The sequence below is a fragment of the Rhinopithecus roxellana genome, chromosome 18 (assembly GCF_007565055.1).
Source record: "Rhinopithecus roxellana isolate Shanxi Qingling chromosome 18, ASM756505v1, whole genome shotgun sequence".
Lineage (NCBI taxonomy): Eukaryota > Metazoa > Chordata > Mammalia > Primates > Cercopithecidae > Rhinopithecus > Rhinopithecus roxellana.
The window spans coordinates 49,659,845-49,783,662 of NC_044566.1; the positions used below are offsets into that span (position 1 = coordinate 49,659,845).

General features: G+C 39.7%; 1 protein-coding gene and 1 pseudogene across 1 annotated transcript; one reads left to right on the top strand and one right to left on the bottom strand.

Moving 5' to 3' along the window:
• Positions 1 to 986: 986 nt before the first annotated feature.
• Positions 987 to 110,589, top strand: EPSTI1 (epithelial stromal interaction 1). Its single transcript, XM_010368069.2, has 11 exons — positions 987 to 1,679; positions 21,847 to 21,905; positions 23,341 to 23,424; positions 26,692 to 26,765; positions 27,490 to 27,573; positions 37,553 to 37,626; positions 71,194 to 71,287; positions 80,130 to 80,213; positions 96,004 to 96,077; positions 101,644 to 101,743; positions 108,190 to 110,589. Exons 1-11 carry the CDS (start codon positions 1,498 to 1,500, stop codon positions 108,196 to 108,198), a joined length of 918 nt encoding a protein of 305 aa, XP_010366371.1. The 5' UTR covers positions 987 to 1,497; the 3' UTR covers positions 108,199 to 110,589.
• LOC115894603 lies at positions 58,140 to 64,194 on the bottom strand (annotated as a pseudogene).
• Positions 110,590 to 123,818: the final 13,229 nt, after the last annotated feature.

Sequence of the window (123,818 nt, forward strand, 5' to 3'; positions counted from 1 at the left end):
AAAGTACAGGAATTACAGGAGTGAGCCACTGTGCCTGGCCATAAATCTGTTTTAACACACCCTCCTCCAAGTGGTTCTGATGCTTACTGAAATTTGTGAAACTCTGGCCTACTCTACAAAACTCCAATGTCTTAGGATGGCATAGAAACCCTGACTGCCTTTCCTACCATGTTCCTTGTCATTATTTTCTTCTCTCCTATCCCACCCTTGCCCATTCTTCAATTTCATTCTTTCATTAGCTATCAAACCTGCATTTGTCTGTTTGTTCTAAGCACCAATAATAAAAGCAAGACAGTCCAGCTCCTAAGTGCCTTGCTGACCTAGGGCTGGGGTGCTCCAGCCACATGACAAGCCCTGGAATTAAGTACATACCATGTCATTTTAAGTGACGAGCCTCTGCTGTAGCATCTTCTTCCTGGTGAATTCCTATGTCTTTGGTGGCTCATTCTCAAATGTCCCTGTTCCTGAATTACTCAGAGGGCTAATCCCTAGTTTCCCTGTGCCTCCACAGCTGCCTGTCATTTCATTTATCCCAAAGTGGAATTCCCATTTGTTTACCTGTCTACTAGGATACTCCTAGAATGCAGGTAATGTGAGGGAGGAGCCTTCACTCATCTTTGTATAGATGGCATTGTGACCCTAGTGACCAACCCTGGCACACATCAGAACCATCTGGGAGCTTTTCAAAAATATGAATGCCAGAGCTCACCCCTGGACCTACAGAAACTGAGCCTTACAAATCCTTATTTTAAAATGTCCCCACATCACCATTGCACACTGTTCTGCACAGAGCAGGTCTTTTTTTTTTTTTTTTTTTTAACAGTTCTCGATTGTCTAGTCAATTACTTAGCAAGGCTGCCTGGAGAATCACGTCTACCTTAGCTTACTCCTCCAGCTTTGTGGGGTTTTGTTTTCTTTTGATTTCAGTTTCCATTTCCTCTAACTTGAAAGTATGTGCCTTGGTAACAGCCACACCGCAGTCATTACTGATAAAAGGCGACATTTTGTTGAGATGATTTTAGTTATTGACCTAATCTCTGGTATTTTAAGGTTAATATATTTTTTACAGTCTCAAATATCCAGCGGTCCTCAAATTAGAGTTGCCTGTTAAACAGTTTCTCAAGTATCTTTCAGGATTGTAGTCACTTTGCGGGCTAATCGGTCACCAGGTGTCCGTGGCTGATCCCACTTATTCTGATTAACCTCTAAGGTGATTGTGAGACTTTAAACCTTCTCACCTGTAGCCAATCGAGCCAGCTCAAGTCAACCTCCTGGGCTGTGAGCCCGCGATAAGGTCGGAGGGGGCCTCAGTGGAGAATAGATGGGGAAGTTCTCTGGGGCGGGCGCAGTTTGCTGCTGATTCTGAGAAACCGAAACTCAGCTGTTAAAACCGCTGCCTCTGTCTGCACTTTGGAATCCCGTCTGGAGACTTCGCTAAGCGTCCCAGCCGCATCCCTCCCGCAGCGACGGCGGCCCGGGACCCGAGGGCTGTGCACCATGTACACACGCAGTAGAGTGGTGAGCTCCGGGATCGGCGCCTCCCCTGCCTCCCGCCAGGACCCCCGGGACGCTTATGGGCGGCACGGGAAGCTGGGCCCGCTGGAAGACCAGAGACAGGGTTTGCAGGCAGCCCCTGAGAGCCCTTCGCGGGAGAGCGTCGTGCACGCGGGCCAGAGACAGTGAGTATTTTAACAACCTGGCTTCGGGGCGGGAGCCCGGGCCCCAAACATACAAGCACCTTCTTGGTCCTTGGAGTTTGAAGCCACAGGGGCCCAACAACAGGGATTCTGACTGAATGAAAGCTCATTTGCTTAAATGAAAGCATCCATGCCTTGCCTTATAAATAGAGTTTGCTAGTTTGCAGTCCTTTGGTAAATAACCAGCCCGGTTCCTTCTAGGAACGCTACTTTTCTGACTTTTGTGACTGGCTACAGGATTGAAAGACGTGGGTGTGTAGGAACTGCCTAGGCATCCAGTAAGATGTCATTTTCCAGGTATCTCCAGAGCTCATACTCCAACCAGTATGGAAATAACTTTTCCCTTACTGTTTTTTAAAAACTTGGTGCCGGGCCAGGCGCGTTGGCTCAAGCCTGTAATCCCAGCACTTTGCGGGGCCAAGGCAGGCATATCACCTGAGGTCAGGAGTTCAAAACCAGCCTGGCCAACATAGTGAAACCCCGTCTTTACTAAAGATAAAATAATAAACTGGGTGTGATGACACGCGCCTATAGTCCCAGCTACTTGGGAGGTTGAGGTAGGAGAATCGCTTGAACCAGGGAGACGGAGGTTGCAGTGAGCCGAAATCTCACCGTTGCACTCCAGCCTGGGCAAGAGAGCGAGACTCTGTCTCAACACAAAACAAAACAAAAAAACAAAATTTGGTGCCCTAAATGGAATTACTATATCAGACACTAACAGGTAAGGGTCAACAAGAAATGTGATATGGGGTAGAAGATTCAAATTCTGCCTCTAGGTAGGAGCAAGCCTGTGTCCCAACAAGACTCCCAGATAAACTAGCCTCTTACAACCAGAGGAGTGGAGCTGAGTGAGTGAGGAGGTGAGTGACCGTAGTAACTCTTGCCCTGATGTTGATATGTGCTCTATCCAAGAACAGATAGGTAGCATTTATTCCTGGTCTTTGATTCAGGGACTTCAGTGAGTATCCGGGAAACATTTATTATGCAAGTGTCATGAGCCTCTCTTTCCAGCCAAAGGAGTGAACTTCTTTAACTCAGCAGTATGGTTTATCACAACATCACTGCCTTTGAAGTGCTGCCTCTGTGAATTGGAACTGTCCAAATGGTTTTATTTTTAGTGTCTCCTTTTTCATCGACTTCTAGTCCTACGAAAGACAAACCCTGGTTGCTAAGAAACAGTATATAACCTTATGGCCGATAAACAGTAGATTTTCTTTCATCCCTTAGCTTTTAAAAGTACCAGGCCTTTAATATTATTCAGCTTAGGTTTACCCCTAGATGGGGTGGATAATCTGGAAATCAATTAGAGATTGTTGCATTTCTTTCCTCAGGATAATTGGTGTCTTGCCACAATAGAAGCAGCCCATTACTTTCAAGTAACCCGCATATCTACAAGCTATAGTACTTAACAGTAACAAAGGTCACAGACATATGGTCTCATGTCCATGAATAGTTAATGATGAACATGATTTGCATTACTTTTTTCTGTTAAAAAGCATTTATTTTGATATAACCATTTATTTTCAAGCTCATATCATCACATAAGTATTAACTGTTGCATCTATGTTCTTATTTGGTTGTAATTACCCCGGAATATTGCTAGACCAAACTGCTCAGAAACAGGCAGCTTTTGGATGGGTTATGCAGGCCTTAATACCCTGAAGACCTCATTGCACACTATTTTGCAATTCCTAAAAAGATTTTCAAATAAACCATTAAAAAATACCAGGAAGTGTTTAGTTATCTCTCACTGAGTCTTTTTTTTTTTTTTTTTTTTTTCCATCTAAACCAGTTGCAGTAAGTACAGAATTATATATTCCCTTTTAGGGGTTTGATGTCTGAGATCCTGTCGGGACAACTTTGAATTTTTGTTGCATCTCCATTAGTTACTTAGATTCACTTTCTCACTTGTTTCCTTTAATGGAGTTGGAAAACCAAGGAAAATGAATGGCACATATCTCAGTAGAATTAGCTGCCCACCCGCTGCCCCAAAATAAAGAAATCTTTATTTATTTTGGGGATAAAAAATTAGAAACACTTTCTGACTTAAAAAAATAAAGAGGCTGGGCGTGGTGGCTCACGCCTGCCTGTAATCCCAGCACTTTGTGGGCCGAGGCGGGCAGATCACGAGATCAGGAGATCGAGACCATCCTGGCTAACACGATGAAACCCCGTCTCTTCTAAAAATACAAAAAATTAGCTGGGTGTGGTGGTGGGCGCCTGTAGTTCCAGCTACTTGGGAGGCTGAGGCAGGAGAATGGCGTGAACCCAGGAAGTGGAGCTTGCAGTGAGCCAAGATCACGCCACTGGACTCCAGCCTGGGCAACAGAGTGAGACTCTGTCTCAAAAACGAAACAAAACAAAAAAAAAAAGAGAATAGAGTTAAGTGCTTTAATAGTACAGCTTCATTTGTCTACTCATAATGTGAAATTATTTATATGGTAAAAGATTTCTCTTGTTTTGTGTGCATCCTTCCATTAATTTCCTCTTGCAGCCCCAGTGTGGGGATTAGGAATATGGCCTCTGATGCCGGGTAGACCTGGGTTCAGTTCTGATTATGCCATCACTTGCTCTTTGAACATAATCCTTAGCTACTTTATGCCTCAGTTTCCTCATTACTTAATATGAGACAATAACAACTTCATAGGGTTTTAAGTTTTCCACATACACATGTGTAAAACATAACTTTATGCCTGGTAAAGTACTATGCTGTCACCCTTAAGTCAAGTGTTTGTGCCTGGTTAAGAATACACGGAAAAAACACTGGTTTAAAACACCTACTTGTGGTCGGGTGCAGGGGTTCGTGCCTGTGACCTCAGCACTTTGGGAAGCCAATGTGGGAGGATTGCTTTAGTCCAGGAGTAACATAGGGAGGCCCTTGTCTCCAAAAAAAAAAAAATTTTTTTTGAGCACAGTGGCACATACCTGTGTCCCAGCTACTCGAGAGGCTGAGGCAGGAGGATAGCTTGAGCTCAGGAGCTCCAAGACTACAGTGACCTATGATTGTACCACTGTACTCAAGCCTGGGCTGTTAACAGAGTGAGACCCTGTCTCAAATAAATAAATAAATAAACCACCTACTTGCATAGAAACAAAGTATACTAGTAAAAATCTATGGCTATCAATATATTAAATGATTCTGAGTACCTCTGATAGACTCTCAGACAAGATTGAGCTCTTGATGGAATTTGGATTTAAGTTATTACAAGTATTTACTAATTCATACTGGCTTTCCCAATTAGTTTTACTTGGTGATTTTTATCTTGTCTTTACATATCAAAGCTATCTACACAAATTAAAAGAGAAAAAAGCTTACACAAACTTCTAATCCAAAGTAAACCTTTATCCTTCCTCTTAATGTTCTGCTTGTTTGTAAATATTTTACATTATTTATATCACCTCTAGATAAATATAATACAAAGACATGCATTTACCTAGTTTTTATCCAATTCTGGGAAATGAGGTCTTGCCTGTGCTAGTAATATAGGGTTGAGTTCACATTCTTGTACTTGTCCAACCATACCTGGTCCTTTAGCTTGATGCTGTTTGAAGAAAATAAAAAGATATTTTGAAAACGAACCTATAATATGGAGCTTTATTTTACAGTTAACTTGAGCTGAATTTGTATGTAACTTATGTTAATCTTAACATTTTTGTGGCCTACTTTGTATTAGTATTGTAGATATTTCAACATGAGCAGTGATAACCATAGCAGTTATATAGTGCCTAGTATGTAGAAGCACACTATGTATATTGACTCTCAGTCCTCATAACCACCATGGAATGAGAGGATCTCTAGCTTAAAATAACTAATTAAAAACTAGGAACAAATAACTACTCAACAAAAAATAAGCCCTTATGAAGCTTACTGTCTAATTGGTGGGACAGACATTTATTAAAATGTGAATAAATATGTATACTATAAAGCAGGGGTATCCAATCTTTTGGCTTCCTGGGGCCACATTGGAAGAATCATCTTGGGCCCCACATAAAATACACCAACACTAATGATAGCGGATGAGCTTAAAAAAAAAATTGCAAAAAAAAACCCTCCATGTTTTAAGAAAGTTTATAAATTTGTGTTGGGCCACATTCAAAGCCGTCCTGAGCCGCCCGGGCTACATGCACCTTGTGGGCCCTGGGCTGGACAAGCTTGCAAGGAAAGCCAGGGTCTGAGCTGGTCTTGGAAGCAGGAAGATCTTTCCTCAGATGTGACGTTTGAGCTTTGGTCTACAGGATCATTAGGAGTTGCGTGTTGTTTTTTTTTTTCCTGACACCAAATATGTCATTCTAACACCAACTAACTCTGACCCCAACTAGGTGTCCCACAGTTCAGTTCTAACACTACTCAGAGTTAGTGTGGACCCCACAAATTAAGGGCTCAGTCCTGCAAAACTGACCCCCCACTTCAGACTTCAGACACTAGCTGCAAATGGAATCTCCAGGCTACCTGTATGTCTCCCCACCAGACTACAAAGTTGGGGGTTCCCATGCATCTCCCCTTCCCCAGTTTTGATAATTCACTAGAGTGACTCACAAAACTCACAGAAATTACTATATTTATGATTATAGGTTTATCATAAAGGATACAACTCAGTGAAGTGGAAGAGATGCGTAAGGCATCTCTTGGGGGATGAAGGGGTAGGTGGTGGGGTGTGAAGAGTTTCCATACTCTAGGTAGGTACATTGATGTGTTCGCCAACCTGGAAGACCCCCAAACCTTATAGTTCAAGAACTTTTATTGAGACTTTATTACCTAGGCATCATTGAATAAGTCCAGTGGCTATTGGTGATTAAATCTCCAGACCCCTCCTCTCCCCAGAAATTGAGATGGGGCTGAAAGTTTTAACCCTCCAATCTCATAGTTGGTTTTTCTAGCTACCAGTCTTGGTTCTTAAGCTAGCTGTCTAGGGACCTCACCAACAGTCATTAACATACAGTAGACACTTAGCGCTCTGGGAATCCCAAGGGTTTTGGGAACTTGGAACCAGAGACCATGACCAAATATTTATTTTTTATTATATCACAGGAGTTTAAGTGGCCTCTGAACAGTCAGAGAAACTTATTGTTCAGTTTGTCTTCAGAAGAACTTACAGTGGGGAGCATAGTCAGCTGACGGCCCCAGCTGCCACCCTTTTGGATCCGTTATACCTTGCCTGTGAGTGCTGGCTTGTGCCGCACCCGTCCCAGCCAATGACTGAGCATTCCAGGGTGCCAGTGCTGTTGCAGAACTGCCAGGCTTATACACCCTCTGTGCAGCAATAGACCCATACACTGACAATGGCACTTGCAGCAGAGGAAGAGTTTAATCATCGTGACGTTCTCAGTGAAGAAACAGGAGGAATTCTCAAGCCTCAAATTTGTTTCTTCCACGGGTACTGGGCAAGGGTTTTTAAGGGGATTCATGGAGAGTGAGGGGCTAGAAAATCTGGGGTTGTCCGTTGGACAACTCACAGCTGGGCTAGCGAGCAGCAACCGGCTACAAGGAAGTAGACCAAAGGGCAAGCTGGCTTAATGATTGCTGCTGCAAGCCCGGTTGCATTTTATTGTTTTATTTTTCTCTTGCTCAATTTTATACAATTTTCTTGGGATGGTTTTAGTGCTAGCCTATTCCTGGCCCATGTGGGACTCCTCTATTAGCCAACTTTTGCTGGAAGACTCCCCATATTCCTGTCCAAGATTTTCTCAGAACTGTGTAACACTCTGAGGATCTTGCTACTCAATCCTCTTTCCTTCCGTCCTTTCATAGAATGAAAGTTGTCAGACTCAAAATGAGGTCACTTGTGTCAAACATGTGGAGCTGGGGCCATGAAGGGAGGATTCTCACGCACATATGCCTGATAACAAGAACTCTCACAAAAGGCTCTGCAAAAACTACGACTTTGCACAAAAGCTACAACCTTATAAAATACTTCTGCAAGGGCATCTGCCTAGCAACTGTCTGTCCACCCTTGGATTGATTCTACCCTTGTTGATTCTTGTAGCCAAGGATATTTGTCTCAAACAACTTATATCACCCTCCTCACTTTTCCTTTAAAAACCCTGGTCTTCCTTTGCTTTCCTGAATATATCCACTGTATTCCCATTGCAATGCTCAATCCAGAATAAATATAATTTTCTTTAGGAGAGCCTCTCTTGTTGTCTTTTATTTAGGTTTTGGCAATAGGAATCAGACCCGGTCTTGTTCTCAAGGCTTTCCTTGCCTACCCCTGCTCCCCCATTCATCCTTCACAAGCATTCCTCCTTATCCATCTCTTGCATGTCTAACTCTGTCTTGGTGTCAGCTTCTGAAGAACTCAAACTAATACAGTCTCAAACACCCTACTGCAACCTCAACACTTAGACATCTTATTTATGTCTGTTGATGGCATGCTATCTATGCAGATTGGGGAAACCCATTCTTTTTCTCATTTCCTCCTTTAGGGCCCAGAAAACACTTTCCTACTTTCCTTGATCCAATCTCAATGCATTCCACCAGTTTGTTATGCTCGAGGGAAGGAAATAATCTTTGTAATCCTTCTCTTCATCTCCAAACTCTCAAGGGAGATAAAAGGAGAATCAATGATGGTTTGGTAAGAGCAGTTCCTCATAGCCAGTCCTGATTTTTCTCTTTTCTCCTTAAAAAGCATTGTTAAATTTTGTATTCTGTAATTATAACATGGAATACAAGGTGGGATATACAATAATAAAGTCACTAAGTTATAGTGTTAAATTTTTATAAATATCACTATTTAGTGTCTGTTTTCTGAAATCCTGAAGTGTGGTTTCTTATGTCTAAGACAGAACTTAAGTCATTTTGACTCACATTATTTGCATCTGAATAAGCCACATACAATATTCTGAAATTAAGTGCAAGTTTTTACAAACTTATTAGAGCATATTAGAACTGTTTTCACTATTGCTTCCTCACTACAATGTCCATATTTTCAATTTCCTTCTCTATATGATTATAAGAAAATAAAATTCTGCTTATAGATGCTAAGTGGCCTGAATGCATCAGGCTAGTATTCTTCCCTGGAAATGGAGAACTGAATAATGCTGGAGTTCCTTTTAATGTTATGAAATAATAGTACATTGGAAGAGAGTATCTGTGATTGATTGTAATGAGCAATCTTCTTGATGGCTCAATATAGATGGTTATTCATTAGGGGATTATTTAAGTCAATCTTCAGCATGCAGGAAGTTTATAAAGCAACAGATAGTATTTAACTCTTACTAATGACATGTCTCAATGAGCTGGGTAGCTGTCTCAATGATTACCAGATACTAATACTAATACTATTTGACTTATTTTTGAAATGAGAAATGTAATGAAGCATTGGAATCCTGTTGTAGCATGAAGTAAATTTGTTATGACCTGGAATAATTAAACTGGGTACCCCTGAGAGACAAACCAAAATAACATTTAGTAGCTCATGTGTTTTCAATGATTAACCATGTGCTAGACCTTGTGTTAAGTATGTCAGGTACATTATGGAATAGTTTCTTCATGATAAGCCGTTTGCTACCTTAAAGATGAAGAAACTGAGTCTTGAAAATAAAATAATTTTCCAAGATCTCATGGCTTTTTGAGTGACAGAACCAGTATTCAAACCTACGTCTATCTACCAAATTCTGGATCTTGAATATGATGTATAGAGGGAGGATAGATAGAAGGAGTGATAGTGCAGCTAGCTAAGGTCCTATCATCTTTTTTTATTTTTTTTCCTGAGATGGAGTCTTGCTCTGTCACTCAGGCTGGAGTACAATGATGCGGTCTCAGCTCACTGAAAACTCTGCCTCCCGGGTTCAGGCGATTCTCCTGCCTCAGCCTCCTGAGTAGCTGGGATTACAGGTGTCCACCACTGTGCCTGGTTAATTTTTGTATTTTTAGTAGAGACAGGGTTTCACCATGTAGGTCAGGCAGGTCTTGAACTGCTGACCTTGTGATCCACCTGCCTCGGCCTCCTAAAGTGCTGAGATTACAGGTGTGAGCCACTGCGCCCAGCCCTATCATTGTTTTATATTGACTTTAAGAAAAGAGAAGTTCTATAGGCTAAAGGGAGTGATAATATAGAAGCAGTAATGTGACATTTACAGTTGCAGAGAGGGGAAGATTTCTTTCCTTACCTATCCCTAGGTTCATGGCTGATATCCTTATAAAAAAAAGATAGATTAACAAGAGAAAAGCATACCCATTCATGTAATGTAAGTTTTATAGGACAAAGGAGCTTCCAAAAATGAAGATTCAAAGAACCAGGGAAAACTGTGTCTTTTTATGCTTAGGTTTGATGAAGAGTGGATAGTGTATAGAAGTATGATTGGTAAAAAGGTATATGGTCTAATGACATAAACTGGGGAAGCGTAGCAAGGCCTGTTTGTTCAAATTCTTTGTGTCTCTATGTCTCCATTCGTTTCCTATGGGTTTAGGGAGGAGGGAGGATCCCTCTGAAATGAGGATCTTATGACCTACCTTAGAGGAAGGTCAGAGAAATTTTTTATGGCTTGCTTCAGGGGAGAAAGATGGGAGAAGGTGAGAGAGGCCTTCCTGCTTTTGCTGTTTTCTCAAATGCCAAAGTCCAAATTTTGGGATAACATGTCGTGAACCCCACCATAGTTTTAAAATGATTTGAATAGAGAAGTAGTTTGCAGGAGAAAAGTTTCTCTGGGGGTTCCCTTTGTTCTGCTGCTTTTCACAAATGACAGGTGAGCTTGGTAGCCTGGCGTTAGTGTTACTGGCAAGGGGTCCTGATCCGGACCCCAAGAGAAGGTTCTTGGAAGTCACACAAGAAAGAATTCACGGCAAGTCTATAGAGCAAAGTGAAAGCAAGTTTATTAAGAAAGTAAAGGAATAAAGAATGACTACTCCATAGGCAGAGCAGCCCCGAGGCCTGCTGGTTGCCCATTTTTATGGTTATTTCTTAATTTTATGCTAAACAAGGGGTGGGTTATTCATGTTTCTCCTCTTTAGACCATCTAGGGTAACTTCCTGATGTTGCCATGGCATTTGTAAACTGTCATGATGCTGGTGGGAGTGTAGCATTGAGGAAAACCAAAGGTCACACTCGTTGCTGTCTTGGTTTTGGTGGGTTTTAGCTGTCTTTACTGAAACCTGTCTTATCAGCAAGGTCTTTATGACCTGTATCTTGTGCCAACCTCCTATCTCATCCTGTGACTTAGAATGCCTTAACTGTCTGGGAGTGCAGTCCAGCAGGTTTTAGCCTTATTTTACCCAGCCCCTATTCACGATGGAGTCTCTCTGGCTCAAACATCTCTGACATTAGAGCAGTTATCTCACTCTCACTGTGCAACCTCAACAACATAGTAACTTCCAGTGACTTTTTTTCAGACTTCTGATCATAGCCTACAGTGAGCAATTCATTTGACATCATGAGCTAGTACATGACTGAGTATATATTAGTGTATATATAACTAAAATTACACAAAACAATTTTCACCTTTATTATATGTGATGTGCTCTGACCGTTTCTATTCTTGTGCATTAAAAATAAATCCATTGAATTGATTTCATGACCCATTAGAGGATTACCTCCTACAGTTTGAAAAGCACAGTTCTATGCGTGACAGAAGAGAGAGAGTGGATGAAAATTAAAAAAACATTTTGGTTTGATTAGATCAAATTTACATTCCTGTTTGTGCAGGAGGGTAGAAATTATGGTCCTGTATAGAAGAAATTTCCAACTTTTCTGCACTGGATTCCATTCCTCAGTATGGTGTGCATTTGTGGTCTGCCAAGGCTTGGGGAGCAATCATTTTTGTTCAAATACAATATCAAAAATGAATGGGAGTTGCTCAAAAAGTCTTCGACAGCTGGAATGGTGAAACAATAAACCAATAGGATGATGAAAGCTTGAAAACACATAATACCTATAATAATCAGTAGAACCATAGCAGAAATGAGAAAAAAAAGAAACTTAGTTCAATTACACAGTAAGGTTACTTACTTCAAAGTCAGTAGAATGCTGTAAGGTTATACATATTAAGGTTAATTGCGTCTATTCAGAATGTATTTGAATCTGAAACAAAAGCTTAAGAGGAAAGAAAATAATCAAACGGAAATGACTGCATTTGAAGGGTCTATTCTATATCAGAGAATCGGCTGATGATGGCTCCTTTGTTCTGTAATGTTTGTAATTCCCTGGCCCCCACCCCCTGCAAATAGGAAGACATAAAAGGAAATCTGTTCAAGTCCTGTAGAAAAACTGAAGACATTTACCATCATTAAAACTCAAGGGCTAGTATTGCCCAGTGTTTGTTTTACTAGTGAGAGCAGAAACCTATGTTACCTAATCTTGTAAGAAAAGCTGAGCCCCTGCTTTAAGAAATTTTTATATTAAATATTTCTCTATTAAAAATCTTTGGAATATGTTTCTCAGATTATAAAAGTAAAGTCATATCTGCTTGTTATCAAAACTCAAGCATTTCAAAAATAATACAGAATGTGAAAGTCCCCTGCTATTCCGACCCTTAGAAATAAACATTTCAAAGAGTTTAGTGTAAAGACATCTCTGAAGTACAGGTTGCACTCTGTGACTCTTTATTCCAAGTGGACAACCTTAGGGCCATGATGCCTAATATGGTTTGTCTGTGTCCCCACCCAAATCTCACCTTGAATTGCAGCTCCCATAATCGCCATGTATCATGGGAGGGACCCGTGGGAGGTAATTGAATTATGGAGGCTGTTTTTCCTGTGCTGTTCTCTTAAGTGAGTAAGATTCATGAGACCTGATGCTTTTATAAAGGGCAGTTCCTCTGCACGTGCTCTGTTGCCTGCCACCATGTAAGACGTGCCTTTGCTTCTCCTTTGCCTTCCACCATGATTGTGAGGCCTCCCCAGCCATGTGGAACTGTGAGTCTTTTTCTTTATAAATCACCCAGTCTCAGGTATGTCTTTATTAGCAGCATGAGAATGGACTAATACAATGCCCTTTGATTTCTATTGCCAGTGGAAGGTGAACAGATACTCTTTTTCTAATCTTTGTTTTAAACTGTGATTGCACTCCATCATATTTTTTTCACAATGTTTTTCTTTCTTTTTTTTTTTTTTTTTTGAGACGGAGTCTTGCTCTGCTGCCCAGGCTGGAATGCAGTGGCCGGCTCTCAGCTCACTGCAAGCTCCGCCTCCCGGGTTCACGCCATTCTCCTGTCTCAGCCTCCCGAGTAGCTGGGACTACAGGCGCCCGCCTCGTCGCCCGGCTAGTTTTTTGTATTTTTTAGTAGAGACGGGGTTTCACCGTATTAGCCAGGATGGTCTCGATCTCCTGACCTCATGATCCGCCCGTCTCGGCCTCCCAAAGTGCTGGGATTACAGGCTTGAGCCACCGCGCCCGGCCTCACAATGTTTTTCACATTGGCTTATTATTTAGTTGCACAAGGAAACAACCTTTGTTCTCACAGTGGCATCTTGGATAACATGTCCTATCTAGTACTGTTTCTAAAAATGTGTAACCTAATCTAATCGTGAGGAAATAATCATTTCCTTACATCCAAATTGTGAAGCATTCTATAAGAAAAGGTACCTGAACTCTTCAAATATGTCAATCATGAAAGAAAGAAAAAAAAAAAGTCAATGAAATTGTCTGATCTTATAAACACATAGGAGTCTACAAACACATGTCAAACAAAATGTGTAATCCATAACTGGATCTAGGATGAGGTAAAGGTAGGGAAGAATATTAAAATGGAAACAATTTGGAAATGTGAATATAGACTATTAGGCAATATTAATGTTAAATTTTTTGGGTGTGATAATGATATTATGTTTAAGTAGGAGACTGCTTTTGTTTTTAGGAGATACATGCTAAAATATTTAGGGATGATGTGTTATGACCCTGCAGCTTATTTTCATGTGGTTAAAAGAGAAAAAGTAAATGTGGGAAAACATTTAACAATTGGTAAATATAAGTAAATAGTATATGGGTATTCATTTTAATAATATTTACTTGTTAGGCTTAAAATTTCTTAAGGAAATATAATAATTTTAGGTGATATTCTAAAACTTATTGTGCCTCTTGTTATTTTTTTCCTTTTCTCTTTTGGAACCTGGAGAATGTAAAAGAGCTTTTCTTATGAAGCTGTATGCTTAAAATTTGTGCTGTTTTCTGCAGGTACATTATTCTTTAATAAATTAATGAAAAAAGCCTGGGCTCAGAATCATGCTACCATTTACAGGGGAAAAAATATGTACTAATTTTTAAGATGTATTATTTATAAATACTACTTTGTTTCATGCAGTGGTCCTTAGTATTCAAAGGAAAGAATCAGGAACCAGGATACGGTTGTTAAAAGGAAGAGCCAGAAACAGGGATATAAAGAAAGAAACTTAATGATATATATTTGTGAAAGAAGATGCAGCAAAGGGAATCAGTCACAGCATGAAGAAAGGAGATGTCCTAGTGATTCAGGGCTAAGTTTTATTACATCTAAAATAGATGTCATATATGTTATATATAGTTATTATAATTACATACAAAGCAAAAGATGTCCCCTTAGGTATCTTAAGTAAGTACCTATGTCTTTGTTTATTTCTCTCCCATAAAATAAGTCTGAAGGTAGGTGGTCTAGGGCTGATCTAATACAAATAATGGGAAACTATAATAGAATATTTGTTATTTTCTGGCATTGTTCTAAGCACTGTGAAATGAAAAGAAACCTTGGGGTCCCCAAATCACTAAGCTAAAGGGAAAAGTCAAGCCGGGAACTGCTCAGGGCAAACCTGCCTTGCATTCTATGCAAAGTCAGTCCTCTGCTCACTGAGATAAATGTGTATCTGATTGCCTCCTTTGGAGAGGCTAATCAGAAACTCAAAAGAATGCAACTGTTTGTCTCTGTTATGACCTGGAAGCCCCCTGCCTGCTATGAGTTGTCCCATGTTTGCTTCCAGTTGTCCTGCCTTCCTGGACCAAACCAATGCTCATCTTATATATGTTCTTCGATGTCTCATGTCTTCCTAAAATGTCTAAAACCAAACTGACCACCTTGGGCACATGGCATCAGGACTTCCTGAAGCTGTGTCATGGGTGCGTCCTCAACCTTGGCAAAATAAACTTTTTTTTTTTTTTTTGAGACGGAGTCTTCTTGCTCTGTCACCCAGGCTGGAGCGCAGTGGAGCGATCTCAGCTCACTGCAAGCTCCGCCTCCCGGGTTCACACCATTCTCCTGCCTCAGCCTCCCAAGTAGCTGGGACTACAGATGCCCGCCACCACACCCGGCTAATTTTTGTGTGTGTTTTTAGTAGAGACGGGGTTTCACCGTGTTAGCCAGGATGGTCTCGATCTCCTGACCTCGTGATCTACCCGCCTTGGCCTCTCAAAGTGCTGGGATTACAGGCGTGAGCCACCGCACCCGAACTTTAAACTTTATAAATTGACTGAGGCCTGCCTCAGATATTCGGGGTTCACAGCACTTTATATCCTATGAAGTGTGTAGTTATCCTGATTTTACAGGTGAAAAAAATAGAATAAATAATTTGCTCTAAGTTGTACAGATAGGAAATAACAGAATTAGGCTTTGAAGTTGGGCAGTACAGCAATAGATTACCACTGATGTGGTGTTTTCATGGTCACAGAGCCCCAGACTGCTTCTGTCTTTCTGCTCTGCCATTCCTGATCATGTCTTCCTTATGCTGGTGCCTCATTGACTGCTTGAGCACCAGCTACCACTTCAACCTTCTGGGAAGAAGGAAAGTAACAAAACAGCTTTTTCTATTGTCTATCACTATTTAAAGGAGTCTTTCTAGAAATCCCTCTCAGTGGCTTCCACTTATATCTCAATTTCTCAAACTTAATCACATAATTATACCTAACTATACAGAAGGCTGGTGGCTGTAGTCTTTCAGTTGGGCACATTGTCTGAATAATACAAAAGTGCTGTTAGTAAGGAGGAAGTGAGAGTGAATGTTGGGTAGGGCCTACAGCTCTTTTGGTTTAAGAATAAAGGGAGTCAAACATGAGAGTGGAAATTAATCATGTGATTATGTTGTCTCTGAGATTTTTGAAATGTAAATAGGATATCTTAGGAAGAAAAGTTTAAATGTAGCCCACATACCTGTTCAGAGTATTGATTTCAGAGGACTGTTAGCGTTTTCTTCTGGATAATGTTCTGTTGAAAGTGTTATGCTTTGTACATCCTGTAGGATTATTTGTAATAGTGAATAATTGAAACAGTTGCAATAGATGAGTGGCTATATGATGCACCAATGTCATGAAATACTATGTAGCCATTGAGCGTTAAGCATGTTACATATATAATCAAATTAGGAAAACCACTTATAAATGAAAGCAGGATGTACAACTGTACTTAAAATATGATTGCAACTGTGTAATTATATGTATAGAACATAAATGAAAAGTAAATTCACCCAAATACAATTGTAATTGTGGTCTTTGAGAGGTGGGATTATGCGTGACTTTTTAATGTTTCTAAAAGTTTTCTGAATTTTCCTTTACAAGTGTTTCTTTCAAAATCAGAAAGAAAACATGAATTTCATTTCTAAATGTTCTATGTACAGATTTTGGAATACATCACTATGTCTTGCATTTGTGTTTTTTTTTTCTTTAAGTTATAGATAACCTTGAGTAATGCTTGAGACATAGACATAATCCATTCTAAGTCTATTAATAAAAATGATGGGAAGAGAAAATATATAGCACATTTCATAAGTAAGTGGTTTTTCTGCAAATATCAAATTCTTTATCATTACGCCATTCTTAATAGGAATGTTAATACTAAATAATCTCTTGCTGGAAAAGAGAGTCCCCCTAGGGCCTCTTGTACTTTTATGTTTTGTTGGATGTGCCAAGGCCACTCTTTAACCTATTTCTTAGAGTTGTTTATTTAGCTGGGAACCTTGAGAGATGAGGTTTGTTCTCCCAGGACAAAGACCAGGCTCACTTACTATCTGCCGTAAAAATGGTGTATTCCCCAAGCATTTCCTCAGCTGCAATGCAAACACACCATGTGTGCAGCATCCATCCTGTTGCTCCCACCATAAGACTGGAGGCCAGAGAGAATAGATGTAAATAAACTGTTGCTCATGCTGCCTACTGTGCCATGAGTAATAAAGTCTTTGTCTCTGATCCAGGAATTTCATGTCTTCTGCCAGTGTCTGTGAAACAGTAACAGGCTAACTTAATAGCTTGTAAGTAGAATCCAATCAAATCCCAGACCTGACATCTCTATTTTAAAAATATGAATTTCTCATAGTTATTTTTACTGAGGAAGTAGTTACAAGATATTTTGTAAGTATACCTACCAATTGGTGTCCATCTCAATGATAGTCCCATCATTGGTTTTTGGCCTCTTAAAGATGGTGAGTCTCTACAATATTGTACTTCGTATACACTCTTTATATTTTTAGTGTGACTCCTTCTAGCTAACTTTTTTTTTGTGTGGCTTTTACTTATGGGTGTGTGTTTAAGTGAAGAAATACATCATCTCAGGTCCATTCTATATGGTTGTGCAGATTGGTGACTACACACACTTGCCTAGCTAAGGTGTGATTTGTGGCTGAGATACATACCAAACCATGTGTCTTTACCTCCACCTGAAAGAAGCAGCACTTTTTTTCTAGTTTGCATGAATTTACAATGTCTCACTAAGCCATGGGATCCTGGGTGTGTGTGCTTCTAATTTTCATAAAGACATCCTATAAACAAAGGCCTTGATGATTTTCTGCTTATTTATCTGTCTTTACCCACTGTGTGGCTATTCGGCCCTCTAACAGAAGCTATGAGTTGTATTGATGAAAGAACTAATCAATTACACATTAGCTTCTTGGGTGTGCATAGAGTGTCTTAGCCTTTGTAGTTTCTGAGGCCAAAGACAATTCATAAACGTTTCCACACTGGAGATGTGGAACACTTGATCAGGGATGGTATGATATAGGCTTAGGGGTCAAGGGCGATTTGCTCAGCCTGGTCTTGTCGTTTTCTACTTTTCTTGGGAATTTGATGTATGTATAAAAAAACTTTTGGAAACTTAAATGCCTCAAAAGTTTTGACTCAGTGTTGACTGAAAACAGTAAGTTTCAGATTCCTACATTGAAGGTCATGTAACAAAAACCAATATGGAATGTCTTGTCTAGAAAGGTAAGTATCCAAATGCCTTTGATCATCCCCAAGTCTTTTTTTTTTTCAATTTATGTATACCCAAGGATAAGATTTTCTTGAACTATGAAAACTTCAAACCAACTTTTTGTAGGACTGTAGACTTTACATGTCTACTATTCTGCTTGAAATTATGTTTTTCACTTAATTTTCTCTTTCTGAACTTTTGCTCTTAACTACATTTCTTTTTCAGTCAAACCAGTGTTGTTCCTAATTAGAAATTTAAATTACATCTGGTGCAGTTTGTACACACTAGGGGATATAGTTATGTAATACTTTTAGCCAGCCAAGATATTTTTGATAACTTCAACATAACATTGTTTTCAGAGTACTTGTTGATAAAAGGTTATAAAAATTGTGCAAGAATGTACACACAAGATGCAGTTGTGTAACTCGAAAGACCTCACAAGGAAAACATTGCTTTTCTTTTTCTTTTTCTTTTTTTTTTTTTTTGAGACAGAGTTTCGCTGTTATCGGCCAGGCTGGAGTGCAGTGGCACGATCTCAGCTCACTGCAACCTCTGCCCCCTGGGTTCAAGTGATTCTCCTACCTCAGCCTCCCAAGTAGCTGGGATTACAGGCGTGCACCTTCACGCCCGGCAAATTTTTATATTTTTAGTAGAGATGGAATTTTACTGTATTGGTCAGGCTGGTCTTGAACTCCTGACCTCAAGTGATCCACCCTTCTCAGCCTCCCAAAGTACTGAGATTACAGGCATGAGCCACTGCACTTGGCCAAACATTTCTTGAATATCTTTTTATTTTATGTTACTTGTGGTGCAGAAAAACATTTTATCTTGTCTGTTCTTTCATATATTCTCCCTTAGTATATCTCATGGATGTGCGCTGTTGGAAAGTGAAAACAATCTTACAAATTGAGATATTTCATTAAATTTCAATGAGGTAATTAAGGAGACTCATTTTCAAATATATACATTTATTTCAGTGGCTTGAATGTTGCTTAATCAGGAAATGACGAGAATACGAAATGTTGGTTGTTGGACTTGTCTAGATCAGCAGCTTTGAGAGTCAGTCTGTTGAAAGAGATAGCACATAGGTTAAAACAGCAAAGGCCTTTGCTGTGGGTAGAAACTAATTGGCTGAAAACATTAATAAATTATACTTGCTATTCATGTCAAGAGAAGCTAAGAAAGAAGGGATGAATATGTGTATCTACGAAGGCATTACACTCTGACACATGATATTAAAAAATAAAAAGCATATCCTTTGACTTAAGCTCTTCTTCCTATGTTAAGAAATAGAAATAGAAGCTAAGTTCCTTACCATTTACTTGGCAATGCTTTCTTGGGACTATTATAACATGTTTTAGATTTGGCATTTTCAGTCAATAAAATATTGTTAAGATGGTTGCCGAGGAATTCACTTAAATGTACGTAAAATGTTTATTACTGGGACCACTGCCTGGGTTTATGCTAAAATGCTTTAAGTAAAAACCCTCTAAATTCAGAGCTAATTCTTTCCCTTTATTTTACGTTTCTCTATTAGATACCTGTAGGCTACACACATTGGCCGTAGATTGACTGAAGTCCTATTCCTAAGACAGAAGATTCTAGTATGATGTCAGAGTTAAAAACTTAACCAGATTAGATACTGTAGACTACAATCTTTTACAAACAAATTGATTTTTCTTTCCAAACCTTTTGCAAAATTTCTGTAAGAGAGACTTGTGGACTTGGAAAATTCTCTGTGAAGCTGCTTTTGGCAAAGTCGTGGCAAAGAAACACTTTTACTGTTTCAGATCCTATTCTTTGAGCCTCAAGTTGCTATTCTTATTTCGTGCTATTCGGTTTTTTACTCCTCTGAGGTCTCTATGAATCTCCACTGTTTTGGATCTCTGAGTACTTACATCATCCCACTTTAAGACTTGTTTGGATATTCTTTTTTATTTTTTATTTCTTTTTTTGTTTTTTTCCCCATCCAGAACTCATGTTGAGTGGTTGGATATTCTTGTGGGGTGCTTTGGTGTTTTCTTGACTTGTTCCTAACTAAAGTGTAAGTTCTGTTAAAGTGATTAGTATCCGTGTTTTGGAATCTCCCCTCATTCTCTACAAGCCCCTAATGTAATAAATCCATCATAAGTGCTCAGTTAAGTAGGTTGCATGGTTTGGAAGTCTATCAAGGGGCTAAAGTTAAAGGGTGGTCATATTTTATGCTTTGCACATTGAGTTGAAAAGTTAGCTGCAGACAGATAACTAAGTCAAAATCCTACAGTGGAGTCTCATCACTGTTGCTCAGTTGACCTGGTGATCTTTGGTCTGAGATTCAACCTCTGTCTTTACCAGTGATTTATGAATCCCTAAGTTTTCTTTTATCCTAAGTGTTCTAAGATAGCTTGATTGCTCTATAGTAGTGGTTTTCCAAGTGTGGTACCTAGATCAAGAACAGCATCATCTTGGAACTCGTTAATAATGTAAGTTATTGGACCCCATCGCAGAGCTACTGAATTAGAACTACTGATCTGGAGTATAGTCAAATCTGGGGTATAGAGAAAAGCTCTATATCACAATGTTAGGAGACATTGAAGATTGTGTAGCAATTTCATGATGGGCATTTACATCTAGTATCTCATGTTTCAGCTTTCAGTCTCTGTAGAATGGCTCACCACTGCACCATATTCAAGTTTCCAGGGACTACCCACAGGATTGCAGCTTCCAAGCTCCCATAAAGTACTGGCAATTCAGGAGTGAAAAATGTTTCTTAGGGTGTACAAAGAATATGCAATGGACAAGGGATTAATTTCCAGTGGCAGCCTCCTAATTTTGTATTCATAACATTGTATGCATGCTAGGCTACACATGCAATGTCTGCTGATATACATTAGGTAATTGGGCATCCAGCAGCCTCATTTGCATGCAAAGGCTGTTGCACACCTCACATTTGCAAGTCTAAGATTAAAGCCCAGTTTGAAGCTGGCTGAAGGCTAGCTGCTAGAAAAATAATAAGATAAGGAAGGAAATGGCTTCTGTTGATCAGTGCTTTTGGCTTCTACCGTTCAATCTTTGCTAATTTGCCCTTTGAAATGGTATATTCAGGTAGAAGAGAGAGACTTCCAAGAGTATCTGGGTGGATTTCCCCCCCCCCTCTTAAATCCTACAGTTATAAGCTGGTTGTGTTTATCCACAGCATTTCTCTTAAAACTGTACCTACATGTATGCTGCAGTCTGTTGCTGTGCTATATTTTTGCTTAACGGAGTATTCATGCTCTTGTGGGATCACATGCATCATCTCAAAAAAGAGCCACCCCAACACAGACTCATAGGCTAGGTCTGTAGCATCATTTTATTTTAATTCAGCCCACATTTATCAAGCAGCCAGTGTCTTTGTGCCAGACACTGTGCCAGGGGCTTGGAATACACATCAATCAAGCACACTCTCTGCCCTCAAAAGCTCACAATATTTTAATAGCTTCCTAGTGTCATAGAGTTGAATATTTTTGCTTAAAAAGTCTTCCCTGATCCCCCTGTTTGAAATGACTCTTTGCTTCTCCGAGGCCCTGATTATGCTCAACCTGTGTCCCTAGAAGAAGAGACCCAGTGGACATAGGCCTAGAAAAGTCAAAGTCTAAAAGCCAGTTAGCTACTCAGGTCATCAAGAGGAGGTGGTTGCATTGCAAATGGCCTCTACGCTCAGTCTGTGGGAACAAAAAATGTGCCAATGTTTCCTGTACCTCGGTGTGGTCACATGGAAGAGAATGCCAATCTAAAGCAATCTTAAAGGAATTTACTCACGAGCACCACCTAGAGGAACGGTGGAGCCCTACAAGAACAGTATACCAACTAGTCACTCGTCACTCTTCATCGAATTTTTTATATTTTCATATTTGGTCATGTCCTTTGTTTTACTTTGACATCAAGATTGTGAGGTCCCAGAGAACAGACCAGGGTCTTAAGAAGATTATCTTTCATGGTGCCTATTTGATGGTAATGATCATAAATACAGTATAATAGAAGGAAAAATATCTGGTGGCTTATATGCATTGGTAATTTCTCATGGTAACAAGCATTTTTTTTTTCTTCCTTTTAGCACAAGTGCATATACCTTGATAGCACCAAATGTTACCCGGAGAAATCAGATACAAAGAAGTACGTATAGCCATTCATTTAACATTCAGAATGCTTCTCTCTTTTTACAATTGGTTTATTTTGGTGTGAAGTATTTTTATTTTCTGATTTATATAGACTCACCAAATCTCATAAAGTTTTTTTTTTTAAACATCAGCAGTTTTGATTATACCTTTAAAAATATTCTATTAACACTTCTAAGTTTGTTTCTCTACGTTAGTAACAGAACTGATGACACGATGGTAGATCCTGGATTTCTACTGGCTTGAACAACTTTACACTTGTTGCCAATAAACCTCCTTGAGGGCAGGGACCACGTCTTACTCGTTTTTGTGCTCTCTGTACTTAATGTGTGCATAACATGTTTAATTGATGTACGGTAAATATAAATGCTGCTATTTAAAGTTACAGCATTATGCTTTAGAGGTGGAAGAGAACTAAAGTTCATTTAGTTCACAAAGAAATAGTAGGCTTGTTCAAGTCCAGCTGTGGGGCTATGCTGAAATTCGATGGTCTCCTTTATTAGATAATTGGTACGAAATTTAACTTCATGACTAATGATGGACAGAAAGGCACAAAAGGGAAAAAGCGCTCTAAAGAGTCCCCACCAGACATGTAGCTCCGGGTGGGACAGTGGGTCAGTGCAGAATATGACAATCACAGCCATGCAGGGACTACGGGAACTTCCACCGATCTGGTATTTTACAAGTTTTTGATTTAAATACTTAACAGGAGCTTAAGTCTCAATGTGGTCTGGATTCTGAAATGTTTCAGAATTTGTTTTTCCAGTAATGGACATTTGAAACAGGTCTCACGAGGAAGTAAGGGAAGCCGCTGGAGTGACAGAACTAGTTTCTCTCTGGCGCCCCCTGCTGTCGTGCACAGTGAACATTAAGGAAATGAGCACAGCTCCCCAGGAAGTCGACTCTGCATGGCGGTCCGGAGTGCCGGAAACCAGAGCTAGGGTCCCCACCTGTGGCACCGAGCCCTCGCTCCCTGGAGTTGCAGTAAGCTTGGGGAGCATTGAACATAAAGCGAGTATGGGCATCAGAATTCTCTGGAGATATGTTTACCTGTGTGTGGAAAGTTCTTATTGACATGAAAATATTCTAGTTTTGCACACATTTTCTATAGGAAACTTTAAAAATTAACTTGATACAGAGTTTTAAAAATGCCAGAATGGTAGGAAAATCTAGACTTCTTTGTTTTAGTAGGAGCCCAGGTGGTTTTTCAAATTTGAACCCTCTGTGCTGATTCTTGGTGAGAAGTGCCCTAGGCCCGGGCCCAGGGTGACACATAGGGGTCAGGGCTGAATATTGTGTTTCTAACCTGGAAGTCTTGCTCACTCATGCTCATATGTAGTTAATTGCCTAATAGTTGTTTCTTATGCTTCGAAGGGACTGTTTTCTTTTAGAAGTCTAGTAACTGACGATTTGATATTTCTCACCTGGCTTAGTTGCAGAACAGGAGCTGGCCAACCTGGAGAAGTGGAAGGAGCAGAACAGAGCTAAACCAGTTCACCTGGTGCCCAGGCGGCTAGGTAAGCAAGCACAGCCACTGCCTGAATGCGGGAGGGTGGGGCCACCTATGGATCCTGTTAGCTTGCATATGTCTGTGAATGTCCATTGTAGTTTGTTTGGTCATTGTGCTGCTTGGGTGGAATGTGTTTAGTGTGTGTGTGTGTGTGTGTGTGTGTGTGTGTGTATATGTACACATTTTTTTTTGTTCTGATTTTCTGCAAGTAGCAAACCTGTAATGCCAGAGTTCTATGGGAACACAGTGATGGCTTAATTGCCAAATAATTTAGAGCCTCTTAGATGACTGACTCTGAAGAAAGCTTACCTGGGGCGCTGCATATGCCCTGTCATAGCACTAGTCAGGATGGGAGTAAATGCTAGCACGAGCATATTAATCATGGCAGTTAAATGTTAATCTGAAGAAAAGGAGTGGAGAGTCAGTTCCAAGAGGAAGATGAGAATGAGCTAGAAACCCGGTGGTGGGTAGAAGAGAAACATCACCTGTGTTTTTATTCTACAGATAGAGACCTCTGGGCCTCTGGAGCAGGTGCTGCCAGTGTGATGAATTGTCTGGGCTGCCTTTGCTGGTGTTTGAATCATTCAGAGGGGATGCCACCTAATGGGAATCATTCACATCTTTTCTTTGCTTTTTCTCTTCTAGCAGCAGCTGAAAATTTAAAGGGTTGGACACACAGTGTCCACAGATTTAGTTAATACAAGCATGTCTTGTGTCAGGGGCCACTTTCTGTTGCAACAGTTTTAGAGAAGTTCCCTCACCTGCCCCCCCACCCCCCACCACCCCACCAAGAACATGAGAACATAGGTAAAAATCTAATTTGGAAATTATTTAATGAGAGGAAGTAATAGTAATATTATCATCATCCCACTGTATTTCATGAAACGGGCTAATCTCAAGTGCCTCCTTTGTGCATATGAGCAAGACTCGAAGGATACAATCAGAAAACAGCTTTAATATCTCCTAACTTGGCCCCTGAGATTGGCTATGTGAGACCAGTCTTTCCCAGGCTTTTTGGATGCTGTAAAAAATTAAAGCTTTTTGGTCTTTCTCAAACAGTAGAGTGACCTAGCTAATTCTAGGCCCAGAACAGTCTCATTTCAGTAATTAATGTTCAGCCTTAGGTACTGATCAAAATTGTTACTAATGGAGATGAGAGCTGCTGCCCTGCTCTAACCCAGGCCTGTTTCAGGTAGGAATCTAGCAAGTGGAACAGAGTGTGGCTGGACTTTTCTCTATTCACTGCTCTGTTCCCAGATTCTGACCTTTCTAGGGTTGAAGGGGGAAGTGGAGATAAGAGAGGTCAGAGTTCATAGTGCGGTGATCCTGGTTTCTTTGAGCCTAGGTTTACGCTGACTGCTCATTCTCCTTCTTGGGATTCTTTGAGTTTTTCAGCATCCTCCACTCTCTGCCACCCATCTCCCACCTGGATTTCCCTGATATGATTTCCTTTCCTGTCAGCAGGGCTTGGCCTCACTGTTGGCTCTTGGTAGACTCCTTTTAGGGTTCCATTGTTCTTGACATGGCCCTCATAGGCAAGTCCCTTTATATGGCTTTATGTTGGCATTCTCTTTCATGAGAATAATATTAAAAGTACAGGAAATACTTGTGCATTCTTTCTTTTCATCAACTGTGAATACGGGCCATGTATAATGTAGCTACCTCTTCTTGAGGACTCATCTCAGTGGCCAACTGACAACAGCCTTTTATACCTTTAGGCTCTAACTGTTCTAGGCATGAATCCACTAGGACCCTCAGACTCTTAAAAATGCAGATTGAGGTCTCCAGCTGATTTTCATTAAACCTCTCCTGCTCATCTGATGTGAAGATTTCTCCTTCCTCAAAACACAGAAGAGAGGCAGAATGACATCTTTCCTCAGATTTCTGCTTCCCTTTGGCCTGACCAACCTCTTTTATAGGGTGAAGTTAGTTAAGGTTTCCCAAGGTAGGTTTCAGTTACCTCCTTGCAGATCCTGCTTTGAGGGGCCATTACCTCACTTTGGAATTTGAAGTGCTTGGCATCTATTGTCTTGAAGTCTTAGCAGAAAATGAGCAGGATTCTCATTTTGACTTCCTGTTATATGCATTATCTAGGGATAATCAGGTATGTGTGTGTGGGAGAGGCTTGGGGGTAGAAAAGAAAATTCTAGAATGTATTAAACTTTGAGTTTTGAATAAAACTTGTAAATACTTAAACATCTGACTTTCTCCATTTCTTCGAATTTTCAACTCCTCCTTTACTTCTCTACCCCTTACAATATTGGAATGGTTGCAGGAGATACTAAAAGTTGCTGTAACATTAGAGAAAAGCGTCAACATTCCTCACTGTCCCCCGTTCCCCACAATAGCAGTCAAAGGGCCAACACCAAACAGGCCTATCTTTTGGATCTCAGAAGAAAAGTCCCTATGGCATCTTTCTCAGTTCAATGATAAGATCTATAGTGAACACAAGTTGTTTTAATGCATCTTCTGTGAGAGTGAATCTTTCAGAGAGCTGACACTTTTAGTGACCAAAGCACCAGAGAATTATTTCAAAGGAATCTTTATAATACGTACACCAAGCTTGCATAAACACTGAGGATTCCCTAAACAGCAATTCTTAGATGATTGTCAAGCTGCCTCAAATTCTTTTAGGTTTAAGAGAGAGCAAGTAAATCATCTCACATCCACATTTTTATTTTGACTATATAAGGAAAGAACAATAAATAGTATGGATTGATGATCAGTTACTAAGTAGAATATTCCCATTGTATTTTTAGAAACTGGGTTATAAAGACTACATACTTGTCTAGTGGCAAGACCTCTGAGAGCTTCCTGAGCCTTGCTGCTTGAACATAAAGCAATAGAGTTAGAAGAAGAAAAGCAATAGAAGCACCTTTGATCACCGTCTTTAGTAGGTTCAGGCATGGTCATATTCAAGCAGGAAGAATATTCTACAATTTCCAAGACAGGCACTATTTCTTCTATTTAGCACAGACCTTTAGGTATGGTTTCAATCCAAGTGAAAACTTTAATACCTACATGATTGGAAAACCTTAGTGAAGTGCTCTTTTGTTTTAAAACTATGGCCTCCTCTTTCTGTCCAGTTCTCTCTTCTCAGTGATTCTTCTTCTTTAAGGTCTTATTAGGAAAACTGGTTATGTTCTTATTTCCAAGAGCATGAGAATGTTAAGGAAACTCATGTTACAGATTTATTATGTATTAATTAGTCCTCGATGGCTGACATTTCAGCTTAATATTTATGTTTCACCTTTGTGGATTTTTTTTTCCTAAGGTGGAAGCCAGTCAGAAACTGAAGTCAGACAGAAACAACAACTCCAGCTGATGCAATCTAAATACCAGCAAAAGGTCAGAATTCATCTCTTTTAGTTTAATTTTGGTAAGGAATGTGAGTACCAACTCTTTCAAGTAACCGTGAAATAACACGATAACTTTACCAAAAGCGTAAAACCTTCCAACCCACTGCAAACAGCAGCTTTCAAAGTCAAAGCTATCACGAAGTGAGAAGTGAAGAGATGGATACATTCAATTCTTACCCAAGCCCTTTGTCACTCAGTAAGACCCTCTATTAAGGGAATTATTTTTCTCGTTTAAGTTAACTATGTTTAACTATAGTTTAAAGTCTACTGTGTTTGGAATGTTTTGGTTCTAAGAATGTGGATTTGTTTACTGAATGCCAGTCATGGAAGTAGTATAAAAAAGATTTAAGATTCCCAGCGATTTTTACAATGAACACTGAGTTTTGTAATCAGGAAAAATTATTTTCCCTTTTCCCTCCCGAATACACACACACACACACACACACACACAGACAGAGGGAGAGAGACAGAGGTAGATAAAGACAGAGACATTGAAAAAGAGACAGACCAAGGAAGAAACACAAAGAAATTCACGGGCAGAAGATGTAGCCTGGCCATTCTCTGTGATCTAAGTAGCTTGAAGTAACCTATAATCATGGTGAGGTATAGCACAAACAATACTGTAATTTGCCTTTCATCATAATTTTGTGTTCCAGAGTTCAGACTGAAAAATGGTAACTGTTTTCGTTCTCTGTAATTTTAATACAATTTAGCTAAAAAGAGAAGAATCTGTAAGAATCAAGAAGGAAGCTGAAGAAGCTGAACTCCAAAAAATGAAGGCAATTCAGAGAGAGAAGGTGAGGAGGAGGAGGATTAGTTCACATTTGCTGATCAACAATTATAGTTTCATTATAGAAGATTTTCATTACAGTAACTTTAAAAATTTACCCATCTTTTTCTCTCTCTGTTTCTATTCCCCACCCTTCTTTTCCTCATCCAATTTTTTCCCTTCCATTTTATCCTTCAAAGGAAGATTCATGCTTAGGTCTTGTGATTTTAGAGGGGATACTCCCTTTATGGAGCATAGTCTGTATTTCAGGTAGAACAAAGACAGTCATTAAGTCATCACCAGGAACAGGGTGAAGAGGCTTACAGACCCTTAATAATTATTGCATTGCAACCTCGTGTCCTAAAGGTCATTTATTAGTTGTCATTTAATACCCATAACTGGCTGGCATGTGGGTCATTTACAGCTAATTTCTTCATGGGTTAATAGTGTACACTATTCATAAATGTGTGTGGTTGAAACTGTTTTCTTTCTTTCTTTTTTTGAGATGGGGTCTCACTCTGTTGCCTAGGCTGGAGTGCAGTGGTGTGATCACAGCTCACTGTAGCCTCAGTGTCCTGGGGTCAGGCAATCCTCCCACCTCAGCCTCCTGAGTAGCTGGGACTACAGGTTAATACCACTGTAGCTATTTTGTGTGTGTGTGTGTGTGTGTGTGTGTGTGTGTGTGTGTTTTGTAGAGACAGGGTTTCACCGTGTTGCCAAGGCTGGTCTCGAACTCTTGGGCTCAAGGGATCCACCTGCTTTGGCCTCCCAAAGTGCTGGGATTACAGGAATGAGCCACCATGCCTGGCCTAAACTGTTTTAACATTGTCTAAAAGTGGTGTTTTTTCTTTCCCTTTCCTAACATGATAACTGTAATTCTATTGGCATAAATTTGCCAGGATGTGAGAGATGGGGAGAGAGAGTTGATCTGTAGACACTTCCCCTCGAAAATATGGCCCTTGAACAAGCAACATTGGCATCACCTGGGAGTTTGTTAAAAGAGCAGAATCTTTAGCCCTACCTCAGACCTACTGAATCAGAATCTGCATTTTAACAAGCTCCACAGGTAATTCTTGTGCACATAAAAGCTCAAGGAGCATTAATTTAAACGACCTTGCAAAAGAAGGAGTGACCCATCCTTGTTCTTCCACAGGTGTGATTTCTCTGGCTGATTGGCCTGCACTGCCACCATGATCCCAGCCTTCCCGGCTGTAGATAAATCTGTAGCTTTTCATGTTAAATGTGAGCCTAGTTAGTAGTTTGTGTCAGATAAGATAAGTGGACATTAGCCATCTAGAAACGTCTTGTGATTTTAGAGGGGGTACGCCCTTTATGGAGCATAGTCTGTATTTCAGGTAGAACAAAGGTGAACAGGTAGAACATTGCCAGTGTAGAAATGGCTGAGGGAAGTGATAATGGCTGTGCTTATGGAGCACTTATTTTTTAAAATGCACAGCAAACACACACATGGACATCAGCCTGCAAACACACTGCCCTCCTCCCTAGGCAAATGGCTGCTGCCCAGAAAACTCTGAGCCAAGTAGAATCCAAGCAGCCTACTGTCGCCCAAGAGCCCCTAGCTTTGTCTCTGACTTTCCCCCCACTGGCCACTGGTCCCCTTCTGTCCTTCATTTCCTTCTCTCCCAAAAGAAGTCAGGGGACATTGGGTCTCATTCTGATTGGTCATCATCTCTGTGTGCAGCATTTAGTGAGGGAAGAGTAGACTGGATTCCTTGCCGGCATTTGTGCATGTTCTTTAATCCTTCATAGTCAGAAAGGTGTGAAAGTCAACCAGCTCCTTAGTATTCAGTCATGTCAGGCGGGCCCATGAAGAGTTAATCCTATGGGTAAAAGGAGAAATTTGGAGACAGCACTGGTATACTTCAGTTGTGTTCAGTTCAGGAATGTAACTTGCATTCCCTAGACTAGAGTCTGTTACAGTATATATACTTCAAGTGATGTGCTGTAGCTTCCTTGTACTGGCTTGTACTGTGAGAATTGTGACATTTTCAGGATTTTTTGAGCTACTTGGCTTCATCATTGTCAGCTTAAAACCGACTGTGGTGGAAAATATTTACGATGTGGAAATCAGTAAATGCTACAGATTAATTTCCCCTCCTCCTCCTACCTGCTAGACCTGATTAAATGTTGACCAGCACACCACTGCTTAGCACTAAATGAAAAAGGTATTTTCTTACCCTCCTCTACCATCCACATTCTAAAGCCAAGTCTCAGAGGGCTAGGGAGAGCAAAGATTTGGGGAAATAGCTGGCCTATTGTGTGTTTGATATTTATTGATTTAAAAATAGATTATAATTCATGTAGTTGGCAGAATAATGCTCCACCCCAAGATGTCCACGTTCTATCCCTGGAACCTAGGAATATGTTTCCTTACATGGGTAAGGCGATTAAGTTCACAGGTGGAATTAGGGTTGCTAATCAACCGACTTTAAAATAGCGAGTGTATCCTGCAATATCCAGGTGCCCAATATAATCACAGGGGTCCTTAAAATTGGAAGAGGGAGATAGAGAAAGAAGAGATGATACCAGGAGAAAGATTCAGCCCACCACCGCTGGCTTTGAAGATGCAGGAAGGGGCCATTAGCCCAGGAATGTGGGTAGACTCTAGCAGCTGGAAAAGACCAGGAAACTGATTATTTTCCTTTGAGCCCCCAGAAGGAACACAGCCTTTCTGGCACCTTGATTTTAGCCCGTTGAGACCCATTTTGTACTTCTGACCTCCAGAGTTGTAAGATAACAAATTTATATTGTTTTAAGCTGTTAACTTTGTGATAATTTATTACAGCAGAAATAGGAAACTAATACTACTTATGTGGTTTTATAATGATGCATCGATTTCTTTTCCAAGAAATCTATAAAGCAGAGACAATGTCTCTAAGACATTAGAGCATTAGAGTAAAAAAGCAGTCTACCAGATGCAAGTGTTTTGCCACTAGTTCTTTCAGCATAAATAGACAGATTTTCCTAACTCCCCACAGCAAGCATTTTACCCATATTTAGTGCTATGGGAGTAAATCACATTTTCCCCCCATAATCACATGATAAATAATAATTTTATTTTCCCATACTTTCATGATACCCACAAACCTGAAATATGAAAATCTTCTAACTCCATTCTGAAGACTCTATTTCCTAGGTTCATCTTATTCTGCTTTTGATCTACATATGTTTGAGATAATATGCAGTATTATATAGTTTCCAAATACAGCCACCCTTTAGATATGGGAGATTGGTTGCTGCCTCCCCCACCCCCCCTAACACAATGGATACCAAAATCCTATATAAAATGGAGTAGTATTTATAATAGCCTATGTACATTCTTCTGTATACTTTAAATCATCTCTAGATTATTTATAATACCTAATATGATATAAATGCTGTGTAAATAGTTGTTATACTGTATTGTTTAGGGAATAATCACAAGAAAATAGTGTTACATGTTCAGTATAGATGCAACCATCTAATACTCGTCCCCTGAATATTTTCCATCTGAAGTTGGTTGAGTCAGCAGATATGGAACTCATAGATAAGGAGGCCCAACTGTACTTCATTTGATTCGCCAACCTCTTGGTATCATAACCTCAGAGAATTCAGGAAACCAGCTAATGATCTGAGTGACTTGCAACACCTTTCCTTGCTCTTTCCAGTAAGCTATGGCTGCCAAAGTCATTTGAAGCACTGGAAGTCACGGTGTTTTATGCAGACACTGAGAAGCACAGTTAGTTTTAATGCTATATGGTGAAGTAGGAACTAACTGGTAGAAAATAAGTTCTGCATATTAGATGCAGAGATGCATACAGGTACATGTTAAGGAATTACACTTGTTGCTTTCTTATTTCTAGGAAGCAAGTAGTAAGGGCTACCATTTTAAGAACAATTTTAGGGGTAAACTCAACATTGAGGAAATTATTTCAATGTTGTTTATATAAACTGGGAAACATTTCCATTTCTGAAAACTTTCAGGGAACATCAGTGTTTCCAAGAAATGTGGTTCCTACATCATGCATTTCTTTGTAGATGAATTGGTGGAGGCATTAAACCTTTGGTCATTGAAATGTAATAGGATCTCACTAATTAACTCCATAATGTTGTAATGTTGATATCTCTGAAATAAAGATGTGGTACTAAGAGTGTAGGCTGATAGCTTCTCTGTGCTTCACTTACCTTATTTGTAAAGTGGGTATAATAATGTAATAATGAGACTGGCAGGACTAGAGGATGTAATATGTGCAAATCTTAGTACGATACCTAGCACTTGGTGAGCACTCAGTAAAGTTTCCCTAACCTAATTATAAATGTAAAGAAGTGCTTTAACACTATCTCATTGGAATCTATTATATCAGCCTCTTGGAAGGGAGGCACAGAGAGTATTATTATTTTTATGCATGAATTGGATGGGTTCAATTATTTCATTTCTACTAAACCCACATGAATGAGTTTGCTGGAGAGAAAAACGTATGTGACTTTTGTTTTTTCTTTTGCCACACCGCATTTCTGAGATTTCATCTCAGCTGGGTCTTTCACAATGCCCAATGCCCAGCATTTTTTTTTCTTTGCATTGTAACTGGGGACCAACCCCAATTACCAAGATTCTTGCTGGCTTTATATTCTTCTTCTTCTTTTTTTTTTTTTTTGAGACGGAGTTTGGCTCTGCCACCCAGGCTGGAGTGCAGTGGCCGGATCTCAGCTCACTGCAAGCTCCGCCTCCCGAGTTCACGCCATTCTCCTGCCTCAGCCTCCTGAGTAGCTGGGACTGTAGGTGCCCGCCACGTCGCCCGGCTAGTTTTTTTTTTTGTATTTTTAGTAGAGACAGGGTTTCACCATGTTAGCCAGGATGGTCTCGATCTCCTGACCTCGTGATCCGCCCGTCTCGGCCTCCCAAAGTGCTGGGATTACAGGCTTGAGCCACCGCGCCCGGCCTGAGCCACCGCGCCCGGCCTATATTCTTCTTATACTCTTCTTTCATTTGCAGCATGTGACCTTGTCTCTTACTTCATAGGAAATAAAGGTCACTGGCCTTAGGTATCTTTATTTTTCTCTTTTCTTACTCTCCCTTTGCTGCACATACCCCCATCCTATCTCAGGAGGCATCAGAAGGTCCCTTTCTTCATTGGTACCGTGGATTCTTCCACCTGTGCTTACCATGTCATCGTCCCTCCTATCTCCCTAGGGACCTTGCTTCTTCATCGGTTATGCTCCTTTCTCCTCTCACTTTCTGGTTTTGTTGTTTGTTTTGTTTTTGTTTTTCTTTCTTAGGATTTAATCTTACTCAAATCTCTCACAGTAAAAACAAATTTTCTGTATTGTGGTCTGCTTTCAACTCCTCTGTCCCAAGCATTATGGTTCAAACTTCTTCAAAGACTCCTCTACCACATTTGGTTCCCAAATGTCACTCTGTGGACTGACTCTCTAACAATCACCTGAACCAAAGAATCTCTATTTAAAAAAAAAAAAGTTCCCCAGGGGATACATGGCTCAGCTAGCTTAAGAATTTACCTTCTCTGATTCCTTTCCTTCTCCGATTCCTCATTTGTTGGTAGGCTGAGTTTGGCTTTTCTTTCTAATGCTTCTCTGGTTCTAATCTAACTAAGATCACCAATGGTGTTCTTAATTGAAAAACCCAGCTGGGTGGAGTGGTTCATGCCTGTAATCCCAGGATACTGGGAGGCCAAGAAGGAAGGATTGCTTGAGCCCAGGACTTTGAGACCAGCCTGGGCAACATGGTGAAACCCCAGCTCTTAAAAAGAAAGAAACAAAAGAACCCAGGAAAGATTCTTAAATTCCTCACTTATTTTTGCTTTGTGTAAAACTAAATATTAAGACTGGGTGCAGTGACTCATGCCTGCAATCCCAGCACTTTGGGAGGCCAAGGCAGGCCAATTACTTGATCCCAGGAGTTCAAGACCAGCCTGGGAAACATGGCGAGACCCCATCTCTACAAAAACACATATATTAGCCAGGTGTGGTGGTACGTACCTGTAATCCCAATTATTCAGGAGGCTGAGGCATGAGAATCACTTGAACCTGGGAGGCGGAGATTGCAGTGAGCCCAGATGGCACCACTGCACTGTAGCCTGGATGACAGAGCAAGACTCTGTCTCAAATAAATAAATACATAAATAAAATTAAAGTTTAATGTTAATGATTATAAGTACTCTGTCCTTCAAATTTCACCCTCCTGAACGTCCCTGGGATCCTTTTCTTCTCGTTTTTCCACTCTTGATGCTTACCAGATCCCATCCCTTGGTTTCCTCTGATACTGCTGGGCCTAGGCCCCCTCTCCTTAGGTGAAAAATTCCACATTTAAGGATTTAGTTATTGTTTGTGCTGATTTCTGCAGTCCATATCTTCAGGCCAGACCATATTTCTAAATTCCGGAACCATATATTTTACCGCATGCTTGATAGTTCTCCCTAAATATTTCACAAGTATACCTCAAATCCAATAAATTCAAAATTGAACTCATAAGTTCATTCTGATGCTCTTAAAGGATAGTAATCTTAGACTCTTCCTCCTTTTCTTACTCATCCCATATCCATATCGGCATACTTCCTATTATTTCTGTCCCTTAAGTTTTTCTCAAGACTGTCCTTTCTTCTCTCTCCCCTATACCTGCTGACTTAACTTGGGGCTCATAATTTAAGGCCTAGATTACTGTGAGAATCACCCCAGGGGTTCTCGTGTATCTGTGGCCCTTGCTGCAGTTTAACCTCCATGTTGTTATAAGAGTGAGCCACTTCCTTTCCTGCTTAATATAATGGCTTACTGTTGGGTTTCATTAAGTCCACACTCCTTTACTTAGCACATACATTCCTATATAATTATTCCTTCTTACTTTCTCAACCTTATCTTCTACTCCTCTCTCCATACACATTGTTCAATTTATCCACGAGTTTCTTGGGTTTCCTTGAGCTGACATATTCTCTTGTGCCTGTGTACATTAAAAATGTAAGTTCTGGGAACGCCCCTTTCCTATCCTGGGTTACTACCAGCCCATGGTTGCCTTTGTGCAAATTAGAGACCAATTCTCCATTCAGGCAGTCAGTTCTGTGGGTGCTCAGACTTGTGATAGATAGTGTCTTTGTGAGACACACAAAAACATACCTCCTCTGTACTAAAGCAGCCACATGCTGCAGTACAAATCTTGGTGAGGTGAACAGTGGCTCTATCTTTCCTTTCCTACCCCCCTGCCACCTGCTGGGACCCCCTGGCCTGAACAACCCATATAATGGAGTGTAGTAACCCTGTTCCTACCTTCTCCTCCTCCTGAAACACTCTTGCTTAAGATTGGGTCGCATTTAGAGTTTCTATCTCTCATTAGATCCATGGTATTTATCCTTTTATTTAGTCATCAGCTTTTTGGGGAATATGAAGAAAGCTGTGAGTCCACTCTCCATAGAAGGAAGCACCCTCATAACATGCAGCTTACCTGAAGTTAGAAACCGTATTCCCAGTGTTATTCAACTTCTTGGCTCTTGTACTCAGGATGGAGTCTAACACTAAGTAGCCATTGAGTGACTGTGGAACTTTTGAAAGCATTTCCTGACAATCCACTTAAGTGCTTTTTCTACATTCTTACTATGTTATTTGCAAACTGCTCTCCCCTAACGTATTTAGCACGCTGCCATCATTGCTTTCCTGTCTGTGTCCCCAGCGAGGCTGTAACGTTTTCCAGAATGGACACTGCTCTGTTCGTAGCTGTATTCCCAGCATCTAACATGGTACCAAGCATGTAACAGGCATTTGATATGAATAGGGATTGAATATAATTTTTCAACTACTCCAGAAATACTACTACTACTACTACTTTTTTCCCCCCAAAATACTTCTCCATCAACTATTAACTTCTGAGGCGTAAACACACCCTTTTTTTTTTTTGAGATGGACTCTTGCTCTGTCACCCAGACTGGAGTGCAGTGGCACTGTCTCGGCTCACTGCAAGCTCCGCCACCTGGGTTCATGCCATTCTCCTGCCTCAGCCTCCTGAGTAGCTGGGACTACAGGCACCTCCTGAGTAGCTGGGACTACAGGCGCCCACCACCACACCCGGCTAGTTTTTTGTATTTTTACTAGAGACGGGGTTTCACCGTGTTAGCCAGGATGGTCTCGATCTCCTGACCTCATGATCCGCCCGCCTCGGCCTCCCAAAGTGCTGGGATTACAGGCATGAGCCACCATGCCCGACCTTTTTTGTTTTTTGTTTTTTGAGATGAAGTTTTGCTCTTGTTGCCTAGGCTGGAGTGCAATGGCGTGATCTTGGCTCACTGCAACCTCCATCTCCCCGGTTCAAGCGATTCTCCTACCTCAGCCTCCCGAGTAGCTTGGATTACGGGTGCCTGCCACTACGACTGGCTAATTTTTATATTTTTAGCAGAGATGAGGTTTCACCATGTTGGCCAGACTGGTCTCAAACTCCTGACCTCAGGTGATCTGCCCACCTTGGCCTCCCAAATTGCTGGGATTATAGGCATGAGGCACTGCGCCCTGCCATAAGTAGACTTTTGTTGGATAAAATTTAGCTACTATGTGACTGTTTGTGAGTTGGAATCTATTAGTGAAAAGGTTAAAACCAGTGGTCTTAACTTCTGACCTCGCTGAAGGAATCCAGCCTTTTGTCTCTAGCTGTTTTTGTGGCTTTCTCACTGTTCTCTGAGTAGCTTTCTGAATACTGGTTTAATCAACACTTACTGCTTGTTTGCTGTCTTTCACTCTTTGAGATCCACCACAACCCCCCCCAGTCCCCACCCTGGAGGGCAGGGAACTCATCACAATGGAACACTTTTGTGCCCATGAGTCAGGATTTTTTCCTAGACTAGAATCATGTTTATTTGGTTTTATAATTTTCCATTAGTTTGCCTCCTAGAATTCTGTGTTTCATTAATAATCCAGTTGCTTGCTTTATAATTGATTCTCTTTGACTGTAGTAAATTTCCTTTAGTTTTTTTCTGAAACTGAAATCATCCATTTTGCCTTTCAAAATGGGACTAGTAATTAGTTTTAAGTGAATGAAGACTTTCATGGAAATGAACAATACAAGCAGTTTTTTCCTCTCTTTGAAAGATGGAACCAGACTTAAGTTTGGGCTTGAAAGTGATGATTTCCATTATTCTCCTTTCACAGGTCCTCTTCTGGGCAAATCCAATTTTTTATTAAAGTAAACCCAGCTGCTTACTGTCTCTCTTGGATTCATTTAAAACTTCATGATCCTCCTGGATAGTAGAATGTGTTTCAACTCCCCATTAAATTTGTTGTCTAGGAATTTTACTTGTTTTTCATAGGTCATAGCAAGTTAAAAAATGACAGTGTGTCATGGTGAGCAAAAAGCAAACGTTCCTGGGTTATTTAAATTGGATTAAAATATGCCAGAGCCATGGTGACAGAAATATCAAATATGAAGCCCTTTATCTCCAGGCTCTCCAAACAGCTAATTAAAAAAAAAAAAACTATATTCAAGTGGATGGCTTCTTTTATGACATGTGCTGTTCAGTCCTTCAACAGCTTTAAGTATCTGATTCTAAGTCAGAAGGGAGTTGGGTTGTCTTATTGAAAATCTTTTCCTGAATACTTTAGTAGAATTTGAGTGTATATATAAATTTTGTATGAGCTATTTAACCATTTATTATAATTTTAATTTAACATACTTGGTATGGAAATTTCATGTTTTCATTAAAACATTTTGAAAGCACTGCTTAAAATATAAATGTTGCTATCATTTGAACTAAAGAATAAAAACGCAAAATACTGGTTCTGTGATTTTACCAATCAAGTTGGGAGAGGGGAGCTATGGAAAGAACTTGGAGCTCCTGGCTTTCAGTCCAGTGCCGGTGGGTCTGACAGGGAATACCATCTTGGAGCCTCTGGCAGGATACTGTATTAGACTATCAAGGCCACTTGAACCTTAGGATTTTCGACCTTGGGTAACTTTAGTATCATGGCTCTGCTTAAAGCATCTTTAGTAAGTTATGTTTTGATATTTGCAATTTCAGAGCAATAAACTGGAGGAGAAAAAAAGACTTCAAGAAAACCTTAGAAGAGAAGCATTTAGAGAACATCAACAATAGTAAGTTAATGTTTCCAGAACTTTGTGCCTTTATAGGCAGATTGTTCATACAGGTTTTAAATTCAGGTGATGGTAACTTGTCAAAACACCTGGTATTGGGTTATTGGCTATTATATTAATTATGTAATTGAACTCTGTCACCGTGTAAGTAAGGTGGGAGTCATGTCTACTCACCACAGTATCCTTTAGTAGTCAATAACACTAAATTTGAGAAATTCTCCATCATAAATAACTTGGAAGACTTGATCCTTTGGTGATCCAAGGTACTTCTGCTTATGTTGACTTCCAGGATACCAATATAAGGAACAGGGTGTTTGCACTGAAGTGCCTAAGCAGAATCTAAACTGACCAGGGATTTATCTAATGGACTGAAGGCTATTATACACCTGTATTTTTTTCTAGACAAGAATTGAGAAATCATTTAGTAGTTATTGGCAAAACTCTCCACTGGTGGTCATACACCAAGGTAATTTGCAGTATGATTTGTGAACAACAGCAGCTAATAGATACAGGGCAACTACTACGTGCTTTATAACACAATTTACTTTGTTATGTAGGCTTTAAGGGTAAGCTCATGTCCTAACTCTTGGTAGCCAGGTTACCTGCACATTGATTAAAAAACCCAAAGAATCCTATTTCTGGCCCTACGTTAATTCTAAATGTGGTAGAAATAGAACCAAGCAGATCTGGGTTCAAAGTACTAGCTCCCACTAAAATTCTTTGAATGTCAGCGTTTTGTTTTTGTTTTTGTTTTTTTCTTAAATAGAGATCGTATCTATCTTATAGGCCATTTGCAAGAATTACATAAAATATGTAAATGACATAAAAGTGCCTATTACAGGCACTTGAAACGATCCTTCTTACAGAGGCCCTTGTTGAGTAGGCTCATATAACTTTTATTTTATGGAGGCTGTACATGAATTTCTGGTCCCACCAGAACCAGTAGTGGGCGCTCCACTTTCATATGAAATATTCACTGCCTGCCTCGCTCCATTGTTGTTCCTTGTTTGCAGAATTTAAGAGCACTCACATGTCGGGGTGAGCGTATTTGTGACATCCTCCAACATATTCCTTCTCTAAGCACAGTATCCTCTGATTTCTCATGCCACTAAAATTATCCTGCCTCTATCATAAGCAGCCCTTTCTTGCTTTAAGATTCAGAGGCAGGAATGGAAGAGAAGTTTCTCAACCCTCCGCTTGGTCCTTAGCAAGTTAGATACTGTGTTTCTGCTACCCAGGCCAGAAAATAGATGGGAGATGGGATTGGGTAGGATGAAAGTGTTGGTAAGTGATGTCATCCTCCTTAGCTAAAAGGAGCCTCGCTCTAATTTTCATCACAGAATCCTTAGCCTGTCTCTCTCTACTCTTCTTCTAAGGAAGGCGTTTGAGTGAGGAGCTAGTGGGAAGCTAAGGAGCTAAGCACCAGGAGAAACTGTCTGTCTTGCAGAGATATGGTGGGAGGGAGGCACTAGATGAAGGCTGTGAATTTATCATTGCCTCTCCTCTCATGGGTAGAGAATGAATGAGCATTTATTTCGAGACTCAGCCTGAAGAGTTGAGAGAGATTAGGGGCTAGACTGGTGGCTTTGTGTCCGAAGTTGGTTCCTTCCGGTGGGTTCTTGGACTCACTCACTTCAGAAATGAAGCCGCAGACCTTTGTGGTGAGTGTTACAGCTCTTAAAGGTGGCACAGACCCAGAGAGTGAGCAGCAGCAAGATTTATTGTGGAGAGCAGAAGAACAAAGCTTCCACAGTGTGGAAGGGGACCTAAGCAGGTTGCCACTGCTGGCTGGGGTGGCCAGTTTTTAGTCCCTTATTTGTCCCTGCCCATGTCCTGCTGATTGGTCCATTTTACAGAGTGCTGATTGGTGCATTTTACAAACCTCTAGCTAGCCACAGAGCACTGATTGGTGTGTTTTTACAGAGCACTGATTGGAGCATTTTACAAACCTCTAGCTAGCCACAGAGTGCTGATTGGTGTGTTTTACAGTCCTAGCTACAGAGTGCTGATTGGTGTATTTTATAATCCTCTTGTAAGACAGAAAATTTCTCCAAGTCCCCACCCGACCCAGAAGTTCAGCTGGCTTCACCTCTCAACTTTGGTAGCCTAGAGTCACAAATGAGAACAAATGTCATTGTCCTATGGCATACTAGTTTTACATCAGAAGAGGGAAGATCTACTTAGCAGTGAGGGGCCTTGGGCACAGGACTAGATAGTTGAATGGGTTCATTCTCTGGAGAGTTCTAGATATGGCAAAGTAAAGGATAAGAGATTCTTGAAGTTTTAAAAAACTTTAGAAGTTGTGCGTCCAACCTCCTTTCTTTTATAGTTCTAGCTTCTTGAGTCTTAGTAAAACAACTAAATACAGAAGATCAATCACCCTTTTTCTGTAAAGAAAAAAAAAAATTTGCCCTCAGCCACCCGGCCTACTATCAGTGGAGCTGAATTCAATTACACGCACATTTCGCTCTTGCTCTTTCTTCTGCTTGTTGTAAAAGTCCCAGTTAACCAGGAAAAAGAGAGGTTGGCTAAAAATGAGAAGGATCTCAAATTGATTTTTAAAGCCTATTGAGAAACACGGGAAGAGGTATGTGCGTGAGGTTCTTCTTTGAAAGAGTATTGTGTTTTGAATTACTTTTGAAATTAAAAGACCAATAGCTCATGAAATAAGCAGCAATTGTATAGTTAGAAATATAAAAGAGATTTAGAAAAGATGGATCCTCTATATGACAAGTCTTTGTCATACCTTCTTAGAATCAGTTTATGGTGGAAAAGAAAGTCTAGGAAAGTTCTTTGGATTTTTTTTTTTTTTTTTTTTTTTTTTTGAGACAGAGTCTTGCTCTGTTGCTCGGCCTGGAGTGCAATGGCTCAATCTCGGCTCATGGCAACCTCCGCCTCCCGGATTCAAGCGATTCTCCTGCCTTAGCCTCCCAAGTAGCTGGGATTACAGGCATATGCCACCACACCTGGTGAATTTTTGTATTTTTAGTAGAGACGGGGTTTCACCACGTTGGCCAGGGTAGTCTCAAACTCCTGACCTACAGTGATCCACTTGCCTTGGCCTCCCAAAGAGCTGGGATTACAAGTGTGAGCCACCACGCGTCCAGCCAGCTCTTTGGATTTTTAACATCACAAAGGTTTTGCCAGACCAACCAGACTGCCTACCCCCACCTCCCAAATTAGTTTCTCCTGAAACTGTCAAACGAAGGAACACAAAATAGAAACGTACATAAGAAATTCTTTCAAACCAGTCAGTACTTTGCTAGCTTCACCATGCTGCAATGTGTGATTCGCACAGCAGACCAGAAATGGTATTGTTTTCTGTAGAGAGGGCAACCATGGACTTGAGCGGATTGTAAATCCAAGTTGCTGGAGAAAAAGCTCATGATAGCAACCTGGGGCACCACCATGAGAATCTTAATGTGCTCTTTCTTAACACCTTGTTCTTGACTTCGTTCATTTGCTTCTGATTATTTTTAGTGTTGTCAATTATTTAGCTAACAGGCAGAAAACTAGGCTTTTATTGACATCCAAAGGGACTCTCCTGAGTGTAATAATGAAGGCAGTTTATCGAATGCCTGTGAGGTTGCTTTCTAATTGTACGCATTAATCTGCCCGTGCAAGCTGGCTGAAAATACACAAGCAGATTGCACATGCAGATGGAGCACACAGGATGGTTTTTATGGAAAGACCTCTGGAATGTACTTTTGCAGTACTGTCTTTTCCCTAAAAATCGAATGACTGTGACTGTTTCAATGAGCGGCTGAGAGCAGAACAGATTAATGGTGCATTAAGTCTGCTACTCTGGCTGGGGACAGACTCCAATTTCACAATTTAGAATTAGTTTTAGGATTCTTGAGCCTGAAAACAGGGTAGAAATCGGCAGTTAGCCTTGGTCTAAGTTTCAAGGTTATTTTTAGTCTCTGTAATTATTTACTACTTATAAAAATTCATGTGTGATACCTTTGGGTGGACTTTTCTATTAGATAGAAGATGTGAAGTAACAGTTGATAAGCCTTTTTTAAAAAAAATCATAGGATTTTATGATTTAGATTCTTTAAAACATTGGGTAAAATAAATCTCAACATTTTAAATTTTAATTGGTAATTTGTTGGTGGTGGTGGTGGGGTGTAGTCATCTTTCCAATTGTGTTTTTTTGGATGAGTGTTAAGACAGGTTTAAATTTTGAGTCTATTTAACCAGCTAGGGTAGGAAAGTGAGTGAAGCAGGACAGATGCATTTTGTATGTGAGTATTAGGAAAAAGTGTTCTTTTAAGAATTTTCTAGAGATATAAGAATTGGCTACATTTTAAACATTAACAATTTAAAATTCATGTCTAATAACCACTTGATGACCAAAAAAGAAAGGTCTCTCTCTTCTTTTTTTTTTTTTTTTTTTTGAGATGGAGTCTTATTCTGTTGCCCAGGCTGGAGTGCAGTGGCTCAATCTCAGCTCACTGCAACTTCTGCCTCCTGGGTTTAGGTGATTTCTCCCACCTCAGCCTCCCAAGTAGCTGGGGCTATAGGCATGTACTACAATGCCCAGCTAATGTTTTGTATTTTTAGTAGAGATGGGGTTTCACCATATTGGCCAGACTGGTCTTGAACTCCTGACCTCTTGTGATCCACCTGCCTCAGCCGCCCAAAGTGCTGGGATTACAGGCGTGAGCCATGTGTCTGGCTCAAAGCCTCTCTTTTCAACCCTTAAAAATATCAGATTCTCACTTATCTCTCCTTGATCTGGGAAAGACCTGGAAGGGGTAAGAGTGTCCCTATAGATGCAAATTTACCCCACAAAAGACAGCTTTACAGGGCCATTTCAAAATATGTCAAAGAAATATATTTTGGGGTAAAGTATTTTTATTTCCTTCAGAGTCTGCTATCTGTCATGTGATGCTGTACCAGAGTCAGGCTGGAATTTGGTATCTTATTGCCACAACGAGTCTGTTAGGGCAGTCTCTGATGTCTATTTTAATGTACTGGTTAGTTGTGCCTAAACTCCAAAAGGGAGGGAGCATTTAGAATTTGCAATTTAGTTTCTCTTTTAGTTTTTCTTTCTGGAATTCACTTGGCTACACGGGGATCCAGTCAGTCTGTTGGGGGCGCTTGGGATTTTATTTTTGTTTACACATTAAAGGTAACAGATTATATATTCATATGGTTTTAAACTACAAAGTGCTTTGTTCTTTTAATCAAACAAAGTAATAAGAAGCTGCTATGAGGCTGAGTGCTGTGGCTCATGCCTGTAATCCCAACACTTTGGAAGGCCAACATGGGTGGATTACCTGAGGTCAGGAGTTCGAGACCAGCTTGGGCAACGTAGGGAGACCTCATCTCTACAAAAAACACAAAAATTTGCTGGGGGTGGTGGTGCATGCCTGTAGTCCCATCTTCTTGGGAAGCTGAGGTGGGAGGATCGCTTGAGGCCAGGAATTTGAGGTTACAGTGAGCTATGATCATGCCATTGCACTCCAGCCTGAACAACAGAGCGAGACCTTGTCTCCCCGAAAAAAAAAAAAAAAAAAAAAAGAAGCCACTCTGGAGTTCCTGCAGAGAGCTTGGTGAGAATCGGAGCATGGCCACTTCCCCCATGGCCCTCCCAGGAAAGCTGAGGTCCAAGGACAAGCGAACCTCTGCCCTGCAGGCACCTGGAGCCCTTGCCATGGCTGTGCACCAGCAGAGCCCAGGCCTTGATGCAGAGGAGGACCCCTCTCTCCACTCCACCTCTTTGACCATCAGGCAGCCGCCTCTGGTCAGCCCAGACCCAGCTGGCTGCTGGGACTCCTGGCCTAACCCTGCCTGGCCTAGACGAAGCCTTCAGGATGCAGCCCCTTTGGGTGGTGCTGGTGTGTAGGGTGGGAAGCCTGGCAGCTGTGAGAACACCTTGGAGAGCGCTGTGGGGTAAGGCCTGGAAGGCAGGTCTGCAGATAGACCCGACTCTGCCACCTCTGTAGGCCTAGAACCCTGCAGGACCGAGGCCTGGGGTGACCACTCTGTCCCAGTTGGGTGAGGCCTGCCTCATTCTTGATGACAATAGACCAAGCAAGGCCTTAGTGGTCCAGAAGGTGAGCAGAGCCCTGACCGATGAAACTGCTAGAATCCACCAGGTGGGGTTGATCTCCTATCTACCATACCTTCATATCAGAAGAGAAACGGTAGGATGATAAGCCACATTTGGGCCAGTGGAAGGGCCCCACTGGTCTTTGGAAAGATGTACTGGCCGTGTGTAGAAGACCTGTGTATGTAATAGGAAAAACTGCTCTCAACTGACCTCCCCAAACTTTTAAAAGAACACTTGCTACATCTAGCCCTTCTAGATGTAAAGAGGTTTTGCTAAATTATGATAAAAGAGTCATAAATCACACATCTTGCAAATGCTCACTTCTTTTTTTTTTTTTTTTTTTTTTTTTGAGACGGAGTCTCGCTCTGTGGCCCAGGCTGGAGTGCAGTGGCGCGATCCCGGCTCACTGCAGGCTCCGCCTCCCGGATTCCCGCCATTCTCCTGCCTCAGCCTCCCAAGCAGCTGGAACTACAAGCGCTCGCCGCCACGCCCGGCTAATTTTTTGCATTTTTAGTAGAGACGGGGTTTCACCGTGTTAGCCAGGATGGTCTCGATCTCCTGACCTTGTGATCCGCCCGTCTCGGCCTCCCACAGTGCTGGGATTACAGGCGTGAGCCACCGCGCCCGGCCACAAATGCTCACTTCTTAAAAAAATCATAGAAAATGTCTTCTGGAATGACTTTTTGAAATGGATTTGTGAGACCACCTCTGCAAGTGACATTGGGATGACATGTCCACATTTGTTCAGTGGGTAAGAGGACTTGGGGTGGAAGACCTGAGAAGGAGGAGAAGGCTCCGTGCCAGAATGATCATATTTAGGAGACATTTTCTTATTTTAACCATTGCTTTGTGTGTATATTTTATTCCTCACTACTGTATACATGGTTGGCAATATTAAGTACATTTTTAAACTTTATTTTGGAAATGTCTGGGTTTTCTTCTAGATGTTCTGAAGTGCCTGATATGTGTTAAAAGTGCAGGTAGTAAAATAACACATTTTGTGAATATCTTTTTGTTGATATTCATACGAAATGTTTTTAGTGGGGACTGGCCAAACCGCCTCTTCAGTAATACAACATTGTGTTTCAGGGGAGGAGGGGGGAGGTGGAGGTGGAAAGAGCTCTGTGCCCATGTGCCCATAGTGAGGCAAGAGTAACCATTGTCCCTTATGTCTGTGAGTGTTGTTTTACTTGTCTGTGTTTATACTGTGTATAAAGCAGTGGTCCCCAACCTTTTTGGCCCAGTGAACTGGCTTTGTGGAAGGCAATTTTTCCATGAATGGGGCAAGGGGGATGGTTTTGGGATGATACTGTTCCGCCTCAGATCATCAGGCATGCGTTGGATTCTCATAAGGAGATGTAACCCAGATCCTTCACATGCGCAGTTCACAATAGGGTTTTTGCTCCTATGAGATTCTAATACCGCTGCTGTTCTGACAGGAGGTGGCACTCGGGTGGTACTGCCCCCTCACTGCTGCTGTGGGCCCATTTCCTAACAGGCCACAGACCAGTACCCATCTGGCCTGGGGTTTCGGAACCCCTGATATAAAGTACAACCAAGTCCTAATTTATAACATCTAGTCCTTCTAGATGTTAAAGAGGTTGCCTATGTATGACAAAAGTAGAGTTTGTAGACTAATATATTGTATAAATTTTGTTTTACGATTCCTAGGAAATACTGTCTTCGGAAAATTTGAGCATTATTGAGTTGATGGGGGAGGAAAGAGTTCTAGTCCAGAATGTTTATAGTTTGAAAGCCTTTTCAAACTATAACTATCCTTATATGTGTGCAGTTTATTCAAGACTACTATATATGTAGTAGACAAATTAACCCCTTATCTAAAATATTTAGGCTATCTAGATGTTTAGAAGTGCCAGTTAAATGTTAAATGTAGAAGTAGTAAAACATTGCTTTTTAAATACATTTTTGCTACAATGGATAGGAAATATCTTCTTCTGTAAGTGGAATTGGTAAATCATATCTGAGCAGTATACTACTATCCATACTTGTACAGTGTTTTAGGGCAGGTGGGAAGGAAAGAATTGCAAAAGGTAAAATGCTAGTGTTTATATTTGGATATTTTCAGCACCATTTTCTGTATGTTTAGTGCATTTAGTTTTGCTATGTGTATAGGGTATATAATGGACAAATGAGTCCTAATTTTGCAACATCTAAAGAGGTGCCAGTGCATGAGAAAGTACCTGGTAAAACCAGTACATTCCATATACTTTGTTTTGAGATTCATAGGAAAGCTTGTCTTCTGTAAGTCACTTCTGGATATGAATTTGTTCAACCATCTCTAAACATTATACATGGCCTCTACTTGTCAACTGCATTGAAGGCAGAGGGAAGGAAGTAAGGAGGGAATGGTTCAAGGCCCAAATGGTCATATTTAGAGGATGCCTGAGATTCTAATCATTGTTATGTGTGTGCAATTTTATTCAACAGTGCCGTGTACATATTGGATAATTCTTATATGAAATATCTAGTCTTTCTGTATACTTAGAAGTGCATGGTATGTTTAAAAGTAGGACTACTAGAATAATGCTTTTTGTAAATAGCTTTTAAAAACAATTGGGAAATACTATCTTCAGAAGTGGAATTGTTAAACCACCTCTGTGAACAGTATATACTACTCTCAGTACTTGTTGGGTTGAGGGAGGTGGGAGGGAAGAAGTTGCAAAAGGTGTTTTGCTTTGCTAGTACATACTAGAAAATTTCAGCTAATCCGTCGCCCTGCATGATATGTACATGTCATTTAACTTTGCTATACTTTATGTATTGTGTACATACTGGACAAATGGGTTCTTATTTCATATCTAGTCTCTACAGTGGAAAACTTAAGTCCTATTTAAAACAGCTAGTCATTCGAGATGTTTAAAAAGGCACAACACGTTCAAAGTAGAAGACAAAAGTAATATCCATTAGGTATTTTTTGTTGTTGTTATTTCACAGGAGTGGTTGCATTTGGGAACAGTGTCATTCAGCTTGGTGTTTTGCAGAGTGTGCTGACTGTTCATTGGATGGTGGCAGGTGCGGGGAGGAGCAAGTATGCTGAGAGAGGCTGTGAGTTAGATTCGTTCAGATTATCTAACCATTGTTCTACATGTGCATTTTAATTAACATTGGTGTGTATCAAAGGATAAACAAGTCCTCATGCTAAAAGTTTGTTAAAAGTAGAGGTAGTAAAATAATTCCTTTTCAAATGTCCTTTTGTTAGTTTTTAGGAAGTCCTGTCTTCTGGGAGTGACCTTTGTTAACCTGCCTTTTGGAGCTAGATGTCGTTCTGTACTTAGTCTCTAGAATGGTGGAAGAGGGTGAAAGAAAGGGCTTTTTGCTAGTATCTCCATATATAGAAGAATGTCTTGGATTATAACCATAGGTCTATATGTGCATTTTTAGTAAAGTGCCTGTGTTTATTGTGGACTGAGTTAATTATTTTGCAATATCTAAGCTTTATAGATGTCCTGAGGTAACAATGTATGAAAAAAGTAGAGCTAGTGCATTAGCCAATTTGTACTTTTTTTTTTTGGGGTTATAACTGATTAAAAAAAAGATGCATGTTGGACATGGGATTGTTAAACCACTTCTGAGCAGTGTAGGACAGGGCTTGTTCTTTAAGTTGGCAGCAGAGGGGCAGAATGAAATAAAAAGGGAGAGATGCATGCAGATGTGTTCATATTTACGTTTTGATGCTAGCCATTGAGGTAGCTGTATCTCTTTTGGTCGTATTACAGGAATACATTAAGTAATTAAATAGAAACATACCTTCTTGCTAATATTTTAATGTAGATCTGATAATTTTCCTAGAAACATTATGCTTAATATACTCTGTTGCTTTATGTTTCATTTTAAATTGAGCGTTAAGGGAATGCTGTATTTTAATCGGCACGCTGCCAATACCTTTATCTAGAGGCCTGTGTCCATTTTTGTCTTCTATGAAAGTTTTGTCTCAAGAAAGATGTGATTACATTCTTTTTTCTTTATTGTCATTATTATACTTTAAGTTCTAGGGTACATGTGCACAATGTGCAGGTTTGTTACATATGTATACATATGCCATGTTGGTGTACTGCACCCATTAACTTGTCATTTACATTAGGTATAGCTCCTAATGCTATCCCTCCCCCCACCCCCACCCCACAACAGGCACTGGTGTGTGGTGTTTCCCACCCTGTGTCCAAGTGTTCTCATTGTTCAACTCCTACCTATGAGTGAGAACATGCGGTGTTTGGTTTTCTGTCCTTGCGATAGTTTGCTCAGAATGATGGTTTCATCCACGTCCCTACAAAGGACATGAACTCATCCTTTTTTATGGCTGCATAGTATTCCATGGTGTATATGTGCCACATTTTCTTAATCCAGTCTATCACTGATGGACATTTGGGTTAGTTCCAAGTCTTTGCTATTGTGAATAGTGCTGCAATAAACATACATGTGCATGTGTCTTTATAGCACCCTGATTTATAATCCTTTGTGTATATACCCAGTAATGGGATGGCTGGGTCAAATGGTATTTCTAGTTCTAGATCCTTGAGGAATCACCACACTGTCTTCCACAATGGTTGAACTAGTTTACAGTCCCACTAACTGTGTAAAAGTGTTCCTATTTCTCCACATCCTCGCCAGCACCTGTTGTTTCCTGATTTTTTAATGATTGCCATTCTAACTGCTGTGAGATGGTATCTCATTGTGGTTTTGATTTGCATTTCTCTGATGGCCGGTGATGATGAGCATTTTTTTCATGTGTCTTTGGCTGCATAAATGTCTTCTTTTGAGAAGTGTCTGTTCATATATTTTGCCTACTTTTTGTTGGGGTTGTTTCATTTTTTCTTATAAATTTATTTAAGTTCTTTGTAGATTCTGGATATCAGCTCTTTGTCAGATGGGTAGATTGCAAAAATTTTCTCCCATTCTGTAGGTTGCCTGTTCACTCTGATGGTAGTTTTCTTTTGCTCTACAGAAGCTCTTTAGTTTAATTAGATCCCATTTCTCAATTTTGGCTTTTGTTGCTGTTGCTTTCGGTGTTTTAGACATGAAGTCCTTGCCCATGCCTATGTCCTGAGTGGTATTGCCTAGGTTTTCTTCTAGGGTTTTTATAGTTTTGGGTCTGACATTTAAGTCTTTAATCCATCTTGAATTAAATTGGCATAAGGTGTAAGAAAGAGATCCAGTTTCAGCTTTCTACCTATGGCTAGCCAGTTTTCCCAGCACCATTTATTAAATAGGGAATCCTTTCCCCATTTCTTGTTTCTCTCAGGTTTGTCAAAGATCAGATGGTTGTAGATGTGTGGTATTATTTCTGAGGGCTCTCTTCGGTTCCATTGGTCTATATCTCTATTTTGGTACCAGTACTATGCTGTTTTGGTTACTGTAGCCTTATAGTATAGTTTGAAGTCAGGTAGCATGATGCCTCCAGCTTTGTTTTTGTGGCTTAGGATTGTCTTGGCAATGTGGGCTCTTTTTTGGTTCCATATGAACTTTAAAGTAGTTTTTTCCAATTCTGTGAAGAAAGTCATTGGTATCTTGTTGGGGATGGTATTGAATCTATAAATTACCTTGGGCAGTATGGCCATTTTCACGATATTGATTCTTCCTATCCATGAGCATGGAATGTTCTTCCATTTGTTTGTGTCCTCTTTTATTTTGGTGAGCAGTGGTTTGTAGTTCCCCTTGAAGAGGTCCTTCACATCCCTTGTAAGTTGGATTCCTAGGTATTTTATTCTTTTTGAAGCAATTGTGAATGGGAGTTCATTCATGGTTTGGCTCTCTGTTTGTCTGTTATTGGTGTATAGGAATGCTTGTGATTTTTGCATATTGAGTTTGTATCCTGAGACTTTGCTGAAGTTGCTTATCAGCTTAAGGAGATTTTGGGCTGAGATGATGGAGTTTTCTAAATACATAATCATATCGTCTGCAAACAAGGGCAATTTGACTTTCTCTTTTCCTAATTGAATACCCTTTATTTCTTTCTCCTACCTGTTTGCCCTGGCCAGAACTTCCAACACTATGTTGAATAGGAGTGGTGAGAGCGGGCATGGGCATCCCTGTCTTGTGCCAATTTTCAAAGGGAATGCTTCCAGTTTTTGCCCATTCAGTATGATATTGGCTGTGGGTTTGTCATAAATAGCTCTTATTATTTTGAGATACATCCCATCGATACGTAATTTATTGAGAGTTTTTAGCATGAAGTGCTGTTGAATTTTGTTAAACGCCTTTTCTACGTCTATTGAGATAATCGTGTGGTTTTTGTCTTTGCTTCTGTTTATATGCTGGATTACATTTATTGCTTTGTGTATGTTGAACCAGCCTTGCATCCCAGGGATGAAGCCCACTTGATCATGGTGGATAAGCTTTTTGACGTGCTGCTGGATTCGATTTCCCAGTATTTTAGTGAGGATTTTTGCATCAACGTTCATCAGGGATATTGGTCTAAAATTCTCCTTTTTTGTTGTATCTCTGTCAGGCTTTGGTATCAGGATGATGTTGGCTTCATAAAATGAGTTAGGGAGGATTCCCTCTTTTTCTATTGATTGGAATAGTTTCAGAAGGAATGGTGCTAACTCCTCCTTGTACCTCTGGTAGAATTCAGCTGTGAATCTGTCTGGTCCTGGACTTTTTTTGCTTGGTAGGCTATTAATTATTGCCTCAATTTCAGAGCCTGCTGTTGGTCTATTCAGGTAATCAACTTTTTCCTGGTTTAGTCTTGGGAGAGTGTGTAAGTGTCCAGGAAATTATCCATTTCTTCTAGGTTTTCTAGTTGATTTGTGTAGAGGTATTTATAGTATTCTCTGATGGTAGTTTATATTTCTGTGGGGTTGGTGGTGATATCCCCTTTATCATTTTTTTATTGCATCTATTTGATTCTTCTCTCTTTTCTTTATTAGTCTTGCTAGTAGTCTATCAATTTTGTTGATCTTTTCAAAAACCAGCTCCCGGATTCATTGATTTTTTGGATGGTTTTTTGTGTCTCTATCTCCTTCAGTTCTGCTCTGATCTTCGTTATTTTTTGCCTTCTGCTAGCTTTTGAATGTGTTTGCTCTTGCTTCTCTAGTTCTTTTAATTGTGACGTTAGGGTGTCAATTTTAGATCTTTCCTGCTTTCTCTTGTGGGCATTTAGTGCTATAAATTTCCCTCTACACACTGCTTTAAATGTGTCCCAGAGAGTCTGGTATGTTGTATCTTTGTTCTCATTGGTTTTAAAGAACATCTTTATTTCTGCCTTCATTTTGTTATATACCCAGTAGTCATTCAGGAGCAGGTTGTTCAGTTTCCATGTAGTTGAGCAGTTTTGATTGAGTTTCTTAGTCCTGAGTTCTAGTTTGATTGCACTGTGGTCTGAGAGACAGTTTGTTATAATTTCTGTTCTTTTACATTTGCTGAGGAGTGCTTTACTTCCAACTATGTGGTCAATTTTGGAGTAAGTGCGATGTGGTGCTGAGAAGAATGTATATTCTGTTGATTTGGGGTGGAGAATTCTGTAGATGTGTATTAGGTCTGCTTGGTGCAGAGTTGAGTTCACTTCCTGGATATCCTTATTGAGTTTCTGTCTCATTGATCTGTCTAATGTTGACAGTGGAGTGTTAAAGTCTCCCATTGTTATTGTGTGGGAGTCTAAGTCTCTTTGTAGGTCTCTAAGGACTTGCTTTATGAATCTGGGTGCTCCTGTATTGGGTGCATATATATTTAGGAGAGTTAGCTCTTCTTGTTGAATTGATCCCTTTACCATTATATAATGGCCCTCTTTGTCTCTTCTGATCTTTGTTGGTTTAAAGTTTGTTTTGTCAAAGACTAGTATTGCAACCCCTGCTTTTTTTTGGTTTCCATTTGCTTGGTAGATCTTCCTTTATCCCTTTATCTTGAGCCTATGTGTGTCTCTGCATGTGAGATGGGTCTCCTGAATACCGCACACTGATGGGTCTTAACTTTTTATCCAATTTGCCAGTCTGTGTCTTTTAATTGGAGCATTTAGCCCATTTACATTTAAGGTTAATATTGTTATGTGTGAATTTGATCCTGTCATTATAATGTTAGCTGATTATTTTGCTCATTAGTTGATGCAGTTTCTTTGTAGTATGGATGGTCTTTACAATTTGGCATGTTTTTGCAGTGGCTAGTACCGGTTGTTCCTTTCCATGTTTAGTGCTTCCTTCAGGAGCTCTTGTAAAGCAGCCTGGTGGTGACAAAATCTCTCAGCATTTGTTTGTCTATAAAGGCTTTTATTTCTCCTTCACTTATAAAGCTTAGTTTGACTGGATATGAAATTCTGGGTTGAAAATTCTTTTCTTTAAGAATGTTGAATATTGCCCCTCACTGACTTCTGGCTTGTAGAGTTTCTGCTGAGAGATCTGCTGTTAGTCTGATGGGCTTCCCTTTGTAGGTAACTCGACCTTTCCCTCTGGCTGCCCTTAACATTTTTTGCTTCATTTTAACTTGAGTGAATCTGACAATTACGTATCTTGGGTTGCTCTTCTCGAGGAGTATCTTTGTGACGTTCTCTGTATTTCCTGAATTTGAATGTTAGCCTGCCTTGCTAGGTTGGGGAAGTTCTCCTGGATAATATCCTGCAGAGTGTTTTCCAACTTGGTTCCATTCTTCCCATCACTTTCACATACCCTAGTCAGATGTAGATTTGGTCTTTTTACATAGTCCCATATTTCTTGGAGGCTTTGTTCATTTACTTTTACTCTTTTTTCTCTAAACTTCTCTTCTCACTTCACTTCATTCATTTGATCTTCAATCACTGATACACCTTCTTCCAGTTGATCGAATCAGCTACTGAAGCTTGTGCATGTGTCATGTAGTTCTTGTGTCATGGTTTTCAGCTCCATCAAGTCATTTAAGGTCTTCTCTACACTGTTTATTCTAGTTAGCCATTAGTCCATTCTTTTCTCAAGGGTTTTAGCTTCTTTGCAATGGGTTCGAGCATCCTCCTTTAGCTCGGAGAAGTTTGTTATTACCGATCTTCTGAAGCCTTCCTCTCGCAACTCATGAAAGTCATTCTCCATCCAGCTTGGTTCCATTGCTGGTGAGGAGCTGCATTCCTTTGGAGGAGAAGAGGCGCTCTGATGTTTAGAATTTTCAGCTTTTCTGCTCTGGTTTCTCCCCATCTTTGTGGTTGTATCTACCTTTGGTCTTTGATGATGGTGACCTACAGCTGGGATTTTGGTGTGGGTGTTCTTTCGTTTGCTAGTTTTCCTTCTAACAGTCAGGACCCTCAGCTGCAGGTCTGTTGGAGTTTGCTGGAGGTCCACTCCAGACCCTGTTTGCCTGGGTATCACCAGCAGAGGCTGCAGAACTGCAAATATTGCAGAACGACAAATGTTGCTGCCTGATCGTTCCTCTGGAAGCATCATCTCAGAGGAGCACCCGGCTGTATAAGGTGTCAGTTGGCCCCTACTGGGAGATGCCTCCCAGTTCGGCTACTCGGGGGTCAGGGACCCACTTGAGGAGGCAATCTGTCCGTTCTCAGATCTCAAACTCTGTGCTGGGAGAACCACTACTCTCTTCAAAAGCTGTCAGACAGGGACGTTTAAGTCTGCAGAAGTTTCTGCTGCCTTTTGTTCAGCTATGTGCTGCCCCCAGAGGTGGAGTCTACAGAGGCAGGCGGGCCTCCTTGAGATGCGGTGGGCTCCACCTAGTTGGAGATTCCCGGCTGCTTTGTTTACCTACTGAAGCTTCAGTAGTGGTGGGCGCCCCTCCCCCAGCCTTGCTGCAGCCTTGCAGTTCGATCTCAGACTGCTGTGCTAGCAGTGAGCAAGGCTCCATGGGCGTGGGACCCTCTGAGCCAGGTGTGGGATAGAATCTCCTGGTGTACCATTTGCTAAGACCATTGGAAAAGCACAGTATTAGGGTGGGAGTGACCTGATTTTCCAGGTGCCGTCTGTCACGGCTTCCCTTGGCTGGGAAAGGGAATTCCCTGACACCTTGCGCTTCCTGGGTGAGTTGATGCCTCGCCCTGCTTTGGCTCATGGTCCATGGGCTGCACCCACTGTCCTGCACCCACTGTCCAACAAGCCCCAGTGAGAGGAAGCTGGTACTTCAGTTGGAAATGCAGAAATCACCTGTCTTCTGCATCACTCACGCTGGGAGCTGTAGACTGGAGCTGTTCCTATTTGGCCATCTTGGAAGCTCCACCTACATTCTTTTTTCTTTTTTCTAACAGATTGAGTTTGTGTAGTGTATATTTGGTTATCAAAATACTTATATAACTTTGGGGTTTTCAATTGGTAAATATTCATGGTATGAACAAGCATGATACATAGGATAAGATCTCAATCCTATAAAATTGGATATTGTTTCTGTATACACACAGGACCTAGAAGGACATGTCAAACTTACAACTGCTTGTGCTTGTGGATGACTTTGTTCTTTGCTTCTTGTGTTTTTTTAGTTTACTTTTAAAGAAGAAAGATTATTTTAAAAGCTTGAAAAACACCTGCTAAGTAATTTTGAACCTGTGGAATGTCAGGCTCAATATTTGGCACATTTCATATAGGCTTTTTTTTCATTTAATTTTCAGATTAACCCTATTAGGGATGTATCATCTCCATTTTATAGGTGGAGGCTTGGATAATTAAAATTTCCCAAAGTCACAGAGACAGTAAGTGATGCAACTAAATCTAGGTCTTGAGATTTTCGGGGGTTAGGGAAAATAGGTAATTGAGAAACACAATATGTACTTTGAAGGTCAGGAATATCTGAGTAGGGTGTAGGGGTGGTGAGCACTGTAGAAACACAGGCTACCTGTGGAGAGGACTATTGGAGAGGGTAGGACAGACAGCTCAGAGAGAAAGACTGGGGTAGTTGACTTCTATTTCTTCCTGCCAAGATCTAGATTTTGCTAGAATAGGCAAAAGTAAAGCTGAGGAAATGTGTCTGCTTTCTCTGTGATCAGCATATATGAATGACCTCCTCTTCCCAGGCCCAACATGGATTAGTACCATAATTAAACTTACTGTAGGATAGATGGGCTTTTGTGACCTCTCCTGGCTGCACTTGATTCCTAGGTACAATTTCCAGCATTATTTCTAGGGGAGAAAGGGCTCAGTTCTAAAAATCTCAGTTGGAAAAGCTCTTGGAACCAAGCCCATTCCAAAATAGGGCCTTCCTGTTTCTAAATTGCCTTGCACCACCTTGAGCTCATCCTGTTGATTATAATATTGGGAAGTTTTCTTCATTTTTGCCATTGAAACCGTGCATCTTTTTTACTTCCATGTGAATAATAGTGTGATTAGTTCCTATGGGGCACATCTTCATCTTTTTTAGTCTCCTAGAGCTGAGAATCCAGGCAAGTCTGCTGAATATGCACACATAGGCATCAAGTTTGCTTTCCAATATGCTCACAAAACTTCTAATGCCCTTCATGGGAGCTTCTGAAAGACACTTAAGGGCTCAGTTGATCCCTTATCCATATGGTAGGCTTAAATCCAACCTTGAATTTTATAATCCAGGTAAGGTGAATAGAAAGTCATCCTATTCATAACTTTCTATCTTATGCTAATAAAGTGAACTTATAGACACAAAAATCTCATATCTATTTTGTTCAGAATAAGACTGAGCAGCTTATGAAAAATCTGGTCAGAGGAATTCCTATTGAATGTAAAATTACGTTGATGGTTAAAACCATGTCAAAATCTCTACCCACTATCAATTCTCCCTGCAGATATCCTAGTGTATGTTACCTCATTTTCATTCCTACTGCCACTGCCCTGATGTCAGTATTATCACATGCCACTTGAATCATGGCCTGTGTCTTTTGTGATTCCTTGTCTTCCCTGAACTACTGTAATGACTTTGTTACTGTCTTTGCAACCAGTCTCTTCATTGTCTTACATGGTTTGTCAAGTTTAGTTTTCTAAAACACAGCTTTGTTCATGTCACTCTACTGGTCAAACAGATTTGATTATCTCCTATTCCTACTGCCTATAAAATGAATTCCAGACTCCTTAGCCACACCATGGCGAACCATGGGCCATCTTAGATGTCAGAAAGGACTTACAGCATTTGGGTCTGTGTCATGTTGATGTGGTTTGGCTGTGTCCCCACCCATATCTCATCTTGAATTGTAGCTCCCATAATTCCCATGTGTTGTGGGAGGTACCTGGTCGGAGGTAATTGAATCATGGGAGTGGATCTTTGCCATTGCTGTTCTTGTGATACTGAATACGTCTTATGAGATCTGGTGGTTTTATAAAGGGCAGTTCCCCTGCACCCACTCTCTCTTGCCTGCTGCCATGTAAGATGTGTCTTTGCTCCTCCTTCACTTTCCGCCATGATTGTGAGGCCTCCCCAGCCATGTGGAACTGTGAGTCAATTAAACTTCTTTTTCTTTATAAGTTACCCAGTCTCAGGTATGTCTTTATTAGCAGTGTGAGAATGGACTAACACATAGGTGATTTAGGGGAAGGTTTAAGGAAGCAGAACTTTGCTCTGTATTGAATGTTATCAGGAAGCAAGGATAGGTCTATGATGAGGTATCTTAATCAATCCCATCTAGAAGGAAGGAAGACCAGAGTGAGACTCATGCTGTAATTGATAAAAAAGCAGCCGTCACTCATATTAGCCGTAATTTTGGGATGTTTGGTCACTCTTGTACTTTGTACAAGGTCCATGTATTTTTCTGTGTTCAGACATGTTATAGAGTGATCTTGTTTTTGTTACGAGCTATTATAGTCACAATGACCTCTTCTGATGTTGACATTATGTGACATTGGTTATTTTCAACAGGAGAACACCAAGGCCTAGCTGTGAGTGCCAGACCAGTTTTTTATTTTTTATTTTTATTTTTTATTATACTTTAATTTCTGAGATACATGTGAAGAATGTGCAGGTTTGTTACATAGGTATACACGTGCCATGGTGGTTTGCTGCACCCATCAATTCGTCATCTACATTAGGTATTTCTTCTAATGCTGTCCCTCCCCTAGCCCGCCACCCCATTACAGGCCCTGGTGTGTGATATTCCCCTCCCTGGGTCCATGTCTTCTCATTGTTCAGCTCCCACTTATGAATGAGAACATGCAGTGTTTGGTTTTCTGTTCCTGTGTTAGTTTTCTGAGAATGATGGTTTCCAGCTTCATTCATGTCTCTGCAAAGGACATGAACTCATCCATTTTTTATATCTGCATAGTATTCCATGGTATATATGTGCCACATTTTCTTTATCCAGCCCAACATTGATGGGCATTTGGGTCGGTTCCAAGTCTTTGCTATTGTGAACAGTGCTGCAATAAATATATGTGTGCATGTGTCTTTATAGTAGAATGATTTATAATCCTTTGGGTATATACCCAGTAATGGGATTGCTGGGTCAAATGATATTTCTGTTTCTAGATCCTTGAGGAATCACCACACTGTCTTCTACAATGGTTGAACTAATTTACAGTCCCACCAACAGTGTAAAAGTGTTCCTGTTTCTCCACATCCTCTCCAGTGACTGTTTTTTCCTGACTTTTTTTTTTTTTTTTTTTTTTTTGAGACGGAGTCTCGCTCTGTCACCCAGGCTGGAGTGCAGTGGCCGGATCTCGGCTCACTGCAAGCTCCACCTCCTGGGTTCACGCCATTCTCCTGCCTCAGCCTCCTGAGTAGCTGGGATTACAGGCGCCCGCCACCTCGCCCGGCTAGGTTTTGTATTTTTTAGTAGAGATGGGGTTTCACTGTGTTAGCCAGGATGGTCTCGATCTCCTGACCTCGTGATCCGCCCGTCTCGGCCTCCCAAAGTGCTGGGATTACAGGCTTGAGCCACCGCGCCTGGCCTTTTCCCGACTTTTTAATGATCGCCATTCTAACTGGCATGAGATGGTATCTCATTGTGATTTTGATTTGCGTTTCTCTAATTACCAATGATAGTGAGCTTTTATTCATAAAAGCTCATTGTTTGTTTGTTGGCTGCATCATTGTTTGTTGGCTGCATAAATGTCTTCTTTTGAGAAGTGTCTGTTCGTATGCTTTGCCCACTTTTTGATGGGGTTGTTTTTTTCTTGTAAATTTGTTTAAATTCTTTGTAGATTCTGGTTATTAGTCCTTAGGTGGATAGATTGCAATAATTTTCTCCTGTTCTGTAGGTTGGCCAGGCCAGTTTTTGTCTTTCTCTGTATGCAATTAATAATTGGTAAAAAATAAAAGTTGACTAGTGCCTTTTTTACAAAATAGTTTCACTTGGTTTTCTTATCACTGGAACCTAGTACCATCCATGTTTTCCTTTTGGGAGGGCAGGGTATCTGGGGGTTAGACTGCCTGAGTTTAAATTACAACATTTTTCCTCATTAATAGAACATTATTTAACCTCTTGGGGCCTCGTTTCCTCACATATAGCCTGGGGTAGGGGGTAACAATAGCTGCTAACTCAGAAGAAGATTAATTGATAGAATGAACATAAGAGATCTAGGATAGTGTTTGGAAAGAGATGCTGAATACAGTGTAACTCCAACAAGGACAGCAGAGGAAAAACTTAGGGAAAGTGAGCAGCCAACTTCAGTCTTGACCCCCAGTGATAGAGCCTGAGAACCTCTTCTTGATGCATAAGATTCACTAAGAAGGCCCTGGGGCCCAGAAAGTGTTCCTGGTAAACATGCTAATTAAATCAAAAGCAGAAATGACTAAGTTCAGTGCGGAGGCGTGTTGAAAACCAAGATGGGCCAAAAGCTAGACCTCTTGCACTTGTTAGCCAAGTTGTGAATGCAAAGGAAAAGTTCTCAAAGGAAATTAAAAATGCTACTCCAGTGAACATGTGAATAATAAGTAGGTAAAATAGCTGTATTGCTAATATGGAGAAAGTTCAAGTGGTCTGGATGGAACATCAGACCAGCCAAAACATTCTCTTAAGTCAAAGCCTAAGTTAGAGCAAGGCCCTAACACTCTTTAATTCTATGAAAGCTGAGAGAGATGAGGAAGCTGCAGAAGAAAAGTTAGAAACTAGCAGAGGTTGGTTCATGAGGTTTAAGGAAAAGCCTGCTCCATAATATAATATAAACATGCAATGTGAAGTAGAATGTGCTGACGTAGAAACTGCAAGATATCCAGAAGATCTAGTTAAGATCACTGATGAAGATGTGTATGCTAAACAACAGATTTTTTTTTTTTTTTTTTGGACAGAGTCTTGCTCTGTCTTCCAGGCTGGAGTGCAGTGGTGCCATCTCAGCTCACTGCAACCTCCGCCTCCCAGGTTCAAGTGATTCTCCTGCCTCAGCCTCCCGAGTTGCTGGGATTACAGGCACCCACCACCATGCCCGGCTAATTTCTTGTATTTTAGTAGAGAAGGGGTTTCACCATATTGGCCAGGCTTGTCTGGAACTCCTGACCTCAGGTGATCCGCCCCCCTCAGACTCCCAAAGTGCTGAGATTACAGGGGTTGAGCCACTGCATCCAGCCTAACAACAGATTTTTAATGTAGATGAAATGGCCTTCTATTGGAAGAAAATGCCATCTAGGACTTTCATAGGTAGAGAGGAGACATCAATACCTACTTCAAAGGACAGGCTAACTTTTGTTAGGGGCTAATGCAGATGGTGACTTTAAGTTGAAGCCAATGCTCATTTGCCATTCTGAAAATCCTAGGGCCCTTAAAAAACTATGCTAAATGGTGTGTATGCTCTATGAATGGAATAACAAAGCCTAGATGACAGCACCTCTGTTTACAACATGGTTTTCTGAATATTTTAAGCCTGCTAATAAGACCTGCTCAGAAGAAAAGATTCCTTTCAAAATATTGCAGCTCATTGACAATGCACCTAATCACCCATGAAAACAACGTTAATTTCCTTGTATATTTCCCAGGACTTTAAAGTTAGCATATCTAAACTTAAACTTTTGATACTTTTCTTCCCAAACCTTGTTCTAATACCTATTAGGATATTTGGCAGTATTTCTAAACCAAATATCAAAACCAAGAACCAAGGTTTGGGAAGAAGAATATCAAAAGTTCAAGGACAGACATGCTAAGTTTGAGATGCCTGGAAGATATACAAGGAGATTAATGTTTTCCTGCCTGCTAATGCAGTCTCCATTCTGCAGCCTATGGATCAAGAAGAAATTTGATGTTCACATCTTATTATTTAAGAAATTGATTTTTTTCAAGGCTATAGATGGCAATTCTTCTGATGGATCTGGGCAAACTAAATTGAAAACCTTCTAGAAGGGATTTACCATTCCAGATGCCATCAAGAACACTTGTGATTCATGGGAGGAGGTCAAAATATCAACATTAACAGGAATATGTTAGAGGTTGATCCCAGCCCTCATGGATGACATTGATGGACTCAAGACTTCAGTGGAGGAAGTCACTGCAGATGTGGAAATAGCAAGAGAACTAGAATTAGAAGTGGAGCCTGAAGATGTGACTGAATTCTTGCAATCTTAGGATCAAACATCAATGGATGGGGAGTTGCTTTTTATGGATGAGCAAAGAAAGGGATTTCTTGAGATGGGAACTACTCCTGATGAAGATGCTGTGAACATTGACTAAATGACTTAAAATTTAGAATATTGTATAAACCCAGCTGATAAAGTGGTGGCAGGGTCTAAGAGATTGACTTCCATTTTGAATGAAGTTCTGTTATGGGTAAAATGCTGTCAAACAGCATTGCATGCTACACACAAATCTTTCATGAAAGAAAGAGTCAATTGATGTGGCAAACTTCAATGTCTTATTCTAATAAATTGCCACAGCAACTCTGGCCTTTAGCAACTACCACCCTGATTAGTCAGCAGGTATCAACAAGAGCCTCTACCAGCAAAAATGTTACAGCTCACCCAAGGCTCAGATGTTAGTATTTTTTAGCAATAAAGTATTTTTAAATTAAGGTGTACATGTTTACAGACCTAATGCTATTGCACACCTAACAGACTACAATACAGTGTAACAAAAACATTTATGTGACTCAATTTATTGCAATATTTGATTTGCTTTTTTGTAGTGGTCTGGAAGCAAACTCACAGTATCACTGACATATGACTAGACCTACGTATTGTATGTAAGTTCAGTAGGACATATTGATATTGGGGATGAAGAAGAAGGAAGAATCAAGGATGACTCCCAAGTTTCTGACTTGAAGTATTGGAGGTGTAGTTATGCCGTATACTGAGATGGGGGCTACTAGGTGAAAACCAAGGTTTGGGAAGAAAAAATCAAGAGTTTAAGTTAACTTTAAGCTTATATATTTAGAAGAATATCAAGAGTTTAAGTTTGAGATGGCTTGGAGATATCAAATGGGCAGTTGTACACATGAATTTGGTCTCACTGAGCAGATGTGTGGGAAATATAAATTTAGGAATTATTAGCATGTAAATATAAAGCCATGAAAATGGATAAAGTCACTTAAGATGAAATTGCAGGTTTGAGAAGAGGACCCAGGACCAAATACAGAGGATCTCTATCATGTAGAGTTCAGATAGATACTAAAGGACATCTGAGAGGTTGGGCAAATCAAGAGTGTGGTATCATGGAAAACAGGACAGACATGTTTCTGAAAGGAGAAATTAGTCAATTCTCCACCAGTGTTGAAAGGTCAAATGAGAGGAGGACCAGTGACAATGGCTGTGATCTTGACAGGAATGATTTGGGTATGATGATGGGGCTGAAGCTTGATTGAATTGGACTCATGAGTAAATGGAGATATGGGAATAGATTTGACATTTAGCAATAACTCTTGAATAATTTGAAAGTGAGAACAATGAAATGGGGCAGTAACTGGATGAGGCTGTGGAATCAAAAGTTTTCTGAAATGGGTCATGTTTGTATGCTGATAGAAATGATCCAGAAGAGGAGGGGAAAACTAGACACAAGGGAATGACAGAAGAAAAAAACTTGAGAAAGAATCTATGAATAGGTTCCTGAGTATACATAACCAATGCTTAATGATTAGTCAGTGATTAGAAGGAGAGTACTTCTCCTATTATAATTGAGGAAGCACTCTTTACATTTTTGTTAAAGGAAGATAGGTATAGATATAGAAAGACTTAAAGATTTTGTGTTGGCAAGATGAAAGACTTATTTCTCTATTCTCAATGAAATATGAGAAGATTGTCAGCTGAGAACTGAGAACAAACAAAAGGTACAGGAGAAGAATTAATGAGTAGGCTGGGCATGGTGGCTCATGCCTGTAATCTCAGCACTTTGGGAGGCTGAGGCAGGTGGATCACTTGAGGTCAGGAGTTTGAGACCAACCTGAGCAAATGGTGAAACCCTGTCTCTACTAAAAATGCAAAAAATTAGCCAGGTATGGTGGTAGGTGCCTGTAATCCCAGCTACTCAGGAGGCTAAGGCAGGAGAATCACTTGAACCCAGGAGGCGGAGGTTGCAGTGAGCCGAGATCATGCCATTGCACTCCAGCCTGGGCAACAGGAGCAAAACTCCATCTCAAGAAAAAAAAAAAAATTAAAAAAAAAAAAGAATTTGTGAGTGAAATGGAGTAGTAGAATTCAGTAGGATGAAGCTAGAGTTAATGGACTTCATTTGAAGCCAGTCTACATCATCACTGCATCCTTCTTCATACCTCCCATCCCGAAACACCAGATATGTTATTTTTCCCAAGTTTGATTGATTGGTTTGTTTGTTTGTTTGTTTGTTTATTCTGGTGCAGACTCAGAGAAGGCAGATGGTTGGCTTGATCTAAGTTTGAGATTTTTCCAGACATATATGATGGAAGCAGGGAGAAAAGGGAGAAAGGAATTTGTAAGGGAAAGATTTAAAAATTGGACTATGGGCTCTAAGCTGCACAAGAATTTAAAATAGATGGGAACTGATGGTTAGAAAGAGGTGGGGAATCAGTGGTTTGGAAATCCCAGAAGACTGGAATGTTGTTATATTGATAGTACTTGAAAGAAGAACATGGACTGACAAAGTTGTATTCAGGAATGGAATTTATCAGATAGTTTGGAGAGAGGACATTTATTCATGACAACGATGACAAGGGTACGGCCCTGGCAGTGTGGCTGAGGTAGAGTGAAGAAGAGCTACAGGAGACCAAGAAATCAAGAAACACAGCTTGTGACTGGGGAGAGCACATAGGATATCCATGTTAACAGTAGTCAAGATAAGGAGGAAGGCTGAAGGGTTTTTTAAAAATAAATAAATGCATACTATATTTAAAAGGCAGTAACACTCCTTCCATTCTTCTTTCTTCTTTCTCTCATAGTATGGAATGGCAGGTAGAAAGATCTCTCAGCCGGGCACGGTGGCTCAAGCCTGTAATCCCAGCACTTTGGGAGGCCGAGACGGGCGGATCACGAGGTCAGGAGATGGAGACCATCCTGGCTAACACGGTGAAACCCCGTCTCTACTAAAAAATACAAAAAAACTAGCCGGGCGAGGTGGTGGGCGCCTGTAGTCCCAGCTACTCGGGAGGCTGAGACAGGAGAATAGCGTGAACCCGGGAGGCGGAGCTTGCAGTGAGCTGAGATCCGGCCACTGCACTCCAGCCTGGGTGACAGAGCGAGACTCTGTCTCAAAAAAAAAAAAGAACTCTCAAAGATTGCTCCAGAGCCCATGGGAGTGAATGTTCTGGTAGATTTAGGGCTTTCCTGATGGGGGCCAGGCCGTGAGGGGGCAATGCTGGCATGGGACCCAGTCCCCTCTGTACTACTCATTAGCAGTCTGGTTGGTGGCAACCAGGTATAGAGCAAAGCACCCAGGAGGAAGCTCAGGACCATTACAACATCCTCCCCAACCACAACCCCAGCATGAAGACAATTGTTGGAAAGGTCCGGAACAGGTACTGAATAAGAAAAATCAAGTCCATAAACTGGAAGTGTCCAAGGTCATCAGTGTAAGTCTAGTGCAAATCCAACAACACCACCAAGTTGACCAGAAACGCATTGCTCACAATGGCCATGGCAGCAGCCGAGGCCATCAACATCAAGAGGTAGATGAGAAAGTATTAATAACTGGCGTTCCAAGCCCAGATGTAGTTGTTCACCCAAACCCAATGATGATCAAAACGGTGCACACATGGCAGTCAGTGCTTAGATCAAGCTGGTGTTCGTAAATCATAAGTAGAGCACCTCACCTCTTTAGAAACATCACTTCATTGAATTTATAAACTTGAAGAAATAATTCATTTGCTTTTGTTATAATGCCAGAATCAGTTACACAAGTTAGGGTGAAAATAAACGGGTCTACAATCAGAAGCAGATAGGGCAGAAGAAGGTAATACAGAATTAGCTTTTGATGGTAGCCAAGTATTTCCCAGGTATATTCAGTATTCACCATCCCTTGCAAGACCAGGTGAAGAATAATGAAGGTATGGTTTCATGTATGGAAAAGGTAATGAAGCAATCTTTACATGGCTTTCTGAACACATTCTGGAATTATACAGGAAAATATCTGTGCTCCTGCCCTGACCAGGCATTTCAAATCATGGGTTTTCTAGCAAAAAACAGGTCATAACATAACCAACTAGCACCAAAGCCAGTAGAGCAGGAAGAGAACCAGGAAGTCCATGCTGGGGGGTGTTCCTCTTGTTTGGATAATTTTCAGCCAGCAGCTCTGGTGTTCCTCCTTCCAACATTCACAGAGAATTCAAAAAGCAGCTCCTCTTGGGCAGCAGTGTCTGCTTGACATGGCGAGTAGCACCCAAAGCTGCAGAACATGCTTCCTTCAGGAGGCTGGGTCTGGCACCAGCCTTGACCAACTGCCAATTACGTGATGCCCACGCCTCCTGGGTGCACCAAAGACTGAAATCTTAAACAAATGAGAGATAGTTGACCAGAAGGTTGAAGGATGACAATGGCAAAGAGGATGGTATATTCTGTGTTGTGGGAACTATAGGAGCAAACATGTTTTGCAGGTGATGGGGGAAGTAATGGTCTGGAAGTAGATTGGGAGCAAACAGGATGTCTGCTTCACTTTCAGGCACCAAGGAATATGTATATGAGAAGTAAAATAGCTCCATATCCGGGGGTCGGGGGAAGTACTGTTCTCAAGAGGTGGTCAGGTTTCAGACAATGTGGGAAAGTGAAGCCGACTCTTTTTTTTAAACTTTTTATGTTTAAATAATTTCCAACGTAAAGGTACAAAAATAGTAGAAAAATAGTTTCCAATAAAACCTTCATCTGGCTAACATTAATATCTTATATAGCCATAGTACAATGATCAAAATCAGAAAATTAACATTGGTACAATACTATTAATATAAACTACAGACCTTAGTCACATTCCATCAGTTTCCCTCCAGTGCTCCTTTTCTATTTCAGGATCCAATTCAGGATCACATAAAACATCCAGTCATTATGATTCCTTAATTTCCTCCAATATGTGACAGTACCTCATTTTTTTCCCTTCTCTTTCATGACCTTAACACTTGCAGTGGGTACTGGATAATTACTTTGTAGAATGTCCCCCAATTTGGGTTTGTTTGATGTTTTCTCATGAATAGCTTGAAATTATAATTTCCAACAAGAAAATTACAGAAGTGATGCTGTGTGCTTCTCAGTGCATCACATCAGAGGGTACGTGATGGTCAGTATCCTTATCACTGGGGATATTTACTTGGATCATTTGGTAAGGTGCTCTCCACTGTTAAGTTATTGTTTTTCTCTTTGCAGTTGATGAATGTCTTGGGAGAGATACTTTAAGACTATACTATATCCTGTTATCTGCAAACTTTTGCCCAGTGATTTTAGCATTTGTAAATGGATCTTGCCAACATTTATTTTTACCTGGGTGTTTGCCTAATAGTCATTTTGTATTTGAGGGACACTTTCTGACATGAAGTTAAGAATCCTGAGTTGTTAACCCTTGGTTAAAGATAAAGAGATTTTTGCCCCCCTGGAAAGGTTTGGAAGGCTAGAGGGAGGTGTGGGGGCTTAAGTGGCAGACATACTGGGCAGTGTGGGATTGAGAGATTGAGTGGTATTGAATGATTGGTGAGACTGGGACACTCGGAGGTGACGGAGATAAATAGGAATGTGCAAGACAGGATAGGACTAGTACTTAAAGGAGTTTATCCTTGGTTCTGAATTGGCACTTTCATAAGGTTAACTTTTGGTGAATATATATAAATTTGTGTAGAACAGCTTGGCACTATTAAGCATGGTTTAATCATGCATAGGCTGAGTGCAGTGGCTCATGCTTGTAATCCTTTGGGAGGCTGAGGTGGGAGGATCACTTGAGGCCAGAAGTGATCAGCCTGGGCAACACAGCAAGACCCCACCTCTAAAAAAATATTAGCTGGGCATGGTGGTATGCTCCTGTAGCCCAACTATTTGGGAGGTTGATGTAGGAGGATCACTTGAACCTAGGAGGTCAAGGCTGCTGTCCAGCCTGGGCGGAAGTGTGAGACCCTGTCTCAAAAAACAAAAACAAAAATTTGTATATCTATTTATGTGAACCTATATTAGAATAAAATTCTACTTCTAGGTTTATATCCTAGAAAAGTATTTATGTATTTGAACAAGATGTATATACCAGGATGCTCACTGGAAAAAACCATAAATATCCATCCATAAGAATGTTACATGTATTATACCCATATCATAAAATGCCAGTCAGCTGCCAAAAGGAATAAGATAGATATTTATAAATATGGAAAAATCTCGAAGATGTGGTTAGATGACAAACATCTATTTTCAGAACAAAATATAGTATCCCACTTACAGAAAAAAATCTGTTAGGGTAGGAAAAGCTGTAGTTAAAAAATGTAAACACCAAAATTTCGGTGACTTAAAGAACAAGAAGTTTATATCTTTCTTGTGGAATGATCCAGGGCTGATGTTTGAGTCGGGTTAGCTTTTGCCCCCTGGCATTAAAAGCTTCAGGCAAAAGGTGACTCTACTATCTTTTGCAAATGCCTTGCAATCCCACCATCATCAGTTAGAAGGAGGAAAGAGTATTAAGAATCCTGTGAGAGGTTATTGATGTGGATCACTTCAGCCTGGCCCATACATTTACTCACATTTCATTGACCAGAATGCAGATATATGCTCCTAGGTCACATCTAATTGTGTGGGAGCTGGGAAATGTAGTCTAGCTATATATCCAGGAAGCAGACAAACACATTTTAGAGAACAGCCAGCCTTCTCTGCCTTATCCTAATTACCCTCCCCCAAGGTAAATCACTGTTCATTTGTATGTAATTTAAAATAGATATTTATCAATTAATAGAAAATAATCAGGATACATACTTGACAATTCATGATGTCCTTTGGGGAAAGGAGTCAGGTTGACAGAGATGTTAAATAGGACCTTCACTTTTTTTCTTTATATTTTTATCTAATTTCTATTCTATTTTCTGACTTGTATTTATGTATTGCTTGTGCAACTAAAAATTAAATTATTAAAGGCCAGATAAATGAAGGGAAATAATTCCTTAAAGTTTATGTAATAGGTTGATTACTTTAAGTACAAAGTTCTCCCAGCATTACTACTCACTTTCATGTTTTGTTTTGTAAATCTTGTTCTTGTGATCTCTTAAACGGGTTTTGTGTATCCCAATAGATTTTCTCTCACTCTCTTACTTACATAGGCTTTGTGAGTGCTTATAGGTGTGTGAATGTCATTTGCTCATACCCAGTTATGTGAAACTGACTCAAGCAAAATAATACTTCTTTAGATTGTCCTATAACCCATATTGCTAAGCCCATGGCAGAGAGTCAGGAAATATTTGTTGCCTACATGAATACATGCGTGCCTGTACGAATGATTACTTACCTAAACCTCATGGCGGCAAAGTTCAGGTTTGTGAAGCTATTGCAAAGTACGTGTAGAATGCATTATTAGATTGTACAGTTCCTAAGACACACTGAGGTTTTATTTCCAAATGTGTTATATAACATGAATTATTCATAAGTCAGAATCATGTAGACTTAAGATAATTATGCACATTGAATATCCATCTGTACTACTGTAGTAGTTCTTACCATCACCAGGGGTGCTTTTAAGAAATGCAGATTCCCGGATCCCACTCCAGACGTGCTGAATTAGAGTCAAAGGCTTAAGTCCAGTAATGTCTAGGAAGCACCACAGGTGATTCTCATGTAGCCAGCGCCACACTGGTCTTCCCACTGGCATTCTGGAAACTATTGTTTTATGAAATCTGGAATGGGATCTGCCAGGTCTCCCTAGTAAACACCACCATAGTTTGTGTGTTTTTTTTCCCCTTTTTATTTGAGAAACATTTCAAACACACAGAAAATATGTATCAACCACTAAGGCCATATTGTTAAGATATTGCTTATATTTGGTTAATTAAAAAAATAAATATTACAGAGACAGCTATCCCTCCACCCTCATCCTTTCCTTCTCTGTCTTTCCCTAGCAATAACCACTGTCCTGGTATGTAACATTTGTCAATGTGCTTTAACCAAAAACTACCAGGAACATACCTGTAGTTGAACAAGTTGGGTTTATTACTCATTGCAGCAAAGGAAAATGCATACCATAGGGAATGCTGAGTTATCTCAGTGAGAAAGTGTTAGAAAGACCCTACTACAGGATTTGTGTTTTGGTTGGGTAATTTTGGGGAGGTCTACGGAGGCAGGGAGTTGTTCTGGACTGGGCGCCATCAGAATGTGGGGACAATTTTATGATTGGGTGTCTCAATAAATCTTACCTATGGGAAGGACCTAGAGTGACTATGAAGCTGTAATTAGTGAAGAAGTAGCAGTCATTCACTTAGAGGAGATGATGTTTGGTACTTTGTGGATTGCATGATGACCTTGTGTGAAGTGGATATTCTGTGTGACTATTTACATCCAACAGTGGAACACGGCTTAACTTCAGTGTCGGATCAGATCAGTTTATAATAACACTGAGATTTAGACATGAGCATCAGATCAATTCCTAGATGCCAGGAGCTGCTCTTCTCACTTGGCAAGTGCTTCTAATTTTACTACCTATAAGTGAATCCACAAAAAGCATAGACTGCCTTTTAAAATATCATTGTATCATGATTTGAAAGGCAGCCTCCTCCACTCATGTATTTAGGAACCAAAACTGATAGAGACTCCACCACCTTCAATGCACAACTTCCAACATTTCCTTGAGGGCTGTCTCTGTTCCAGCCAGGAGGATAACGTATGGAGGCACATGCATGGGAATTTTCTAATAAGTTAGTACTGGACGTGGCATTCATCACTTCTCACATTCCAATGGTCAAGACTCAATCATATAGCCAACCTTAGCTGCAAGGGAGGCTAGGAAATGTAGCTAAGTTGTGTGGCCAGAAGAGGAGAATGTAAATTTTCATGACCATTTAGCAGTCTCTGCTACAACTGTATTCTGTTGAGGCAAGATTTTGTTGAAGAGACCTTTGAGGATGTGCCATAGAAATCAACGTAAGAATGAGCAGGAAGGAGCCTTAAAAATCCTAAGTTGGACATGAGTAAATTTTATTTTGTTCTATGGAGAATAGAGGAAGAAATCTTTTATGCTTGGATCAGAGTGACAAAGTGGAAGAGGACCACCCCTCTCCAACAGGCTGCAGAGTCACAGTAGTTCTAATACCAAGAAACCTGAAGAGCAAAGTGAAAATAGTGCTTGAGTCCAGGGTTCTTAGTCCAGTTGGACTTCCCACAAGGATGGTTTTCCTTCGTTTGCCCCTCAAACAGGTTCTACATCTTACTTTTGTTAAGTATTACCACAGTTACCTACAGGGATCCCACTTCAGTTCAGCCAATATATGGAAATTTTATTATATACCAGGGACTAATGCTAATAGTAGAAAAATACGAGTGAGTGTAGTAAAATGGGACTTCCTTTTTATAGTCGATCACTTGACAGTAATCCACATCCTCTGCAGGCCCCTACCTGTATTCCTCTGGCAGTCCTGTGACCTGTTGCTCTGCTTTATATCCTGCAGCATGAGTGGGGTAGTGATAATTGGCACAAGGGCCACAGCTAGAGGCTAGCTATGCAGACAGCTTTGTGCTTGGTGTTGGCAGGTAAGATGCAGCAGTCAGTAAACTGAGGGGCTGCCTGTCAGCTTGGTCTGAAGTTTCCTCCTTGCTTGTCACAGTGTTTCTTTTTCACTGCTTTCTCCTATGGTCTGCACTCGGGATATTCAGAGATCTCATCCAAACTTCTGGCATCACTCTCCTTTTTATACTTTTGACTGATGACTTCATAAAGCCCCAGACAGTGGGGCAGCTTCCAGACCCTGCGACTTCATTAGTCTCTTTGTCTATTCTGGGCAAGATAAGTAATCCAAGACAAATGGAAAGGCTGCTCGTCTCAACTGCTGAATGTTTCTCAGGGTTATGTTTCACAGGGTCCTGTACGTTGCTTCACTTTTATTTCTTCCTTCCCCAGATCAAGCTTCTGACCGTTTTCAAATGCCATGCTCTACCTAAGTAATTATTTGAAGTGATGTTGGCACCTGTTTAATTTCTAATTCCTTGTTTTCCCCCTACACTGGATGCCATTTGTTCTTACCAGATACTTTCCATTTCCTTTGATGCCCATGTTCTAAGTACTTGATGAATCAGATCTTAGCATTGGGCTTAAAATGTTAGGGGGAAGCAGAGGGCTAGCAGGAGGGAGGGAGGGAGATGGGAGCAGGCTGCGCAAGTCTGGTGCAATTTAAGTCAGTGCTCAATGAGGTATGTGGCTGTGAATGTGCAATGAAGAGATAAAAATCCCACAAATTACATGAGAAAAGGACAAAGGGGTAGAAATTAATCAAGGGTGGGCAGAACGGGCCAGGCACTGAGGGTAAGGGCTGGGAAATAATTCCAGTGTTCTATGCTTGGCATAAGTGAAAGGGGAAATTGGGGTTGTGGTTTGGATTTTTAAGGTAAAAACAGAGAGCTTCTTATTTAAACTGAGGACATTTCTAGGTCAATTTTTCAGAGCTAAAAAGAGATATTAGAAATGCAGTCTAGAATCAGCAGCACTTTTTAACCTCTATGGAGGCTTTTTTCCCCTCTCTGAAACAAAATGCAAAGGACTGTGTGTGTGTGTGTGTGTGTGTGTGTGTGTGTCTGTGTCTGTGTCTGTGTCTGTGTCTGTTAACAAAGGGTCCTCTTTTGCTTTCAGAGTCCTAAAGGGCTCTGTGATCCATAAATGGAAAAGAGCTACTGGATTAGAGGGTCTGTGTATCCTGACAGCGATCAAAGCCATGCGGGAGATGAGAGGAGAGGGTAAAGGGCTGAATGTAAAACTGGTGTGAAGCAGGATGTTGTAGGGCGTGAATGTTCCACAGCTCCACCCTGAAGTCTGAGTGTTAAGCATTAAATGTTCAGATAGGAAATTAGGGCCCCATGCGGTAGAATGTGCTCTGAGAGAGGACTTGTATTTTTGTCAGTAATACAAAGTGGAAAAAATGAGGCCATAGGTTCACATTTCATCAACGTAGTTTTATATTTTTGAAATATTGTTCTTGAAGAATGCAATCTTGCAATCGCGTTCTGTTTTCATTTCTACTACACCTTATTCTCAGCATAACTTTCTGTTCTGCCGAGGACAATTTTAGTCATCACCCAAATAAGTCTAGGTTAGTATCCAAAGGAGCAATAAAGAATTATATTCATATTTTTGTGAAGGCACTAACACCTGTTTGTGTTCCTGGTAGCAAAACCACTGAGTTCTTGAGCAAACTGAACATAGAATCGCCAGACAGAAGTGCCTGTCAAAGTGCTGTTTGTGGCCCACAATCCTCAACATGGGTAAGTGAAATGCTATGCAGGGTGCTGCCTGGCACATTTTATAGAGCTATTTAGTGACTGAAGATTAGGGATATAGAGTGACTTGTACATCACAGAATGCTGGAACTAAAGACAGATGACCTGATCTGAAACTTTGACCTCAACTGTTGCCTGAGCTATAAAATAATGCTTGTATTATTTTATGGGTACCTGGACTAAAACAGCCTCAGAGAAGTCCTTCCTCTCACCCAATCATTCATTTACCCACCCATCCACCCATCCAATCATCTATCCATCCATCCATCCATCCATCCTTCCATCCTTCCATTCTTTAAATTCATAGGTCTATATAAGGCCTACTGAGTGCCTACAGTTTCTGCCCAGTGAAGCTTAGTAAAGGAGAATTCCATTGGTTTTAAAGCAAACTGCTGAGCACAGAGCATATCACAATAAGAGCACTACTGCCTTATCAGGAAGACGCATCTAAGTCAGACCATGTGTGTTAGATGCTTCCTGGGAAATGACACCAGAGCAGAAGCTTAAACTATGAATCAGTAAAGTGATGAGTCTTTCCAGGCATCAGAATTGATAAAGATACATAGAGCAAGAATTAAGGTATAAATGCAAGAAATAAGTATGGCTTGTGTTGCAGAAGAAGAGTTATGTAGCCGCAGTGCAGAAAAGTGAGCTGGTAGGATATAGAAGTGAGCAGGAACCATGAGGACCCTTTCCCAATGGTGTTACCTCTGGAAATTCAGATGGGACAGTTCATTGTGTGAGTTGTCTTGAATCCTGCAGGATGTTTAGTATCCCTAGCCCCTGGGCATGAAGGGCTAGTAGCGCCACCCAGACACTGAGACATCTAGAAATGCCCCCACACAGTGCTTACCAATGAGACATGTAGAAATACCTGCATACTGCGTGCTCGTGGTGCTCCTGGTAGAAAACCGCCACAGAAATTTGCATGCCACCTTGGAAAACCTAAACCTTATTCTGTGAGTACTGAAGGTATTGAAAATTTTTAAACAGGGAAATCTCAAGGTTGGATTTGTGTTTTCATTCTGGATCACATTGGTAGCATTGCGAAGGAGGGCTCTAAAGGAATAGAGAAGCAGAGAGGCCCCCCAAGACTTCTGTCAGTCTGGGTGAAGGATGATGAAGACTTCAGCCAGGACAGCAGGGCAGAGGATGGAGAAGAGAGTGCAGGTCGGAAAACTGCTTAGAAGGTGAAAGCAGCAAGGCTTGGTTATTGACTTGCTAATTGGGGACAAGAAAGTAAGTGTTATTAAGGATGACTCTGGGTAAGGGTTGTAGCTGAAAGAGAAGATGAATTTAAGTTTCTTAAAGTCTCAGGTTTCTCAGGGTTTGGGTAGCTAAATCAGTTGTTAAACAACCCTCATCTTCATCTCCCCTTACCCCTTTCTCAATAGAGACCGTGTTTTTAAATGTCAGGAAGATATTATGACACTCCTTAGGAAGAGGTCATTATACTCCTACTTAGAAACCTTTAGTTGTTTCCTATTTTTTTTTTCTGCTTCTAATGTGATGTTCTAAAGTCTAAATTCGTGAGTGTGGGCCCTACAAGTTATATTATAAAGGAAATCCATCATCTCTTCCCTCACTGCAGGGCTCTGGGGGAAAGAGTTGAGAGCTGTAGGCAGTGGAGTTAAATCATGTGTAGATGACAACCCTAAACACCCGTCTGGATATCCTTGTGGCTGTGAGGCAGGGAGAGGGAGAACAGGAGTTGGATAGCTTTACCAACTGGATTTTCGCCTACCAGGCTGGTCTTCCTTTCCGTCTGAGGGCTCCCTGTGTCATATGATGTGGAACACCTGGTAGAACTGCGTGTGCTGCTCTATTGATTTTGGCTCATTTCTTCAATTTAACAAGATCATCCTGAATTTTAATATTGTCATCCAAAGCATTAGCAATGTTTCCCAGAGCTGCATTTTCTATGGATTGATGAGTGCATTTGTCATAGGATCCTCAGAGCTATTAATAGAGAATATGAAGTGGGATTGGACCCGGGATGGTTCCTTATAAACTGCATGCAATAGCTGCTCTGATTTTGACCCCAAACTGTTAATACGGTTTCAGTGTTCAATATATTTAATTGACTTTTTACCCATATTATACTTTTCTCATTCTGTCTAATCCATATGCATAGAATTCTTCTGAGAATGCTTTGCAGAACCATTTCTAATGCTTTAGGAAAATCAAATATGTACATTGCACTTCTGTGAAGAACATTTCTTTGGAAAAAGAGGACACCTGCAGTTTACTTTAGCTATGGTCAACGTGTAGAATGTGAACGCTGTGTGATTCCCATCTATATGGGGTGTGATGAGTTGGAGGAATTCATATATATATATTTAATACTTTAATTTTACTACCTAATGTAACTTTCCTAAGATTTTTCCTCTTGTACTTTTCTCCTTTAAAAGTGGATCTGCCATTGGCAGATTGGGATTTAATAAATACTGGAAAATTATGTCAATGTAAAAGATTACAAGAAAAATCCTTTAGTGGTTACAAGAAAGTTCCTTTTGGCTTAGGACTTCAGACAAGAGATATTTACAGGGTGCACTTTTACATGTGGATTAATGCAGTTCTCTGTATTGTGTGGGTAGGCAGAAGTCCCAGCATCATCAGACCTCCCTCAGCGACCATCACTGCATATTTCTAGTTAAATGCGAAATGGTTTCTAGTCTCTGGTTTGCTGCCCCTACTTTTTTTTTATCTTTTATTATTTAAATTTTGGTAGACAGGGTCTCACTCTGTCACCCAGGCTGGAGTGCAGTAGCGTGATCTGGCTCACTGCAACCTCCACCTCCCAGGCTCAAGCCATCCTGCCACCTCAGCCTCCTGAGTAGCTGGGACCACAGGCACGCACCCCCATGCCCCGCTAACTTTTGTAGTCTTTGTAGAGACAGGGTTTTGCCACATTGCACAGGGTGATCTCAAACTCCTGGGCTGAAACGATCCAGCCCTTGGCCTCCCAAAGTGCTGGGATTACAGGTGCGAGCCACCGCACCTGGCCTTATGCCTCTACTTCTTCAACAAAGAATAACGATGTGAAAAAGTCTCATCCTGGTGTTTCACTTCCCCAACTCATTCAGTGGTCCCCCGTATCTTCAAGGATAAAATCAAAATGTCTTAGCTTAGGCACAAACCTCTTTCCTCTCTCTGTCCCTCCCTCTCTCCTTCAATTCTCGATTCTGTCTCTTTCTTTAGAATGGCCCCTTTTTAGTCCTCTGGGGTCTGGAGGAGTGGCCTCAAGTCTAAATCTTTGCTTCTGCAAAGGGGTAAGAGGAAGCAAAGCTTTTGCAAGCAAGGCAAGGGGAAGCAAAGGTTTTGAAATCAGGAGCAAAGATTTAGATGCAGACCAATCTCAGGCCCTACTGCAGACCTCCTGAATCAGAGCTTGCGTTTAACACAATCCATGGGAGATGTGTGTGCATGTTGATGTCTGAGGGCCGGAGCTCTATAGCTCATGCCACTCCAGCTGTCCTCTCTCACACTACTGTGAGCACTCAGTGCGGGTTGGTTATTGTAATTTTTATCTATGTGTCACATGTTCATTCATTAAGAAGTCAAATAAAATATGATGTGTCCCTTTCCTCCACTTGAATTCCACTTCCACCCCAACACTTGGAACACTTAGCATTTCCCATTGCTGCTGTAACAAATTACCACAAATGTAGTGACCTAATAGAACAAACATTTATTCTCTTACACTTCTGGAAATCAGAAATAAAAATGAGTTTTAAAATGCTAAAATGAGGTTATCAACAGGGATGGTTTCTTTTGGAGGCTCCAGGGGGCATCTGTCCCCTGTCCCCCCAAACCCTTGGCACATGGCTGCATTGCTCCGATTTAGCTTCCATCTCACCCAACCTTCTGCACCCTCCCTGACCTTCTTGGCTTCCTCTTATAATAACCCTTGTGATTACAATGGGCCCACCTGGACCATCCAGGCTAATCTCTCCATTTCAAGATCCTTAATTTCTGCAAAGTCCCTTTTGTCATATAAAGAGACATTCACAGATTCCAGGGATTGGGACATCTTTGGGGGGCCATTATGCAACCCACTACCCCTTTTCTTAGTTAGCTCTGAATATCTGTTAATATGTGTTGGTATGTCTTGACTAATCAATTTTAGACCTTATTAACTCATTTCTTCCTCTCATTCTTATAATTATTCAGTAATTTGAGCTTTCCCTTTTATGACTATATAAACATTTTCTCACTGCCAAGCCATTTGGTATACTCTGGTTATATCTTCCTGTAAAACTCTTTGAACATATTTTATTTTAGCGTTTTCTTAGTTTCCTTTGAACATTTGACTGTCTTCTGACAGCTTTTGTGACTGTTCTACAAAATGCCTCTTGATGCAGATTTCTAAACAATTTTCCAACTTACACCTGTCAGATAACTTGTCAATTTTTTTTTCTCTCCCTCCTGGATCCCTCTTTCCTCCTGCCTTAACCTGTCCTGGGTGTTTGTAGGCCTGGTGCACAGCCGTTGTTCTGGGACTTTCCTTTAACACAATAGTTCTCAGCCTCCTCTGCACACTGGATTCACCTAGGGAGCTTTAAAAATCACAGACACCTGGGTTACACCTCCAGAGAGCCTGCTGTGTTGTGGCCTGGGTTTCAGGGGTTCAAAAAGCTCCCCGGGTGATTCTAATGTGCAGCCAAGGTTGAGAACCACTGTTTTAAAGTTATCTTGGGAATTGCTTTTATTGCTTTCCTAAGTTGGGTTCTCTGATTTCTGGGCCTCATTTCTTCTATTTTCTTGCTTTATTTCTTTGTTTTGGTGGAGCATATTACTTAGTAGCTTCCCAAGAGAAGACACATGGAAGGTAAACATGTTCAGGTCCTTCCATGTCTGAAACTATCTTTACTCAGCTCTCACACTTTGCTTGCATTTTTATTGATGACTATTCCAAACTGGACATATTTTTCCTCCAGAATTTTGAGGCGTTGCTCTTCTAACTTTGGGTACTGGTTCCTGAGAAATCCAAGGCCATGTGAATTTCAGACTTTATGTGGGGGATTTTCTGTTTCCCCTGAAAATACTTTAGTATCATCTTTTCTTTTTCTGGCATTCTGTAATGATGTGATTTAGTGTGAAAGTCTTTTTTAAATTGATTTTCAATCTAGACATTCATCTCTAGTTCTAGATGATTTTCTTGTGTTATCTGTTTGATTTATATCCCTTCATTTTCTCTTTTTGGAATTTCTATTATTCAAATTGTAGACCTCCCGGGTTTATCTTCTAACTTTAGAGATTTTCTCCCGTAAGTTATCTTTGACTATCTTTTTTCTATATTTTGGCGTATTTTCTTGACTTTATCTTCTAAATATTTTACTGATTTGGGTTTTTTGGGGGGAAGAAGGGGAGATTTAAAAAAAAAAACTCTCCAAACTCCTTCTTTTTTCTTTGTTACTTAAAAAAATATATATATATATATGATATATCATATATATATCATATAATATATATCATATATATATCATATAATATATATCATATATATATCATATAATATATATCATATATATATCATATATATATCATATATATATCATATAATATATATCATATATATATCATATATATCTCATGTCTTATATATATGTGTCATGTCTTACCTCAGAGGAAACAGTGCAGGAAGCAGAAGACAACTTCAAAGAGAGGGACTCAGAGGCTCACTGGTCAGTATGCAGTACTTTATAGAGTCATTTCATTCTCTGCCTGGCATTTGTCCACTGCTGTTGTCTTTACATGTATGCCTGGTTTAGTTTCTCCAGAAAATACACTTTTCATTTCCTGTTGGTGTTGGGTGAATTAGCACTGGCATTTTCAAGGCAGGAGCAGGTATATGGAGGTGAAAGGCTTCTACTGAGACTGTCTAGTAACTCCTTTCTTTTACCTGCCTGTTACCCAGCTGTCTTCCTCAACAGCTGATGCATCCATTTCTTGGGCCCTCATGTTGCTCTGTGGAGAGAACTGGCTCCCCATGGGTGTCCTCTGGCCCCTTCCAGTAAGTCTTCAGGTTTGCTCTTTTTCTCTCTAAGACACTTACTCTTTCTTTATCTGCTTTGTCTTCATAGATTTTCCTCTGTGAATATGGATCTCTTGGTTTTTGAAGATAGAGCTTGTGTATATTTCATTTTCTGCTCTGTTTAGGGTAATTTTGGGGAGAATGGAACAGAAACATCTTTACTCCACCATCTTGAAAGGAGAACTTAATGCTTGTCATGGGTTGAGACCCACACTTCTCAAAATTTGTGTGGAAGCCCTAACCCCTAGCACCTCAGAATGTGACCCTATTCAGAGGTAGCATCTTTACAGAGGAAATAAGTTAAAATGAGGCTCCTAGGTGGGTTCAAATTCATTATGAAATATGTCTTTATAAAAAGGGGAAATCGGGACACAGAAGCATGCATATAAGGGAGAGGATATGAAGACATGCACGATGAAGATGGAGTCTGCAGGCCAAAAAGAGAAGCCTGGAACAGATATTTCTCACATGACCCTCAGAAGGAACCAACCCTGAAGACACCTTGATTTTGGACTTCTAGCCTCCAGAAATATAAGATAGTAAATTTCTGTTCTTTAAGCCACCAGTATTGTAATACTTTGTTATGAAAGCCCTAGCAAACTCATGCACTGCTATTTTCCATTTGCTCATTTGGTGCTCTTCTCCCTGCATGGTCTGATTCCTACTGACTCTTTGAAATATAACTTAGTCTCACTTAATTTGGAAAGTGTCCTCAATCTAGTTTAATTAAATATCCTTCTTTTTGGCTTCCTCTATCATAATACCTATCATGCTGTACTGTAACCTTTAATCTTCTAGTTTGACTTTCACACTAAGCTATAAATGCTTGAGGTCTGGAATCATGTCCTGACACAGTGCTTGCACAGAGGAGCTTGAAGACTGTTAATTGAACGAGTACATTATAAGCATAGCTTTTGGGGAGGATAAATAAAAGTGTATTTTGGTTGAATGACAAAATATAGCATTGATATTGTATTAAATGGATATTTCAGTGTTAGAAAAATTATGTGAATACAGTGACTTAGAAATTTCTGGTGTTTAGAGCTAAGAAAAGTAGTGATCAATTTATTCCCTTCTATTATTTTTGAACAGAAACTTCCTGTCCTGCCTAGGGATCACAACTGGGTAAGCAGGCATTAGGATTGCAAGTAACTGAACTTTTCATAAGTTCAGATGCCATGTGACTTCCCAGTTTCTGTGGACCTTTATAAGGCACCTTATTTAATAATAAGGTATTTAAGAACCACTTTTTTTCTGAGTCAAAAACTAAGACGTGTATTCTAATAAAAGAATGACAAAATGACAAGTTTAAAGGGAGGCTATTCAGATAGAATGTAGATACCTCATTCAAGTTGTAATTTTGCATTAACTAAATATTTTATTCTACCTTTTAATATCTTGAGTAGAAGCTGTCTTCTTTCCTTTCTTCTTCTCTCCTTTCCTTCCTTCCTGTCCTCTCTTCCCACCCTTCTTCCCTCCCTCCCTTCTTCCCTTCCTCACTAAGTCTTATATGGAATATTTGTGATAAAGACTAGCCTTCTCTAATATAAAAAGAAGGGGTTATCAGAAATAAAAAGAAGGGATTGTCAGAGAATCACTTTTCCCCTTCTTTGTCTTAGCACAGTCCCCTTGAGTTTAGGATGCAAATAAGAGAAAGTCATAGGATGTATGTTTACCTGCCCAAGGCAGCAGGGTTTGGGTAAACCAGGGATTTCTGAACACATGAAGCTCCAGTTTTCCAGCTGGCACTGCTATAGATGATACTATTTTGAAAGCTTCTATCTTTTTCTGGGAAGTGGTTCTTATTATTTGATGGTATGTGGGTTTTTATAGTGACAGAAATGGGAGAGTGAACTAAGAAGTGCTTGAGAAAAGTTATATGAAAGTTCATGTAGGTTGGAAAAAGGGGGAACCAGCCTATCTGAACTTTATGGGTTATTAGTCCTGAGAACTAGGTCTGAAATATGTAACCTGCTGCCATGATGCTGCTGGTAGTTTTTTATGAGATCCATGTAATTTCCTAAGCATTAGCTCTTTGCCTTACAGAAGCTGGGGCTGCAGATCAACTGAAGGAGAGAAAGCATATGACAAATAAACAGAACACTTGAAATGCCATAAATTTCAGAACACACGGTCACTATGCCCGGGTGTGGAACTCTGGTGTGGTGGGTCAGAGACACTGAATTCTCCCGCATGTGCTGGCTTGCCAAAGGCTTTGGTGTCATGTGTTCCTGAACAGGCTTTGTTTTGCTTTTCAGAAATAGAAATAAGCTTCATTCAGATGAGGGATGCAAGCACTTAGAAAATATGCATCCTTGAAATTATATGGTATCAACCACTAGTTGACAAGCTGCTTAATCAGATATCATTAATGAGCAGTAGACATGCCAGTTCTTCTAAAGACAGTGCCACTATTGCTTGTCTTTAATATTGACTGATCAACTAGTTGGAATATTCTGGAAAATGTCCTAAACTTTCCATTAGAAGGAATAAACTATGTTGATTATCTCTGAGGGGATATTTTTAAAGCTTAAACAAACATTTAGATCATCCTTTCAAATGTGCAGGATGATTGTGCTTACACTTGTTTTCTTTTTGTATATCCCAAGGGACATTTTCAGACATTTGCGTAAATCACTCAATAACCAAGTGTGTATGGAGAGCTTACTATATGCTCAGTACAGAGGTTGAGTTATTAGCACCAGGCCCATAGTAGGCAGCTTGGTGTACTGTGACAATACTTTATCCTATCAAATTGTTTTTTTTTTCTCTCTCTCTGTACCTTTACAGGCCAGAAGCTGGGCTTATAGAGATTCTCTAAAGGCAGAAGAAAACAGAAAATTGCAAAAGATGAAGGATGAACAACATCAAAAGGTACTTACAAGCCCCTACTAGTTATTGCTAACTGTTTATTTGAGGTACTAGATAATTCTGAAGAATTTCTGAACAGAAAGATTTAGAAACATGAAAATCCTGAAAACAAGAATACAAGCATTGAGGGTAAAAGGTGAGTTTCTGGATGTGTCTTAAGAGTATGGTGGTAGCTCCTTCTGGTCAAAACTTTCATGGTACCTAGCCTCGTGGAGTCACAGGGGATCTGCCATAGTTGGTGCCAGTAGGTCACAAAGAAGATGATAGAGCACTGGTGAACTTCTCATCTGCAAAACAAAACACCACCACCATCATTGCTATTTTTAAACCAAAGATACATAAAATTAGAGATGGTATCCAGAGAATATGATAATGTATAAGAGAGTAGGGATGCAAAGTTATGAAACTGGCATAAATATTCACTAAAAATAGTTATACACATACATTAAAACAAAGTTATACTACACGGGTATAAAAATATGTGAGGCATTCCATATGTTTTGAGCAATGGAAATCAGTGAAATGAATGCAGAGTGTTCTAAGAAAAGTGCTTAAAGAATAATCTTCATTACAATATGAAATTTCTGGTATGGTAACTGAAAATAGTCAGTGGCATACTTGGCGGTCATACCTGCTTTTAATAGGCCAGAAGCTCCTCAGCATGAAATGAGAATGACGAGAAAGACCCATGGTTAGCTCCAAAGTGCCACTTTATTTCAGATCCTTTAAACAAGAAAGAAAGGCAGTGGGGTGGGGCTGCAACTAACTACATAATTTATCTTTCCCAACATTCTTATTTTCCAACTTTTCCTCTTGCCATACTAGTGGTTGACAAATCCTGTCACTATTTCTTATAGAACATTTCTCAAATCTATATCTTCAATTCTATAATTAGCTAGAATTCTAGCTCCCATTTTGATTTCCTTGATTTGGTTTAATTTATTTTTTCTTTGTCTTTCCCCAACAAGGTAATTTATTACAACAATTGTGTGTAAAAATTCCATTGAAAAATGAACTATTTGTACTAACTGATGTTGCTAGAATTTGACCCTTTTGAGTGCTATCTTCTTCCCAACAGCGTGGAACCCCTTTCTCATTCATAGTTTCACCCAGCATATGGTATAAATGTGTCACTAGGGTGTTTTGTGCACCACAGGTCATCATTAAATCATTGAAAGAAATCATGTCAGTTGTAAATTTACTTATTTAGCTCCTATGTAAGCAAAGACGAACCATGAAACACTTTTATCCCTTAGTGTTTTTTTTCTTTTAATAAATATCTTTTTGTCTTGACAAGATCCTAGTCTTGAAATCTACAATTAAATAGGCAATGTTATGATAAGATTCTAGTAGTTAACAAGTAGAAGCTAAATCTGGTACATAGTCATGTTGTACTTTTAGTGGTCTGCCAAACGACATAAAGGTGTTCATCTGTTTCCATGAGCTTTTAACTTAACATAAAATTGTGATGTACGTAGCATACTAAGGTGAATGTTGCAAAGTCAGTTGTAGATATGATTTATTTTTAAATAACTTCTAGTGGATTTTAAATAGCATTTTTAAAAGTTTGGTATATATATTTGGAACATAAAAACTATTAAAAGTAGAACATTTGACAAAGAGAATGCTTAACAAATTAGAATACTAGATCTGGGATTTAATTTTCGGGTTGAGCAGTTATTTTAAATAGTGAAAATTAAACTTTTTATTTCTTAATCTTGTTTTTATCCTAGGCTTAGATAAATATTGATATATACATATTTTCTGGTTATTGATTGGCCATATTTTTATTATATATCCTTTTACATAAATGATTTCCTTTTACTTACTGTAGCTTTCAGTAAAATGAATAACTTTAATATATAAATAATTCCATCATTAGGGATTTCACTAACAGTAGACTACACAAGGATATTCATCCATCTATTCTACCTTACTTTTGCTTCTCGTTTTGCCTGACGTGTTGTTGTTGGGAAATGTTCATTGAAGGCATTTCCTTTTTTTTGAGACCGGGTCTCACTGTCACCCAGACTGGAGTGCAGTGGTGTGATCTCGGCTCACGACAACTTCCGCTTCCCAGGCTCAAGTGATTCTCCTGCCTCAGCCTCCCAAGTAGCTGGGATTACAGGCACATGCCACTAACGCCCAGCTAATTTTTGTATATTTAGTAGAAACGGGGTTTCACCATGTTGGCCAGGCTGGTCTCGAACTCCTGACCTCAAATGATCCACCCGCCTTGGCCTCCCAAAGTGCTGGGATTACAGGCGTGAGCCACCACACCCAGCCTAAGGCATTTCTTTATTTGTAGAACCTTTCATTCCTTATCACTTGAATTATTTACCTTAAGAAAATGGGAGGATCATGTTTACTATAAGAAGATACAAAACAATACATTTTTATCATTGCACCCATTTATGTGTTTGTTTATTCCATTCATTCAACAAATGTTTATTGGATACTTACTACAGAATAATTCTTAGGTAAATAATCTAAGTTAAGTTTAGGTGAAAGCACTAAGTTTTGTTCTATGTGTCTCTCTGACTTTCACATTTTTAATTACTCATGGCTCTGGGGACAAAAAGAGCCTCCTCAAGCTTAAACTCTAAATATTTTACATGTGATTCACTTCCTTCTTCTAGAAATTTATTTGTAATTCCTCTTTTTTTCTATATCTTCAATACATTCTTCTCCATTGGATACTTCCTTTTTTTGTCAGAAATATGCCACGGTTGGTGCCAGTAGGTCATGAAGAAGATGATAGAGCACATGTGAACTTCTCATCTCATCTCACCATTCTAAAATAAACCAGCTAACCCCTTCCTTAATTTTGCTATCCTCAGAGATATTACCTTTACTGCTTCTAGCAAATCTAAAAAAAGACAAAGGTAATTTTACTGTACCACTTCTTTATTACCCACTTCATCCTTAATTCCTTATGATCTGGTTTATATTCACAAATGCTGTTACTGAAATTACTTCCTAAATGTAAAATCCCTTCTGAACATACAGTTTAGTGGTCTTTTTGTAATTCCTATCTTCTCCCTGAACTCTGTTACACTAACACCACTTTAAAGCTTTCCTTTTCTGGCTTTTTTTTTTTTTTTTTTAACTGTATTTTTCTGGTTGATCTGTCTCAGAGTAATCTCTCCCAGCACTCATTCATTCATTCAATCGGCAAACATGTATTGAGTTCCTGTTATATACTGAGCCTATGCAAGTCGCTGAAGCTATAATTAAGATCAGGATAGACAAGTTTCCAGCTCTCCCGAAATTTACATTTTAATGGAGGAGGTAGACAATTAAAAGGAGACAAACAAATACAATATTATACTTGTAAATTTTATAGTGATTCGTCATCTTGTAGTTATTTGTAGTAACTAATTGTGTTATCTCATTACTATAAAGAACTATCTGAGACCGGGTTATTTATAAAGAAAAGAGGTTTAATTGGCTCACAGTTCTGCAGGCTGTACAGAAAATGTGACTGGGAAGGCCTCAGGAAACTTAGAATCATGGTGGAAGCCGAAGGGGAAGGAAGCACATCTTCACATGGCCAACAGGAGAGAGAGCAAAGGTGGATGTACTATATACTTTTAAACAAACAGATTTCCTGAGAACTCGCTATCATGAGAACACAGGGAGGCAATCTGCCTCCATGATCTAATCACCTTGCACCAGGTCCCTCCCCCAAAATTGGGGATTACATTTCAACATGAGATTTGGCTGGGGACACAGAGCCAAACCATAACCCTAATGCTGCAAGGAAATAAATTATGTGTTGTGATAATTTCAGAGTGATGTATCAAATATTGTTGATTGCCTGCCTCTCTACAGTTCTGATTTTTCTTCAAGTATCCATTCTACTTTGCATGAACTGTGTTTCAGAAAAGGCAGGTTCTACCCCAGCTCCAGGATTCATTCCCAAAGTGGTCTAACTCTTCATGAGAATTCCGTTCTCCTTGACTGTGATTGGTTTCACTGTGGACATGTGATACAGTTTTGACCAATGAGACTAAGGGGAACCTACCTTTGAGGATAGATTTTATCAATATGAAGTATACTACTTTTTGCATTTAATGATTTGTCAGCTTGATTTCTTTTTTGACTATTTTGTCTGATTCTAATAATTCCTCTACCAATTTTTTGTTGTTGTTATTGTTAGCATTTACATGACATTTCTTTAATCACTTAATTTTAACATCTCTGTGTCATGGTTTGAAGTAGATTTTGAGTGGAAAAAAAAAGTCTGGTTTTCCTTTTACTTAGTTTCAGAATATCTTTTAATGAGTAGATTTGATGTGTTCTCATCTATTATGATTACTAGCACATTTGCATGTATTTGTATTCTTACTACATGATTTACTTTTAGTTATGTTTTCTTTTTTTTACTGACACTGAATTTTCTGTTTCATTTATTTACTGTTTTTTTCTTCTCTCCCCTCCCCCTTCCTGTACTATAAGAAATTTCAGTGTTTCTATTTTTGTTTCTAATCTTGCATAGCCTTTGGTTGTCTCTTTTAATCTGAAAATACATGTCTCTCTTCAGTTTTCCTTTTTTCTTCCTAATTTTCTTTTATGTCTCTTTACCCATATTGTCTTTGCTCTCCATTTCTGGGACATCTATCAAATGGACTTTGGACATTTCATATCTATTCTGTGTATACCTTCATTGTTTTCTTATACTTCTTATCCCTTTGGCCTTTTTTTTTTTTTTTTTTTAATTGGATTCTGGAAGAAAGCTTTAGCTAGATCATCCTGCTCACTAAATTTTTTTCTTGACTTTTCATTCTGATTATTTGGCACATATTGAGTATGTTTATTTACCACGATTGCTGATTTGGTAAGTAGCGGTGTTCTGCTTTGTAAGTGCAGTATTCTTTCTCATCTCATTTTACTTAATGTTTGTATGTTTGTGACTATACAAACATTAAAGTTTTCTATTTACCATATTAATTGTTTTTTTTTCTTTCTCTTTTAATCTTTATCTCCCATGGAATTCTTTCTCAAATGTTTGGTTTTTCTTATCTCCTTATATATATATTTGGATATGCTGCTGAGTGAGGTATGTAGGAGCTTGTCTTCTGTGTGGAGTAGCCTCGTGTTCTCTTATAGTCAGTAGGTACTTGGGCCGTTGCCCTGTTTCCCTGAGCCCAGCTATGGCTCTCCCATTCACTTCTGACCTTATGGGCCACGATGGTGCTGCCTACTATGTAGTGCAAGTGTGGGAGGGGAAAGAACCCACCACCAAGCGGCTCTCAGTGCAGTTTCCTAACTGATCTTTTTTTTTTTTTTTTTTTTTTTTTTGAGACGGAGTCCCGCTTTGTCGCCCAGGCTGGAGTGCAGTGGCCGGATCTCGGCTCACTGCAAGCTCCGCCTCCCGGGTTCACGCCATTCTCCTGCCTCAGCCTCCCGAGTAGCTGGGACTACAGGCACCCACCACCTCGCCCGGCTAGTTTTTTTTTTTTTGTATTTTTTAGTAGAGACAGGGTTTCACCGTGTTAGCCAGGATGGTCTCGATCTCCTGACCTCGTGATCCGCCCGTCTCGGCCTCCCAAAGTGCTGGGATTACAGGCTTGAGCCACCACGCCCGGCCCTAACTGATCATCTTAATGACTGTCCCAGTATTCCCTCCTGGAGCTCCTTCAGAAGCAGGTGGACTTAGCTCCAATTTATCCTGCACGTTGGTTTTCCCTTGTAACGTAACCTGTCTCCTTTCTCTCTTTCAGAAATGTCTTAAAATATCTGATAAGCTGATTGCACTTTTTGATTGTGCATGGTTATTGTTTTTATAGTCATTTAGAAAGTCATTGATTTTATAGTCAAAATATATACAAGAATCAGTAAAATACTGGAAGTCAGAAAATAAACGATTGGGTGACAGAGGAAATTATTATTGTAGAACACATACAAAATTATAGGGAGAGCCTTTTATAGGAAATTCATGTAAAGCTGTACTCAAAGAAAATGACAACATTTTAATCCATTCAATACTAAAAAAAGAAAATAAATGAATTAAGCATCTAATCCAAGAATTTAGAACAAAAACAATAAATGATCCTGAAGAAAGTAATTAAGATAAGAACAGAAATTAATAATAAAACTCTAAGAAACAGCTGTTATAAAAATCCAACAGCTTGTTCTTTGATAAGGTCAACAAATGAACACATCTTTGGTAAGTCTAATCAAGAAGAGATTAGTAAAAATGCAAATACACAGCATTAGAAATGAGGGACTAGAACCATAGATTTGGAAAAGATTAAAATTGTGTTACTGTAGACAATGCTGTGCTAATAAATTAAAAATTTGTATTAAGTGAATTATTTTCTAGGACAATATATAACTCTATTCATAAAGACCAACGAAAATGCAAGTGATTTCTGAAGTTTTCTGAGAATTACTTCCCCCAGGAGACTGAACTTGGATAATTTTAGAGGCAAGTTCCTTCAAATTTTCAAGGAACAGATTTTTTTCCCTATGCTTTACAAATTATTTCAGAGTAAGAAAAAAAGATGAAACATTTTAGAATTTTATTTCACTATCCCCATGATGTCACAATCTAATAAAGGAAGCATGTGCACACTCACGCACATGTGCGCACACACACACTCTCTCTCCTTCTCCCTCTCTCTCGCTCTCTTACAGGAAGACCAATCATAAAGATGGAGATTAACATCTGAAAGAAAATTCTAGTTAATGAAATTTTTCTCTCAATAGCAATTTACCAAGGCAAAGTGGAGTTTATTCCAGGAGTGCAAAGATAACTAGCTGTGTATTAAAACTTTTTATATCTTATCACTGCAATAGGATAGGTCATGTGACAAGAATATTTGGCTATCTCTTTAGTTACACAAAAAGACATTGATACATTTTAATTTTTACTATCAATTAAAAAACACTTCAGTGAACTAAAAATAATATTTTATTAACAAACGTGTAGTCTTCTAAACCAATAACCAACATAATATTCAGTGGTGAAATACTAAAACTATGAACAACATAAGGATTTTTGCAACCCCTAATAAAATGGATGTTACCCAATATTATTCTGAACATTCCAACCTCGTGCTACTCAAAGTTATTTGATAGAAAACTTACTTTTTTAACTAAAAAAAATAAATAAATAAAAAACCCTGTTTTTACTGAATGTAACAAGGTTTGGATATTTTTAAACCAACAATAAAGGAGCTTTTCTAATTATTGCAAGTAGGTTGTTATTTATGGATGGGTGCAATTTGCCTGTGTAAACTAAGAGAATCAACTGAAAAATGAGAACGAATGGAGTTTAATGAAATAGTTGGGCTGGGCGTGGTGGCTCACTTCTGTAATCCCAGCACTTTGGGAGGCCGAGGCAGGTGGATCACCTGAGGTCAGGAATTCGAGACCAGCCTGGCCAATGTGGTGAAACCCCATCTCTACTAAAATTTAGCTGAGCATGGTGGCAGGCACCTGTAATCCTAGCTACTTGGGAGGCTGAGGAATGAAAAGCGCTTGAACCTGGGAGCCAGAGGGTGCAGTAAGCCAAGATTGCACTATTGCACTCTACCCTGGGCAACAAGAGTGAAGCTCTGTCTCAAAAAAAAAAAGAAGAGAGTTGGTTACAAAATATATACAAGAATCAACAACTTTCTCAAATACAAGCAAAAATTAATTAGAAAATACAGGCCGGGCGCGGTGGCTCAAGCCTGTAATCCCAGCACTTTGGGAGGCCGAGACGGGTGGATCACAAGGTCAGGAGATCGAGACCATCCTGGCTAACATGGTGAAACCCCGTCTCTCCTAAAAATACAAAAAACTAGCCGGGCGAGGTGGCGGCGCCTGTAGTCCCAGCTACTCGGGAGGCTGAGGCAGGAGAATGGCGTGAACCCGGGAGGCAGAGCTTGCAGTGAGCTGAGATCTGGCCACTGCACTCCAGCCTGGGTGACACAGCGAGACTCCGTCTCAAAAAAAAAAAAAAAAAAAAAAAAAAAGAAAATACATTATGGGACAAAAAGATCTAATCAAAAAGCAACTATATAAATAATTGTTCAACAGCTAAAAAAAATTAAAAACTTTCCTGGAATCCACAAAAGTCCATTTTTAATTGACAAAACATTATTTGTATTTATAATGTACAACATAATATATTGAAGTATTTAAACATTGTGAAATGGCTAAGTCTAGCTAATTAACAAATGCATTACCTCACAGTTACCATTTTTGTGGTGAAAGCACTTAACATTCTTTGCGTTTTCAAGAATATAATAAATGATCATTATTGTCATTAACTATAACTATTGTCATTAACTTTATCATGCAATAGACCTCTTGAATTTATTCCCCATATCTAACTGTAATTACATATCCTTTGACCAGTATCTCCCCGAACTCCACCATTTCCTCCTAACCACCCGAGCCTCTGGTAACCACGATTCTACTCTATTTCTACGAGATCAGCTTTTTAAAGTCCATGTGTAAATGAAATCATGTGGTATTTGTCTTTCTGTGCCTGGCTTATTTCATTTAACATAATGTCCTCCAGGTTCATCCATGCTGTTGCAAATGACAAGATTTCCTTCTTTTTATGGTGGAATAATATTCCATTGTGTATATATCTCACATTTTCTTTATCCATTCATCCATTGATGGACACTTACTTAGGTTGATTCCATATCTTGGCTATTGTGAGCAGTGCTGCAATAAACATGGGGGTGCAGATATCTCTTTGACATACTTGTTTTATTTCCTTTGGATAGACACCCAGTAGTGGGATTGCTGGATCATATGGTACTTCTGTTTTTAATTTTTTTGAGGAAACCTAATACCTCTTTTCATAATGGCTGTACTAATTTACACCCCCACAAGCAGCATGTAAGGGTTCCCTTTTCTCCATATTCTTGCCAGCGCTTGTGATCTTTTGTCCTTTTTGATGATAGCCCTTGTAATGGGGGTGCGATAATAGTTCATTGTGGTTTTAGTTTGCATTTTCCTGACGATTAGTCACGTTGAGCATTTTTTCATATACCTGTTGGCCATTTGCATGTTTTCTTTCGAGAAATAGCTACTCAAGCTTTTTGCCTATTTTATTTTATTTTTTTTATTATTTTTGAGATGGAGTTTTGTTCTTATCGCCCAGGCTGGAGTGCAATGGCATGATCTTGGCTCACTGCAACCTCCGCCTCTCGTTTGCAAGCGATTCTCCTGCCTTAGCCTCCTGAGTAGCTGGGATTACAGGCATCTACCACCACACCCAGCTATTTTTTTTTTTTGTATATTTAGTAGAGACGGGGTTACACCATGTTGACCAGTCTGGTCTTGAACTCCTGACCTCAGGTGATCCACCCACCTCGGCCTTCCAAAGTGCAGGGATTATAGGCATGAGCCACTGTGCCTGGCCCTTGTTGCTTATTTTAAAAATTAGGTTATTTGTTCTCTTGCTATTGAGTTGAGTACCTTATGTATTTTGGGTACTGACCCCCTATTAGATGTATAGTTTACAAATATTTTCTCCCGTTCTGTAGATTGTCTCTGTAGTCTATTGATTGTTTCCTTTGCTGTGTAGAAACTTTTTAGTTTGATGTAATCTCATTTGTTTTTGCTTTTGTTGCCTGTCCTTTTAAAGTCTTATCCAAAAAATCTTTGCCCAGACCAATGTCATGGAGCTTTTCCACAATATTTTCTTTTTCATTTCTTTCTTTTTTGTTGAAACAGTCTGTCACCCAGGCTGGAGTGCAGTGGCACCATCTCGGCTCACTGCAACCTCTGCCTTTGGGATTCAAACAATTCTTGTGACTCAGCCTCCCAAGTATCTGGGATTACAGGTGTGTACCATCGTGCCTAGCTAATTCTCGTGATTCAAACAATTCTCGTGACTCAGCCTCCCAAGTATCTGGGATTACAGGTGTGTGCCACCATGCCTGGCTAATTTTGGTATTTTCAGTGGAGACGGGGCTTTGCCATATTGGCCAGGCGGGTCTTGAACTCCTAGCCTCCGGTGATGTGCCTGCCTCGGCCTCCCAAAGTGTGGGGATTACAGCCATAAACCACCGTGCCCAGCCTCCCCCGTATTCTCTTCTAGTACTTTTCCAGTTTCAGGTCTTACATTTAAAGTCTTTAATCCATTTTGAGTTGATTATTTTTTAACACCTTTTATGAAAACTGTCAAATTGAGTTGTTTTTGGTATGTGATGAGAGAAAAGGATTTAATTTCATCCTTCTGCATGTGGATATTCAGTTTTCCCACTACTGTTCATTGAGGAGACTGTCCTTTCCCCTATGTTCTTGGTACTTTTGCCAAAAATCAGTTGGCTCTACATGTGTGGATGCATTTTTGGACTCTCCATTCTGTTCCATTGGTCTGTATGTTTGTTTGTATGCCAGTACCACGCTGTTTTGGTTATTATATATAAAAGTCAATCTGAATAAAGCAGAGATGGCTAATATTCCCAAATGCTAAAACTCAGTATTTCAGTAACTATAGTTCTATCCAAATTTGCTTGTAAGTTTAATGCAATTCTAGTAATAAATTTCAGTGGAATTTGAGGTAATTTGAAAATACTGTTTCTAAATTTCAACTGAGAGAATAATAATGAAATTTAAACTTTAGAAAAATGTGAATAATAATTTATGTATTTGTTGGGGTAAGGAGAACTTCCACTAGTCGGTATCAATATATACCACAAACACTCAAGTACTGTTACTGGTGAGAGGATAAACTGAGAGGCACTTTGGCAACATCAAGAGTTTCCCAAAACTAAAAATGTTAGATCTAAAGGTATACATGTATTCTGAGGAAATAATGAGAGATGCACACAAGATATATGTACAAGGTTGTTTATTTTTAACATAAGATTAATGGGAAATTTGAAACAGTTTGTTCAGTGATAGAGGATTTGAAGGTTTTGGAGTTTGGAATAAATATGATGCAGCAATTATGACCACATTTTAATAACATAATAGAAATATGCTCACATATATGAAAATGAAAACAAAGATCATAAAATAGAGTGCAGATAAGTTTTGAAACCTACCTCCTCCTTGCATTTTGTGCAGGAAATATTTTTAGGTGGGAGACATAGAGTTGTGATTCCATGATTATTGTAACTGGAAGTTCATTTCTTTCTATGTTAAAATGATAGAACTAGCAACAGCAAGTACAAAGTTACAATTAGATAAGAGGAATACGTTTTGATGTTCTGTTACACAGTGGAGTGACTGTGGTTGACAGTGAGATAGTGTGCCTTACAAAATAGCTAGATAAGAGGCTTTGGAATATTCTCACTACAAATAAATGATAAATGCATGAGATCATGTACATACCAAGTGCCCTGATTTGATCATTTTGCAACATATATAGTATCAAAATATCAAATTGTATCCTATAATATGTACAAACTGTCAATTAAAAAATTAAAAATTAAAAACAACAGCTAGTAAGAGGAGAGTGTACATGACTTGTGTTATTTTAAAACTCTGCTTCACCCATTAGTATTTATTTGCCTTCATTTGGTTGGTGCTCTGTAAATTCTGGGTGGCAGCTGGTGCCTTTTCTCCCCATTCTTGATAGCCAAGGCCATCTTTCTTCTTCAAGGCAAAGGTATTACTGTGGATGCCTGAGAACCAGGACTTCTTTAAACTCTCCTCCCGCCCCTCAAAGCTCTTCTGTGTTAAACCTTCAAAGGAAGGCGTTCTTGAACTTCATGACTTCATGGTCTCAACTCTCCTGCTTCCACTATCCTTTCCCTCTTGTTGTGTTGAGAGAACATGCTCTCCTGGGAGAAGTTTGTCCTGCCAGGCAATGGCATTTTCATGTTTACATAAAGCAGTCAAGCTGAACCATGTCGGAATACACTCTGCTGGGATTCAGACATGGTTTTAAAATGACCCTATGTTCACCTTCAGTTACCACACTGAAACTTTGCTTTGGAGCATGCTTTCCCTCTAACGTTGTCAGGTTTCTTAAGCATCCAGCCTTACACGCCGCTGTCTGTTGTATAGTTGACCCTCTATAGAACAGGGCACCATCAGACAATTGGAGCCCGGAGAAATGATGTTTGCAACCTCTTCCTGGAAATGGCGACCCCTCTTCTTCTTCTTATTGGCTTGGGCTCCAAGCAGAGATATTGGTGCCATCCTGCAGCTCCCCAGCAGAGCAGCCCTCCTGGGTGAGCACTGCATCGGGTGGCCACAGGCAGTGGCGCTATTTGCAGTGTTGTCCTCATTTACCATATACCACTTGACCGATGTTTATAGGAAGTTCCACACTTTCAGTCTCTAAGATGGTATTTTGTTTATCATATCGCCAACATACCCTCCTTTGTGTGCAGCTCTGTATGGATGTAGGGATTTGCTTAGCACCGTGATAAGGCAATGCACGAACCCTAGGTGTTGAACACCCTTCTCTTGTTTGCATTCCTTCCTTGTATTACCATGTCATGTGGCTTAAAGTTGTGTTTAGCAGCACATTTCTTTTTACCTTGTATCAGAGCTGTTCCTGGATCTGTCTGCCTTATTATACTGTGATTTACTTCAGGGTGGAGCTGTGCTGGTATCTGTACCTTTAGCATGAACCCAGGTATCTGGAAAATGGTTGACGTGTGACAATATGCATTGAGTTATCATTGTCCTCCTGCTTAGAGCGCTTTGATGCTTTTCATGTCCCAAGCTTGGTCCTTGGAACAAGAACAACTTATTTTTATTTGCTTAACTCTAGATACTGAACTTCTGTGTGGAATCTCAGTAAATGAACCAAGAATATGCTTATAAGGCATGCAGACACATCCTCAGTGGCTGTCAGTTCAGCAGAACAAATTAATTAGCTGAAATTATCCTTCTTAGTATGGAAGAAAAACCAGACTCTCCTTAGTAAATATGCTTTGCTAGTTACAGGATAATAATCCTGAGTGCAGCGATGCCAGCACCTTCCCTTCCGCCATCTGGAGCAATGTTCTTGCATGGTGATGCCTCATCAGCTCCTGTCCTCGTTTCTCTCCTGGTCTTTATCTCTTATCCCCTTTCCTTGCCTCCATAATAGGTTGATGTATGTTAGTCTCTTCCCATCTTCTTTTCTTCCTCCCTAACAGTTCTTAGCTTCATATGTAGTTTTTTGCTCTTTTATATCTCTCTGTGTTAAAATTGACATATTTATTGGAATTTTTAAATAAAGTATAAGGAAACAGAAATGGCCTGTCACACTGATAATAAATTCCTACTGATGGTATGAGGAAATCATATATACACATGGTTCAAAAGTTAATAAAACCTATGTAAGATAGTAAAGCATCCTTTTCTTGCCCATTCACACTTCAAGCACTGCTACCCAGTGTTAATTACAGTTAACATTTTCTTGTGTAGTTTTTCATTAAATGTTTTGGATACACACCAGCATATAAAAGTCGAAATGAATGAATGTATATGTTTTCTATTTATGTAGAAGCATCCCAAGAAAACGGCTCTGAACCTATCTCCTCTCACTTAATGTATCTTAGAGATCTCTCCATAGGCCCCCCGCTCTGCCTTACAAAACATCCATCTTATTCTTTGTAACTGTTTCATTGTATTCCATTGTGCTGATGGTCTCACTTATCATGCAAGTTTTTTGTTGGTGGGCATTAACATTTTTCCCTGAACTTTTACAGTTTCAATAATATAACTGAATATTCATATACATACATCTTTGAACACTTCTGCAAGGGATGTATACATCTTACATTTTGATGCTTATTGCTAAATTGACCTCCAAAAACCAAATTAGGTTTCACTAATTTAGATGCTATACCAGAGTGTTTTCTGTCAAACTTTTCTGATTTTTGTCAATGCAATAGAAACATCAAATAATACAATTCTGGTAAAAACTTATATTAGAAAATATTACGGTTTTCTGGTTAAACATTGCACATGAAAAGCATTTCATTTGCTTATGTTTTGTCACTTTCCCCATATACCACTAAAAATAGAGGAATTTTTTAAAAAAGTCATAAGCCAACAAGAGCAAAAGAATAGACTAGTAGACTGCAGTAAAGATACAAGCCAAAAATTTAAGTCTGGAACTAGGTGGTCAGTGGCAACTGATTTAGTGGAGCAGGATAAGCCAGAACTCATTTGCAAGAAGCAGTAAGACAGAAGTTGGTTAAGTTCAGGAATTGGAGGCATCTGGTACCTTTGAAGCCTAGACTTGAAAACAGGAGGATGAATTAGAAACTTGAATGAGGAGCTATAGGATTTCTAGATCCCTCTCCCACCACACTGAATGTTAAAAAAAGAAATGTTGTAAGAGAATGAGGCTGGGGGTGTACTATGAGAGGAAGTTGGGATCGGGGTGGAGGTGGTAATAGAGACATCAATCTTTTTCCATTGTAGGCAGTCAAAAGATGATACAGTTTTTTAAACATTAAGAAATGAATAAACGTGCATACTATTAAGAAGAAGATAATTACTGACAAAACCACATGCAGGAATTGAAAATGACTGTGGAGACGAGGGAGAGGACAGGAGCTTCTTTCACATCAGTATACTTGGTAGTACTGATAAGGAGTACTAATACTTGGTAGTACTAATAAGAGTACTAATACTTGGTAGACTAAAAAACGATCCTGTTGTGCAAGAGTGAGACTTGAGCATAAAACTTGGCAGCTAGGTGCATAATAAATGCTTATTGAGTGGGCAAATATTATTCACTGATTTCAAAAACTCAAATATTATTCAATGATTTCCCCTTGGTGTTATGTAGGAATTAGAGTTAAGCAATGTGCTTTAGGGATTGATGAGGAATTTATTTGGAATATCACAGTATAAGAAACAAGTCTTTTTATTTTGGGGGACTGTGGAATATTAGAGGGTCTTTGAACAAAGTTAATAAAATGTCAACCTGAACTCTGAGTTTTTTGCATACTTTCATCCAGGAAGTTTGGGAGTTAAAACAACAATAGCAACCTTTTATTGGTATGTGTTAAGACACAGTATTTTCTCTACCAGAAAGTCTCTCTGACTCAGGCACTGGTATATGACTTGGGCCTAATAATTTTCTTCTCTTTGCATTTTTTTGTCTTTGAAATGGGATTAAAATTTATTCTGCCTTAGGGTAGACAGTTGGGTATTAGAGAAATCCTGGGGTTGGTTCTTTGGTATAATACTGTAAACATAGTAACTGGGTCTGGAAGTTAAGTTGCATCTTCCCAGAAGATAAGCAGATTGTTGGAAGCTGAAGATTTAGTTATAATAATGGTCAAACAGACCATTATTCATATAAATATAAAGATTTATATGAAGCAAACTATCTCCTCCAGAGATCTCAAAGTTCTGCTGGTATTAGAAGTAACTAACCAATAATAGGTGATTGCTTGTTCTCCAGGATGAAGAATGTTTTATTAAGAGAATTTCGCTACAAGATTGAGTCCAATATTTATTTGTAAGTTGCTATGAATTTATTAGGAAAGAAATGCTAGAGAAATACCAAGAAATAGTATTGTGTGATATTCCTGAAGGAACTAATTTGATTTGTTTTTCTAAGACATAGATGAATTTGACTTACATTGTATTTTTCTCTGTTTGTGTTGTACCTATTGGTCTAGTATCTTGACCATGCATATTGGCTTTTAATCTAGCAATTTTACACTCACAGAGCAATTCTGTTTGACCAAGCCACAGTTATTTGCTACCTACGTATATAAGAAAATAATTTCACATCCAAATAGTACTTCAGTAAAAGTTTCAAAAATGAAATATTGTACCAGTTGAGGTTAAATATGTAATTGATTTGGGTGTCTTCTGTACAACCATGTTAATTGAAAGCCATTATTTTGAAACTTATTGTTCCTAGAGTGAATTACTGGAACTTAAGCGGCAGCAGCAAGAGGAAGAAAGAGCCAGAATCCACCAGACTGAACACAGGAGGTATAACTGGCTAATAAAATAAGCATCCTTGGTTAAATCAATTACCTACAAAGTTTGTACAGTGTTTTAGGAAAACATTACAGTAACATTATTCATATGGTTTTGGAATGTGTATTACATTTAAATCTGTTGTTGAGATGTGATATATGTATGAGGTATGCCAACTGCTACATATATGAGCACACATACGTGTACATATGTGTATGCACACAAATATCCAATTTTCTTGGATAGGTGGCATAAACTCACATTAGGAAACTGAATCATGTTCTTTTTTTTTTTTTTTTTTTTTGAGAAGGAGTCTCGCTCTGTCACCCAGGCTGGAGTGCAGTGGCCAGATCTCAGCTCACTGCAAACTCTGCCTCCCGGGTTTACGCCATTCTCCTGCCTCAGCCTCCCAAGTAGCTGGGACTACAGGTGCCCGCCACCTCGCCCGGCTAGTTTTTTGTATTTTTTTTTTAGTAGAGACGGGGTTTCACCATGTTAGCCAGGATGGTCTCGATCTCCTGACCTCGTGATCCGCCCGCCTCGGCCTCCCAAAGTGCTGGGATTACAGGCTTGAGCCACCACGCCCGGCCTGAATCATGTTCTTAAGCTGTGTGTTCAATTAAGGTATGTTTAATTTTCCTTCCATGGGACAGAGTATCCTAATTTGAGACGATGCTGTACCATTTATAGACTTAATTAGAATAATTACATTAATATAGATGGTCAGATACCCATACTTGAGTACAAAAGCTCAAAGACTCATTAAAGTTATTTAATATTGACAAATACATTAGAGAAAAAAATCTTAGAACCATTAAGTAATTTTCAAATAGTCTGAGCACTCCCCATCTTAATCCTAATATCAGACTTAAGAACACCTAGTAAAATATCATGTTACTGTTGGGACAGTGCTAATAAGCACCATATTGTCTGCCATTATTATGCTAAGATTTCTAGGGGGGGACACGGGTTGTTGGAGTTCATTAGGGGTGTACTTGAGTATCTTGGAGAAGAATGTAAGGGTTTTCACAAATTAAAGGAATAAATTCTTTTGATAGTGAATGGCTTCTTTTATGTATTTAACCTTCCCACTGTCACTAAAGTGTGTTTTTGAGTTATGGTGGTTTCATTTTCTAAATGAGAGACTTTAAAAAGCATTCGGTGGAAGTGCCCTATTCTGATGGTGCCTGTAACTGTGGGCGGCGGGCTCACATTTATTTGACTGGACTATGTTGTTCCCATAGTCCAGTCAAAATAGTTTTAAAACTACAAATGTGAGTTATATATTTTTTCTCTTATTTAAGGAAATATCAAAACTCTGATATGTTGGTTAGGCTACATTGTTGGGTAAGATGGTGGTGGGGAAGGATGCTAACTATTTATTATAAAGTAGGCCATGATTTAGTCATTTTGTTACTGTTTTTTTCCTTCCTTCCCTCCTTCTCTCTCTAATTTGAGACAAAGTCTCAATTTTGTCTCTGTTGCCTAGGCGGGAGTGCAGCGGTGGGATCCTGGCTCACTGCAACCTCTGCCTCCCAGGTTCAAGTGATTCTTCTGCCTCAGCCTCCTGAGTAGCTAGGATTACAGGCACATGCCACCGTGCCCGGCTAATTTTTGTATTTTTAGTGGAGATGTGGTTTCACCTGCTGGCCAGGCTGGTCTTGACCTCCTGACCTCAGGTGATCCATCCGCCTCGGCTTCCCAAAGTGCTGGGATTACAGGCGTGAGCCACCGCACCTGGCCTATTTTTTCTTTAAAATACTTTCTGTTTAATAAAACACTTGATATTGTATTTATAAACTGATTCCTAGTAGTAGCCAGTTGTTTCTCTGGACTTCTGAGGATTAATCGAACTATAAGACTTTAAGCATCTTAAACATAGTGATGTGTCACATTAATAGGCTCCATTGCTGAAATATTTATCTTTGATGGGCACCTAATAAACACCCAAGCTATTTGATTAGAGGTGGAAAAGATAACTTTTTTGTTTTAGGAATCTTTCCTCTCATTCTTTATTTCCATACTACTGAATACCTAAATATTGTTGGGGCTGTTTGATTTCTATATGTTATTTTCTCTTTCTTTTGATTCTACTTAAATAGATCCAATAAATGTGTAGCTCCAAATTTAATCCAAGAAGAGATTTTTCTAGATAATAAACTCAGTAATTAGTTTTGAAGTCTCTTATCAAGTTATTAAATATATATTTTATGCTCTTCATCAGTTTTTGAAAAGAGCTTACATTTGTATTGCCTTTAAAGTGTGCCATGAGCTTTCCCATATTATCATGTGAGAATACATATTCAATGAACTCTTAATAACTGTGTCCATTCTTACTCAAGGCAACACCACAAGCTATATAGTATGTGTGTGGGGGATGTAAATTAGGTTTTCTCCAGAGGCACAATTTTATTGGCATCAAAAAGACAACGTGCTTTCTACAGTTTAAAAGTTCACATTGCAGAAAACTCAACTCTGAGTGTTATAATAGAAAGCTTTGAGATTCCTGACAAGCTTTTCAATGAACCTGTAATGAGCTTGAGTGCACCTGGACCTGACCCATTGTAAGTATTTGAGTAGGAGAAGACAAGTAGAAACTCTGGAGAGAAATGAGAGAGCATGGGGGTCAAGGACTTGAAAGGATTTGGGCCATGAGGTGAAAACTGGGATGAACTGAATTGATTTATTCAAACTTGAACCATCCCTGAATAATAGTTTTTATCCAAATTAACCCTCAGAAGAAAACCCAGAGCACGACTTTGACCGCAGTAGCTTGTATGTACTTTCTAAAACTATTAAACAAAAATAGAAATTGGTTCTTTTCCCTCCCATTTAGATTCTTGATAGGAATTGAGAGAAGCGAACTCTTTCCCCACCCCATTATCTCTAGCTGACTCACACTGCCGTGGACATAGGCAAGTTGAGGACACTCCTATAGTATCAAAGAGTGCTCAACCACTCTGATGTCCTCTTAGTAACTGATGCTCAAAAGTGAATCACATTACCTTGTGTCTTCGTGACAAGGCATCGGTCTTCGCAGGGTTTCAGTGAATTGAGAGCAATTGCCAGTGAGCTGTTTTGCAGTCTGCACTCATCATCCATGTTGTTTTCAGGGGTGAAGAACGTGTGCCAGGAAGATTTGTTCATTTAGTAACTACATTATCAGGTCACGTTCCATAAAGGTTTAGTTCTACGTCCTGGGAATAGGGCAAAACATGGCAGAAAGGGTCCCTGACCATGTGGAAATTATAATCTGGAGGAGAGAAATGGAAGTCCACAATCAAAGGCACTGTTATTTCAGATGGTGATGTGTACTGTGAGGACCATATCACAAGAGGATATTAAGGAAGAAATTGGAGGTGATAGGTTACTTAGGAAGGCCTCACTGCAGAGGTGACATCAAAGGAAAAGGAAGAACCAGCCACATAGAGACTGGGGGCAGATGCATGGACTTAGATGGCCTACGAACAGGGGAGAAGCAAGCACAGAGGCTCTAAAGTGCAAATGAGCTTGGACTTTTTGAGTCCCAAGTGATGGGATTTTATTATTATTTTATTTTATTTTTGATTTTTATTATTTTTTTAGACAGAGTTTTGCTCTGTCACCCAGGCTGGAGTGTAGTGACGTCATCTCCACTCACTGCAACCTCTGCCTCCCGGGTTCAAGTGATTCTCTTGTCTCAGCCTCCTGAGTTGCTGAGACTACAGGTGTCCATCACCGTGCCGGGCTAATTTTTGTATTTTCAGTAGAGATAGGGGTTTTGCCAGGTTGGCCAGGCTAGTCTCCTGACCTCAAGTCTTGCACCCGCCTCGGCCTCCCAAAGCACTGGGATTACAGGCATGAGCCACCACACCTCACCCCATGCGATGGGATTATAGTGAGTGAAGAAGAGAATAATACTCAGTGAGGGAGGAAAGATAGGCAGGAGCAAGATAACACAACATTTTATAAGCCAGTTTTATTCTAAGACCAATGAGAAGTCATGGGAGAATTTTAAGCTACAGGAAGACAAGATTTCTTTCATAATCTAGTAAAGTTGTTGTATGGGGACTAGATTACGGAAGGTGGGAGTGAAAGCACTAGCAAGGTGAAGAGGAGATCATAATTTAAACTAGAATGGTATCCATGGAAAGGAAAGTGTAAATTTAGGATGTGTTCAGGAGGTAGAGCTAACAAGCCTTCCAGTGGTTTGGGTGTGGGGTGGAGGATGCTGAATGAAAACCCATCTTTGCTAATGACAAAAAAGACTGGATAAGAACAGCCCCAGGCATGTAGGCAGTCCAGGATACCAGTGGTTGTATTGTTTAATGGGGAGCAGGGTCACTTTCCTTTTCTTGATAGTTGAGTCTCCAGCGAAGTTGGATACTATTCTATCTGCACACTGACAGATTGAGAGAAGGTGACTTAAACATGGAGCTTGGCAGTGAAACAGGCTGACTAGAATATGGCACTTGGATGGATTTTATGGTAAGACAGGAAAGAAGCTTTACAATAGCTGAGGTGGAACCACAGCCTGATGGGACCTAGAGTTGTTGAGAAACAGCAACTAAGATGGCATCTTAGCTAGCACTGAGCAAGCACAGACAGACAAAAACCCCCTCCAGCCTTTGGCTTTGCCACCCAGCCTTTATTTTCCTCAAAGTTCCCAAATCTCCCCAGTCACCGGCCTGTAGCCAGTCACCACGACCACGTTCTGCTTATCTTCATGACTGAACAAGAGGCTCACGTGACTGGTTCCTGCCTTCCGTCCTTCCATAAATGTATATTTGCTGCTATGCACCAGGCATTGTGTTTCTGCTTCCAAGAAGCTTATAGTCTTATTTCTGTACTTCCTAAATAATCTGTTGATATCATAAGGTACCTATTGCAGTGTCATTTCTTCAGTTTCCAAGTCCCTGACTCTATTCAGCCATCCGTGGGCAACTCAGAGCATGGTGTTACCTGTGATTTATTATTTTAAATTTAAAAATTGAAATATGAAACACAGAAAGGTCCATAAAGCAGATATTTATGATGATTAATTATAAAGTAAACAACCAGGTAGCGAGCTCCAGAAATAGAATAATATAACCATCACCCTACTGCCTTCCATTTCTGCTTTGCATGTGTGGAGTTTACTTTAGCAAGACTGGCAGTGGAGTGCAGGGAACATGGGAAGGACATCTGTCTTGCAGCAATAATGCCATAGAGCTATCTTTGGTTCTTCTTCATGTTTTGGTTCGTGCTGAGGCTTCTGTCTTTCTCCAGCCTCTGAGGTTCATACCTGGCATGACTCTGAGGGCTGTAGTTTCTTTCTTGAACTAGGGTCTTGCTGAACTGGTAGGAGATGAGTGCCTGAAACTCTCAGGTTAAGAACTCATACCCCCTTTGGCTTGAGCCAAGATTGGCACCATCTCCAGTAAAGAGCGGTTAATAGCATGTCATATGGTTAGTATGAAGAGAAGTGTCTGTAGATGTCTTGTAAGCTGAAGCCAGGAAGCTATCCCCAGGGTCAGTTCACACAACACATTAGGTTCTCAGAAATCTCTCAGCCCTGCAGCAAGTTTTCTACTCACACACATTTTTCATTGTTTTAAAGGGTAAATAATGCTTTTCTGGACCGACTCCAAGGCAAAAGTCAACCAGGTGGCCTCGAGCAATCTGGAGGCTGTTGGAATATGAATAGCGGTAACAGCTGGGTGAGTTTTTTTCTTTTCTCTTAAAAAAATCATCTTTGAATGTTGAAGAATAAAAACAATGAGAATTTTTAATATATGTTTTGACCTTCTCCCCAGATATTATGTTTTTGTTGTTGTTATGCTGTTCAGCAGTGTGATGGGCAGTCAGCCAGGGGGATTACTGTAAATTCCACAATAGCTTCTGAGAGAGAGAAAGTCCTGATTTTAGCTCTGGCCAATCACAATAACAAATGACACCTGCCCTTTGTTTTCAGCATGATTGCCTGGACTCTAAGGCTTTTTATCATCCCTTGCGCAGACCTACAAAAAAACAAATGAACGTTTTTTTTTTTCAGAAAGATTTTAAATGAAATATGGTTATAAAAATAATAAGCATTCTCTAGTAATACATTCTTTCAGTCAAACTAACACATCAAAGAAACCAGTAGTTAATTTTTCACTACAAAATGATTTTTTAAAAACCCTATAGCAAAAGGCACTTTTAAAAAATGAAATATCCTTACATATTTCTGTGATGAAAACCTTGCAACTGTGTTGTAATATGTGTTTAATGTACTTTGTGTGCACAATATGTTATTGAGCGAGCACCAAAGCTTTGGAATATATATAATTGTAAGGTTTGCAATGTGTATAAAATCAAAAACTAAAGACCATAGGCCTTCCAGTTTCATTGAAGTCCAAGTGCATAACTGCCTTCTCTCTCTCACACTCACTCCCTTTATATACACACACATCAGATAGAAATCTGTAAACCGGTAAAAATACAACAAAATAGTCAAGTGCTTGCTGACCTAGAAAGTCTAGAGAAGATCTTCCTTTAATAAATACTCGACAGACCAATGATCATGTTTGAGAAGTCAATCTGTTAGAAATCTTATAGCATGTACCTTTGAAAGACATCTAGTAATCTAGTAGTTTAAATTGATGAATGGATTTTACAAATGTATACATATTTAAGATAATTGAACATAAGCAAATTTGCAGAGAACGCTTCCTGGATGTGTCTATATATCCCTAATATATGCTCATTTGTTACACTCTGGCATTCAGAATGGGACAGTATGGAACAGAGAAAATAACTGAAACGCAGGATCTTTGCATTGTGTGATGCAATGTACACATACTGTCTTGCAACAATATGTGAGTAGGAGTCATGTGGAAAATGGGCCATTGTGAGTTGCAGACATTATCCAAGCTTGTATAACTTAGTTGTGAAACACGATTGGAATTTAGATTTTGTCAGGGCTTGGAAACACACTGTATGGTTGTCATTTCTTCTCTATGGAACTGCTCTTAAAACTTAGAAAGTATCTATCTGGAGCAGAGGGGAAGATGATGGGAAGGCATAAATGGATATCACATAGGCTTCTGAGGACGTGAGGATGTGGCAATCTGGCTCACCAATGACTATTGGCAGGCCTTAGTGAGCCACAAATCTCTGCTTAGATTCCTCACAGATCAAAGAGAGGAGCATTGTTTTCTCATGATGTAATAGCGAGGATGATTGGGTGAAATTTTTAGTAGGATGGGCATATCCAAGTCCAAAGGGCTTATCAGTGCTTTCCTTACTTAAAAGAAGCAGCAAGAGAAATCTGGAAAGTTCCTCAGGTGCCCACCTTCACCTCTATTGACCTCCAGACATCTGCACTTCTGTACTTGCTTTGCTTTATGATTTATCTTCTCCACCTCCTGGGGGACTTTGTTCTAATAATACTCTCTCCTCTCTACTGAATTGCTGAATGTTCCATCTCAACTAGAACACTTCCATCAGCATAAAATATAAATCAGTTATCAATTCTGTTGATAGCACATTTCCGAACTCTTGCTACTGCCCTGTTTCTCTGTCCTCCTTCAGAGTAAAACATTAAAAGGTGCCTACCCTTGCTATCTCTAGTTTCTTTGTTTTTTCTTAAACCCACTCTTTTCAGGTTTTAGAATCTACCCATCAAAAAGAATGTTCTTTTCGTGGTCACTAAAAGTGTTCACATTGCAAAATCCAACGATTATTTCTCAATCTTCATCTTTTGACTGCTCGCCATTCTTCGTCACGGTGAATCACTCCCTCTTCTTTGAAACCGTTTCTTTACTTAGCTTCTGGGACACTGTACTCTCCTGGGTTTTCATATACCTCTGTAATAACCCCTTTTCATTCCTCTTTGCTGAACTCCTTGCATCTTCCTGCCCTCTCAACAGTGAAGTGCCTCAGGGATCTGCTTTGGACCACTTTCTGAACTGATGTTCACTTAATACCTTGATGACCTCTTTCATTCTTATGAAATTAGATGCTAGCTGTATGTTCATGACTCCCAAGTTTATTTCCAGCCCAGACCCCTTCCTCCAAACTCCAGACTTGTGTACCCAGTTGCCTACCCAACACATCTCTACTTATCCAAGATGTGTAATACACATTTCAGCCTTAACATGTCTAAAACCTAACCTTTGATCCCCTTTACCCCAGTGCTCTATCTGCACATTTTCCTGTTTCCGTAATGGTGCAGTCTCTCTCTCACACCCACACAGCTAGCCATCAACAAATCCTCTTGACTCTTCCTTCCCAATATATCCAATTCAGCAGCTTCTCACCATCCTCATCATCATTATCCTGCTTCCAGCCTCTCAGTGCTCATCCAGATACTTGCAGTAGTCTCCTAGATGGTTTCCTTCCTTCCACAATTACTTACCTACAGTCTGTTCTCAATACAAGAGTGAAAGAAGTCAGATTCTGTCCCTGCATACCCCTCCAATGGCTTCCACCACCCCCCAAATCACTTTTAGTAAAAGCCGAAGTCCTTCCAGCAGCCTACCAGGTGCTGCATGATCCAGACCCCTTCTTAGGCCTCTGGCTCTCCTTCTTCATTTCTCTCTAGCCACACCAGCTTTCTTGCTGAGAGCACTGGCTGCTCTGTCTATACTATTCTCCATAATATCCATATGGTTTGTCCTCCTTCATTTACTTTCTTGAATTCCACGGTCTCAGTGAGGTTACTTTGACATCCTAGTTAAAGCTGCTGCCTGTCCTCTCACTCTGGCTCCTGCAGTTCCCTTTCTAGGCTCCCCTCCCTTTTTCTATAGCACTCTTCAACTTCTAACATACTTTTGAAACATAATTTCCTTGTACGTTTTGTTGACTGTTTACTCTTCACCTCTCCCTGTGGTGATTGATGTATGTTCCACGTTCTACAAGGGCGGGGCCATTGGATTGTTGTGTTCACTGACATATCCCAGGCATAAAACAGTAACTGGAACTTACCGCACACGCAAGGAAACAAGTGGTTGTGATTCAACATCACAAACACAACAGAGGGCCAGATGATTTCATGTGCTAAAATGATTAGATACTGAATTTAAAAAATATTTGATGAAATAAAAATTGGATTTGAAATAATGAGCAAAAAATAGGAGGCAATGAAAGACAACCAAGCAGACTTGAAAAAGAATTAGACCAAAATGCCATTTCTTATCAATTATTTGGCAAAAAGAACCCTAAAAGATTGACAATATATACTCTGTCGGCAAGGCTGTGGGGAAAAGGGTACTTTACACATCATTGGTGGACACGCAAAGTGATACAAACACTATCAACAGCAATGTCTTACTGTCTTCCCATTAAACAAAGACCAGGCCTATACATATTAGAGCAAAATTCTATTAAACTTTCAAGGAACAAATTATTTCAAATGTCTGGAAAGTTTTTCTGATTAAAAAGAAGGAAGTATTCAAAATGATTAAGCGGGTAAATGTGACTTTGAATTAAAATTAAACAAAGACTGTATAGAAAAAAATAGACTCAGTATCACTTATAAACATAGATTCAAAACAATCACAAGATTTTGACAGGATAAATATGAAAAAGCATAGCATGTCCTCATGAGATAGGATTTATTCCAGAATTGCAAGCTTGGCTTATTGCAAACAAAACAAAAAACCTACTGAGATAATTCACCTCATAAATTATAAAAGAAACTCCATATGATCATCTCAATGAGTACAGAAAGCATTTGCTAAATCACAATACTCATAGTAAAATCTTCTAGCAAACTAGGAATAGAAGGGAAATTTCTTTGCCTCATAAAGGGATCAAAACTGTATAATAATAAAAAAACATTAAAAACATTTCTGTTAAATAAGAGATATAAAGATTGAAAAGGGGGAAAAACCTTTATAAATCACAGATGATACAATTATTTACATAAAAAATCCAAAAGAATTTACATTCAAATTATTAGAAGGAAAAAACGCTTGGCAATGTTAGTAGATGTAAGATCAGTATGTAAAAACTACATTTCTACACATTAGGAGTAAATAAATCTAATTAAAAGATCCAACCAAAGATATGCATGACCCTTTTTAAAAAATTCTAAAATTGGCTGGGCACGGTGATTCATACCTGTAATCCCAGCACTTTGGGAGGCTGAGGCGGGCAGATCACGAGGTCAGGAGATCGAGATGATCCTGGCTAACATGGTGAAACCTCGTCTCTACTAAAAATTCAAAAAAAATTAGCCAGGCGTAGTGGTGGGTGCCTCTAGTCCCAGCTACTAGGGAGGCTGAGGCAGGAGAATGGCATGAACCCAGGAGGCGGAGCTTGCAGTGAGCTGAGATGGCTACACTACACTCCAGCCTGGGTGGCAGAGCGAGACTCCTTCTCAAAAGAAAAGAAAAAAAAATTCTAAAATTTTGTAGAAAGATACTGTGGAATAAATAAATGAAGAGTTATACCTTGTTAATAGATAGGAATGAGCTCTCAAATAAGTTATAGATTCAAATAAATTGTAATCAAAGCAAAGAACCAAGAGTAACCAATTCACTCCTAAAGGTAAAGAAGTATAGATGGAAACTTAATTGTGTATTTAGTGTGGTATGCAATTGGCACCAGCACACCCAACATTTCTGAATTTTTAAATTTTTTTGTATGACAGAAGGGGGTAGAGCACATCACTGGGAGAAAGCAGACCGTTCAACAAATGCTATTGGGACCATTGAGTACTTACATGGAATTAGGTCCCGACATAATTCATAACATTTCTAAGTGGATTAAAGCTTCTAAATAGGAAGGAAGACTTTTACATTTTAGAAAATAAGACAGGGTATTTATAAAATAGAGCTGAGAAAGGATTTTGTAAGACCTAAGGTATAAACCAAGAAAAAAGAGAAAACCGAAAAAGTAACTGTACCTACATTAAATTTTAAAACATCTGTTCATAAAAGAAAAACATACAAAAGTAAGAAGAGAGGACATAAATTAAACTTTTATTTAGGACATGCTTTGCAAATAACAACTGGACGCAATTAATATATAGATTAACAACTTATATTAATATATTAGAATTACTATTAAATTAAGGATATGTCACCATTTAAAGACTGATAGATGAGGACTGAGCTCCTCCAAGGAATGAAAGAGGAAGGTTATGCCTCAATTCACAAAGACTTGGAGGAAATAGCAGAACCAGTAAAAAGCCAGAGCCAGAGAAAAGAAGGAGGAAGGCAGAAATTATGATAAAACCAAGCCATGGAAAGAAGCAGCGGCTTCTTGAAATGTCATATAGACACTTAAGCAGTAGGCCTCCAATAAGTGTGTATGTTAGGTGGACTGATTTTTATTTTTTAATCATTGTTAATTTAAATCAGTCTTCTCATATTTCTTAACATATACATTTATTCTTCAATAATTGCTTTTGTATGTAAAAAAATACATTTTGATTTTTCTAGGGTCCTCTATTAGTTTTTTTGAGGCACCTAAGGTGGGTCACTTAAAAAATCCCTTTAAATGATATTTCCTCTGATACAGCAGGTGAGGCTCTTTGGGATGCTGTGGAAACTCTTAATCCTATGTCTTCAAGGGCAGTTCAGCATTTCCTATGACCAATGAGGCAACCTGAGATTTTAATTTCCCAAAGTGTTAGAAGAAACAGCAATAGTGTGTATTCCATACATAACGTGGCCCAGCACTGTGGAAGGCTTGATGGAGGTCTCTTGACCCTTTGTACATGGTGTGAGTGGAGACTCATTAGTCTATCTCCCTACCTCAAGGTCCTCTTAGAAGGCACCTTTCACCTGCATAATACAGCGTAACCCTACTTGAGACATTTCCATTTAAATTGCTCTGTTCCACATGTGTTCTTCCTGTCCTTGCTGTAACTGTGTAGGCGGGTGACAACATTTTCGAACTATATTATTTGTGACCTCTGTTAGTCTAAGAACACAGCCAATAAGACATCACTTGACAAACCATTACATTATTGGCCAAGACTATTTTGGGAATCAAATGCAATGTGACTTGAAAGAAAATAGTTTCGATGGTCATTTAAGTTGTTAATTTTAAAAAATGGTCATTTTAGCTTGATGCAGTAAGAGCATTCTTTGCAGGAACTTCATTTTTGACTACAAAGGCTTTGAATTTTATTTTGCTGCTTGTGGTAATTTTTGTTTTCTTTTTCTTCCAGGGTATATGAGAAAATATTGACTCCTATCTGGCCTTCATCAGCTGACCTCGAAAAGCCTCATGAGATGCTTTTTCTTAATGTGATTTTGTTCAGCTTCACTGTTTTTACCTTGATTTCAACTGCCCACACACTTGATGGTGCAGTCAGGAGTGACTGGCTTCTCCCTGTCCTCATTTATGCATGTTTGGAGGAGCTGATTACTGAACTCATATAATCTCTACTGCCAGGGAAATGCTACATTATTTTTCTAATTGGAAGTATGATTAATGTTGGTAAGGTAGAAAAAGGAAGTCACTTGATGCTTTCAGGTTAATCAGAGCTATGGGTGCTACAGGCTTGTCTTTTTTTTTTTTTTTTTTTTTTTAGCAGCAGTTTATTTATAGCTCATTTCTGGACTTTCAAGTCTCTGTTTCCAGAACCCCTTACATTTTCTGCCCCATGAATTCTTTTTTTTCTTTATGAAATTTTTTTTTCGTTTTTTATTATACTTTAAGTTGTAGGGTACATGTGCACAACGTGCAGGTTTGTTACATATGCTTTGTACATGTGCTGTGTTGTTGTGCTGCACCCATTAACTCGTCACTCACATTAGGTATATCTCCTAATGCTATTCCTAATGCTAGCATTAGGCTTGTCTTTCTAAGTGACACATTCTTATCTAATTCTCAGATCAGGTTTTGGAAAGCTTTGGGGGTCTTTTTAGATTTTAATCCCTACTTTCTTAATCTGTGGTACAAATATGCACAAAAGAAAAAAATGTCTTATATTCTTTTAAACAAATTTATAAATAAATTTTGAACTACTCTTGTACAAATCGGTCATTTTTATTTTTAATGACAAGTTATTGGGGTTTTCTCTCTTGAAGGGCCTCATTTTAATTCCCCTTTCCCGGCCATATAGATGAAATATAGTACTGTCATGACTGTTGGCTCTTGTTTTGGCCTTGACTTACTGATAGTGTTACCGTGATTTTCAGAGGGGGACAGTTTATCTCCAGAAAGGTCAATGTTTGTATACAAATCAGCTAGACACAAATATAGACATCATATGTGGTTTGTAGGTGTTTCAGAAATTTGTTTTTTCTTTGCGCAACCTATTTCCTACTCCTAGTTAGTTGGCTTTCTTATTCACTTCTGTGACCTTGAACCAGTTCACAGACCCTAGAGTGTAAGAGTATTGATTTTCTATGCTGTGTAATCTAGCCCAATCCGTCTGTCCCCTCCACCTCACCATACCCCAGCCACCACATTGTATAGCGAAAGCATTGTATTCAATCTTAGAATAAAGGTAAACACAACAAATCATCTTTGCAGCTGGGCAACTAATAATACTTTGCGGCATTAAGAGATCTTCTGTGTTACCAATCACTCTGTTGAAATGAACTTTCCCAATCTCTATTCAGGAAAACATGGGAATTTGAATTCTTGGGCCAAAATACATAACTGAGGGGTTCACAGAGCTAGGCAAGGGTGTGCTAGGAAAGCGCCACATTGGTGGGTGGGGGTTGACAGAACAGATGGTGTCAGGCAATGTCTCTGGAGTAAATAATGCAGATATTCTTGGTTGCGTCTCCTCTGCCAGATGAAGCTGTGTTAATGCTGTTGACACTAATATAAAATGTTTGGTCCATTTGAAATCCTTGTCATTGCCTTATATGGGGGAATCTCAATCCCCCAGCCTGTGTTGAAAACATCACCAAACTGATTGTAAATGTGCGGCTGTAGCAGACATTTTACCGTGGTGGCGTGCAGCCATTTCGGCCCTACACCTGCCAACCTGGCTACCTTACAGTTGTGTTCCTATTTTTGTGTCTATGCTTGGTGTGCCTCACTTGCTGCATTTTCCCCATGCAACCAGGAGTTGATGAAGGAAAAAATGATGCTTTCTTACTTTGGAAGCTCTCAGGGAAGTTGGTGTCAGTTTCTCCTCCACTGCCTGGCCTACCCCCTACTCCAAACAAAGATTTTGTGCAAATGTGTAGTTCCATATTTTAAAAATTGTGCAGATATGGAAACTTGTGACTTCATGACCAAAACTATCTAGAATATGTGTGGGGGTGTAAACATCTTTCTTGATCAATTATCTATGTAGGCAGAGGTAACCAGGAAAGAAGTAAGAGTTGCTGCCTAAGGGAGCCCACCATTTTACTTTTCACATTTAATCTGCCATGTTGAATCAGCTGGAATAAAACCTGACTCATAGATAACTCTGGACAGGAAATCCCAAAGTTCCACCATTTCTATACTTAATTTTAACGTCCTTTTTTGTTTTTTTTTGGTAGAAAATAAAAACAAGAAACAGATCATTCCAATGTAAGGTGTGTGCTATAGAAACCTTAGGCAATGTAGATGTGTAATAAAATATTTAATAAACTTTTAAACACTTTTATGTTTGGATTTACCACTTTTTCCTTCGTGGTTTGTTCTTGGTATTATGTTGATAGATCTTAAAATGTGCAAAGCAACAACCTCTACCCAGTGGCCCTATTTTAACAAAATAAAGGATTTCCTCTACTACTGGGCTTAGTTATATTATAGTAGATAGGCAGATAGGAGCAGGCCAGCAGAGACCCCCCCGCCCCACCAGGAATGTCAGGCAACCATCAGGTGATGGTCAGTCAAGTGTTTTTTGTTGTTTCTTTTCTTTTAAGACAGAGTCTCACTCTGTTGCCCAGGCTGGAGTGCAGTGGCACGACCTCGGCTCACTGCAACCTCTGCCGCCCGGGTTCAAGAAGTTCTCCTGCCTCAGCCTCCCAAGTAGCTGGGATTACAGGCACCCGCCCGCCAGCACGCCCGGCTGATTTTTGTATTTTCAGTAGAGACAGGGTTTTGCCATGTTGGCCAGGCTGGTCTCAAACTCCTGACCCCAGGTGATCTGCCCGCCTCAGCATCCCAAAGTGCTAGGATTAGAGGCATGAGCCACTGCACCTGGCCGGTCAGCCAGTTGTTAAGCTGACTCTCTAAAATAGTAATTGGTTGCAGCCAGTGCCAGGGAAAGGCAGTCTCCCAATAGATAGGAACACCTGAAACTGGTGGTCAGCAGCTTCTGATAAAATCTCAGGATTTGGGCGAGAAAGCTCAAGCATGTGCATTAAGAGGCAAAATGGCAAAGTTTAACTGATACATGACCTTCCAGGAACATTCAGCTGGTAAGGGAAGAATGCCTCAAGTGAGTATATGCACAACTCCAGTAAACACATTGGGCTTGCATTGCCTCCCAAGTGCTGGCCGGCCACTGCACACAGCCCACCCCAAGGAAATCGTTGATGCCAGCAGACTGCCAACATATAAAACTCCACGTCAAAGGCCAAACCATGCACCCAATCTCCCAAGTTGCTCACTTGGCCTTCTTCCAAGTGTACATGACTTCCTTTCATTCCTGCTCTAATTTTTTTTTTTTTTTTTTTTTTTTTTTTTTTTTTGAGACGGAGTTTTACTTTTGTTGCCCAGGCTGGAGTGCAATAGCTCGATCTCGGCTCACCCAACCTCTGCCTCCCGGGTTCAAGTGATTCTCCTGCTTCAGCCTCCCAAGTAGCTGCGATTACAGGCATGTGCCACCATGCTCAGCTAATTTTGTATTTTTAGTAGAGACGGGGTTTCTCCATGTTGGTCAGGCTGTTCTTCAACTCCTGACCTCAGGTGATCTGCCCGCCTCGGCCTCCCAAAGTGCTGGGATTACAGGCATGAGCCACCGCACCAGGCCTCTAACACTTTTTAATCAACTCTCACTCCTGCTTTAAAACTTGTCTCAGTATCTCTGCCTTATGCCCCTTGGTTGAATTTCTTCTGAGGAGGCAAGAATTGAGGTTGGGGCAGACCAGTAGGGATTCACTGCTGCTAACAGTAGTAGATAATACAGGTCAGGAGATCTTATTCCATTCACAGGATAGGCCTGAGAACTCACATTTTTTGTACTTATTTTGTATGTTTTCACACTAGAGACATTTCTTGTGGTCCCTAAATACTTTATGTTCCAAGGAAACATTGCATTTTTTTCTTTAGATTGATTTTTTAAAAATCAAGAAGGCCACATACTTAATTTTGAGATTTGATTGTCTTTCAGAAAGTATCTTTAGAAAAATTACATTGTAGTTATAGTAATTGTAGACACATTTTGAAGTAAAATCCTTGACATTTATAAAGCCGAAAATTTCAAGTTAAAATTCAAATTTCTGTGATAACTCTGGCTAAAAACTTCTAATTTTTAAAAACATGTAATCATAAAAACAGTGCCTACAAGCTTAATTTTAAATTTCAGGATATTAAGCAGATAGGTTGTAATTAGCTGGACTTGTTTGTCCAGCTATGAGAGGACGTGTTTGGAAGTGTGGCTGCCAGAGGAAGGAAAAGGAATTGTGTTAGAACTATCAGCAGGTTGAAGAAAATAGAAGGTTGTGGGCTCTTCTTTTTTAATAACTCAGTGGACTAGCACATCTAGAAACTAGCGCCGTGCTGATGTGCATGAAATAATATCGGAGTGAGGTATAATAAAATTTATATGTGGAGAAAGAATATGCCTCTCCAGTTACCATGAGGATTGCAGAGAGAATAAATACGTATTAGGCATTCCTTTAAGGAAGGGGCTCTGATTTGGAATTCCTTCCTCCCTTTAAAAATATTCCCTTGTTTAACAATAGAGTTTAAAAAGGATCACAGAGGATTATTTTTTTCTGCTTATAGAATTACATACTCAAAAGTGAAGGTTTTTTTTTTTTTTTTTTTTAAGGCATATAAAGGCATATGGGAGAAGCATTTTCATGACATTTATTGCCATGTTGTCGTGCCATCTGCTGGGACAGAGGCTACAGGGAGAGCTGTACTGCAACATGCACCTCCCCTAGGAAGCTGATTTATTACAACCCCTTTGCTTTGCTGCTCAGCTGCAGGGCATGTGCTCCGAGCAGTCCTTCTCACCGTCCCTGGAGGACACTGACCACAGCTGAGCTGGAGGAATCATCGTCAGTCATCGAGGGGTGACATTTCGTTCTCTACAAAACGTTACACCAGTGACCGCCACCAGATTATGAACTGATTAGAAATTTCTATGTTTTAGAAACCATAGTTGAGCTAAAATGAGTAGAAATTGTGCTTTAGTATGGAGAGAGCAGAAACTGATGGGAGAGGGATATTTGAAATTGGACATTGTGAATTTAAAAAAATCGGAAGTCAACATTTAAATATATGTCGAGAGTTTGTTTTAAATGTGGCACAATGAAGACACAAAGTTCAGTGGTACAGGTCCTGTCCTCAGGCAATGGAGCGGTCGGAATAGGCTAAGTTATGGTGACCACAGAAAGCAGCCCCCACCTCTCCTTGGGTTAGCAACACTTGTTTCTTGCCCATGCTGCACTTCATGCACAGGTCAGCAGAAACCTCTGCTCACCTTAGTCAGTCAAGGACTGAGAAAGGCTCTGTTTGTTCTTATGCTTTCCATACACCAAGAGAAGGAAATAGTGGCAGTATTCTGTGCGAGGCAATGAAATGCTTTCTCCAGGAAATGACACATGCTACTTCCGTTCACATATCATTGGCCAGAACAAATCATGTGGCTGTTCCTAATTTTAAAAGTGTGGGAAAGAAAATCCTGCAATTTTCTGCAATGTACCAAGGAGGAAGAGAACAAGAACATTTGTAAATAACCCTAATTATCCCCACAAGGAACACACTCTGCAGTTGAAGAAGGAAAACACAGACATATGAAAGCTTAAGATCAAAGACACAAAGAAATTTAGAACAACAGCAAAAACCCAGTTCAATTCAAACTCTAGTAAGGAACTAATATAGGCCAGGCACTGTGCAAGGCATGGAGGCTACAATATTGTACAAACCAGCCACTAAAGAACTCTAGTATGAGTCTCACACACACATACACACACACACAGAAAGAGAGAGAGGAAGAGAGAGAATGTGGGAAAAATGAGATAGAAACCATGCAAAGCCATAAGACGAGAAACATAACACAAACAGCTTTTGGTACCATATGAAGTAGCTCAAACTTTTAAAAGGTTATAAGCAGGGCATGGACCTGATTAGATTTAGCTTTTTATTTTAAATAAATCATGAGTGGACCCAAGAAAAATAGGTTTGAGGGAGGAAAGCCCAGAAGCAGGGCAATCTGCTAGGAGGCTGGAGGTGATTACATCAGTTCAAGGTGACCCATGATGAGAGTCCTGAGCTAGAGCCGTGAGAGTATGGATGAGGACAAAAGAATGAGCATGTGGAATTCTCAGGATATTAAAAAACAGGGGACTTTGTGAATGACTAGATAAACAGGGAGACTGACGAATCGAAGATGAGTTTCATATTTCTAGCCTGTGTAAATACATTGATGGTGATGTAGCCATAAAGACAAAATTTGTAGTATTTCAGAGGAAGGGAGATTTGGTGTGGTCAATAAAGAGTTTCAAAGACTATAGAATAAAATTCCATGAGCTCAGGGACATTGTTTTGTTCAATGCTGTATTCCCAGTTCCGTGAACGGTGCCTAGCACATAGTAGTGATTCAATGAGTATTTGGTAAGTGAATGGATTTGATAAAAGAGGAAATTTTTTACAGATGGAAAGAAATAAGTATGGTGGTGGTTGGTGAAGAATTGGGTGCAGGGACATTTAAAGCAAGCCACAGCGGTGCGGTGATGGTGGTGAGCATGTGTTTAGGGGGCATTGAGGAGGGAGAATATAGAGGCTAGAGTAACTCCATCTTGTATACTAATCTGATATGTTGACTTCTGATTAACCCCAGTTCTGAAAATGCCTCTAAAATTTCTATTTTATCTACTGTTAAGAGTGTGTAATTACCAATAATTCCTGCCCTTAGGTCAAAATAACCTTCATGTTATCATAAACACATACATCTTCCCCTTAGGCAAATTCCCTATGATTTGTAAGCCCTGGGTCTGTGGCATAACAGTGTAGTGTAGGGATCCACCATTCGCAGCCACTTGAGATATGGCTTCTGTTCATAAATCCTATTAAGTATTTCATTCTGAGAATCTGGATTTGTCAGCTTCTTTCTTCAGCTCCTCACCTTCCTTGGCCTTTGGGAGTAGGTTTTTATAGTCCTGCTCACCTCAGAACACACACACACAGAGAGAGAGAGAGAGAGAGAGAGAGAGAGAAAGAGAGAGAGAGAGAAAGAGAGAGAGAGAGGGAGAGAGAGAGAAAGAAGACTAGTGTGGTTGCTGCTCGGAAGTGGGAGACGAGATATAGGAGAGGAGAAACACCCTGGAACAGAGCATCTCTCAATGTTTTGGAATTTGTCCCAGTTAATTGGCCAACGCCAGGTGTGGTAATCGAGGATAGAAAGATTCTTGGGATAAGGATATCACATTAAGCTAATCAGTTATGAATAATCCCAAGCCCCACCAACAGCAGCTGCTGATGCAAACCAAAGGGCTGGCTTTGCCCCTTTACAGGCAAAAAGGGAGTTGGCAATGCCTGTCCTTTAATCCCTGCAGATGGTTAGCAATGCCATGAGCCATAGCATTTTGGAAAAGGGGAACCACTGGGTTTCTGGAAAATATGAGAATTGAGCTCTGCCACTCACTAATGTTGAAACCTTGGACAAACCTCTTATCTCCACGTTACTTCATAGGATAGGTGGTAGACAAACTGATGGGATAAGTGCTCTTAAAAGGTAAATGTGAATGCAAGGTAGGAGAGTAGCAAGGAAATGCTATATTATTTTTAAATGAAAAGATACTCTCCCAACTCCTCTCTTCATTACTAAAAATGTTGGTCCTTCTTTCTTCCTACCTTATCACCATTTTCTAGACCACCTGACCATGTGTACTTGCAGACCTCAACAGTCTTCCTCTCTTCTTGTAATTATCCCTGCATAATTGATTGGCAGGGATTATCAGTTCTACCACCACAATATCTTTAGCAACTTTCCCTTTTATTTCAAGTTTACTACCATTCTCTTTAATTGGTTTCTTGAGATGTTTTACAGAGACCATTGTCAGAAAAAACCATTGGGTCTTTTTGCCTCCTGCACTTCACTTCTATGGTACAAAGAAATCTTTTGAGGAAGTGAGTGTGTCTTTTTAAGGTTTGTGCTAGCCAAGCAGGGAGAAGGCTTGGAATGCTAAGATAGGTACTCAACAATTGGAGAAGGCAGGTTTTAATGAATTCAAGGAAAGATTGTTTAAATTCTATTTCTCAAGAGGAAACTCAAAAGAATTGGTAAGCTTTCAAAATTATAATTCTATCTTTGCAATCACACATGTTGTTCATGCTGCAGACAAAAGGAAAAGACATTCAGAGCCAAGGTGGCTGCACACTCCCACTGAGAAACTCGGATTTTTAAAAAGACGTGCCAAAAAGTGGAAAGAGGCACGCTGCCAAAGATTATGTGGAAGAAAGGCAAGGACCAGTAATAGATCAGAAGGACCAAAGACCAGAGTGAGCTGAGGCTTAGAGAAAGAAAAAGTAAAGATAACAGAGGGCTCTTAAATTTAGAGCAAGAATAAGGAAGGAAGAGGCTCGCTGCCTGAGGCCAGGGGTGTGATGTTGATGGATGACGTGAAGAAAACAGAACTCCTTTCCTCCCATTTAGTCCTGTCTTCTCTGTCAAGGAGAGTGATCTTTGGACTGAATAGGGTAGAATGAACATTGTTAAGAGAAAATTGAAGCCCAAGATGGGTGTAGAGATTATGCGAGAGCATGCATCCGCTGTAAATGAGCCGAAAGTTCTGGCTCTGAATGAATTACAGTGCAGAGCTCTGAAAAACGTGCGAATGAATTCTCCCTACTTAAGAGGGGGGAGCTTTGGAGGTGGAGAAGGAGAGAAAAGTGAAACCTCCCTTGCAAAAATTGTAACGGTGAGAAAATTATGGCAGTGAAAGAGATCTGATTTAACCAACCCCCATCTTGCCTTTAACCTTTAAACTTCCCTTAATTATTCCTGGGCTTGGGTCTACCTAGCTTTGGGAGATATTTAGTTTATAGGTTAAATGATAATACCTTCCTTGCAAACTTAACCACCTTTGTAAAGCTAATGAGAGACCACCAGGCTAGGAGGAGGATAGAAGCCTGAATTCTGCTAAGGTGTAGACATAAACGATTGCCAGCCATTATTCCAGAGGTCACAGGATATGCAACTTCCCAGTTACTCCTGCAGACAACATCACTATTGTAGAACTAAGATTGGCTTTTGAGATGTCTTTTCAAGTTTTATGCATGTCTGACACTGTTGGCTCCACTTGGACCCACTAATTGCTCCTGTGGCCCCACCCAGAAGTGACTCAGTGCATGAGGACCATTTCCCACACTTTTATGATTGTACCCCCAACCAATCAGCAGCAAGCACCCATTGCCTAACTGTGTCCCCATCTCTTTATCCTTGAAAAACCCTAGCCTTTGAATTTTTAAGGAGACTGATTTGAGTAATAATAAATTCCTGTGTCCTGTTTAGCTGGCTCTACGTGTGTAAAATTCTTTCTCTATTGCAATTCCCCTGCCTTCACAAATCAGCTGTATCTGAGCAGTGCCCAAGAAGAACCCAATGGGCAGTTACAAAAGCAGGCCAACTGGAGATAAGCCAAGTTCATGACCCGGGAATTGTAGAATCCAGTTTTGGAAAGGACCCTAGATATCTACTTCAACCATTACCCAATGCATAACTAAATGTACATGTAGAGATGGTTTACAAAGAGTCAATGATTCTTATGATAGGCCCAGCTTATCTGTCTGGTATTTGATTCTCTTCCCTTAATGCTTAGTCCTTAATGTGGAGATCATTTTACAGTTGTCAAAATCATCTTTCTCCCTTCCTTCCTTCCTTCCTTCCTTCCTTCCTTCCTTCCTTCCTTCCTTCCTTCCTTCCTTCCTTCTCTCTTTTCTTTCTTTCCTTTTCTTTCCTTCTTTCCACAGACATTTGTTGAGTGCACACTCTATTGGTGTTGTATAGGAAAATAAGACATAGCTCTTGCCCTTAGGTGTTTATAGTTAATTACAGGGAAAACCATCTGATTTTAGTTTTTACTTTTTCAACATGTAGTGATTAAGTGCAGAAAGAACAAATAAAAATGTAGGATGAGAAGCTTAAATCTTCCTGTTGAAAATGAGTGAAGAAATTTCTCCACTCCTTTTTTCTGTTTCAGAATGGTTTCCCTGCCCTTTTCTATGTAAGTGAATCTTTTTAGTGGCTAAACAAACCTCTGGGCTACCTCACAATCTGGAGTGTTTCCTCAAGGACCTGGGTGTCATCTCTTCTAAATGTAATCATCAAGGAAGCTAAGGCTTTAGCTTCTGGTTTCCTAAGAGGAGAGGGGTCTAACTTCAGTTGTTATCTGACTCCAAATTGCAAAGCCTAACTAACGGTAATGGGTTGTATCCATTTAGCTATACAAGAGTGAGAATTCTTTCTGGTCTTTGCCATTTCTTTAGCAGATTGCCTGTAATGTGCATCACTTTCTGGTTTAATGCTTATTTAATAATAAAACTGTTTTCCTTTTACCTTTGTAGAAAGCTTTTCTGGATTAGGAGGACGTTTCATTTTTAATTATCTTTCCCCAGGAGTGCTCACTATCTGCCAGGCACTCCTCCAGGGACCAGAGATATAGCATTAAAAAAGACAGAAGCTGCCCTCATGAAGCTCATATTCTAGGACAGATAGACACAAAACAATAAGAATAATATCTAAGGAAATCATGCAGGCAGCACATTAGAAGGTGTAGGTGCAGTAAGCCATGTGTAAACAATTGAGTATGATGAGCTGTGTAAGGAACACTGGGAGTTCAAAGGAGAGAGAGGTAAGTTATCCCGGGGCAGTTGAGGACTTGATGTTTGAGCTGAATCTTGAAAGATAAATGATTTTGAAAATAGCTCATTTTTTAAGGGGAGGAGTGGAGCTGGTATTCCGGGAAGTGGAAGATATTTGATCAAAGAAATATACATGACAGCAGAGTACATTAGGGGAAGTCTGCATAATCAACATCTCATTTGATACCATCAACAACCAGAGGCAGAGATTTTTTTTCTTGTTCTTCCTTTTTCTGTCTTCTTTTTCCTCCTCTCCTGCTCCTTCTCCTACTCTTCTTGTAATGATTCATACTGTTGACACATACTGAGTTTACTATCTGCTAAAATCTTTAAACTTTTTCACACACATTGTTCCTGAGTCATATCACCCTAATCTGTATTTGCTGGCATACGTTTTATCCTCAGTAACCTTGTATGAGTTTATGTGTGTGTATGTGTTGTGTATTGAAGAAGAGTTGAAATGACTGAAGTAGTTAGGCTGAATAAAATAAAACTCTGGAAATGATGACAGTCATCTCCCATACTTAAAGGTCTATCATGGGGAAGAGAAATCCATTTTTTTCTATGTGACTGTTAGAACTAGAGGGTGGTACTTTAGGGATATAGGTTTCTACTCTATGCCAAGAAAAGCTTATAGAAGTTGATTTCAGAATTGACCAGGTATATCTCTAAAGAAATCCCTTGGGGAGAGGGTGAGGTCTTGGAAAAAATACAGACTCCTGGGCCCCATCCTTGACTTACATCACAAATCTTGTTGCCAGGGACCAGGAAGTTGCATAACAGGCCCTCAAGGAAATCCCCAGGTACACTGAAATTTGGAAACTTCAAGAGAGTTAACATACCTTTTTTTGAGAGCCCTTTCAACCTTGGGAAACTTTGATCCTATGAGACCCTAGAAAGGGGAACCACAGAACATTCATTTTCTTTGGGGTGTGGTGAGTCTGATGACTGTACAACCAGGATGATTATTGAGAACTGAAACTAAAGTCCTAAGCCCCCCAGTCGACTGAACAGGCTGCCTCTTGGCCAAGAGGACCCCAGATAAACCTTTTAAAAACTGAGTTTCTGGCCATCACAGGACAAGAAGTCAGACTCACCTCTTTATCTTCCCTCCCTTTTGTGGTTTAGACACAACATCTGACCAGCATTTAATGTTAAAATAGAGATCACGAGACTGTCAGAACAGACTCTTTGTTCACAATGAGATACCACGTTATAAACAGGACCGAAGGCCATGGTTAAGTCATGGACTCCTACAGTTAAAGAAGAAACTATGTTCCAACTGCCACAAGGTTTTTCTTTTTCTCTAGCAGCTAAACAGGCACTGGCCTTGAGATAAGCAATATTAAAAAATTGCAGCTCATCCACCAGCAGAGCTGACTGAGGCCCCCTGCTCCACAAGCCAGAACTACAGCTTTGATTGAATGAAAGACTGGTTTCAGTATCTTTGTTCTGGTAAGAGACCACCTACGGGTTACAGATGCTGTGCATTTGAGTGCCTTCCTTTCCCTGCTTCACCTTTTGACACATAGGGCTTATTGTAATATATTTCAATGTTAAGTCTCCACCCAGGGGAAACATGAGATGCATGTAACATGCATGTTTATTCAGTATACATGCCTTGTTCCCCCTTCATGAATATCTGGATGAAGGACTGTATAGCTGCTCCTATAACCTGTTGAATATATACATATATTTGGCCAACCTGTTCAACAACATGTGTGTCTCATCCTTCCCTCCCTCAAAGTACCTGCTAACCAACAGAGGCCTCTCACAGAAGCCTCTCACAGAAGCTACAGTTCTCAGCCTGTCAGAATGGCCACACTGCAGGCTGTGACTCTTTATAACAAATAAAGTCTCTTTTCTCAATTTGTGATTTTTAAGTTGATACCATAGAATTCATCTTTCAAATCAGGACCCTTTTAAGAGTGAAAGGAAGCGCTAAAAATCCGGGTATCTTTTTTGAAATATTTATTTACTAATTGACAAATACATTTTTATTGTATTGATGGATCTACCAAATGATTATATTTAAACACTATTTCAAAAACATTTTTTTCTAGAAAGTAGAATAACATATATCTGTGTACACCAAAGAAAACTTTTGAAACTTCTTTACATATATTAAAAAGTAGAACTTTTAAAATAATGTAATCAGAATAATTACCCCTTTAGTCATTTTTTAAAAACACATTTGTCTCGAATACCATGTCATTCTCTTTTTCTAAAGAATGTTTTCTTTTCCTTATATGGTCTTGCTATGTTAAAATTTTAAATAAAATTGTCCAATATTTTCTTCAAATTTGCATTTAATAACTAATACATTTGAAAGGAACCTTCTCTGTAGACCATATCAAGATTGAGAATATACTCTCTTTAACGTATTTTATTTGTTTAGTTTCTTCATGTTTGGTGGGAATACACTTTGGTGTCTTCTTGTTTTTAAGACTTGCTACTAATAATCCCAATTGTCTAAATATGTGGAAAGCTAAAGCTTTTTGAAATTCCATTCATTGAAAATGTTGATAAAAGATTTCTAACTGATTTGGACAAATTCGGCCCAGATTTAGAGAGCTAATTTTTAAAAAGAATTCAACAAAAAGATACTTAGATTGATTTACAAATTATTTCTTCAAAGGCTCAAATATTTCTGAAATTCTCCTTCTGGCAGACAGCAAAGAGAGAAAAACACATGATACTGCCTTATATTTAAAATCATATTTTTGCAAAAACTATAGTTTAGATATTTTAAGTGTATATGTATATATATTATTGATAAATTCTTAGTGACTGCTACCATTTTGATTGGTAGATTATCACTACTTGTTTGAGTACAAGTACAAATTGTGTTGCACAACATCTAATTCCAAGTACATTTCTGCTCCATAATTCTTTAGAAAAAACATGCTTTTACAATGACACTGTGCTATACCAAAATTTGTACTTAATTACGATGCAAAGATAACTTTAGTTTGAAATTTTAAAAACAATTTATGATAGCACTGATTCATTTAACTGGATTTACAATGACATCTCACTCTAGTAATGTCAGATGTTTTTACCATCAGCAAAATAAAATTCCAAATGTTTTACTTTGATACCATGAATTGGATGAAAAAAAAGGAATCATTGTTGAAAATAACTGTTTTCCAATTTGAAGCATCTGACTCCATTTCTATAAAAGTGGCATCATTTAATTGTTTGAAACTTCTTTTCTGCCGCTGGATCCAGCACCTTACCATCTATCGCTTTGCAGGGGAGGAGACCTGCTTTTCCTCTCTACAGCTTACGTTCATGGCTGAGGCCCCTATAACGAAAGACAGATGAACCAGAGGAAAGCTTACATGTTTATTTAACACATATTTTACATGAAATAGGAGCTTTCGTAAGGAAAGAAATACCTGAAGAAACAGTTAAACGTGTATTTTTTAAACCTGTGTATTTTTATGCTGGGTTTGATGAAGAGAGGAGACTCATAGAGAAATATAATAGGGTGAAGAGTATGACATAATCATTATAAACTGGGGAAACTTACTTAGCAAGGCCGGTTTGTTCAGTTTCCCTTCTGTGACCTTTTGTTTTCAGAGATGAGGATGTTCCTTTCTTCCTGGCATAGGGAGGGCACGTCTTACATGAGGGTCTATGACCTCTTTCAGAGGAGGGTCAGAAAATCTTTCCTAGGTTTTATGAACCACTTCAGGGAAGAAGGCTGGGGGAAAGTCAGAGACACCTTCCTGCTCCTGCTGTTTTCCTCAGATTTCTTCAGTTTAAAATATTCAGTATGCCAAGGAGCCATATTTTGGAGTAGCATGCCCTGAACCCCATCAACTTCACTTTTTGTATGTGTACAAGAGACACAGAGTGCAGATTTAGAGAGGCAGTCATTTGATCCAAATGAAAAGCCATGCTTCACAGGATACTTTCCTTGTCTGCACGTGTCAAGTCCTCGCATTCATGCACAGTATTTGAGAGTAGATACTAATACTTCAGCAGATTCGTGTCTTCTATTTTTCATGTGGTCAGTGGTGTCATATGGCCCCCAGGGTAAGTGTTGATAAACATTTTGGAATTTATAGGTTTGTCGTTAACATTCTCATGAACAAAGTATTTGATTTTCCATTACACATTTCCTTTCACTTTTTGAGCCCATTAATGCCAAAACATTTTTTGCAAAGTTAAAACGTGTTACCAAATAACATTATTTAATAGTTGTCGATTTATACAGCATACCATTAATATTAAAACTGCTGTTGCAAGAGCGTTTAGGCTCTTTTTCATATGCTATGTGGGAGGAATGCTTGACCTCTATTTTCCATAAATATTGTATACATACCTAGACTAAAATGTCCTGTGTTTTCCACTGACAGCACTGAATGGCAGCCTGCTGTCTTCAGGCATCTCAAATTGAAGTCACTACAGTTGACTGGTACATCAAGGGACCAGCAGGGGCCACAGCACCAAATCTTCTCTCACCATTATGCCAGATAAAAAGAGTGTGCTGTCTGTAGCTGCTAGCACACTTTCTCTGCTAAGGGAGCACCCCATAAGCTGTCCTCGAAAAGAAAGTGTTAGTTAAGTTGTGTTGCAGGTTGGATTCTCCGGAGGCAGATGCTGAGAAGTTTGGGGCCCAAGAGGTTTATTTGGCACCAATACCTGTGGAAGAGAGAAGAAGCAGGGTTGGGCAGCGAAAGATGTCCAGCGGTGATATGGGCATGACAAAGTCTTGGCCAGAGGCTGTCTCTGTACCGCCCACAGTGGGGTATGTGCCATGCAGTGACATGATGATAGCTCACTGCAACCTCAGCCTCCCAGGCTCAGGTGATCCTCCTGCCTCAGCCTCCTCCTCAAGTCCTCCTCTGAAGAGGT

Coding starts and splice junctions, on each gene's coding strand:
- EPSTI1 (XM_010368069.2), top strand. CDS start 1,498: ATGTACACACGCAGTAGAGTGGTGAGCTCCGGGATCGGCGCCTCCCCT. Junction 21,906..23,340: donor GAGAAATCAGATACAAAGAA/GTACGTATAGCC, acceptor CACCTGGCTTAG/TTGCAGAACAGGAGCTGGCC. Junction 27,574..37,552: donor AGGCAATTCAGAGAGAGAAG/GTGAGGAGGAGG, acceptor TTGCAATTTCAG/AGCAATAAACTGGAGGAGAA.